The 144,179-nt window shown below is 43.3% G+C and overlaps 2 protein-coding genes and 2 long non-coding RNA genes across 15 annotated transcripts; 1 reads left to right on the forward strand and 3 right to left on the reverse strand.

The window, feature by feature from the left end:
• Window positions 1-2,257: 2,257 nt before the first annotated feature.
• Window positions 2,258-7,263, reverse strand: LOC147351825 (uncharacterized). Its single transcript, XR_015147693.1, has 2 exons — window positions 4,729-7,263; window positions 2,258-3,390 (listed from the first exon to the last, which is right to left on the reverse strand). It is a non-coding gene; the product is annotated as an uncharacterized LOC147351825 (long non-coding RNA).
• Window positions 7,264-17,716: 10,453 nt separating this feature from the next.
• Window positions 17,717-84,602, reverse strand: ZNF652 (zinc finger protein 652). Of its 8 annotated transcripts, none has more exons than XM_086358107.1 (6): window positions 84,492-84,602; window positions 38,547-39,713; window positions 35,228-35,375; window positions 34,771-34,886; window positions 34,150-34,294; window positions 17,717-26,797 (listed from the first exon to the last, which is right to left on the reverse strand). In XM_086358107.1, the coding sequence occupies exons 2-6, from the start codon at window positions 39,450-39,452 to the stop codon at window positions 26,286-26,288; spliced, it is 1,827 nt and encodes a 608-aa protein (XP_086214233.1). In that variant the 5' UTR covers window positions 39,453-39,713; window positions 84,492-84,602; the 3' UTR covers window positions 17,717-26,285. The 8 variants fall into 8 exon arrangements, with proteins under 8 accessions (XP_086214233.1, XP_086214238.1, XP_086214232.1 ...); XM_086358112.1 differs by lacking the exon at window positions 84,492-84,602 and adding an exon at window positions 83,963-84,387 and having other exon boundaries at window positions 39,087-39,713; XM_086358106.1 differs by lacking the exon at window positions 84,492-84,602 and adding an exon at window positions 83,963-84,387.
• LOC147351827 (uncharacterized) lies at window positions 84,458-96,548 on the forward strand. Its single transcript, XR_015147694.1, has 2 exons — window positions 84,458-84,594; window positions 95,754-96,548. It is a non-coding gene; the product is annotated as an uncharacterized LOC147351827 (long non-coding RNA).
• Window positions 96,549-117,246: 20,698 nt separating this feature from the next.
• PHB1 (prohibitin 1) lies at window positions 117,247-127,848 on the reverse strand. 5 transcript variants are annotated; one of them, XM_086358118.1, is made up of 8 exons: window positions 127,816-127,848; window positions 127,018-127,074; window positions 126,463-126,577; window positions 124,843-125,004; window positions 121,411-121,553; window positions 121,159-121,275; window positions 118,932-119,027; window positions 117,247-117,593 (listed from the first exon to the last, which is right to left on the reverse strand). In XM_086358118.1, exons 3-8 carry the CDS (start codon window positions 126,548-126,550, stop codon window positions 117,381-117,383), a joined length of 819 nt encoding a protein of 272 aa, XP_086214244.1. In that variant the 5' UTR covers window positions 126,551-126,577; window positions 127,018-127,074; window positions 127,816-127,848; the 3' UTR covers window positions 117,247-117,380. The 5 variants fall into 5 exon arrangements, with proteins under 5 accessions (XP_086214244.1, XP_086214242.1, XP_086214243.1 ...); XM_086358116.1 differs by having other exon boundaries at window positions 127,018-127,106; XM_086358117.1 differs by having other exon boundaries at window positions 127,018-127,106; window positions 127,647-127,848.
• Window positions 127,849-144,179: the final 16,331 nt, after the last annotated feature.

The following is a 144,179-nucleotide window of genomic DNA, read 5'->3' on the forward strand; positions in this document are numbered from 1 at the left end:
CAGACGCAGATGGCAAGAGAATCAAAAGAGACCAGAGGCAAAGTTATTTGTACCCGGCTTTTCCTGAAAACAGATTCCGCCCCCCTCCCCCAGGACCTGTCCCAAAGAGGCGTCTGGAAATTCAACAGAGCCAGCCAGTCTGGGAGTTAAACAATCGGCAGCCGACGCGGGGATCTGCAGAGACAGAACTGCTATTCAGACGGCGGGGGCGGTGAGCGGGGGCCGCGCAGTGACACGTGGAGGGAGCAGTGTTGCACACGCGTCCCCTCCCGGCCTCACCCGTTGCCATGGCCGACCCCACCCCACCTCGCCGGGCGTCCCCGGCTTTTCCCGGTTCGCGGTCGCTGGAGAGCGCAGCGTGTCACGTCCAGGAAGGACGAGTTGGCCCGCGACGGGGCCGGCATCAGGCTCCGGCTGGCAGCGGCCCTTTGGCTCCGGCCACGCCTCCGGCGGCGCCACATTCTGGGTCGGGTGCGGCCGCCAGGAGAGTCGCTTCTCGGGCCGGGGTGCCCGCGCGCCTCCCAGCCACACGTGGCGCTCCTGGGGCGCCGGGCGGCAGCTCGCGGTTGCAGGGCGCACGTCCGTCACTGGCCGCTTTGTCAGCGCCGGACACTTGCTCAACTTGAGTTGGCCTCTTAGGGGCCGAAACCAACGGGGAAGGGGCTCAAAGGACTTCCGCTGGGCCCCCCGCCTCTGCTGCCCCGGGTGGGGTTCCCGAGCAGAAGCAGTTCCTTCGCGCTTGTGTGACACTCCGCCTGCCCCAAGGGTAACACTTTGCCTGCTCAGATGGACCAATCTTAGAACTGACTGCAGGATAGCATTGCCTGGTGGAGCACGGTGGAGAGAGCCTAAGGGCACACCTGTGTGTTTTACTGCTGGGGAAACAGAGGCCCACCCAGAGAAGGGGGTTGATTTGTTCAAGGTCAAGGTCCCAAGGTAAGTTACTACCCAGCCGGAATTGGGACCTCTGTTTTCTATGCCTAGCCCAGGGCTCTTTCTCCAACACTCTCCTACCTACATTAAATTAAATCACACCCACCCTGGGGCTAAGGACAGTCAGACTTTTTGCCAAGAGTGGCTTGGGTAAATTAGTGAAATGCTAGAAAAATGGAAGGTTTCTAATAAAAGCTGTCTCCAGGGGCCCAGAGTGTTAGAAGGTCTCACCCACTGACTCCACAAATCACCTGCACAGCCTTGCTGGATGTTTGCCACCTGGCAACAGCAGACAGTCCAACACCTCCCTCCCAACCCCCTCCCCTGCTCCGGACTCACAGACACAATAGCATTTTCTTCTCTGGCACTTGGAAGGAGTGGAGATGTCCAGAGACCTGATTTGACCTCTTACTGCCTGTTTTTTCTCTAACTTTAAAAAATCCTAGAACTGGGAAAGTGGGAGTGGGGGGGTGGGTTTGATTTTTCTCCTATCTTGTACCTCTTGATGGGGTTTTTGCATTCTACCCACGGGCAGTTCTCAAACTGTGTCCCAGAGTTATATTTAGATGTCCCTTCATTCCCAGTCTTTATGAAGGGCTAATTTAGCTATTATCCAAGCACACCATGGCAGCGTTTCAAACCGCATCAAGGAGGACCTTTTGTATGTGAGTCCCACATCAAAAGTATTGAGTAGCTCTCCCTAGGTCCCTGCCCTGCCCCCAAAGAGTTCAGAGAGGAAATGGCCAGCTGTGTCTGCTGCAGTAGATTGAAACCTTAACCTGGTCAAGATTTTCTTTGGTCAGGAAAACCCAGAGTAGAAATTGAGAGTGTCAGCTGAGAATCTGGATCACCCCTCAACATGTGTGTGGCTCAGCACATCACTCAACTCCTCTAGATTCTCCTCCTTCCATCTCCCTGGGGAAATGCTCCATCTTCTCACCTATTAAAGAAACACCATCTCATCTCACACTGTGATGACAGACCTCAAAATGCTTTCAGATGACTAATCTATGCCCACAGCGGGGGTTAGGGGAGCGGGAAGAGGCATGTCTAATCTCCAGATCTCTGTCATGCCGGTGTACATGATATATACATGTATTTTCCCAGACTGCTGCATCGGTGTCCCAGAGGTGACTTCTGGGGTTACCTCTCAGAGAGGTAACTTGTCGGAGACCAGCTGGGTTGGAGCACTTGGATCGAGCGTGCTTGCTCTGAGGGTTTGAGGATCCTGGGTCTTCCACCTCTCTGTGCCTCTCAGGCATTGGGGCCCAACCTCTGAAGTGAGGTTGGGGTCATCATAGACTCTGACAATAAGGAAGCTATCTTCAAGATTACATTGGGGCAATTCCATAATTATTTATTTGTTATTGAGTACCTAGAAAGATGAGATGATCAAGACAATTCTCTTCCTTCAAAAGCTCACAGTAGGCCCATACACAGAGGAAGTGGTGCTTGAGCTGGGTTTTGAAGGATGGACAGTTGGCCCAGAAAGGCAGGTTGTGATAGAGGCTGGAGTTAGGACCTGTTTTCTAGGCTGGCGCTCTTTATATATATGGTCACTGCTTCTGTCATCATTTAAACAAATTATTTAAAAATATTTTAATTGATTTATTTCATTATTTATTTGGCTGCACTGAGTCTTAGCTGAGGCATGCAGGATTTTCTATCTTTGTTGCAGCATATGGGATCTTCTTTTATTCGTAATTTTTATTTATTCATTTAGTTATTAGTTTGGGCGGCACTGGGTCTTCGTTGCTGCACACGGGCTTTCTCTAGTTGCAGCGAGGGGGGCTACTCTTCATTGCGGTGCATGGGCTTCTCGTTGCCCTGGCTTCTCTTGTTGTGGCTCAGAGGCGCTAGGCCTACAGGCTTCAGTGGTTGTAGTGTGCAGGCTCACTAGCTGCGGCTCGTGGGCTCTAGTTGTGGTGCATGGGCTTAATTGTCCCGTGGCTGTGGAATCTTCCCAGACCAGGAACTAAGCCAGTGTGCCCTGCACTGGCAGGTAGAATCTGAACCACTGGACCACCATGAAGGTTCTTCTTTTCTTTTAGTTGCAGCATGTGGAATCTTTAGTTGCAGTATGCGAACTCTTAGTTGTGGCCTGTGGGATCTAGTTCCCAGAAGGCCTCCTGCAATGAGAGTGTGGAGTCTTAGCTATTGGGCCATCAGGGAAGTCTTTGTTTCTATCATCTTGAGATGACTTGCTAGGGAAGCTGGAGACCTCAATTCCTAGCAGCCTGAAAAGGGACACCGATGCAGCAGTCTGGGAAAGGCCCTTCTTATGTTCAGCCTTGATCCAGTATCCATCAGAAGACCAGAGGTGTCTGGGCAGTAGAGGGAGGAAATAAGAGACAGCCTCACAGATTCACTGTGCTAGGCAGCAGCAGTGGAGATTTGAAGCCTTCAAAACCTTGGCATCTCCTGGAGGGAAACCATGGTCAGGTTGTTCCATTTTTCCTAGGCAAAGAAAGGAGAGGTAGTTTCCATTTCTCTTTCCACTCATAGGCACCACAAGGATAACCTGCTGAATCTGAGCATTTGATTCTTGATTATCTGACTGTGGCTTATCCACTAGTAAAGAAGCTATTTCCTAGACCCCTGGGTCCCTGCCTTCTGGCATGGGTGTTCAAAGGATGCAAATATCTTAGCATAAGACAAACCCAACTCAGAATGGCAACATGCCTCATTAAACACATGCTTATAGAATGAATATCTAGTAAAAATGAAGTTGGAACCTGTTGCTGTTTTGGATTAGTCTCTATATTCCTTCCTCTCCTTTAAAATATGAATGAATTAGAATTTTCATATTATTTTGAAAAACTGAAATGAGAGAAATACCAAGGTAACAGAGCACGGTGCATGCAGGCCATAGCTCACAGCCATTCCTGAGCATCATCACTCACCCTGTTACTAGGCAACTGGTCCTGCTCAGTCATTGGTCAGTGCCTCAAGTGGGCCCCACCCACTGGCAATCAACAGTCAAGAAATGACAGTGAGGAGATTCAGATAACAGTAGAGTGGTGGTTGTGAGGTGGAAAGTAAAGAGGCAGATCCCGGCCTTCTCCCAAGGCCCTCCTGCTCACCTGGGCCAGTGGCTGAGCTGGGGGGCCCAGAGAACAAGCTTGGGACTGTGTCCTACAGGGACACAGGGCTCTGTGTCCATAGCCCTCACCAAGGCCACCCACTAGCCTTGGCCCAGGCCTTGAGGCAGCAGTGAACCTCTCCCCCATCCTTGTCTCTGCAACCTAATAGCAGTGGCAGTCTGCCTGGGTTGCAGTCTGTGGGACCTTGTCTCCCCGCCTTTGGGCAGCATGAGGAGCCTGAGGGCCAGTTGGGTTGGGCGCCTGCCTCCTTCAGCAATGACAACTGGGTAGGGTCTGGGGACCTGGCCCCGAGGAAGCTGCCAGCTGAGAGCTGCCTCCTCTTAACCAGGATGGGGACCTCGGAGGGTAAAAGTTGTGCCTTGGGACCTGGCCCTTTCTTGTCAGGACAGAGAATAATATTCATTTGGTAGAGATTTACAGGTACTTGATTTGGTAGAGATTTACATCGTTATTTGACTATGACCTGACTTCAGGAACAAAGGATCTGATACCAAGAAATTTGCAACAATTAATTACACCCCTCCCTCACTTTTTGCTTTTAAAAGGGCTATGATGAAAGCTTTCAATAACTTTGGGGTTGTTAAGGAATGAGCCACCCATCTCCTTGCATGGCCCTATAATAAACCTTTCTGTGATCCAAACTCCAACATTTTAGCATTATTTGGCCTTACTGTGCATTGGGCACACTCACCTGCATTGTTTGGTAACATCAACATGCAAGTGGAAGGATGAGAAAGGAGTGCTCCATTGTGGTTCTGGAACTGACCTTCCAAGGATCAGTTCTGCCATGAACTTGCAATGTGGCCTTGATTGGTCACTTCTCTCCAGAAGTCAGTTTCCTCACCTATAGAATGGGGGCAGATACTCCAGGGACTATGAAACATGGAGTTTAGTCCTAGAAAGCTCAGACTCCTGAAACTGAAACCTGTCTGACTTTATCCCCCATCACATGGAAATGTCTCCTGGTGACTGTCCTGCGCATCAGTCTAGAACACAAGAGTAAAAGTGGAGGGTGAGAGTCTGAGTCTGGGGCCCAGGCCTGGGTGAGCACACAGCAGGGGAGCTCAGGGCCAGGCAGAGGGGCCCATGTGACCGTAAGAGGGCTGGTCTGAAGGGAGGTAGAGGTGGAGGCAGAGGGGCTGGAGATGGTTCGGCCCGTTGCTTGTTAGGTGGCCTTGATGGATCCTGCTCTCCTGTCATTCTCACAACACGTGATTCAACTGATGGGGCAGCTCTCAGGATTCTCTAGAATGGGTCCTCGAATATGGTGGAGTTTTCAGATGCTCCACCGTTGGTCTCCTGAGCTGAAGTCCCCAGCTCTCTCCTTGACCCTTCCGTAGGGTCTGGTAACTTGGATCATAAAGAGATGGAAAAAAACAAATCCTTTGACAAGGGCTCTGTTCTTTCACTGAAGACAGCCGGTATGGTCTTCATAGGCCCAACCCAAACATGTCACATCACCCCCAAGGACATCATTCTATTCATTCTGCTTGTGGTGCAGACCTGGACAGAAAGATGTGGCTCCCTGAGGGCGAGGAAGGTAAATAAAAGGGTCTTAATTTGGTAACTAGCTAATGTCTGAAGTTCTAACTTTATAGCTTTCCAGGGTGAGCACTATTTTGTGGTCTGAGATTGTCTGGAATATTATTTGCTAACCCAAGCCACCGTCATTTGCCTAAGCCTGCATGCATTCCTGTTCTTTAAAAGTTCTGCTGCTCCATGCCCGCATTGGGCTGGCGTTTTCCCAGTGAGTTCCCTGATTTTAACCCTCCACTGGGTTGGCCTACGGTAATGAATGTCCTTTCATGGGCCCAGCATGAGACGAAGACAAACCCAGTTGTGAAATCAGAGCATCAGTCAAGGCAGATCAGTGGCTTCCTAAACTGATTTTTACAAAGTCACAATCGGAAAGCAAGAAAAGTAATTTTCAAATGCTGAATCCTGACTGTTCTCATTTTTTGGTTCAATATTCCTGACTCCAGAGGAGCATCTCTCATTACTCTGACTGGTCAACTTCTCATTCCTCTGCTTCTGACCCCTTTCAGGGCTTGATCTGGTCACTTCACACATGAGGGGCTGTGGGGGGTCATGCATTCATCCTGCGGGGTCACCTGTCTTCACCCCAACTTCAGCACCTGCCCATTTCCTCAAGGGGGAGACTTTTCAATGAAAGTCTTCTTTGGATGAATGTGCCTGCACCCCCTCAGACTGGCCACACTCTCTGGTTACCGTTTCTATCATCCATTGATAACATTGCCAAATGCGATTTGCCACCATCTGTGATTATTAGCCTGGAGAGTTATGATCCTGAATAGTTTTCTTCTTCCTTGGTCTTGTCTTTAACATCAAATCTGTATTAATGGATACCACAGCAGGTGCTTGGGACAGGTGAGCTGTGGACTTATGAGTTCCCTGGAAACTGGTGATTTGGGAGCCAGAGGCTTTCTGTCCACTCGCATGCTTTTTTTTTTTTTTAAGTAAGCCCTCAGATAGTGATGCTGGTACAGGCCTTAAATCAGCCAGGGCTCTACCAGAGAGACAGAACCAGTAGGAGATATATCTGTGTCTACCTATGGCTTTAGAGACTTATTGCAAGGAACTGGCTTATACAATTGTGGGGCTAGCTAGACATGTCCATGATTTATTAGACAGATCAGCAGTCTAGAACTCTTAGGCAGGGGCTGATGCTGCAGTCCACAACGGAATATCTTCTTCCTTAGGGAAACCTCACTGTTGCTCTTAAGGCATGGTAGTGGTTTAGTCGCTAAGCTGTGTCTGACTCTTGTGACCCCATGGACTGTAGCCCTCTGTCCATGGGATTTCCCAGGCAAGAATACTGGAGTGGGTTGCCTTTCCTTTCTCCAGGTGACCTTTCTGAACCAGGGATCGAACCTGGGTCTCCTGCAGTGCAGGCAGATTCTTTACTGACTGAGTCATCAAGGAAGCCTTGATTAGATGCTACTGCTAAGTCACTTCAGTCGTGTTTGACTCTGTGCGGCCCCAGAGATGGCAGCCCACCTGGCTCCACCGTCCCCGGGACTCTCCAGGCAAGAACACTGGAGTGGGTTGCCATTTCCTTCTCCAATGCATGAAAGCGAAAAGTGAAAGTGAAGTCACTCAGTCGTGTCTGACTCCTAGCGACCCCATGGACCGCAGCCCACCAGGCTCCTCTGTCCATGGGATTTTCCAGGCAAGAGTACTGGAGTGGGGTGCCATTGCCTTCTCCGTGATTAGATGAGGCCCATTCAAATTACTGAAAAGACTCTCCCTAGAGTCAATAGATGTTAACTATCATAACAGCAAAACCTAGATTGAATTGGTATTTCACTGAATAAGGGTGCAATAGCCTAGTCTAGTTGATGCAGTCCCTGTTAACTTCCCTGTGGCAGGAAAGGCAAACACATAACCAGAATATGTGTTGATTCCAGTCAAGATTAATTGCTGCTGCATCCAGAGTAGAAGGGATCCAGGGTGGTCAACCTGTTATCAAACGGCTAGTTGATTTCTTTGAGGAATGGCAGTGCTGGATCTGTACCACGGCATTGGCCTCTTAGAAGTAGGTTGGTTGGCAGTAACCAGAAGAATCTTGGTGAGTGGGAGTCCATGCTAGTTGGACCAGTTACAATTTCTATTCCCTGCTCTCATGGATCTCCATTCATGTACCCACTGGGTGAGCACTGGATTGATCAGTGTTAATGGTTAATGTCAACTGGCCCAACCATTCGTTCTACTTGGCATGTAGAGTGTAGACATGGTGGATGTCTGGGATAGTCCTTAATGTGTATTGTGAAGATCTTCACACTTCCCACCCATTCCCTTAGGTCCATCTGCATATCTCTTTACCATGCTTCTTTGTTCCTGATCATCCAAACTTTATTTCTCAAGCCCCTGGACAACTAGTCAGACCATTTGCGCCTATGCGTGTCTCTGGCATATTCTTACCGCAGGCTGCTCCTTTTTCCACATGCAATGGATGTTGGCATGCGTGGCCAAAGCTCTGCCCATGGAGGATTCTCCTTCATTGCTCTTCCTCAGGATGACCCAGAGAGGGTGGCAATGTAACAGTAATCTATCCCAGAGTGTGTCCAGCAAGCCAAACCCTCTGTGAACCAAGCTTTTCCTTCAGATGATCCTAGAGGGCCCTCACCCCCCACTCAGTGTATCCACCACACATGGATAACTGGAGGAGAAGCGCCCATGTGGTGGGAGACATGGGGGTTTGGGCCGCGCTTGTGTGGCTTATTGGTGTGTTTTACTTGTGCCCTCTGTCTTTGCTCAAGTTCAACCCTGAATATATTCCTTATGTCTTAAAGTGCTGCTCAGCCCACTGACCTTGTGCGCTGATGAACCTGACAGGCTTGAGCTCATGATGGGAAGTTCTGGCTGCACGAACATTGATAGCTGAGCCCAGCTGTTCTGTGTATACCAGGGTTCAGTGGCATTCCAGGTAGCTGTTTTGCAAAAAATGTTTAATGACCTTATGCAAATAGATCTGCTCCAGATCCCATAAGCAAAGTGTTAGTCATTCAGTTGTGTCCAACTCTTTGCGACCTCATGGACTGTAGCCCGCCAGGCTTCTCTGTCCATGGGATTTTTCCAGGCAAGAAGACCCCATGTCTATGTAATTCTCCTATTTGGGCTTGCTATAAACGCCACATAATTTCACAGATACCTCTAACGCCACAGTTGTATGGCCCTAAGGTGTGAAGTGGTAGGCCCGCTTGCACCATGGCCTGGACCTGCTGAAGAACTCTTTTAAACTCTGGACCCCACTCAAGTTGGCATCCTTTTGTGCCACCATTTATATGAATTGAAGCCAAGTATGTAAAGATGCCTTCAGAACCCACTGAAGCCTACCAGGCATTATACTTCTTTAAGTTGGAAGGTGCAGGATGAAATGATTTGTCCTTTATTATGGATGCCCTAGGGGGCTTCCCAAGTGGTGCTAGTGATAAAGAACCCACCTGCCAATGGAGGAGATGTAAGAGACACAGGTTTGATCCTTGGGTCAGGGAAGATCCCCTGGAGTGGGGCATGGCAACCCACTCCTATCTTTGCCTGGAGAATCCCATGGACAGAGGAGCCTGATGGGCTATAGTCCATGGGGTCGCAAAGAGTCAGACACGACTGAAGCTACTTAGCATGCACGCATGAATGACCTAGATCACTGGACCCCTAAACATTTCACTGATGTGGCAGGCCCTGGAATTTTAAGGATAATTTTCTACTCTCTAGAGCACACGTGTCTTAGCAAAGCCTACAAAATACTTGCCACTTCTTGGCCCTGCAGTCTGATTAATAATGTCATCAATGTAATGTATCAATGTGATGCTTTTCAGGATGTCCAGTCGTGTCCCTTTGGACTATATTATATCAGAGGCAGGAGAGAGGACACAGATGGAGGGTAGAGGGAATAAGGCTATAAAATATACTTGTATCCATCTAAAGTGGATGTAAATTTTTTTCTGCTTCTCTTTGACTGGCATAGCCATTCACTAGGTCAATGGCCATAAACCATGTATTAACACTTGAGGCTGTATTAATTACCTTTAGGAAAGATACCAAGTCTGGCACAGCAGTTTCAATGGAGCTACCATTTGTTGAGTTTGCAGTGAAGCCTGTTTTAATCCCTGAAGCCCAGTCTGTTTTTTTGCAAAGGCCAGACTGGTGAATTTAGCGAGGATATAATGGAGATTGTCATTCCTGCCATGTTCTATTAATCATCTCTGTAACTCTTTGCAGATCAGCTACCCTGCCCCCCAAATCTGACACGGCCACTCATTATAATTGAATCCACCTTGCCTCTGATGTTTAAGTGCTACCATCTGCTTCCATTATGTAAGGATCCTAGCATCCCCATTGCTATTAGGAAGTCTAGTTCTGCACCATCAGCTCTAGTCAGCAGAGGACAGACACATGGAGCTTCTCAGCCATGGTCTCCCTCTCACCAGAGATTTCTAATTCCTCTGGTAAAAGGCATGAGCTCCAGGTCCTCCTGTGGAATACAGTTATCTGTTGAATGTTCTAGCTCTTCATTGTATGTTCCACTCAAGCATGCCTACTTCTTTGAGCCTCCCACAGCAATTTCAGCTTATCTACTTCTCTCGGTGTAGGCCGTTTTCTCTCCGCATTTCCAACAGCCATCCTAGCAGCAGTATATTAGCACCATCTCCTGTGGAATCTTTGCTAGGGTCCATTTGCAGAATGCTCCCATATCAATAAACTGTCATTTATTCAACCTTACACCACTCTATATCTCTTGATCTTGATCATAATACTGTCCTGGGTTCTGTCAGTACATGCTGGCTAGGTCCTACAACTTCTGAATATAGAGTCTGAATCAGTCAGAGTCCAATCAGGAGTCAGAAACCACATTGTAATTTGGACATGGAAACTTTAATATGTAGAATAATGAAGTATAATAGGGAACAGGAATGATAAATGATTGGCTAGTAAAAAAAAACAAAGAGAACTGAGAAGAGTATAAAGCAGCAAACTTTATATGTTGCTGTTGGGATGGAGCAGTCAGGAAGAGGCCAGCCCAGGGCTGAGATCCAGATCTTGTTTAGAGGATATAGTCATGACTCTCAGGATGGCAGAGAAGTCACTGTGGTGCTGAGCAAGTGGAGCAGGAAATTGGCCCTGCAAACTCACCAAATCCATCCTCCAGGCTGCCTGGCTCAGTCCACTATGAAACTTTCTGATGGGAGTACTGGGAAAGGCTGCTGGCTGCTGGGTGCTGCTGACTGTCCTGCACCAAGACTGGACATGGAAGCTGCCCATGCTGCAGAAGCTGGGAGCTGGAGAAGCTGCAGGAACCTGCCAGGAGTGGCACACGAGACCTAGGAAGGAAAGCCCCTTGCTCCTGCAAAGGTTCTCCATAGCCCTCTAGTGCTGAAGCTTAGCATCATGCCAGCTGCCAAAGAAGAAACATTTAAAGGGCTCAGATCCACTCCTACAGAGCAGGCAGTGAAGGGTATTTCCGGAACTAAGAGGCAAAAATTGACAACTGGCACAACTCTTCTCTTCCTTTGGCAAGGCCAGCATTTCCCTGGTTAGGTTATGTTGTGACTTGATCCTAGTTATTGGTCTGGTAGCCAGGAGGAGAGATGGAATAGACCCAGAGAGGTGTGCATTATAGCAAGGCAGAGGTCTCTGCATCCTTTTTAAGCAAGAGGGGGATATTAGTTTCTTCCAGGAAGGGATGAGGTGTTTCTGCAGTGCTAGAGGGTTCAGGGAGACCTGGGATTCCTCAGCCCAGATGTCCCCATTACATCTCTTCCCAACCAGACCCCTGGACTTGTCATAGTAGACAATGGATGAGAATTCATTGGATGAGAATGCAATGGATGAGAATTCAACTTGACCTGGAATTCTGCTACTCTTACATTTACAAACTGGACCTGATCTTCAGCTCTTCTCCTTTCTGACTGCAGAAGATGAGGATCTGTCCTTATATGCTGCCAAGGCAGTTAGTTTTCTATTGCTGTGTAACAGAAGACCGCAAAGAGTTGCTTTAAAAAACATCCACTTAGTGTCATGCAGTTATGTGGTTTAGGCGTCTGGGCAGACTGGACTAGGTTCTGCTCAGGGTGTCAGGTCAGCTGTGCCATAGTATATAACATAAATATGGGGGTAGAATCTCATCATATTAACAGGTTCCAAGGATTAGGGCATAGAATCTTGGGAGGCCATTTTTAGAATTCTGCCTTCTATAGTCTATCCTGTGGTCCCCAAAGATTCACATTCCTCCTAAATGCAAAATATACTCAACTCCTTCCAAAGTTCCCAAGGGTCTCATCCTATTACAGCATCAATTCAAAGTCTAAAATCTCATCTAAATATCATCATCTCAAAAGTACAAAGTTTTATCATCTAAATCAGGTGCAGATGAATCTACTGAGTGTAACCCACTAAGTACAGCTCCTGGGCACAATTCTCCATCTATTGACCCATGAAACTAAAGAAATAACAGGCTCTGATTCGAAAAGCAGGAAATGTCATCAGTCCAAAGCAGTCATTAAATCTAATCAAGCAAGCTCTTAGATTTCAAGGTTTGGAACAACTGGCTCTTGACTCTGCCGTTGGGGCTCTTGGATCCCCTATTCTTCATTTTTCATGAAAGATAGCACATGTTTTCAGCTGAGATGTTTTATCAGCCTGCTTCTTGCCAGTGAAATTTGGGGGACCCAAAAACCTTCTTGCATTTTCCACTCTCTTTCCCTGTGGGTATAAATTTCTTGAGAACCTTGTGGGCTATGCATTGATTGCACAGGGATTAACCAAACATCTAATGAGACAAAAGTCTCTCCCATACATCTTTCTGGAATAATCCCTTCTCTACATTTGGCTTCTGCTGAGAAGGCTAAGGAGCAATAACCCCTAAGCTTCCTACAGGACCCCTGGTTTGCTTGAGATCTATGACAATGACAGAGACTGAACTGTGTCCTCCCAAAACTCATCCTTAAAATCCTACCTCCCAGTACCTTAGAATGTGATTTTATCTGGAAATAGGGTTACTGCCGAGGTAATTAGTTAAGATGAGGTCAACCTGGAATAGGTGGACCCTTAATCCAATATGACTGGTATCCTTATAAAAAGGGGAAACACACACACACACACACACACACACACACACACACACACACGGAGATGCAATGAGAAGATGGAAGCAGAGATCAGGATGATGCTTCTACAAGCCATGAACTCCAGAGATTGCTAGCAACCTCCGAGAAGCTAGAGAGAGGCATAGAACAGACGGTCAGTCTTCAGAAGGAACCAACCCTGCTGATACCTCAATCTCAGGAACTGTGAGACAATACATTATTGTTATTTAAGCTACCAAGTTTGTGGTACTTCACTGCAGCACCCCAGCAATCTAGTACAACCCCTGATCTCTGGTGACTGGCTCGTGAATCTTTCTGAAGTTTCAGCAAAAAGTTTTACAGCCACATACCAGGGCTTTTCTTTAGGCCAGTTTTTGGCAGCCATTTGGCTTCCTCGGTGGCTCAGATGGTAAAGAATCTGCCTGCAATGTGGGAGACCTGGGTTCCATCCCTGGGTTGGGAAGACCCCCTGGAGAAGGGAAAAGTTACCGACTCCAGTATTCTGGCCTGGAGAATTCCATGGACTGTACAGTCCATGGGGTCCCAAAGAGTTGGACACGACTGAGCAACTTTCACTTTCACTTTCTGTATTTTACTATCTTTTGCAATCTCGATAGGCTGAGAATTTGCCAAATCATTGTCTCCATTCTCTTTCAACAATTCTTCCCTTAATTTCTTTCTCTCCTCTTGTATTTTACTATCATTAGCAAAAAGAAACCAGGCTTTGCCTAGAGAATTTCGGCTATGTATCTACATTCCTTGCTTGTAAGTTCTGTTTTCCACATAACTGCCGGACACAGTTCTGCTAAGTTTTCTGCCACTACATAACAAGAATTATCCTCTCTCCAGTTCCAATAACATATTCCTCACTTCTGTCTGTGCCCTGCCAGCATCTTGTTTATGTTTCTATTAATGATTTGTTCATGGAGATTGAGGCTTTCTCTAAGGCAGATCTCTAAATTTTCCTCATGTTCTTTTGACCTGCAGCATCTTGAATGTACATATTTCTACTAAGAGTGGGTTCAAGGCAATCTAGGTCTTTTCTGTCATGTCCCTCAGAATTCTCCTGGCCTCTACCCGCTGCCCAGTTCCAAAGCCATTTCTACCTTTTTAGGTATTGGTTTTGGTACCCTGCTTCCAGGTACCACATGTTTTAACCTTCTATTGCTGAATATCAGAAACTGGGGTGGGGGGCGGTGCTTGAAACAACACAAGGCCCTTGGCTTTCACACTTGTCTTCAGTTGGTCATTAAGCACCCTCAGCCATTCATTATCTTACTCCAATGCGTCAATGGCATTCGCCAGTAGCCTTCAGATTCCCGTCTTTAGAGTTAGTACTTATTCCGCCTCTCAAAAGCCTGTGCCATCGACAACCGCACCCCTCAACCGCCATGCCCAGTGCATCCCCTTCTGCAGGGTCATCACTAGTGACAGTTTGAACAGTTGTCCCACCTATCACTAGTGATCGTGTCTTCATTACCAGCTGCCCAGCAAGGGGCCAAAATCCCGTTTTTGACTCTGCTTCCCTGAGCCAATCCTAGTACCAACTGTATTAGGTCAGGTCCCGATAAAACTTGGAAAGTCTTCAAGGAAGAAGGACTGGACAGAGGTCAAGTTGGGCAGAGTTGAACTGTGATGCATTCACTATAAAGACCTCAGCTGATCTCACAGGAGGTCAGGAGAGGGCAGCTCTTTAAAACTCCTGCCCCCTGAGGCAGTAAGTCCGGGTCTTTATACCTCTGCACCAACCAGTCACTGGAAGTGGGCTGCCCTTGGGGAAGGGAGGAGGTGTGACTTTGGGGGAGGTGGCTGTCTTCAGCTGAGAGCAATACTGGAGAGAGACTCAGAAGCTGAGGCACAAAGGCTTTGGAGTGACTGCGAGAATGAGTGCCTGGACCTTGAAGCGGTGGCAGTAGGGTGGCAGGGAGTGCTTCGGGGGTAGAATTTGGAAAAGCATACCACAACATCTACTGCAATTATTGTTTTCTGTATCTGCTAATAGGTAACATTTATACTTTGTATTAATTCTTTATTGTTGCACAAATTACTCCCAAACTTAAAACAACAAACATATCATTTCATCGTTTCTTGGTCATGAATCTGAGCTCAGCCTAGACAGGTGTCTCTGGCTCAGGATCACCAAGCTACTGGCCTGGGCTAAGTCAATTCCAGACTGTACTGTGCTGGACAGCCCACTTCCAAGCTCACTGATGTGGCTGTTGGCAGGCCTCAGAAGATCACTTCCAAGTTCACTCACGTGGTTGTTGGCAGGCTTCCGTTCCTGGGCAAGTCATCCATAGGCTGCCTTAAGCGTTTTCATGACACAGCAGTTGGTGATTAAAGAGGGAGAGACTACGACCAGGAGTCTTTTTTCTTTGCTCCCAAGTCTTCTTGTAACTAATCTTGGAAGTGAAGCTGCATCACTTCTGTCATATTCAATTCCTTAGAAGCAAGTTTCTGAATCCAGCCCAACTAAAGGGGAGAGGATTGCATGGGGTGGAAATATCAGGAGGTGGGGGTCATTGGGGCCGCCTGGCACAAATACTGCCTGGCAAACACTGAGCGAGCATTTTACCTGCCTGGTTTTATTTAATCCTCACAGTGAACTTAAGGGAGCTGCTATTAATATCTTCCTTTGCAGATGTGGAAATAGGCACAGAGTGGTTAGATAACTTGCCCAAAGCCATACAAGGGACTGTCAGAGGAGAGAAAAAAGAGTCCAGCTTTGCAGACACACACAAGTCTATGTGTTTCTAATTCTTATAGTCTCCATTAATAACAACTCAGGAAAGTCAAAATTGTCGCAAAGATCAAAGCTAGATTGGGGGCTACCAGCTTTAGGTACAGGGGCTGGGAGTGAGAGGTACCCATCAGAGGGGTCTAAACCCAGGCAATTCCTAACTCAGGAAGCTCAGGAAAAAGACTGAGGACACAGGAGGCAGGCCAGAAGTCTGGGTAGAGGGGAATTTTGAACTGGTTATGTTCTTGATGAAATCAGCTATGGACATGAGGAAATCCCTCCTTCCTTTGCAAGTTTATAGTTGCTGAGTAGGGACTAGAAATAGAAGTAGCAGGGTTACAAGTGAGCTACAACTATCACTCAGTCATGCCCCCCAGAGTTCTTACATAATGGACTGTGCAAAGTTATAAGCTTTTAATTGTTAGACTTAAGTTTTAACCGTTTTAACTGTTAGACTTAAATCTTAGGGCTTTTCCAAGTTATCTTATTGTTGTATAACAAACCACCCCGAATCTTAGTGGTTTCTAACAAAAATAATTTCTAGTGATTCTCTGAGTGGGCTGGGCAGTTATTCTGCTGGCATCACCTGGGCTCTTAAGCAGGTGTTTAGTTAGTGTTAGCTGAGCTGAAGGGTCTGTGATGCCCTCACCCACAGGCCTGGAATCTTGACAGGGACACCTGGGACGTCTGTCTCCAGCAGTTCCTGTCAGTCAGTGGTCTTACCTGAGTTACTTCAGTCACGTCCCAAGGAACAAAGGCGGCGGCTGCACTAGGCTCCAGAACCACAACGTCACTTCCTCACGTTCTATTGCTCAAAGAAGTCATGAGACCAGCCCAGGTTCAAGGCAGTTGAGAATGGCCACTAAGTTCCTACTGGGAGCTTGGTGGAGAGAGGGGCAAGGCCAAGACTACAGAAGGGTATGGACACAGGAGGCATGGCTCATCAAGGATCACTATTATTACCATTTACCATGGAGACCTTGACACTGCAATAAAGTAGTTCTAGCTACCTGGGTACAGGCAGCAGGTTAGAGGCCCCATAAGATAGGACCGCAGTGTGCCCAAGACTGACCTGTCTTCACTGCAGGGCACTGGAATAAGCAATGGCTAATCTGTGCCAGGAGCTTCAGAGTCTGGACCCGATCAGAAATAGAAACATGTTAAGACTTAAGATGTTTGAAGACCCAGTTAAAATAACCAGATTCTACATGACATTGAATTCAGGCTGCTGTTGGGATAAAATAATACACATACACATAAACCCTGCTTTAGGATTCTTCAAACTGCAGGCAGAACTTAGTGGGTCTTAAAATTAATTTTGTAGTTCAAGGTCAGCATTTAAAAAATAGAAAATATCAAAGTGGATATTTTTCTTGAATTTTTAATTCACTTATACAAACTCATCAATATATATATTGATGAGAAATAGCCAACTAATGAGAGAATACATTTCTTACTATGGGCCACAGCCAAAGTTTGAAAGTCACTGATTTAGTATATACTGGGGTCAGGGGCTATCTACTTTATATTCATGAAAAAAGTATGTTAACATCAGTATTTAGAGTTACAAAATGATAGAAAATAAGAATGTCAATTCTCTGATTTGGGCAGTTATGTTCCATTCTAAAAGGTTTTAAACAAAAGGAACATTGAACAAGGTTTCCTTTCTGTATGGTTAACTCCCTCAGTGGAATTCTTAATCTGAATCAAACAGGGTGCATCCTGAGCTGAAAGGCTCCTGGCAGAAAATGGTTGCTCCTCCAGTGGCTACAGTAACAGCTCATGTGTTGGAGAATTATTTACTTGCTTGTTGTCGGGTTTCCTCCACTGGAACACAGGCTCCACGAGAGCAGAGACTGTCTTGTTTACGGTGGAACCCCCAGTGGGCAGATCAGTGCCCAATACGTGTTGAGCACTCCATAAACATTTGTGGAGCAGACAAACGAGTGCATGAATGAATGGCGAAGTACCTCATCCAAGTACCACATTTATAATCATTGCTTTTCACTGAATGTGCTTTGTAAGCGCTTTCCATCTGGCTTCTTTTTCTTCAGACTGATCAGAACCCAATCATGAACCCTTTTTTCAAACACTGTTTTCTAGGACAGGTTCAGATTATTGCTCAGTAGACAGAGTAGTGTTACTGAAACCAATCAGCACTGAGCCAGGCAGCAGAGAAAAGAGAGAACTAATCACTCTAACTTTGGCCAGCAGCCGTGAAAACATGCTACTTTTCATACAGAGGTCAGCAGGATTCGTGGGCTGCCAGAGTGTTATGAAGACTGTCAACTGAGCATACGGAAGAAATGAACTGAAGGAAGACACACAATGGATATGGCTACTTTTTTTTTTTTTTTTACTGTGAACATTAGCATTAAATTGGTTACCGTACACATCCAAAGGCCCAGCATCTTGGAAATATCATGAAATGGCACATCTTGTACCAGAGTCTCACAAGAATAAAATAGACAATGCTACATCAAGTGGTTAAAAATACACAAAAAAGTAGTTTTAACAGTCTATAAATTTTTATACTTAAAATCATGATTGAGTTGAAATAAAAAAAAAAAGTGCATTTCAATTGCTAAAAAAATAATATTGGTACAGTTAACACAAGGGGGATAATCAGTACATTGAGGGATCTGACAGGATGCTGGAATACAGAGGACTCCGGGAAGCTGGGCACGTTTGGAGATGCGGGAGGGAAGCGTGGCTCCCCCTCACCATGGTTCCCTGGGGCCGAGCAGCTCTCCCTCCCCAGTGTCTTTCCCATCTTACGAGACCCTGTCCCATTACCTGTCACCTCCCCAACTGAAGACTCCTCTAAACTTCTTTGCAGCATGAGAGGTACCTGCCCTATATGAGTCCAACTTGACCTTCAACTGCACCCTCACAGAGGTAGGAGAGGGACACTGCCCTCTTCTGGACTTGACACAAGTACCCCAGCCACATGGCCTTAATCCTTATGACCTAGCAGGCAGAACAGGGACCAAGCAGCTTCTGTTTCGTCAAACTCCTTTGGACAAATGTTCAACATTCAACAACAAGCTCTGTAAACCTAACGCTGAACAATTCCTGGCAAGCAAACTGGATTTTTTCTTTAAGAAATGAGGAAAAGTGCAAGTGATTTCAGTACTGTCAGGGAAAACAAAAATAAAGACAAACAAGTTACCCCTGGCCCCGTTACCTAAACCGATCACAGCTTCAGTTCTCTTTTTCATCAAATGGAGTTACAAGCAGACGCCTCTGTCTACCTATATTGCTCAGGGTCAGATTTGGCTGGGGAAGAAGGGCCAGGCAGACACCTGTTTGGAAGGCCATTTCAGGTGCAAATGCCTCCCAGTTCTACAGGCTAAATAGTTAGGGTCTGGGGTTTGCTTTTGCTTGATAACTGACCTGCTTCTTGTGAGGAAGACACCACTATAAGCACAAACAAACCTTGTGATCAGAGAGCTGATGAGGATTAGGAGCCCGAAGACAAATAACTGACACAGAGGAAACATGAGCTGAACTCTAACTGGGTGGAGTGGATGCCATAGCAGACCTCCCACAGGTCAGGATGCAGAGCTGACCCCAGTGACTTGCTCTCTGCTATAATGGACATGTGCTTGGAGCAAAGAAGGTAAGAAGCCTTTCCTCATTCCTACTCCAGTTATCCCTGCCGCTCTTCTTCTCAGAGACATGATGGCTCTATACTGGTGGTGGGATTTGGGAGGAAGAAGTAAGGAGGGTGACCTTCCTACTTTGCATTTAGCACAAGACAGATCCCTCAAGGGAAGGTTCTGGCTTTCTGTTCAGATGCCTGACCCCCAAGGACACCTGACCCACACATCAACCTTTGTTTCCATAAGGCTGAGCACTTAGTAATATGGGGAAACGTCTTAAAAACCAAGATCTGAAAACAAATATGGAGCCAAGAAAGAATATTCTGTAAGAGACTTAAAAGTGGGATGTTGCTTTAGAAGGTGAGAATAGAGAAGCTCAAGTGTTTTGTTGCTCCCTTGTGGACAAAGCCAGTACTGCTGGTGGAGCAGAATCACGCTGCCCATGTCAAGAAAAGAGGGAAAGGCATACTCAAAACTTGCAGAAGATTGAGAATTCCTCTGAGGCTGCATATGTATGGTTGGGGATACAATTCTAGCAGGAAACACCAAAATTATGCCACCTACTTTCTTCCTTTTTCACTTTTGGAAAAAGTCTCAGGAGTTGAATGACCAAGCATAGAAAATGTATTTCCAGGTCAGGTTAGAGATTCTAAGAGAATAAAGTATTTCCCCATGAGCTTTCAAATGCAGTTAAACATAGCCTCTAGTCCTATGCAGAATGTGAGTTGGAGTCTCTGGCCTTGCAATCACACGGTCCCTTTCCACCCGTAAAAGGCAGGTAAGAAGGAAGCTGTGTTTGTCAAGGGAGCTGGATATTTAGAAACACCTGGACTCTCTGGCACATCCACTACAGAGACAGGCTCTTTGGTTGACCAAACCCAACAACACAAGTACCAGACTTCCTTCCAACTTTGGAAGGAAAACTCAGCTCCTACCCCTTCTTGCCCTGTCCCCCAAATCATTTTCAAGTAATTTGTAACATCCCTGATCTCACCAGGGAAGCTCAGATAGTGTGAAACTAGAAAGTGGAGGCGACACTTCTCCGGGGCAAAGACCCTTTGATACCTGTGCCAAATGTCTCATACAGATATGGACATGAAACAGGTCAACAGTCTGTCTCAGGGATGCGGCTTCTCAGTGTGAGCCCCCCATCACTCCCACTGCTGTACTGCCTGAGAGTCCCAGGAGAAAAGCCAGAAATACAAAGCGGTTGCTTTCAGTAGAAAGTTACCACATAAAAGAGGCAAACTTCTAGGGCAATAATGGGGACTACCAAGGCATATTAAAGTAAAAAGATTTAAAACAACAAGAAACTGTTGTTACTTATTTCTGTAGAAATCAACTTTTTGCATTTTGTAAACTAGTATTCCCATTCCAAATACCCATGGAAATCTTCAAATGTCTAGAATGTATTCATTATCAAACCTAAGCATTCTCACAATTTTGCACTATCCTATCAATAACATACTGTCACCAGATAAAAAGCAGTAAGAATTTATTAACAGCTGCCTTCTTAGACTCCCACTTCATGTGGTTATTAGTTAGTCTTGAAAACCTGAGTATTAGAACTATTAACTTTAAGGAAAGAGACATGACATTTCAAGTCAGAAAGGAAAGATTTTGACTAAGGCCAACATACTCAACTCAACAGCCTTCTTTTACTCTGATTTCCTCATTTGAAAGAATTGAATTTGTTTTCAGTTTTAGAGGAGAACTGAAAGGGAGCAAGAGACCTGTACACAGCACAAACCACAGTGCTGACTGTGAAAGGTGAGCCAATGACGAAAATGTTTTTATCAGTAAGGTGCTCATATCACATGGAGAATACAAGGAAACCTCCTTTTTATTACATCCTTCATATATTACGTATCCACAATATTTTAAAAATTAATTAGATGAGAACAAGCAGAAGAGAAACTAACTGGAAGTTTTTGAGGGATAGGATAAAAGAGGCCGATCAAAAATCAGTAAGGGACTTCTGATAAACCCAGAGAGCAATTTGAAATTAGACTAAAATAAAATTATGAGTACAACCTTGCAAAATGTTTCTAGAAGAGAGAGCGAGCACATAGAAAGAGGGTATAGCAACAGCAGCATTCACGATCCCTTACTCAGAAAGGGGAGGCATTCAGGAAGACTAAGATGAGAAAAAGATGTTTGGAAGAGATACTTAGTGACCTTTAATTTGAAAGGACCATCTGGTTTCTGGTGAAAGAAAAACACATGAGGAGTAAGATAAGAATAAAATATTTCATCATTAGAGATGTAATACATGAAGAAACAAGATATAAATAAAAGTTTAAAGTGTAATCTAAATGGGGGAACAAAACAGAAATGCATAAAAAATTCACACCCAAGGTTTCAGCGAGCTGGTAGAGACAAATCAACTGGAATATAGGTGAGTTCCAACAGTCATGGAGGATGAAATAATCAGAGGTAGGATTCAGATCAGGAAAAGAATGTTCCAGGATGCTGGCTTTTTGAAGGCACTCAAGAACAGAGAGAGAGAGACTGAAGCTGCAGCGAGAGAGATTAGAGAGATGTACACTCACTAACCTGTCATAAGAAAATTAAAAACAACTCCGGAAACATTGTGACAATACATATATTATCAAGTTATACACAGAGTTTAACAAGGTAGAAATCCACTTTGTAAGTAGTTTCTGACAACAGTATAGCTTCTACCTAGGGGATAAGGAAGAGAAGTTTGTTTTCTGGATATGCGATTCTGCAAATGATAAATGGTATATTATCTAATTCTTTAAACAAAAGTACCGAGTTACAGCTTCAAAGCTGGGACAATCAAGGAGTGTGATTTTCCTTTGAATATTGCAAAACCTATCCTCTAAGACAAAAAGATCTGATCACAAAGTCTATAAAAAGTCCAGAGAGTATAAAAGTACAGAACTATGAAAGTAGATATCTTGATGGCAACTTTTATGGCTTCCATAGAAAGTCTAGAGAGGATCTCTGGTTTGCTTTATCGAGGTAGTGTCCAGGGTTGGAAGGTCATTGTCATTTGTCACAAATGCTACAGATGACAGAAGCACGTTAGCTAGGGTGTTGCTAGTACATAATAATGCCAGTATCTCTTAATGGCTAATGACCTTTCATTCCTGAAAAGAAAAAAAAAAAAAGATCTTTTGGGAAATTTCCTATCTTGGTTCAGGCAAAGGAAAATTAAAACCCAATATTTACTTGCTCAATTGTAATAGTCTGAAGGAATCCAAGTGGGTTGATTTTTGTAATGGGACATAGTTCATAAAATGTAATTTATCCCTAAATGTAATTTATCCCTTTTTCATCAAATACTTCTCATACAGTCTGGAACAGCATCAAAATGTTCATCATGTTGGTCAGCAACATAATAATAATAAAAGTTGTCTCTTCTATACAGTAGCTCAAACAGAAGGATTTCTCTAACTTTAGTTTTTCTTTCTCTCTTTTTTTCAAACATTAAAATCCCACCCACCATTCTGTATTTCACTAACTGAAATCTTTAAGATGTGGTAAATACACACACACATACATATATATACACACACATCTGTAATGAATTTCTATGTCTGCTTGATTTTCTTAAAATTTAAAATTTCCAGTGAAATAAAAATTAAGCTAAACAAGCATATCCATTCAACAAACATAAAAACTGAAAAAAAAAGTCAAGAAATAGAAAATCAAAAGTTTACAAGCATCTCTTCAGAGTATTTTGCCTTTAGAATACAAGGGACAATCAACCATATATAGAGAGTGTATATACGGAACATTCTAAACACAATGAAAATTTCCTTCCAATCAATGTTGGTTTAAGAAAGATGGTATGACTATGGCAATGTCCATGCTCAGTCATTAATTTAGAACAGAAAATGTAAATGGTAGACTGTAAAAGTATATGTAACTGATCTGTAAAGGCTACTGTGAACTATGTAGGAAAGTTTTACGTGGAGACTTCCCTGCCTGCTAAAAATAGGAATCAAATCACAAATATACATGGAAAGGAAGCCACATGCTTTAAACTGTTCATCTGATTTTCTTCATTCAAATGTAAAAGTCTAACTCTGTGTAAGCCTGCCCCTCTCGATTTGAGAAAGCAGCAAGCAGCCTTTCACTAAGGCTAAGGAAGAGTTTATATTTGAATGACAAATCTACGTGAAAGAATAGAAAAATGTAAAAAGAAAATTAAAAAGCAGTATCAACTCAAGCTGGGATTTCTAAGTAAGTCTTAATTCTAGCAATGGTACAAGCCTTTGAAGACAGGAAAATTTAAGTCATGAAAAGCAGCCTCAATTTGATATCTATATGATGCTGAAATGTGGCCTTTGTTGTCTTTAAAATTTAAGTACAGAGAAGGGCTGAGAACTCAAACTCCTCCAGAGTTCTTTTTTTCATAAACAGGTAACAAATAGGTAATAATTTCTGAAGAAGTCACAGGGTGCTGTACCATAGGTGAGAGGGAACATGCCACACAACTGTTATCTTAGTAAAGGATCCCATCAAATGTTTAACCCTGAGTTCGAGTCTTAAGCATGTTAAACCTGATGCACATATATGTTTAAGGCTTCATCCTGCAGTTCTTCTATTCAGAAACATTGTTATGAATATTCTTAATGCATTTCATTAGGCATATGTAATCTGACACTGATGAGCAGCCAATATATTCTGAGCAGTTTTCCTGAAGACCACAAACCCCAAATCAGGGAAGGTATACTTAACTAGGGGAAAAATTTGAGTTTCCAGATTGTTCCATAATATATTTCACTAAGAAACTGTATTGTGTGACAATGCTCATTTTTTAAAGAAGATAATCCTTTTTTTTTTTTTGCTTCTATTAAGGGTGGTAGTGATTTTCTGCTTAGTATTGGTTTTCCTACGTAGCACATGTTTTATGGCTATATTCACTTGAATGAAAAAAGAAATATGACTAACTGGATTTTCCAGTGTGTAATTTATAGTACACCTCATAAAATGGTTGATTCTGTAAGTCTCCAGTTAGAATTCAGAACTGCAGCCCAATATTGTAAATTTATTTAGAATAAAATAACCAATTAATTAAGCTCAATTTACATCTTAAAAATCATTTTAATATTGTAAGCTTGGACATGAAAAAATGGTTATGTCCACACAAAGGTGTATACCCACAAATTGTCATGGAATGCCAAGGAAATTGTGGAAGTAAAGGGAGGCAGCCACCAAAGATAGAACAGTCATAAATTAACTTTTCTTATTGGTTTGGGTACTTGAGTGGTCAAAGAATGTATACAAACATTTAAAACAGCATTCTTTAGAAGTTACATCCAAAAATAGGGAGAAAAATATGATACTGAAGATACTTTTCTGCCTCACTTCCAAATTTTCCTATGCTCACCATAGAAGATAAAGGCGATAATCAGAAAGAAAAAAATCTGGAAGTATTAAACCAAAAAGCTAGCAGAGAATACAGCATTTTAAAAATAGGGACTTAACCTCAATGGAGAGTTCCCGTTTTTCCTACCACAGAGCTAATAAGCCAGAAAAGTGCTGCAAATATTTCCGCACACTTAATGTTAAAAATAAAAATAAATAAAAGTCAGGGTTCTGAGTCACGCAAAGATTTAAAAACCCGAGGAAAGAAAAATGAAGAAATTTCAAGATTAAAAAAAACTGAGGAAGGGAGAGAGAGAGAGAGTAGACTTTGTGCTGGAACTCAGTTCACTGACATGAAAAATTACAAAACTTTTAGCTATACTGAGTCTGGATAAATGTGATCAGTTAAAAGTAATCTGTTAGCCCTTCTGCTCAGCCTTTCCTATAATGAACCCCTGACTGACCATGCTCTTTAGAAGTTGCCCAAACTCTTCCAAACCTGCCCCAAATTAGAGACTGGCTCTTCTTATCACCAAGAAGACTGCTACCAGGTAATTACTTGCAGAGGACAGGGCAGCAAAATGTCACTTTCTTCCCCTCACTACAATTTTAACTGTGTTGAACAGCTTGAAGTTGTGACTATATCCATTGATACAAGAGACATTTTAGAAGTCATAACCCATTTGTGTTCTTATCCAAATTTCTCAGCCACTATTAGCAACATCATGTTTTGATTTTAATGTACTGTTTTATCTTTCCACAACAATTCTAGAAAAACAAGCAACCTCAAAATAAGCAGAGTAGCAGGAGACTTCAATCTATCATCCCACAAAGGTTGAACCTGAACACAGTTCTGAGGGAAGTGAGACGTGGCTGAGATGAAACAGCCTCCCCAACTTCCTCCTCTTGATGGTGAACAGCTTGACTCAGATTTTCAAAACAGGCCAGCTTCAGGTGACTTCCCTGGAAAAGGCTCAACCCCCTGCAAATCATTCCATTTAACACACTAAACTGAACCAAACGGAACATGGAGGATAGAGCATGTCCGTAAGCCTAACAGACCCCCCAAGTGTTAAGCAGAGATTAAAAAACTACCAAGGACTTAGGTCAAGTTCTGAAAGCTAAACCTCATTTTTTGCAGTAACTTGGTCTGGAGACCCTCTGAGATACATCTACTTTCTGAAGCACCTTTGAGTTGTACGGATGTAAGAATAACTTTGAACTATAGAAGTTATATGCATCTTTAAGAATCACATTTTGATGATTATAAAAATTTTTTCTATTTTACAACATAGGTCCAGCTACACTGAAAAAATTACACCGCTTATTGAAATACATTTCGTTTTAGAAACAGACTACTAAAGAAGTCTATACAAAAACTCTAAAATAATTTCTGTAGTAAAATAAAGAGTGCATTAGGAGAGCTACACAAAGAAGAAATTTTCTGTCTTTCTCTATAATGCTTGATATACTGTGAAACACAGCTAGCTCAACTCTGAAGCCAGCACCAAAAGCTGAAAATAATTTGTTACGATACACAGTGATACAATTAATGCTCTGGATTAATCTCACAGCCTTCCCGATTAGTACAAAGGAAACCAGGCCTGTCCCCTCTTTGAGGAGAAGTCCAGGATATAAAAGCAAGCATACCTCATCAGCTGATATGAAATTATAAAATTCCACAAGTCTGAGTATTTGAAATTTATAAAAGTCACCAGAAAATGCAAGCAAATTGGGCTTTACTTCGGTGGTTCCCTGGTTTAGATGACAGTTCCCTCCGTGAGCTCAAGGTCTTCTTGTTCACTCCCTCGGATGTGCTGATTCACCAAGACAATGACAAAGCTCTTGGTGGAGGCTGAGAGTCTGACAGCTACAGAAATGCTCACCAACCCCCTCTCTGCAAACTCAAACAGGGGCACGTAACTCGTGGAGAACACACTTAAGGAGATGGATGTTAGTGATGCTGTGCTGCACTGTTCTTCTCTGCCAGGTGCCGCAGAAACGTGTCCTCACCCTGGCCTCTGTTATTTAAAGGCTCACTCTTAAAGAGAGCTGGAGGTGGGGGCAGGTGAGGGACGGGCGGAATGGGAAGGTGGTGTGGGTGGTGAGGGTGAGCGTGGATGTGAAGGTGTGAGAAGGGGTGGGGGATGGGCCGAGGGGGCAGAGTGCCGACAGGGTTCATACTGACGGGAGGGGCGGGGGTCGTGGGGGTGTTCACCGCAGAAGGAACTGGGGTGGCTGGGGAGGTTGTGAGTGGGATCTGGACAGCAGGCGGCACGTTCACGGGGCTGGTCACCCGGAAGCACTTCTCCTTGTGGGCCTTAAGCATGTTGGAGAAGCGGAACCGCTGGCCGCACACGTCACACGGGTAGGGCTTCTCGCCTGTGTGAGTCCTACGGTGCCTCTTCATGTTGGGGCGGCTGGTGAAGCTTTTGCCACAGATTTCACAGATAAAGGGTTTCTCTCCTGAGATGAACACAGACACAAAGACATGATTAACACACTAGGCGGTAAGTATGTGCTCCAGCTACCCCTCATATTAAATAAGGTTACCACTCCTCTCCCTTACTGCATATTATATTCGGATAGTCATGAAAGAGTCCCCCAAAGTTGGGACTTCACAAAAAACAGCAGACACAACTAAAACTTATATACAACCTACCATCGGGGCTTGGGTAAAAGATTAAAAAAAAAAAAAAGGCATCTACAAAAGTCATCTCCCACATCCTACAGGAAGAAGTGGTCGGATGGCTTTCCTGTGCTCAAGAGGACCAAGCCCACAGATGAATCTCTGCCTTTAAGCTAGGCCAGCTGATCTGTAAGCAATTTCTGACATTCCAACACAACGCAGGACTTTGCTGAAAATGTCCCATGGAGTAAATGAGTCTCCTTATGTCTCCTCGTTGCTAATGCTTCGCATGTGGCTTACTTTTTGGTATTTGGGGAAATAGTGGACTGACTCACCCTACAACATGGATTTCACAATGCAGTGTTTCTCTGCAGGCAGTTTTCCATCACATGGGACTGTCTGCACATCTGAAGAGCACTCAGTGGTCCTGGCTCCAGTTTACTAAATGCCCCTAAGAAATTCTGACCATCAAAAATGTCCCCATACCATTTCCAAATGCCCATGGGTGTGGGGAGGATTGACAGGCAGGCTACCGTTCTTGGTGGAGAACATTTGGGATAGGGAGCCAAAAAGGAAACAAAACCCCATAATTCTAAGTGCACCTAGGGAGGAACTTGGGTTTGGGTTCTAAGGGATTAATTTTTAAGCTTTCCTTTGGACTTACTGCATAGTGGACTTACTGCTTATTCTATGCTGTTTGCCTGCCCCTCTCCCCAGGTTATAGGGGAGAAACAAAAATACGTGTCTGTGATCACTTCACCCAGAATGCTGTGGTACGGTGTGCAGTACCTGTACACATGTGCTTCAGTGACCATGTGCTTGTATTTGTCAATTCCTTCACCAATGCTCAGTGTATGTAGCTTCTATCTTTACTGTAGCTCCTGCTACAAGAGTTTGCTCTCACTTCAATCACTGCTCCCTTTCTTTCTAACAGATGTCCTTATTCTACTCAGTATAAATAAAAGATACTGCATATTGTTCTAATATGCAGTCTTACTTACTTACTTTGTTCTAATCACTTAACATCTCATTAACCTTTGGTGATCCTGACAGCCTTATGAGGGAGGTATGTTGTTATCCCTGTTTTACTGATGAGGAAATTAAGAAACTTGCTAAAGATTCTATGGCTAGTGGAGAGGCAGGATTTAAAATTCTGCAGAATGGCTCCAGACACAAAAACCACAGCACTTTATACCCCAATGCTTTGTGCATTCCTGCACACACAAAGGAATGTTATTTTCTTACTGTTTTCCTCCACTTTGAGACTTCTAACCCTTTGGCAAACACCTCTTTATCCATATTGCAGTCTTTACTTCTCTCTGCCTTTGAAAACGGAAATCTCCTGGTGCCCTCCCCTTCAATGGAAGCCAGAATTGCCCTCACTTCCTGAAGCCTGAATTGAACTGTCAGGACAGACCAGTCTTCTCCACTGTTACCAGTACTATCTGCTGACTAGAATATTTCTTTTATCTTCCTACCTTTCATTATTCAATCACTGCCACTCTTCACTGTGATTCACATTCATCTTTCTAGATACATTCTGTACCCATTTGCTTTCCTTCTTTTTAATCCATTTCCTCCAATTAAAAACTTAAAATTCTCTGTTAAGTGGAACTGATCAATTGTGATACACTTATCTAATGGAGGGTGTCATTAAAAACAATATTTTAAAAAGTATAGAAATGTAATTGTTAACATGAAAACCTATAATCTATTATCTATAGTCTATTAAATAAAACAAGCAAGTTATGAAAATGTATGTATGTGTTATCCACTTTTAATGAAAAATGCATATAGGAAAATATGGAAAAAAATACAACAAATGTTACAAGTGATTATCTTTATTTATTTATTTTTTTGATTATCTTTAGATAATGGGTTTATGAGTGATTTTTATTCTTTTTTATGCCTATATGTACTTCCTGTTTTCTAAGATAAACATGATTCATTTGTATAATAAAATGTTTTAAAAGCACACCTATTTGATAACCTATTAATCTCCTTGACCCTTTCCTCCTTGACTCTCCAGAGTTAACATTCTTCATTCCCAACAGCCATATGGAACCAGAGCCAAAGGACCTAATCTTTGATTATTAATCTAATACACGCAAACACTCTCCATTTCACTAATCACTTTGTTGGTTCACTATACATTTTACTGACTGAAAGTTTACTAAATATATGGACTTTCTGTTATGTGTTCAAACCTGGCTCCAAAACTGGATTGCTCTAATCGTCTCTCATTTGTAGTCTTCCAGGCTATAATGATTTGCTACAGATAGATCAAAAACTATTAGAATTGGTCTACCACAAATCCATGTATTCAAATTTAAATGAGTCCTTTTTACTACTTACTAATCTTTTATCCATTTCTTGAGGTCCTACCAAATTTTCCACATTTGCTGTTCGAGACATACACCCACAATTTCAACTAACTCTAACTCTCATTATTTATTAGGCCCAATCTTTTAACTGTGCTAATGACTGATGATAAAGTTTCCCTGAAACCTCAAGGCAAGATTACAATGAGGCTGAAACAAGGAAAAATAAAAATATAATACTTGAAATCAACCACCTGTACAATGTCCCATTTTAAGGAAATGCTAGTAAATGGGTGGCTGGAGGAGGTACTAACATCTAAGTCCATCAGGGTAACTAGAAACACATATATCAATACACCTTATGATGTGACCTGTTACATACAGATAAAGCTAACCTAATTGTAAGAAATAGTATTATAGTGAATCTGAAGAACACACAATATAAACAAAGAGAGAATCTGCAGGGAAGATTAAAGAGAGCAAGAATTTGGCTAGTTGGCTGTCTTCTGCACTGTTCAAAGGAAAAACTGATCTGGCCAATAAACATAACCACTCTAGTCTGCTTATGAGTATCCATGAGCAGCATCAGAAATCTGTATATCTATATATCTGGCCTACCATAAGATTACAGTCCTTCACGTGGATTACTGCAACAGCCATCTGACTGGTTTCAGCTTATCTATTCTTGCCCCCACCCTCCAATCAGTCCACTCTTCACACTGTGAAGCCAGAGTGAACTTTCAGACAGTTGTGTCACACTCTGCTTAAAACCATTTAAGGACTTCTGACTGTCCTCAGAATAAAGCTCAAACTTTTCTACGTGGCTTATCCTGCGATCCAATACTTGCTTATTGCTCTCAGGTATCATGTCTTATCATATTCCCTGCCTCTTCTCCTCCCCTAATTCATCAAATTCTAGCCAGTTTCATTTAGTTGTACTTACTATGCTCTCATCACCAAACCACTGTTAGGCCTTAATCGTCTATCACTATCACCCTAATCTGACAATAAGGTCTGTGAACCTAGGGACTATTTTAACCTTGTTCATTACAGTAACCCCACTGAGTAGATTCTTAACATCAATAAATAAATATTAGTTAATTCTAAGACATGCATTCCCCCCATACTGACATCTGTGAAACTGATATATACCATAACAATCGATGGCATTTCATTCTTTAATTTGCAGCATTTTCTTAGTGATATATAAACTTAGCTTTGTCATGGAACTGATGACTTCTTGAATTCAATGAAGGTTGGGACTCACCATTAAGATCATTCAATTACCTTCCTTGCCTTAATTTCCTGTCCCTGACAATCTTGTGATTATAATTTAGCAACTAATATAAATTTTATTTTAGGCAAAGTATATTCTGACCAAAGAACATAAGAGTTCTGAACCACCTATCATTCAGGCTTTTCATTGTAAATTAGCAATTTTATTAATATATCATTAAGACTACTTAGCATACACACACAAAAAGACTATTTAGCACACACACACACAAAGACTATTTAGCACAGATCAATCCCTCTGATCCTGACTGGGTACGCCGACAAATTCTGGAAGTTGAGAACAGACTCTGGGATGGTGCTTTTTGCCCTCATGATGTCCTGTGTATCCTTCCATTTTATTACTTGCTTCCTTAAATTTGTATCAGAATAACTTAAGTATGTGTTTCTAGAATCAGATTGCCTTGGACAAGTTCTTTACTCTCTAAGCCTCATCTGAAAAATGAAGATAATAATAGGTTACTGTGATAAGTTAAAAATTCGAGGAGTATTTGATCAAATTCAACAGTATTTGATACACAGTAAACATTCAATGCATTTTATTGCTACTACTACTATTATTATTACCATTACTATCACTGGACTATAAGCTTTTTAAGGGCAAATACCAGGCCTTAATTCATTCTGTATCTCTAGGTACTTAGCACTATGCCTGGTACAAGGAGAATTAGCAATTATTCTATGTTGAACTCACCCCGTGTCCACACCATCCCAGGAAACCCTGCCTGAGGGCTGGTCGCCTCCCTAGATAAGATCTGCCTCACTTCTGTTTAACTGCAAAGAAATAGCCCAATCAATGTCAGTTCCTGCAATGGCCTTAATCCCCACCGAAACACACTCTACAAGTGGTTCCAACCAGCCGTAAAAGAGCTATCTTTTTTCTTCTGTAAAAGCTAACCCTTCTTGGGTCCTCTCCAAGGTACTACTGCCATCCTTATTTAATACTGATACCAACGGAACCAGAGGCCTACAGGGGTTGCATAACTCAGGTAAGGCCACACTGCTAGTGAGTGGCAGTGCCTTCCCAGTGTAAGCATCATAAACAATATTAAAAGGCAGATGACCAACCGGGGGAAGTATTTTAATACTGCTGTTAAACAAGATCCAGGGGACATAAATATATACAAAGAGCTATGATATAAAGAGCTACCACAAACAATAAGAAAAAGCCAAACACTGCAATGAAAGGATGAATACAAATAAGGCACAAGCAATTCAGAAAAGAAAATACACTGATACCCAACAAGTGTACTGAAAGAAATGCTCCATCTTACTTAGCAATTAAGTACAAATTAACACAAAAAGAAGCCATTTTTCACCTATTAATTCAAAAATTATTTTATTTACATTGGACAGGGTTGGGAAAATGAGTGCTTTCAGGCACAGCCGCTAAGAGTGTATATGGACAGCTATTTGGCAATACATACCACCAATTCTTAAAAATACACACATACCTTTGCCCTAATAATCCCATTTCCAGGAATTTATCTAAGAAAATAATCATGGATGTGTTAGCCAGAAAGTTGTTTGTCACAGTACTATTAATACTTATAACAGTAAAAAAACTTGGAAAAACCTAAATGTCCAATGGGGGACTAGTTAAATAAAATGGAGATAATGTCCTTAACAGGACCATGGTAAAGGTTATATTGATTAAATGAGATAATGTATGCAAAGTGCTTAAGATAATACTTGGCATATATGTGCATAATAAATAATGGCTATTATTACAACAAATTTATAAGGGCTATTACACAACCATTAAAATGATATTACTGTTAATGACATAATACAGTAAAATAAAAGTAGGTTATAATAGAGCATAAAGACCCAACTTTGGTTTTATTACTATATATATATATATATATAAAGTTTTTCACAGTATCTGTATATATATTAAAAAAATCACAGAATTTAAAAAATACATATGCTAAAATGTTAACAGTAGTGATCTCACTGATAAAGATTATAGAGCATTGCATTTTTCATTTTTTCTAATATACTTTCATAAGTATGTACTACTACTTTTAATGAGAAGAATAAACATTTAAGTGAATATAAGTGGCTATATTCCTTTAGAAGAAACAGGAAATGTTCAGGTTGCCTATTTGGTCAAAGAAGAATATGCTAAATATATAAAACTTTGTTTTTATTCAACAAATACATTAATCATGAAATGTACACTTCAGTTTCATACTCTGGACATTTAAGGGCCTGAAAACAGAAAGAAGGACAAAGGAGAAAGAAGAAAGAGGGAGAAACACAGGAGGAGAAGAGGGGGAGAAAGTCCAGGGAGGAAGCAGCACAGGGAGACAGGCAGGGAAGAGGTGGGCGCAGAGGCAGCGGCTCACACAGTGGACCCTTCCAGGCTTGCAGCAGACACTGACTGGGCGTCTACCATGTGCCAGGCGCTGTTTGTGAGTGTGAAGCAGCTTCTGCCATCAAAAGACTTACTTTCTGCTGAATAGTTTCCTGCTGAATTAACAAAAACTGTGCCCTAAAACTGACTCAGAACTGAGAGTCTATCCAAGAACCACCAGACTTTAAGGGGAGAATCTATTAAATACTCTGATATATACTGCTATCTGCTTAGGCTTCAAAGTTAGCATTACCTTTTGAAATGTAATTTACTTAAACTTCTCTCATGCTCTAGCTCTAGCTCTTCTCTTCCTCTAGCTTATTCCTTAAAATCTGAGGTGCTCTGCTCTGAAGGGGAAAGAAGCCCATCAGGCAGGCATTCTTCCTTGGGCTTTAAATATAGAAATGGGAACTAGAGAGACCCAGACATGGGCAGAATTTCCTCACCACTCGTAAGCAGGCTAAGCTAGATAATCTCTTGTGGTTCTTTCTAGCTCTGCTACTTTGCAGACTAATAAAACCTAGAATTCTGTGATTAGGTTTTATTTAAAAGCTTGAAAAATGTTTCATACTGTTCAGTTTGTGCAAAGACATCTAATTCCAGAGCATCAAGAAGAGATGGAGATACAATGCCCCAGTGTTTACACTGGGCTGTTATTCTAACCAGCTCTCTGAAGGCTGGGTGATCAAATGCTTACAAGACAATTCTATGCTATGAAGCATATACCCCTGAAAACATAAAGCAGTTAAAACATTATTTAACCTCAGTTGATGGTTATGTTCATGAAAAGTAGTGAATTTTGGTAAATCAATTCCAATCAAACTTTAAGAATACTGAGAGGGTTTTCTGCTAAAAGCAGTCAATATCCTCCATTTTTTAAAGACCTAGAATCCTTTCCTCAGAAAAATAACATATACACATACACAAAATAAGTTTCATACAATTTCAGGAGATCCTGTGCCCCAAATAAAGAGTCCATCACCTTGAAGGAACTCACAGTTAAAAGGCACTAACAATACTTTTTGAAATAAAATAAATTGATAAAAGCTTAATTTTTCAATATTACAAATTTGCATTGTTCAATATCAGATTTATGTAAAACGGCATTTGCACTTAGGATGCAGGCTTGTGGTTTAGAATTTTAAGTAAACAGATTCACAGGTGATCATCAATAAGCGCCTGAGACACATCTGTACTTTTCTCAAGAATTCCTTACCAGTGTGTGTTTTCATGTGCTCGTCGAAGTACTGCTTCATGTTGAAGTCCTTGCCGCACCACTGGCACATGAACTGCTTGTGCCCGATGTGGATGCTCATGTGGGAGCGGAGCTGGTACTTGTACTGAAACCTTTCGTCACAGTTCTGCATTGGACACAGTGGAGACTTCTGAATGCCAGGCAGAGCAGCTTTACTTGCACCCACCCTATATAGTCTGAGATTAGCTTTATTTTTCACACTCAAAATAGAACCTGCTTGTGTCAACTGTTTGGCTCTGTCTGCTGTATTTCCCCAGCTGAGTTATTAATAAAAGGGAACATTTCTTAAATAATTATCACTGAAGTATATCCAACTTCTCTGAATTAGTGAGAAAAGTAAAATAAGTCACCACGTGTTAGTCCCAACTTTAACCTAATCTAAGAAAGTCAACGCTGTGTTAAAAATGACTGCTCTTTACCCAGCAGTGAGCTAACAACACGCAGCGCTCAGCACATGGGTCTGATGCTTCTGTGGAAACGCAGTCTGCGCCTTGCACAATGCATGCCTCTCTTCCCCTGCTCACCACGTACACACACACAAGCCAGCCCCCACGCCTGGGCCCGGGGGCAGCCAGGCCTTACCTCGCATCTGAAGGGCTTCTCTCCAGAGTGCTGCAGGGAGTGCACCTTGAGTGACATGCTGCGTTTGAATGACTTTCCACAGGTTTCACAGGTAAATGGCATATCTTTTGTGTGTGCTGCAACACAGAATGCACTTACACTCAGAATCAGCTCACCAAAAGGCTCAAACTGGAAAAGAGATACGTTCTACTGTAAGGACATCTTAATTTACTACACTCTAATCTGTGAGGCTGTAACAGCAAAGGTGAAAGAATAACAATGTTGAAAAGAAAGCGCGCTTCCCTGGGTGTGGAAGACTACCATCCAGTCTGGTGATGCTTACTGAACACATGTTGCATTCGGTTTCAACAAGTCAAAACTGATTCAAATAAGGCCGTGTCTCATATGCTGCCCACTTCGAAGCATAAGACACACCAAAGAACGAGAAAATTATAGGTGTTAGAGAAAAGCAACTTACCAACCATATGTTTCCGTACATGAGCCATGGTATAGAATTTCTTCTCACAAATTTCACAGGAAAATTTCTTTTCTGCATATCCATGGACAATCTTGATATGTTCATGAAGGGACCAGAGTTTCTTGAACGATTTATTACAGGAAACACACTGAGCAGGATAAACAGAAATAATCTTTATTTATAGGGATTTCCAGAAAGCCTCACCTGTGGACCAGCAGCTGAAATTGGCCAAGTTGAATGGGTTGCAGTATCTTAGTTCCCTCGACCAAGGACTGAACCCAGGACATAGCGTAAAAGTCCAGAGTCCTAACCACTGGACTGCCAGGGAAGTCTCATGAAGTGGGTGTGTTTTAGATTTGTGGCACAGACCAGAATCCAAACAAATGCTATTCTTTCATGAAGTCCAGATTTCAAAGCCAACATCTTTATGTTCAATTTCCTAAGATGAATTTTTTTAGAGACACTTTGGGAGTATGAAAACAATGGCAAAAAGTAAGACAAAAAGAAATACAAAGTTCCACTAATATCAAAGAATTAACTGCTTTTATCAAATTAGTATTGTACCTTTGAAAAGAACCTTCACATTTTATTTTTTTTTAAAATATGGATTACCGTAAGCAGCTGTTTCCTACACATGGGTTACTATGTAGTTAATATGTGTTTACCAGAGAATACAAACTAATTTTAAATTAACATAAAAGCAAGATAAAACAAAGCATACGTGAATGGTTATAGATCTACAGAAGAATAACAATATTTTTGTAGCTTAGCAAACATATTCAGAGTCTTCATTAATACAAACTACTTATATTTTACTATATTTTCCTAATTTTCTCTATTAAACATTTCCCTCTGGCAGAATTTAACATAACCCCTCAGCTGTTGGTATCCTCCCTTTTCCTGAGGAGCTCAGATCCAGATCTCGCGCAGGGATCTGTAGGAGACACAGGCAATCTACCTACTGCCCTCTATTATGCATCATTACTAGTCTAGGATATCATAACATGTATCAAAATAAAATACTTCTGGTTAAAAACAGTATTATGACGTTCTAGGTAACCATCAGACTCTGTAATACATAAGGGAAAAACTTGTTACTTGCTGCAAAATTTAATAAAGATCTCTGAACACACTGTCACTTCAGGAAATGAGGACCAAGAAGAGTCACAAAGATAAGCCTCTGGCTGGATACTGCTGGAGGAAAGGATAGACAAACCCTATAAGCCATTCATTCTGTAGAGCAGTTTTAATTTTTACTTGTTATTAGGTCATCAGGATTAGAAATGCAAAAATAGTTCATTCAGCAGAATCCACAAAACTTAAATTATAAGTTTAAATGAAATTACGGTGAGGAACAGTGAATACAGTCACACAAAAAAAGGATTTATTAAACGTTTTCTTTTCTGCATTTCTTCTTCTTGTTTAGTCGCTAAGTTGTGTCTGACTCTTTGGGACCCCATGGACTGCAGCCTGCCAGGCTCCTCTGTCCATGGGATTTCCCAGTCAAGAATACTGGAGTGGGTTGCCATTTCCTCCTCTAGAGGACCTTCCTGACCCAGGGATTGAATCCGCATCTCCTGCACTGGCAGGCACTGGCATGCCAATTTTTAACCAGCAGAGCTACCAAGAAAGCCCCTTCTGTACTTAATGAAGCAAAGTTAAAAGAAAAAAAAAACAAAAAGCAACTACACAAACATCAAGATCAAGAGACACCTTTTCAGCAACGGATCATTACAGAGCTAAGTCTGACCCCTAGGGTGCAGCACTGCATAGCACTCCCTCTGGCCTGAACTGCCGCAACCAATTGAGAACCAAGCCCGGCACCAGCAGTTACTGAGTGACAGGCGCCACGATTCAGTCTTCTTTTATTTACCAAGTATGTCAGAGGTCAAGTCACAACTGATGGATCAAAACGCAGTGAATTTCTAGCAAATGTGATTTATATATCTATTTATTTATAATTTTATTTATTTATTTTTGGCAGTGCCGGTCTTTGTTGCTGCGTGGGCTTTTCTCTAGCTGTGGAGAGTGGGGGCTGCTCTCTAGTCGCAGTCAGTGCTCAGGCTTCCCACTATGGTGGCTTCTCTTGTTGCAAAGCACAGGCTCTCGGGCACAAGGGTTTCAGCAGTTGCAGCACATGGGCTTAAGAGTTGTGACTCTGGGGCTCTAGAGCACAGGCTCAATTGTTGTGGCACACAGGATTAGCTCTGGCATGTGGGATCTTCCTGGATCAGGGATCAAACCCATGTCTCCTGCATTGGCAGGCAGATTCTCTACTACTGAGCCAGTGGGGAAGCCCCTAATTTATATTTTTTAAAAATCTCTTTAAAGTAATGATTTCAGTTGTTGATTAAAAACAAGAAATAAAAATGAAAAATAAGGAACATTCCAAATCAGGACTACTCCAAGAAACACACTGAAACCAAATGGTTTCATCTTCTACAAGCAGTTCAGCTTAAGTATGGTACAAGACATTTCTATTTTACATATCTTTTAGAGACATTAATAGACTTACCTTTTATGAATGAAAATTCACATTCATAAATATGCACTTACATGTGCAAACCAACACAGCTCAACATAATATAGTTTACACAACATAATTAGCACACCTCTTAACCTATCACAATGTAGTCCTTTCAAGACACCAACCTGGTTTGAATACCGTGTTTTGTTACTTTAGTACTACACAGTAGCATTATATCAGCCTACCACCAGGTAGGCAGTATTTTCAATTAGCTCAGCCTCCTTTAAAGTTTGTATATTCCCATGAGCTTAGCCTCTTGACACATTTAGTGCTGTCATCTCTCCACTGGTTTAGAAGCAAACTCACTCCTGGAGATCTTCCATTTCCACCAGTCTGAGTCATTATGGTTTTTGTCCCCAACAGCTGCACTAGAACCTGGCATCCTTTCAAACCTTAGAAAAGGACCTCTCTCTACTCCTGACTTTTACTTGGTATCTCCCACCTTGACAGCGAAGACACCAGAATGAACTATATTACATGTCTTACAAGAGTAAATCTCAGTGCCAAGTCAGTGTTGACTATACCTCCTTGTCAATCACCTATAACAGATTCCCTTTTCCAATGGACCTGGGTTCCCACTAGTCCAGCGTCAGTTAAATTTATGCTTTTGAAAGAAAATGTTAAGCCTGGTTTTGAAAATACCAAAGCAGGGGCTTTAAAAAAAAAAAGATACATTGGTGAAAACTGTCCCTTCAGCCTCTACTGTATTTATTTTCTTGGGCAGATACCAGGTGAGTCTGAAACAGCCAGGTTCTATCCTGGAAAGTTTGCCCTCTTGGTGATAAGACCTACCTGAATATTTTTTTCACAGTCTGTTTGCTGGTGAAGGGACAGCTCACTTTCCAGGACAAACTTCTTGCCACACTTATCACAAATCTGCATGCGCCTATGAGTAACGTTCATGTGCTTCTCCAGGTACCAGCGAGTATTAAACACCCTGGGGCACTTCTCACAGGTCAGAGTCTCTTTCTCTTCACACTTAGCTTTCTGGACTGCTGCTTTGGGCTCCTTTGTGGCCCGCTTCTTACGCTTAGGTGGCTCTACACTCTTCCTACGACCTCTTGTAGCTCTGGGAGTAGGGGAAGTGGCAGCTGCGGCAACAGAGGCAGCTCTCCTCGTTCTCCTCTGTGTGACGCTGACCTTCTCCACCGTCTTCTCCTTTTTCTTCTGCCTTTCGTTCTCTCCATAGTCATTGCTGTCATCCGTGGCCTCTTCCTCACTCTCTTCCTCTTCCTCCTCACTGCTTGTCTTAAGAACAGGAGTCTCTTTGGACTGAGAAGAGACACCCTTTTCCCCTTTAGACACATTTAACGTTTGATTATTAAGGTTTACCTCCACTATGATCTGCTCCCTTTTGTAGGAGACTTCCTCCTCCTCCTCTTCCTCTTCTGTGTCATCAGAATTCTCTCGGTCTTCTTTAACACCGTGCACGTCAGACACTGCTCTTGTCTCCCTGAAATACGGCTGCTCCTCTGTTTCATGGAGATGTGGCTTGCTCATCTTGGTGTCCACTAACACAGAATAAGGACTTCCTGATTCCCTTTTGTACACTTTGGTGGACAGGTCGAGTTCTTGGTTGGCACCATGATAAAAGGAAGATGGCACTTGACCGCGGCGGCTATCTTCTTGTGCCATTCCTGCTCCGTGCACAGCACGGTTTTCAACCAGCTCCTGACAAGAGCTGGCTGTGTGGCTCATTAGTAAGTGGCCTAATTTATTAAGCAGTTCAGACTATAGAGAATAGGTTTAAAACAGGATAATCATTAGGACTCAAATCTTTTTCCATCCATGAAGAATCACTCAAACGGGGGCGAAAAAGGTATTCCTGGAACCTCTGTGCAATTCTTCCAGTGTGTTGCAGCACCAATGCATAAGTCAAAAGGTTTGGTATTATGGCAAGAGCAGAGCACTAGTGATTTTCCTTTTGCAGAGAGCTGCAAGTGACTTGGAGCATCCTATCTGCAAAGAAAAGCAAAGAGAAAAAAGATCAGATATCTCTTATTTCCTTCTTATAGCAGGCACTGACATCATACAACAAACATATCTTAAATGATTAAACTCTTTATATATACAATTCTTTATCCGCTCAAATGGTTCAGTGTGGGCCATCATTTTACTGCATTACATGAATTCAACAAACATGTGTTAGAATGTAAATTCTAAGACAGCAGGAGTCATTATCTGTCCCATTCACTGAGATATCCTTAGAGCTTAGTACAGTGACTACCAGCACTTAGCTGGTATTCATTACATACTTAATGATGCTTAGTGAACATCTGTTTTTGGATAGCAGTCATTCTCCTAGACATACTGACATGGCAGAATATACGGTCCATGTCCACAAGGAGTTTACAGTCTAGATACACAGTATGTGAGGTCCATGAAACACACAAGAACCTCACGTTGGCTGGCTCTCTTTTCAACATCAGACACCACCATCCACCACAGTGAGAGCTTAAGGAACAAAGGAAGTAGTGGTCTAGGCACTGTGGACCCAAAAAATAAAGCAGCTAACTGACATAACAATAGAAGAGAGAGAGAGAGAGATCCCTGGCCTTAAATAATTTATAATCTAGTTATAGATATCATTGTTTTCAGGTTTATTAGAATAATTGTAAAGTTGCTAGGTATTTTTAAGTTTGTTCTATGCACAGCTCTCTAGACTCACTCAATAACCAGATGATTTTCATGTGTCAGCTGCACAGAAGTCTAAATTCTAAGAAACAGTAGCCATAAAGCTGATATGGTTCCAGGAAAAATAAAATCATCCATTAAAAAAAAAAAAGATGAGAAGGGTGCATAATTTGCTTTGTGACATACCTCACATTGCTGTTTAGCCAACCACTTAACTTCTGAGTCACGTAACTATTACTACAGGCAAATACCCCATCTAATTAACAAAAGGAAGGAAACCAGTCCTTACTGAATAGCTGCTATGTGCACAGACACGGTAAAGGTGCTCATTATTTGTTATTTCTATTTAATACCCACTATGAAACTTTGCGGTTGAGTTTTAAACTTATTTTAAATCTTTCATCAAAGTAATCACTAATAAAAAAAGCATCCACAGTTTTACAAATCAAATATACTGCAAGGTTTATAATAAAAGCAGCCATCCTCTGCCTACTCCATCCCATCTGAGTCCTTTACCTGAGACAAAAGTGTTTCTTTTAGCTGCTCCTGTTCCCTTTCCCCTTGTATTTACTTTTATATTTCTAAACAATGTGGTTATATTTCTTTTCTTTTTCTTTTTTTTGGCTGTGCCACATGGCATGTAGAGTCTCAGATCTCCCATCAGGGGTTGAGACCGGGCCCCTGACAGTAGAAGCGTAGAGTCTTAACTATCAGACCACCAGGGAAATCCCTGTGATGATATTTCTATTTCTTGACTTTTTTCCCCCCAATTTGACACTACCACTTATCTTCCACTATAGTTTTCTTACCTTATTGCTCTCAACTCTCCTTTCATCCTCCTAATATAGCTGTGTCACTTTTTTGTAAGGTATTTATTGCTTACATTATTATGACCATAATAAGTAATTCACAACTATTTCTATCATTCCTCTGCTACTGTCTCTCTTCCATTTTCTAAACAATTATTTTAGGGAATTCGCTGGTGGTCCAGTGGTTAGGAGGCTGTGCTTTCGCTGTCAAGGGCCCGGATTCAATCCCTGGTTGGGGAACTAAGATTCCACAGCCGTGTGGCATGGCCAAATAAATTAATTAATTAACTTAAAAAAATGTATTTTACTTTCATTTTAGTAAAATTTCAGAAAGGAGCAGTGATAAATGCCACCGTGCTTTACTTGACATCTTTATATATATATATATATATATATATATATATATCTTTGTATTTATAAAAGAGGAAATTATGCCTATGAGAGGTTAAATAATTTGTCTAAGATCACATATCTGTTAAATGACAGAAGCAATATTTGACCCCAGGCCTGACTCCAAAGCTTTATTTCTACTATAACAGATGACATTCCAAAATAATTTAAACTCAACTCTTCCTGTAACCATATTGCTTTTTAATCAGTTTTATACCTTGTATTTTAAGTAGGAAAATCACAGTAGCTTTATTTTGTATTGCCCAAACTTCTGAAATAATGTAAACTACTACAAGTACCAGTAAATAAAACGGACCTACATTAATTATCTCAAATTAAGCAAGGGAAGAGAGACAGTAAAATTCAATTAACCAGCAAAAAATAGGAACGGAACAAAATCATGAAGGAAAATAAATGAAAGGATATCCTCTATGGCAGTCAGTCATTCATGTGCTCTTCCCAAATATCCTGGCCCTCAGCCTTCTGGACGCACGACAGGCCTGCACTTTCTGCCTCTGCCCCTCCCCAGGAGTCGGGTGGGGCCGCAGGGCTACTTTTGGCCAGTACAGTCGAGTGGCAGTGACACGTGAAGAGCAATGTGAGACCCTCCAGGCCTCTCCTCCACTGTGACAGTGACCAGCAACCCTCAAAGTGACGACTGCTTGGCTGCTGTCAACCTAGGACCCTGAGTAACACAATGACCCACAGGATATGCACAGTGCAGCAATCATTAGAATTCTTTTGTATTTTATTTAACTTGAGGGAGAACATGTTTTCAAAGCCACTGAGATCTTGTGTTGTATATTACTGCAGCATAACCTGGGTCTCTCCTAGCTGATACAGGTGGAATCCAGAAGTGTGGTACTGTCTCATCAAAAAACCTAAAGTATATGGTGAAGGCTAAGGAGTTAGGGAGAAGGAGGTAAGGAAAAACTTATCAGAGGCTAAAAGGATAGCAGCTCATAGTGTGCAGTGGTGAAGAGAGCTAATATGCCTTGAGAATTTATAGCTCTAGTGGGAAAATGGACCATTAAGAGATTGTGTTGGTTACTGCTGGCTGTATTTAACAAATAATTGGATGAATTCAGAAAAGAATCAGTTTCCAGCGATTTGTGGGGTCAGAAGAATCAAGTGCTTAACCCAAAACTGAGAAGGTCTCTGAGCTACAAATGCTGATCAGAGTTCAGTCTTGAGGCAAAAATCAAATCAAAGATTTGGCCTTTACAACCACTGATAAAACTTCCCAATTGCTTAAGGTACTGCTGAATAAAACAGCTTTTCTAAAAAAAGACTAAAGAGGGGTTCTCTCATCAAAACAGCCTCTTAGTCTGTTTTGTTACTAAGCATGTTGCTTTGATGTGAATTAGTTCAAATGCTATTAGTAAATAAGGAAATGATGTCAATATAACACAGAAGTTAAGTTGGTTTATATGCATTTTTCTCTTGTTGGTAGTAACCAGGCAAAAGCTTTCCCAAATTTAAAAGAAAGCCTTAGCAATATATGAAAACAATAAGAAAAAAGCTAAACATCCCACTTATGTACCTTTCTTTAATGAAAGTCGTGGATGATTCAGTTGCTTCATGAACCTGCATTTTCCACTTTATACCTGGTGAAGCTGAGGATATATGTTTCTCCTCCTGTGTTTAAAGAGGAAAGTTTTTGACTGCTGAATCATATACCACACCACAGATCAAATTTTTACTATAATGAAATTAGTTTCTATTGTAAGTGAATGTCTTGAAGACCCCAAAGTCTCAGAGGAAGAAACAAGCATTCCGGAGACTGAGTCTGTAAAGCTTCAGCCATCTGATGCTGACTGCATATGCCAGTGGAGATTTAATATGCTATTGTTTTCAATTATTTTGTTTTTATTAGTGCACTGGCTACAGTGGTCCACAGATTTTGAGTCTGCACAATCCTATTTTTTCCTATAAGCCCTGTTTATTTTAGTGCGCAATTTTGCAGAATTCAGGAAAGCATATATGGCATTATAGCAGAAATACCTGTACTCAAAATTAAGTCAAGAAAGAAGTATGAGACCAATAAGGCAGAGCCACATAACAAATCTATGAAGTATGGTTAGAAAAATTATGGATGTGGCTAGGGCACATGGAGCTGACTGGAAACAAATAAGTAAAAAGCCAACTAAGTTTTTGAGAGTTATACTGCTAAAAGAACCACCAGCCTACACTTGGGAGGCTGTGACTATTCAAGACTTTTTCTTTTTGGCCACACCATGTGGCATGTAGAATTTCCCTGACCAGGGGATCAAACCCATGCCCTCCTCAGTGGAAGTGGAATCTTAACCACTGGACCACCAGGGAAGTACTCAAGACTTCTAAAAAATGATCTTTGGGTTCCCAAGCATCCATGGCAGGAAGTGGATTAAAAAAGCTGTTCATCCCCTTTAGGGGGAATATTCCTCATTGTCCATTTGGAATACAGCCAAGGAACATAACAGGAAAAAAGGAGGAGGCTCAAGGAGATTAAGCCAGGGAGCAAAGAAAGAGTAGACAATTGAGTTAAGGAGCAAACTCGGGATCTTGTAAAGAACATTCACCATCCCTGGAGGGGTCCCTTCAATGACTGCTCAGAGGGACTGCCGTATTTGCTGTATGTCTCCTGTCCTTCCCCTTTTCAAATGGGAGGTTGTTTTTTTTTTTTTATCATCCTGCCACTAGTCACCACTGTACATTGTTTGTGAGGGCAGCCAATCATTTGTCAATTTTTTCCTTAAGTCTATGGATCAAAAAGAGCAACATTTGGGCCCTATGTAGAGATGACCATGCATCATCTCCTCACAAACAGACCACCAGGATCACATCCTTGCATATCTGCTCAGAGATCCTGGACTTCAAGCTTAATGCCATGATTGGATAGGAACTTAGGGTTTTCTACCTGGGGATGAAGTGAGTATATTTTTCCTGTGTGAGAGAGTAGATCAACTATTAATCAAGTATTTTCAGCTGTCTGCCTGGCATAGGCATGATATGTTTCCTGGCTTCGCCTAGTTACATGGGACCATCATGTTGTGAAATAAGCAATGTGAGTCACTTCTGAGCTAATGAGAGACCCTCTGGACTTCATTTCCCTCTTAGCATGATGACCAGTAGAGTACAAAAAGGTGGCTGGTTGTTCCATCAGCCTGGATCACTGAGTGACACAAGCAGAGCTCCCCTGCTGATCTATCATGGCCACGAAGTGAGAAAAAAAATTCCTTCACTGTTTTAGTGAACCAGATTGGGACATGGTTTGTTACTGGAACACAACAGCTAATGCAGTTTTTTATGAATATATATACATACATCAATGGTTTCAGTCTTAAGCTAAACAGAATTGCTAGGTGAAAGTTAAAAAATCAGAAAGATAATGAGATCAATTTTCTACTTAATAAGTTAGAAAATAAGACTTTTCCTTTTTAAAAAAAAAATTAGACTTAAAGGGCTTTATTCTATTTTTTTGTGGGGGTGATGCTGCATGGCTTGTGGAATCGTAGCTTCCTGAGCAGGGATTGAACCTGGGCCCTGGAAGTAAAAGCACCAAATCTTAACCACTGGACACCAGGGAATACCTCTCCCCTCCTGTTTTTTTGCTTTATTCTATTTTTAACGACATACGCATATATGGGACCTTCTCTGGCGGCTGCAGTACAAGAGACACAGGTTAGATCCCTGGGTAAGGAAGATGCCCTGGAGAAGGAAATGGCAACCCACTCCAGCTTTCTGCTCACATTTTACTTTCTTCATTTGATTTTGGCACCTTTTCCCTTGTCTGAGCTTTGATGATAATCTTCCTGTATTTTCTTTCCAGAAAACTTAAAAATATCTCTTAAGGGCACAACTGAGTAACTTTTAAAAAACCAAAACCACATTAGGGAAATTAAAACCTTCCATGTTCCATTATCCAACTCTTCATGTGTAACTGAGGATATAGTTCTATCCTTACTTATAGAGTAAGAGCTCTAACTTACCTATTACAAATCATCTTAACTTAGTTTTTAAGAAAACTAAGTGAATATATTGAGCTCTAAGAAACTAAAGACAGACAGAAGAGGCAAATGAGAAGTAACTTTCACTGATATTTAAAGCTGTTCTATAGTATTAAAACAACATAAGTCCATCAGTTCTTAAAGATAATTTTCTAAAGTGTCATTAAAATAAATTCCAAAATAAAGTCAGTCATTCTTTAGTGTTCTGTTATAATTAATGTATATAACTTGGGGGGAAATGTAGTATGTATGTCAGGGGTACACAAGCTGAGAAGCAGTCAGTCCTGGTACTCTATAAGTTGGACCAGCTATTGGCAAGAAAATACAATTTTTTTTAAAAAGTTAGAAAATATGTCAGCATATATATAGATAGTAAAGTACAGCCTCCAGAATGTGCTTTTTTCAATGCCATTTCCCCCCAAGTGGACTACAAAATAAGTTTATGCAGTCCTCAAGGGTGTTTATTTGAATTTAGTTTTAAAAGGAAAACAATTAATTTTGTTCCCTGAGAATTTTAAGTTAATTTCAACAAATTTAACTTTTTTTTTTCCTACTAAAATATGTACCTGTGCATTCCCCTTGTATGTTAAAAAGATTCTATTTGGGATGAGTCTTTTCAAGTTGAAAAGGCAATCTTGTAAGGTATATCAATCTGGTACTTCTGTTTACTCTACTTCCTTCAGAGCCGTGGCCCCTGACCTGTTTCCAAAGCTCAAACCACCCATGTGCTGCCAGACCCTGGTCCTGCCAAACGGAGAGGTTTCTAAAGCGTACAACTACCTACAAGGCTCAGGCCAAAACTAAAACCATCAAGAAATGGAAAGGAAAAAGGAGGGAGAGATAAATAGGTATCAGCAAAGTTCTTTCGAAAAATAATCCATTAGAAAGAATGGATAAGATGGGTTTGTGATAGCAAGGGTCTGATGTTTTAGTCAAAGCTTTCTTGCTTTTGCTTAAGGCTATTCATTTCTTTCTTACTGGGAAAGTATGTTAGGGACACATTTATCAAATAACAATTAATCTCAAAGTCTTTGGATGGTCAAGTAATTATTTAAAACCACTAACTATATGTTTAATATGAATTTAAAAAGTAGAAATCTGAAAGTTTGGAAGATAAATTGCTTTCAGGTGCTAAAATCAGGAAAGTTCTGTGAAGGATAGTACATTTCAGGAAAACCTGAAAGGCGGGCAGGTTTCAGAATGGCAGAAATGAAGGCAGAAGTAATAATTTGTAGCATAGGGAAATAAGAATGGGGTAACAGTGAGGTACACTCCTGAACAAGAGACAGTATAAGTTGTTTAGTTTTATTAGAATACAGAGCTTGAGCAACAGAGAGATGGCAAGATAGGTGAGTTACTACCATATAGTGACAAACCTTAAACCCTGGGCTGAAGAGTTCGTAGTTAATATGGATGACAAGATAGAGCAAAGGTTTTCCAAGAAGGAACTAATATAATTAGAGTCATGTTTTAGGGGTCAAATTATATCATAACAAACAATTGTAGACCTATATTTAAGTATGTCTTATATATATATATGTGCTGTGCTTAGTTGCTCAGTTGTGTCTGACTCTTTGAGACGCCATGGACTGCAGCCTGCCAGGCTCTTCTGTCCATGGGCATTCTCCAGGCAAAAGTACTGAAGTAGGTTGCCATGGCCTCCTCCAGAGGATCTTTCCAATCCAGGGATCGAACCCAGGTCTCCCACATGGCAGGTGGATTCTTTACCATCTGAGCCACCAGGGAAGCCCAAGAATACTGGAGTGGGAAGCCCTATCCCTTCTCCAGGGAAACTTCCCAACCCAGGAATCAAACCAGAGCTTCCTGCATTGTAGGAGGATTCTTTATCAGCTGAGCTAACCGGGAAGCCCAACATATACATGGTAAAACAAATATACAATTAAGCAAAATAGAATAAATTTAAAATATGTAAATAAATTGAAGTAGAAAAAAACTAAAGTAGGAAAATAAGAAAATACCAGGAATTAGGATAAAAACAAAATGAAAACACAATTTTATTCTAAATACTATATTAATACAGACTAAAATTTACAATATCCAAATGGCAACTTTAAAGAGTTCTTTACAAGAATGCATTCTTTATCAAATAATTAACTCCCTACTTAGTGACTGAGTTTAAGACTCATGTTCACACTAAAATCTTTATATATATATTATATATATATATATAAAAAATACAGTAGGTTCTACTTTCAGTAGGCCTAAAATAAGTGATATCTTACCATGTCCTGTTTTTTCCTTAAAAATCATCTGTGAAAGCAGCCACTATGAAAAACAGTATGGTGATTCCTCAAATTAAATTAAAAATAGAACTACCTTTGATCTAGCAATTCTACTCCTGGGTAATTATCTGAAGAAAATGCTTATGTTCATTGTAGTATTATTTGCAATAGCCAAGAAAAGGAAGCAACCCAAGGCATCGATGTATGAATGGATAAAGAAGATACAGTGCGCGCGCGCACACACACACACACACACACACACACACACACACACACACAGGAATATTACTCAGCCATGAAAAAGAATGGGCTTCCCTGGTGGCTCAGTGGTAAAGAATCTACCTGCTAATGCAGGAGATGTGAGTTCAATTCCTGGGTTGGGAAGGTGCTCTGGAAGAGGAAATAGCAACCCACTCCAGTATTCTTGCCTAGGGAATCCCATGGACAGAGAGGAGCCTGGCGGGTTACAGTTTATGGGGTCACAAAAGAGTTGGACGTGACTTAGCAACTAAACAACAAGAACAATGAAAAAGAATGAGATCTCGCCATTTGCAACAGTATGGATGGATCTAGAGGATACTATGCTAAGTAAAATAAGTCAGACAGATACTATGACTTCACTTATATGTGGAATCTAAAAAACAAAACAAGTGAACAAACATAACAAAGCAGAATCAGAGTCACAGATACAGAAAACAAACAGGTGGTTACCAGAGGGGTGGAGAATGGGGGGAGAACAAACTATCCCCCCATTAAGGTGAGGAAGATTAAGAGGCACAGACTATCACTTACAAAATAAATGAATCATGAGTATACAATGTATAGTGTAGGGAGTATAGTCAGTAATTATGTAATATCTTTGGTGACATATTTGTAACTAGACTTATCCCGGTGAAATTCACAGAAGTACTGAATCACTATGTTGCGTACCAGGAACTAACATAATGTTTTAGATCAATTATAGGTCAAAACCAAACAAACACACTCACAGAAAATAGGATCAGATTTGTGGTTACCAGAGGCAGGGCATGGGAGGAGGTGGAACTGGATAAGGTGGTCAAAAAGCATAAACTTCCAGTTATAACTCAGTTAAACAACATACAATATGATTAATATAATTAACACTTCCATACATTATACACGAAAGTTGCTGAGAGTAAATCCTAAGAGTTCTCATCACAAGGAATTTTTTTCTATTTCTTTCATTTTGTGCTTATGCGAGATGATGGATATTCACTAAACTTATGGTAATCATTTCATGATATATATATGTCAAGTCATTATGCTGCACACCTTAAACTTATACAGTGCTGTGTGTCAATTACATGTCTATAAAACTGGGGGGAAAAAATCTTTAGAAATCTTTCAGTATACAGTTGGCGCCCCCTATCTAGGGGTTCCACATCCACAGACTCAACCAACCTCACATTAAAAATATATATATTTGAAGGCGAGGGTGGGATGATTTGAGAAATAGCGCTGAAACATGTTTATTACCATATGTGAAATAGATCACCAGTCCAGGTTCGATGCATGAGACAGGGCGCTCAGGGCCTGTGCACTGGGATGACCCTGAGGGATGGGATGGGGAGGGAGCTGGGATGGGGGTTCAGGATCGGGGACACATGTACAGCCATGGCTGATTCATGTCAGTGTATGGCAAAAACCACTACAATATTGTAATCAGCCTCCAATTAAAATAAATTAATTAAAAAAATTTTTTTAATTGCAGAAAGTTCCAAAAAGCAAAACTTGAACTTGCAGCACCCAAGCAACTATTACACAGCATTTACACTGTATACCTAGTACAAGTAATATAAGTACTTAGAGATACCTACAGGAGGATGTGCACAGGCTATATAAATACTATATACCATTACATACAAGGAAGCATCCTTGGATGTTGGTATCATGGGAGTTCTGGAATCAATCCCTCATGGATACTGAAGGATGACTTTACCTTGTGGTATACACCAGAGGTCTGAACTACTTAAGATGATAAACTGCTACATAATTTTAATTAGTAAGAATCATTTAGACCCCTCTATCCTTGCTCTTTTATATAAAACAAAGCCATATTATTATGGTAAAGAATGCATGATCAAACAGCCTTAATGATGGGACTGATAACCAGGGTTCATTTTTAACCTAAATTTTGGTATTGTCAACCCTTAAATTTTACTAATCTATGTCTCAATCTGCTAATCTGGAAGACGGGAGTTAAGAAAACAAACTGCAAAACTTGATAAATTCTATTCTCTGATCTATGAAACATATACGGTAGTCGAGATAATTATACACATTTACATACTTTACATATTATATAAAGCACATTTATCATACATTTGTTAAACATTAACTAAGTGCCTACTTTCTAAAAGTGCTCACAAAATTGATCTGGGTTACACAAGAAAAGCTACCAACACCAACACTTTACAACAAACTTAAAGGCAACTTTACAACAAACAAAACCTCAAATGATATATATCACTGAACCATACTTTAGATAAACGTCCTAAAGTGTTCTCACATGCCTATATTGTATATAGTTGAAAAATGTAACTAATTTTAATGCTGTCTTATTTAACAAAATTTAATATGTCAAATAATTATTTTTAAGCAGTCCATTTAATCCATTAACTGTTAAAGATGAAATTGAGAAATGTCTGTCACCTTCAATTTTAAACAAACCTTCTGTAAAAATAAAATTTCACTGTGGTTTCTTACATATGCATTTAAATGAGACTGTCACTGTGCTCCTTGGTAATATGCAAGTGAAGCTAGTGGAAGAGGACAGGGGAGAGGTACTCTTCCTAGGTACTACCTGATTACCTTCAAGCATCAACAGTCTCCACATTTCCATATAAGACAATAAAAACTAAAGTGCATTACTCATTACACTGTCGGCTTAAGCAACCTTCAGTTCAGTTCAGTTCAGTCACTCAGTTGTGTCCGACTCTTTCCGACCCCATGAATCAAAGCACGCCAGGCCTCCCTGTCCATCACCAACTCCCAGAGTTCACTCAGACTCACATCCATCGAGTCAGTGATGCCATCCAGCCATCTCATCCTCTGTCGTCCCCTTCTCCTCCTGCCCCCAATCCCCCACAACATCAGAGTCTTTTCCAATGAGTCAACTCTTCGCATGAGGTGGCCAAAGTATTGGAGTTTCAGCTTCAGCATCATTCCTTCCAAAGAACACCCAAGGCTGATCTCCTTTAGAATGGACTGGTTGGGTCTCCTTGCAGTCCAAGGGACCCTCAAGAGTCTTCTCCAACACCACAGTTCAAAAGCATCAATTCTTCGGTACTCAGCTTTCTTCACAGTCCAACTCTCACATCCATACATGACCTTAACTTTCACCAATAACTCTCTGCTGCTACTGCTAAGGCGCTTCAGTTGTGTCCAACTCTGTGCAACCCCAAAGACGGCAGCCCACCAGGCTCCCTGGTCCTTGGGATTCTCCAGGTAAGAACACTGGAGTGGGTTGCCATTTCTTCTCTAATGCATGAAAGTAAAAAGTGAAAGTGAAGTTGCTCAGTCGTGTCCGACTCTTAGCGACCCCATGGACTGAAGAAGCCTACCAGGCTCCTCCATTTATGGGATTTTCCAGGCAAGAGTACTAGAGTGAGGTGCCATTGCCTTCTCTGAATTCTCAGTCTAGCTTTGACCAAAGATTGTTTTATGGAACAGTTATTGCATTTAATGTACTAGCCTATTTTCAAAATTGCTATCAATGTGAGTATCTTGGTCATTATTAGTTGATACCCTGCCTATGAGAATGAGAAAAATTAAGACTTGAAAGGCCTTGCGCATCTTACATTTCTTAAACTCCTAAAGGTAACACGTTAAGTTAGAACCGAGACCTAATTAGCAGGTACAGATGTTCATACATGGCTACCTATATGGAAGCCATCATTAGAGGCCTATATGTATGTTGATTAGAGCACTGTGAACTTGAATTAAAAGCTCATTTAGAAAACGAAAATCAGGAAATTCTCTCATTACATTCATCCGTGATACTTTACAAAAATAAAAACTGCAGTATTCAGATGCATGACCAACACCAGGAAATTATAAAATTCATATATTTGACCTGCATACATGCCTGCTCAGTCATTCAGTCACGCCCTACTTTTTGTGGCCCCACAGACTGTAGCCCACCAAGCTTCTCTGTCCATGGGATTTTCTCAGCAAGAATACTAGAGAGGTTACCATTTCCTCCTCCAGGGGATCTTCCTGACCTAGGGCTCGAACCTGAGTCTCCTGCACTGGTAGGTGGATTCTTTACACTGAGCCACCTTGGGGTGGCATATCTGACTTACCAAAAGACAAAGGACTGTTTATGTTTTCTCATTGTTGTTGCTGTTCAGTTGCTCAGCATGTTGGATTCTTTGTGACCCCATGGACTGCAGCACAGCAGGCTTCCCTATCCTTCACTATCTCCTGCTCAAATTTGTGTCCATTGAGTCACTGATGCCAATCAACCATCTCACTCTCCTGCCCTCAATCTTTCCCAACATCAGGGTCTTTTCCAATGAGTCAGCTCTTCACATCAGATGGCCAAAGTTTTGGTGTTTAGCATCAGTCCTTTCAATAAATATTCAGGGTTGATTTCCTTTAGGATTGACTGGTTCGACCTTCCTGCAGTCCAAGGGACTCTCAAGAGTCTTCTCTGGCACCACAGTTTGAAGGCATCAATTCTTTGGCGCTCAGCCTTCTTTATGGTCCAAGTTTCACATCCATACATGACTACTGAGAAAAACCACAGCTTTGACTATATGGATCTTTGTCAGTAAAGTGATATCTCTGCTTTTTAATATGCTGTCTAGGTTGGTCATAGCTTTTCTTCCAAGGATCAAGTGGTTTTTAATTTCATGGCTGCAGTCACCGTTCCCCAGTGACTTTGGAGCCCAAGAAAATAACATCTGTCACTGTTTTCATTGTTTCCCCATCTATTTGCCATGAAGTGATGGGACTGGATGCCATGATCTTCATTTTTTGAATGTTGAGTTTTAAGCCAGCCTTTTCACTCTTCTCTTTCAAGAAGCCCTTTAGTTCTTCTTCCCTTTCTGCCATAAGGGTGGTGTCATCTGCATATCTGAGGTTACTGATATTTCTCCTGGCAATATTGATTCTAGCTTGTGATTCATCCAGCCCGGCATTTTGCATGATGTACTCTGTGTATAAGTTAAATAAGCAGGGTGACAATATACAGCCTTGATGTACTCCTTTCCTAATTTTGAACCAGTCTGTTGTTCTATGTCCAGTTCTAACTGTTGCTTCTTGATCTGCATATAGGTTTCTTAGGAGGCAGGTAAGGTGGTCTGGTATTCCCATCTCTTTAGGAATTTTGCACAGTTTACTGTGATCCACACAATCATAGGCTTTAGTGTAGTCAATAAAGCAGAAGTAGATGTTTTTCTTGGAATTCTCTTGCTTTCTCTATGATCTAACAGATGTTGGCAATTTGGTATCTGGTTCCTCTTGCCTTTTCTAAATCCAGCTTGTACATCTGGAAGTTCTCAGTTCACGTACTGCTGAAGCCTAGCTTGAAAGATTTTGAGCATTACCTTGCTAGCATGTGAAATAAGTGCAATTGTATGGAAGTCTGAACATTTTTTGGCATTGCCCTTTGGGACTGGAATGAAAACAATTAAATAAATGAAATGAAATGGGCTATCTGGACACTAATACTTCAAAGATGGTCCAAAAGAAAAGATGAAATTAGGTATTCTATATAAAAATGACATTATTGATTTACTGGATAGGTCATAAGTGATGAACTGGACTCTTAACAGGAGTGATGCAATGAGACTGAGTGGAAAATTTAAAACCACCCACAGTACTAAGGTCACAGGATTTAAACTGGCACTATTTTGGGCTCTTCCATACCACTGGGCAGGTTACTTTACCTTTCAAACCCTCAGATTTCTCCTCTACATACTTAAGGGCATCGCTTCCACCAGTGACACTTCCTGTTTGCACTATTCTTTCTTTCCATTCTCTTGCCTATTTCATCTGGTCACCTACTGCTGCACAGTAACCCTAATCTCTTCAACATGAAGGGCTATCATGCTGCACAGTAACCCTAATCTCTTCAACATGAAGGGCTATCATTTACACTCCCCTTGCCACTCTCATGATGCCCCTTCCATGTGTGCATGCAGCATTGTTTTTGAAAGTTGTGTTTAGGAATTTGTATTTAGGTCATACTTTTAAAAATTTTTTTGTACTAACCAAATATCAAAACATAGCCTACCTTAATTTTTCGGTTAGGCTCTCCAGCTTTTACCATAATTTCCATTTGACTTTCTGAACACTAAAATTAGTTTATTAATCTCAGGATAGGGATGTCTGAGTTAAGGGTATATATTACCTACAGTCTTGAAGGAAGTATGAGACTAAATGGGACTGGCTCATAGCCTGAACCACAGTATAGGTAACTTATTCCAAAATCAACACTGGGTCCACCACACATTCTCAGAGTAGAGATATGACCATGCTTAACACCGTTCCTTGGACGATTCAATCCTCAGCCGTGATCAGAAGGCATTTACGACAACATGCCAAATAGGATGTAGAAGAAATCTATGAAGCCTCAGATACCTGCCATATCCTTTGCTACCTTATTTTTAATGGTCCTTAAAAAAAATAAGTTGTAGGCTGAGTGAAACAAAACCAGGTAGCAATGCCACAACTGTGTCAAAAAGGTAGAGACATGTGGTAGCAAACTGAACCAATGGCTCTTCCTTCTCTTTTGGGAAGTACAGCTGAATATAGAGAATTGGTTGATACTGGGATGTGGGTTGTAACCCAAACCACACTGAGTTATGGTTAAAGAATTGTCACGAGACATCCAGTGAGTCACAGTCTTGGAAGTGGCAGGACTCTACCAAAACTGCTGCTACTCAAACATAGGGTTTATTTGTGAATGCCCAGATATCCTTTCTTCCTCTAAGGAGAGAAATGTTTAACTTTTTTTTCTGATTATTAAAGGCAAAGTTTACAGGTCAAATGGGTTTATACACTAAGTGTTTTCTGTCCAGTTATAGAACTCTACTCTTCATTCACATCTGTCATCTACACACAAAGTACCAAGAGTCTAATATAAGGAGAAGATATTTATTTATTCCTTCAAATAATTACTGTATTGACCCCAGCCTTCATAGGCTTAAATTTGTTCGGAGAGCAAGAACAAAAAACAAGTCACAATTGCCCAATAAAACAAATGGTATTTTTTAAAGGCACCACATACTATTTAAAAGGGCAAGAAAGATGGAGAATGTGCAGCTTTGGGAGTCCCCATGAAGAGCATGAGATCTGAGCGAGGTCCTGGAGGATGGAGGGATCTCAAGAAGCAGAAAGGAAATGAAAACACAGGCTGAGGAGAGTAAGGCTGTCATCATGAAGAAGCACAGTATACTCAGGCCCAGCCAAAGAGATCTTACCAGGGGTTATAAGCTTATAAATGTGATTAGCGCAGGGACAGAAAATGGAAGGGTTTGACTACAGGGCTGAGAGATATGGGCATTACTAAAAGTGGCAGAGAGCCAAAAAAAAAAAAGGGGGAAATCAACAGGATTTTCTCATCAGATGTGAAGGATAAACAAAGAAAAGTAATGGACTTCCCTAGTGTAGTGGTACAGTTCAGTTCAGTTCAGTTCAGTGGCTCAGTCGTGTCCAACTCTTTGCGACCCCATGAATCGCAGCACGCCAGGCCTCCCCGTCATTCACCAACTCCCGGAGTTCACTCAGACTCACGTCCATCGAGTCAGTGATGCCATCCAGCCATCTCATCCTCTGTCGTCCCTTCTCCTCCTGCCCCCAATCCCTCCCAGCATCTGAGTCTTTTCCAATGAGTCAAGTCTCTGCATGAGGTGGCCAAAGTACTGGAGTTTCAGCTTTAGCATCATTCCTTCCAAAGAAATCCCAGGGCTGATCTCCTTCACAATGGACTGGTTGGATCTCCTAGTGGTACAGTGGATAAGAATTCGCTGCCAATGCAGGAGGCGTAGGTTCAATCCCTGGTCTGGAAAGGTTCCACGTGCTGCAGAGCAGCTAAGCCCGTGTGCCACAGCTACTGAGCATGTACCCTAGAGCCCACACCACAACTAGTGAAACCCACGCACCTAGAGCCTGTGGTCCACAACAAGAGAATTCACCACAATTAGGAGCTCGCACACCACAATGCAGAGTAGCTGCCGCTCACGGCAACTAAAGAAAGCCTGAGTGCAGCAATGTAGACCCAGTGCTACCAAAAAAGGAAAGAAAGAAAAGTATCAAAGATGACTTAAGACAATTTGAATTTTCGTATCTAAGGCATCCTAATTTATACGGTCATATTTGACATGCAAACTAACCATGCAAGCAAAGACATCAAGTAATCAATTGGATAGAAGATCAGGGGTGAAGTCAGGACTGGAGTTACATATTTTGGAGACAGCAGCATACAGAAAGAATTTAAATTTAAGGACTGGGAAGACAGGATAGATAGAGAAAAGAAAGCTTTAGGGCACTCTAAGAGCAGAGGAGAAAAAGCCAACAAGGAAGAGTGAAAAAATTAACACTGAGGTAAAATGAAAATGCTAAACTGCAACACACAGAAGCCAAGAGATTAAAAAGAATTTTTTTCCCCCCAAGAAAAAAGAACTGGTCAGCTGTATCAAATACTGTTGAAAACACTGAGTAAGACGGAGACCTGATGTGAAGAACAGGCCCATTGGAAAAGACCCTGATGCTGGGAAAGAGTGAAGGCAGAAGGAGAAGGGGACGACAGAGGATGAGATGAGTTGGTGATGGCATCCAACTCAATGGATATAAGTTTGAGTAAGCTCTGGGAGTCGGTGATGGACAGGGAAGCCTGGCATGCTGCAGTCCATGGGTCATAAAGAGTCGGACACAACTGAGTGACTGCACTGAACTGAAGACAGAGAAAAGTGACCGCCGAATTTAGTGGCTGAATAATTCCTTAATGTGAAGGGCCCTTTGTCCTTCCACAGCCTCCTTCTCCCTGGAAAAACAGGCGTGTTGAGTTAATTAGTACAATACGTCCCCTACATATGAGTGAGTTCCATTTTGAGAACATATTTGGAAATCCAATATGCTTTTAAGTCCAACAAAGTTAGCCTAGGTACCCAACTAACATAATCAGCTATGTAGTACTATACTGTTATAGGTTTATAATACTTTTCACACTAATAATACATAAAAAAACAAACATAAAAAAATAAAGAAAGAAGTTTAAATCCTACAGTATAGCACAGTAGTACCAGCTACATCACTGCTGCTTTTACGTTTGCTTCAGGACATCCTGGGCTTGAAATGTAGTATGGTATATTTCAAGCCTACACACAGTACTCTACAGTAAAGCACACAAAAGCACAACCACTTGTAAAGAATGCACGCACATGACAAGGTACGGCCACATGCATACCAGACATGTGAACCAGCTTACGTGACTGGACATGCGAAATGTTTGCTCTTGGGAAGTCTGCAACTTGAAGGTGTGTATGTGCAGGACTTACTGTGTAATGCTTGAGGGCTCAGGCTTGGGTTGAGTTCTAGAGCTTCCACTCCTAGCTGTGGGGCCTACTCAACTAACCAGCCCCGCCTGAGAGGAGGAGGGAATGGCAGCTAAGCACTGGAAACAGAAACAGGACTCCAAAAAGACACAAAGTTTGATTTGGTTTTCAAGGATGGGAGAGATTTGAGTGCGTTTAACTGCTGATGGGAAGGGACACCTTTTACCACAAAGAACCCACTACAAGAAAAGATTTTAGAATTTCATCATAGTAGGTTAATTTAATAAGCTTTAAAAAATTATATACAGAAGAAAAACTATGATAAAGTCACAAACTTAATCTCCACCTCATTTCAGAACATGTCAACCTCCCAAAAAAAAAAAAAAAACACCCCATCTATCTACCACAATAAGTAGTAACAGTAAATAATGAAAAGCAGAAAAGTACCTAATCTTCTCTTGGTTATACCAAAACAGTAATTCCAATATTAAAACACTGGGTACTAAATCATAAAAGTTCAGATATTTTAAAAGCTAAGGAAATCTATAACACAGCTACCTAAAACCTTTGGAAATACGCTCCTGAAACACTTTCAGTCTTTAATAAACAGTCTCAAATCTTAAGTATTTTTTCCCTGTGGTCTTATTGAAGAAATATGCTGTCTAGAGATAAGCTTTCTATAAACTTGTGTACAACAACCACATAAAAAATACTAAAACATTTTAATGTTCCCTTCAGAAACTTCTAAAATTTAAAACCACTCCAAATTAAAATACGACCACTTCAAAGAAAAAGGGATAATTTCAAAGTTAAGACCAAAACAGCTTTTGATACAAACCACCGCATGTTGCAGAAGCAGTAACCTAGTTTCACTTTGAGTGTAGTGTTTGTTGCCCTCAAGGGAGCTGCAACTTTCAAGAAAAAAATTTTTTTTCACTAAATGCCATATAACAGGTAAAGCAGTGGAGAAAAAAAAAGTCAAACACATCTCAATAGTTCAGTTTAAGGAAAGAAAAGCACACTCCTTACTAACACATACATATACAAACATGCATACATACACATGTATCATACTGACAAACTTATGCTAGTTATTGGTGACTAAACACTAAAATTTTAACTCAAGGCCAACCCATAAAACATGTGGCAATTTAACAATGTGTTTGTGAGGAGCAAAAATCCCTCAGCATCACACAAAATTATTCTCCACTATTTGCTCTGTGGTTCAATAATTGGTCAGGGGTAACCTGAGCAGAGAAAGCTGATGGAAGATGTTCAAATATACAAAGGTTTTTCCACACAGAATTTTTAATTACTTTTCCCCAAACACGGTTCTCTATATTGAGCTGAGAATGACTGTGCATACTTCAGTAAGACAAAAAATCCAAACATCCATATTTCTGAGCGAACAACCTGTTCCAAGGCACCATCTCCCTATAAGCCCCAGAGAGGTTACTTTGAGGGTATAAAATAAATTAACTAGTAACAATACACACTTTAAACACTTATATTTTAAATGCACTGGAATGTCTAGAAAATGAGCTTATGAACAGCAAAGGCACTGAGCCCAAGAGGAAATGAACAGACAGGCTCCTGGCTTGCAGACAAATGAGTGGGTAGAGGAAATGTTTATGTGGAGATGATTTTTACATGATGCTTTCCTTAATCTAAAGAAAACCACAGCTCTTCACAATATATGTGCTATAAATAGGTGTAACCAGTCAAAAACCTGAATATTTATTTGCCTACTTTTTTCCTTTTAAATAACTTTTGTCATAACCCAAATCCAATGAGTGATCAAGACAAGCAAGCCAATATGACCAAGCAGGTTGCCCAGTCAAAGCCTCATGGACATGTGACCAAGACAAATTCTCTTTCACCTAAACACTGAAGAAAATATTTTAAATAGTAATGTGGATTTTTACTGTAATATCTTTAAATATACTTCCCTCACCAAAATCAAAGTGTTTTCACACTGGTTCACATCAACGCAAAATTTCTATCAACTATTTTTGGCAATACTTGAGAGTTTTAATCACATAACTATTGCTCAAGTAACTGCTTTCTTCTTCCCCAGCTCCTCCCTCCCCCAACAAAAACCCCACATAAATCTAAGAATTACAAAGTTCCTGTCAAATGCGTATAAGTCTCCTTTATAAAGAGAGGAAATTAAGATCCATTGGCTAAATGGTGAGTGAGAGGGATTCTGAGAGTTAAGAACTAGTTGAGTATATAACTGCTATGCTCTTCTCTTCCTTAAACTAAAATCCAATCAAAGGATGTTGTTATTTTTTAGTTGCTAGTCATGTCTGACTCTTTTGTGACCTGCCAGGCTCCTCTGTCCATGGGATTTCCCAGACAAGAATACTAGAGTGGGCTGCCATTTCTTCTCCAGGGAATCTTCCCCACCCAGGGATTGAACCGGTATCTCTTGCTGAGTCTCCTGAACTGTAGGCAGATTTTCTACCATTGAGCCACTGGAGAAGCCCATAATCAAAGGATAGATGACTTTTGGCAGGTGGGGGAGCAGAGGTGAGAGTTGCTGGTAAAGAGGAAATGTACATATTCTAATATTTTTACAATGAACATGTATTATTTCTATAATAAACAGAACAACAGATCCTAAACTTAAAAATTAAATGAATTCATCAAATCTATTCAGGTTCAACATATAAGATCCCTTAGACGCAAGTGTTGATGAAAGCTGGAAGAAAGTGCAAACATAATTTAACAAAGCATAAAAAGCACTTAAATCTACACCAAGCCTCAAAATACCAGCAGATTTTCAGTAACACTCAACAAGTATTTACTGAGCACCTACCACACGTGAGTTACCACAGATATAACTACTAACATGCTAATATGATCCCTGGTCTCTGGAAGTTTACAATATTGCCAATTAGTTTATAAACAGGGTGGTGGTATAGTCCTGATTTATACCTGTTTCTCCCAGAGTAATTATTAATAATGCCCCTCTCACATTTCTCCCAGTCTGGACAATAAATTACATGGTTACACATTTATGCAAAAAAACAAACATACTATTGTTCCTGCATGGCAACAGGTTTGTAAAATGTGTATCATTTCCAGGTTTTATCTTTTTAAAGTCATTCTATGAATTTTTATTACATATTAAATTTAAAAAATTATTTTAGACCTTCATCTCATTCTGATATATACCTATCATACAATAAAATCAAAATTTGCTTCAATCAAATAAGAGAAAATCGAAATCTGATTTTACCACATCAAAATGTATGCAAAGTAAATAAACCAAATGAATAAAAAATAAAAACTTTAAAGACTATAAGCCACTTGAGATCAGGTAGTTCTTTTTGAAATACTACTTCAGCATTCTAGCTTATGTCTAGCTCAGTACTGAGAACATACTGAGGTTCAGATATTTCCCACTAAAAGGAAATAGGACAGGAAACATCTAAGTCTGAAACATCTTGTAATAATGGAAAGCAAAGAAGCTATCAGAGACTACCAAGGTGGTGTCAAAAGACTCAGAAGCCAGCCTGATAAGCTCCTAATGGATAAAAACAGGACAACTGGGTATCAACAAGGATGAGGAACAGAGCGCATTCAAACACATCAAATATGCTTAAATCCACTGGTCACCTGTAGGGGATGACAAAATAATAAGCTCATGCTTCTGAAAACTGGTTAGTGAAGGACAAGAATCAAGCATTGAACTTGCCATTCCTACCAGATCTGTACTTCAAGGAAATTAAATATTTGTTGATGGGAAATTTCTTTCTATAGAAGTATTATAATTGAAGAAGAAATTATTTTTGTATCATTTTGCATCCTGTAATGAATTAATAAATATAGACAAAGATCCTCAGTAACAGTACCAAAGAAGAAACAACCAACACCGTGCATCTCCTGGCAGCATTATACACCACCGCCTGTTAGTCTTGCCCCACACCCACAAGAAAAACTGAACCTTAATCGGATCGAGTCCGTAGATCTAAAAACCAATTTACAGGAAATAAAAAGGGACCAAGGAACATGTTAAATGGTGTCACATGGATACAATCAGCACAATCCAGACTACGGAAGATTATCCAATAAATGACATGCATTCCTCAACAAAAATTCCAAGGAAAAGGAAAAAGAAAGGAAGGAGAACCTATATATTTTATTTAATAGACATATTAACAAAGCTAGTAGAGGTGATGGCATTCCAGTTGAGCTATTTCAAATCCTGAAAGATGATGCTGTGAAAGTGCTGCACTCAATATGCCAGCAAATTTGGAAAACTCAGCAGTGGCCACAGGACTGGAAAAGGTCAGTTTTCATTCCAATCCCAAAGAAAGGCAATGCCAAAGAATGCTGAAACTACTGCACAATTGCACTCATCTCACACACTATTAAAGTAATGCTCAAAATTCTCCAAGCCAGGCTTCAGCAGTACATGACCCGTGAACTTCTAGATATTCAAGCTGGTTTTAGAAAAGGCAGAGGAACCAGAGATCAAACTACCAACATCTGCTGGGATCATGCAAAAAGCAAGAGAGTTCCAGAAAAACATCTATTTCTGCTTTATTGACTATGCCAAAGCCTTTGACTGTGTGGACACAATAAACTGTGGAAAATTCTGAAAGAGATGGGAATACCAGACTACCTGACCTGCTTCTTGAGAAACCTATATGCAAGTCAGGAAGCAACAGTTAGAACTGGACATGGAACAACAGACTGGTTCCAAACAGGGAAAGGAGTACATCAAGGCTGTATACTGTCACTCTGCTTATTTAACTTCTATGCACAGTACATCATGAGAAACGCTGGACTGGAAGAAGCACAAGCTGGAATCAAGATTGCCGGGAGAAATATCAATAACCTCAGATATGCAGATGACACCACCCTTATGGCAGAAAGTGAAGAGGAACTAAAAAGTCTCTTGATGAAAGTGAAAGAGTGAGAGTGAAAAAGTTGGCTTAAAGCTCAACTTTCAGAAAACGAAGATCATGGCATGCGGTCCCACCACTTCATGGGAAATAGATGGGGAAACAGTGGAAACAGTATCAGACTTTATTTTGGGGGGCTCCAAAATCACTACAGATGGTGACTGCAGCCATGAAATTAAAAGACGCTTACTCCTTGGAAGGAAAGTTATGACCAACCTAGATAGCATATTCAAAAGCAGAGACATTACTTTGCCAACAAAGGTTCGTCTAGTCAAGGTTGTGGTTTTCCCAGTGGTCATGTATGGATGTGAGAGTTGGACTGTGAAGAAAGCTGAATGCTGAAGAATTGATGCTTTTGAAGTGTGGTGTTGGAGAAGACTCTTGAGGGTCCCTTGGACTGCAAGGAGATCCAACCAGTCCATTCTGAAGGAGATCAGCCCTGGGATTTCTTTGGAAGGAATGATGCTAAAGCTGAAACTCCAGTACTTTGGCTACCTCATGCGAAGAGTTGACTCATTGGAAAAGACTCTGATGCTGGGAAGGATTGGGGGCAGAAGGGAAGGGGACGACAGAGGATCAGATAGCTGGATGGCATCACTTACTCGAAGGACGTGAGTCTGAGTGAACTCCAGGAGTTGGTGATGGACAGGGAGGCCTGGCGTGCTGCGATTCATGGGATCGCAAAGAGTCAGACACGACTGAGCGACTGAACTGAACTGAAACTAAGGAATTACAGAGGTAAAATATAGTTTTAAAATCCCCCATATTATGACATTTTATTTTCCATAACTTAAATTTCACATCTCTAAAAACTATAATATAAAATGTACCAAACATGGTATATGTTTGATATAATAAAACTTTAATCCCAAATATGCTAACAGAGAATAATAAAAAAAAGTTAAATATGTTTGAATAAAACAATTTGCCTAGTAAGATCATCATTCAGTCAAGACTGGTTAGACAGTAGACACTACTGTATCCTATACACTAAGTCAACTTTTAATTTGTCAATGAAAGGACAATAAAACTGAACTACAAACTTCTATCTTCATGTGGAACTCACTATGTAGCTCTGGCTATAGGTAAGGTTTTAGGTCTATATTGTTTACATGCTTAGCCAATGTTTTAGTAAGAACTAGCATTAAAGCTGCTTTACATGTGTTCTCTAGCTGATGGACGAGACAATACATTCTGTCACCTTCATATACACCGGTCCAACTAAGAAGCCATCAGCCAAACAAAATACGTGTATGTTTATAAAGAGAGGCCTATGGGTGAGCAGAAGACCATTTTAGACGATTTTCTCAATCTGCTGCACTATGAGGCCACCAGGATTCTCATCTTCAGTCAGGGCTGTGGTGCTGCTATCGCCATAAGCACAGTATGTGCTCAGTTGCTTAGTCATGTCCAACTCTTGTGAGTCCATGAACTGTGTAGCCTACTAGCCGCCTCTGTCCATGGAATTTTCCAGTTAAGAATACTGGAGTCGGTTCCCATTTCCTTCTCCAGGGGATCTTCCTGACCCAGGGATCAAACTCACATCTCTTGAGTCTCCTCTGGATTCTTTACCACGGTGCCACCTAGGAAGCCCAAGCAAGAATACTGAAGTGGGCTGCCATTCCCTTCTGCAAGAGATCTTCCTGAACCAGATATTGAAACCAGGTTTCCTGCATTGCAGGTGGATTCTTTACTGTTTGAGCCACCAGGAAAGCCTGTAAATAAAATGGCCTACACCACTTCACCATATAAAAATCAGATGCAAGTACAAGCCATAGCAATGGTTCTCCACTGTTAAATGAAAAACTACCTTCTTCCTTCCCTAGTTTGCTTCCTCTGTCTTGAGTCGGTTCTAAGCTGCATTTTATGGTTTCTGGAACAAGGAGACTACATAATTTTCCTCAGTTCTAGGATGTTATTGTTTTTAAGTTCTTATTTTATGGTCAATTTTGTGGAAGATCCAAACGAAGCAGCTGTAGTTTCTGACTTAGGATCCAAACCTCAGGTTCATTCTGGGCTGTTCCTTCTACCTTACCCCAATACCTAATGAACCAACAAGTCCTGTTTTTAAAAACTGACATATCCTCCCTATTCCAATTGCTAACATAACCTCTGAGTTCAGGCCCTAATCATCTCATACACACATTACAATAGTCTTTCTGCCTCCCTCTTTTAAACCACCTTACACAGAGATTTTCTAAACTACATTTTCCTAAAGAATTTGGATCATGTCATTCCCTAGCTACAAAACGATAATTGGCTTCCAGAGCCTTGGAATAAAGTTCAATACCTTAGCAAAGCATTCCAAAGCTCTCCTCCATCTGATCCAACTGACTTTTTCAGACTTGGATCCCCAAATCCTTCTCTCCCACCTAATGTCATCATGCTATTTGTAAAGTGCACCCTGACTTTTTCCACTTCTAAACCTTTGGTTATGTCATTCTTTGCTTCTACCTAGGAACACCACCACTCCACCCCCACGGCCTATATGACTATAAAATTCTAGGCACATTGCAGACCTAGCTCAAAAGTACCTATCTCCTTCATGAAGCTTTTGCTGACTACCACTTTTGTTTCCAAGAATGCTTAGGAAGATTTTTATTTACTTTTAAAAGGACATGTAAGCGAATGGAACACTCAACAGTTTTGTTTAAGCTGGGAGGAAAGTGATTTTTAAAAATCCATACCCATGTGATGTTGCCAATTTCTTCTGCCTCTTCCATAATGTAAACTTTCAATAAGTCATTTAAATATAGTGAGTTTGGATGCCACAGTTTGCTGCAGGAGGGATTCTCTGCATTAGCAAGTGAAGAGTGAAAGATAGCCAAGTAAGTACCCCCTCTATAATGGTTCAGTTCAGTGCAGTCACTCAGTCATGTCTGACTCTTTGTGATCTGATGGACTGCAGCATGCCAGGCTTCCCTGTCCATCACCAACTCCTGGAACTGGCTCAAACTCATGTGCATAGAGTTGGTGATGCCATCCAACCATCTCATCCTCTGTTGTCCCCTTCTCCTCCTGCCTTCAATCTTTCCCAGCATTAGGGTCTTTTCCAATGAGTCAGTTCTTTGCATCAGGTGGCCAAAGTATTGGAGCTTCAGCTTCAGCATCAGTTCTTCCAATGAATATTCAGGGTTGATTTCCTTTAGGATTGACTGGTTTGATCTCCTTGCACTCCAAGGGACTCTCAAGAGTCTTCTCCAACCACAGCTCAAAAGCATCAATTCAGTGCTCAGCTTTCTTTATGGTCCAACTCTCACATCCATACATGACCACTGGAAAAACCACAGCTTTGACTATATGGACCTTGGTCAGCAAAGTAATGTCTCTGCTTTTTAATATGCTGTCTAGGTTGGTCATAGCTTTTCTTCCAAGAAGCAAGTGGCTTTTAATTTGATGACTGCAGTCACGGTTCCCCAGTGACTTTGGGTCCCAAGAAAATAATGTCTGTCACTGTTTCCACTGTTTCCCCATCTATTTGCCATGAAATGATGGGACGAGATGCCATGATCTTCATTTTTTGAATGTTGAGTTTTAAGCCAGCTTTTTCACTCTCCTCTCATTTTCATCAAGAGGCTCTTTAGTTGTTCTTCTCTTTCTGCCATAAGGGTGGTATCATCTGCATATCTGAGCTTATCGATATTTCTCCTGGCAATCCTGATTCCAGCTTGTGCTTCATCCAGTCCAGCATTTCTCATGATGTACTCTGCACATAAGTTAAATAAGCAGGATGACACTATACAGACTTGATGTACTCCTTTCCCAATGTGAACCAGTCCATTGTTCTACGTTCGGTTCTAACTGTTGCTTCTTGACCTGCATACAGATTTCTCAGGAGGCAGGTAAGGTGGTCTGGTATTCCCATCTCTTTAAGAATTTTCCAGTTTGCTGTGATTTACATAGTTAAAGGCTTTAGAGTAGTCAATGAAGCAGATGTTTTTCTGGAATTCTCTTGCTTTTTCTATGATCCAACAGATGTTGGCAATTTGATCTCTGATTCCTCTGCCTTTTCTAAATCCAGCTTGAACATCTGGAAGTTCACGTACTGTTGAAGCCTAGCTTGGAGAATTTTGAGCATTACTTTTCTAGCATGTGAAATGAGTGCATTTGTGTGGTAGTCTGAACATTCTTTAGCATTGCCTTTTTTGGGGATTGGAAATGAAAACTGACCTATAATGGTATTCTGCTGCAAAACCAGCACCATTTTCTCTTTCAAGAACTGCTTAATATTTATATTCTCTCAGAGCCAGACAGTGCAACCATCCAGCACAAGATAATTTCCTAGTAAAACAAAAGGTAGCTATGTGCTCCTGGAGATAGAGACTTACAACTGGACTGAAAAGGGTATCACTGTGCAAGAACTATACTTACTCATATTATAAATTATGCTTCTGCATGGACACAAGAACGGTAGGGGAAAAAGACCTCCAAACCTACCCTAATATGGCCTTGGGCAGACATCTGTGAACATCAAAAGATAACTTTCAAAGATAATAACGTCAAAGATACTTTAAACTTATCTAGACAAATATAGAGATCCAGATACATTATACACGGTACAAATGTACAATGTATGACTAAAATTAATCTATGAAAAGATATTCAAGCTTATTTAAGCACAGAGTTTAAAAGCTTGATTTAGGATGTTTCCAAATAGAAAAAGAATATTAGTTGAAAAACTAGTGAAATCTGAACTAAACCTGGAGTTAAGCTGATAGTAATGTACCAGCGCTGGTTTCTTAGTGTATGTAAGACTTTAATAATAACAGAACTAGATGAAGAGAAACATACTCAATATTTTGTAATAATGTATAAGGGAAAATAATCTGGAAAAAAAGATAAATATCTGAATCACTTTGCTGTATATCTGAAACACAACACTGTAAATCAATTATACTTCAATAAAAATAAAGTTAAATTAAAATTTTTAAAAAAGAATTAATATATGAGAAAAGTATCTCAAAATCCTATTTGTTGTTGTTGTTCAGTTACTAAGTTGTCTGACTCTTTGCAACCCCATGGACCGTAGCACTCCAGGTTCCCCTGCTGTCCTTCACTGTCTCCTGGAGATAGCTCAAATTCATGTTCAAAACCCTACACAAATGTTATAATTATTACTATGCTTTGTGTTTATATGATTTTCAACTTTATTCATAAGATATAATCATCTGGAATATTTTCATATTCTACCTTTATCATAACTTAACGTGAACAAAATGTCAACACAATGAAGTAATTTTCAAATGCTAATTTTCATAGTTTGCCAAATATACAATAAAAATATACCAACTTCAATGTTCTTACCATTTTATTTTACCTGTTCTAACAACTATAAGAGAACAATGAATTTAGCTAAAAATAATTACAGATTCATTTCTCTAATATAAAGTACTTAACTTCTAAAATCTATGTAGAATACGTAATAAGCTCAGAAATACTGATATATAATTGCTTTTTAAGTAATAATTTGTTTTCAGTTTGGTTCAGAGTAATGTGAAAGACTAAATTATATTATTTTAACGGCTGTTAGGTAAAACTCTCAGTATCAGGTTAGGAAATGGAAACACGGCCATAGAAAAAAACAAAAATAAACCTTTAAAAGTACTGGACCTTAAACTCTACCATTATTCCATAAACCACAAGAAGACTACAAAGTTATTGAACATTATCAATAGCATTTATAATATTTCTATAGAGTTAGTTGTACTGTGTTACTGTAACATTTTTAAGTGTATATTTTAACCAAAGGCTTTCTTTTTATAACCAAGAAACAAATGCATATACAGTCATCTTAAGAAAAAAGAGAGGACTAGATGAGGTGATATACACGTACTTGTTTTAGTCTACAAACAATAAATGCTGGAGAGGGTGTGGAGAAAAGGGAGCCCTCTTACACTGTTGGTGGGAATGCAAAGCAGTGCAGCCACTATGGAGAACAGTGTGGAGATTCCTTAAAAAACTGGAAACAGAGCTGCCATACGACCCAGCAATCCCACTGCTGGGCATACACACCAAGGAAACCAGAACTGAAAGAGACACAAGGAAACCAGAACTGAAAGAGACACGTGTACCCCAGTGCTCATCACAGCACTGTTTACCAGAGCCAGGACATGGAAGCAACCTAGATGTCCATCAGCAGACGAATGGATAAGAAAGCTGTGGTACATATACACAATGGAATATTACTCAGCTATTAAAAAGAATGCATTTGAATCAGTTCTAATAAGGTGGATGAAACTGGAGCCTATTATACAGAGCAAAGTAAGTCAGAAAGAAAAACATCAATATAGTATATTAACACATACATATGGAATTTAGAAAGATGGTAATGATGACCCTATATGCGAGACAGCAAAAGAGACACAGATGTAAAGAACAGACTTTTGGATTCTGTGGGAGAAGGCAAGGGTGGGATGATTTGAGAGAAGAGCATTGAAATATGTATATTATCATATGTGAAACAGATTGCCAGTCCAGGTCCGATGCATGAGACAGGGTGCTTAGGGCTGGTACACTGGGATGACCCTGAGGGATGGGATGGGGAGGGAGGTGGGAGGGGGGTTCAGGATGGGGGACACATGTACACCCATGGCTGATTCATGTGAATGCATGGCAAAAACCACCACAATATTGTAAAGTAATTAGCCTCCAACTAGAATAAATTAAAAAAGAAAAAAAGTACCCGTTTTGCATCTTTTCTGTGAATCTAAAATTATTCCAAAATTTAATTTTTTTTTAATTTTAAAAAAGAGAACTTACAGGGGTAGTACAAATCGAGATATAACCACATCAATGAAAAGATTTTCTTTGAATTAAAAAAACAAACTGCTTTATTAGTTTTTCTCAAAAGTGAGGGCTTTTTAAATTTTTTTTCCCATGCCACGTGGCTTGCAGGACTTCAGCTCCCCTACCAGGGACTGAACTGTGGCCTTCAGCAGTGGAAGTGCAGAGTCCTAACCACTGGATCACTAGGGAATTCCTTAAAAAACTGCTTTAACTTTGATGTTTTTCAACAGTTTCAGGTTTACTTGGTAAAGACTATCAATTACCAAATGGACTGAGTTTTTTCAGCAGGATCCACCTACAAACATGTATAGATATGTTTTATGGCTTAAATCCCAAACTGGCTAATGCCAAGATAACCTGACTTCTGACATCAGCTGGTTTGGCCAATACAGACCAGAATGCTATGTGACTATGGAATAACCTTCATTAGAGCAACTCAGCACTATTTTCCTCAGTGTGAAGTGTGCATATTTTTGGACCCAGCTTATCGAGAATTCCTCATTAGTAGATAATAACACAAGTACAAAAAGATATGTATACAAGGGTATTCATTTTATAGCACTACTTAATATAACAAAAACTTGAAACATAAATAGTGATACACACAGATCCTGGCATACTACACAGTCATTCGAATGATGATGTAGGTTTATACTAATTGACAGAGAAATATGTCCACATGAGAAAAAATAAGAGTAAAGTACATGTGGGAGTTGGAATCACGCAATCCCACTACATAAAACTATGCCCACACAACTATGCATATGTATGCTCATACTGAGAGATACCTAGGATAGGGGCAAAGATGAAGGAGATACTTTGTTCCTTCATATTTTTCTGTAATCCTTAAATAATTTTGGATAAGCTTGTATAATTCTTTAGAAAAATAATAAACTATTCTTCATAACATTATAGAAGCAATTCGTTTCACGCTCAAGTAAGACACTAAGTACCCAAATACGTAATTTTTAAAAAATGACCCCTTTTCATGACTGAAAATGGTAAAATATTTGTTACTAAACTTACTGTAAACAACAGCCTTTCTAGAAAGCTGAGAAATAGTTCTATTATGAAAACATCCAACATTAGCCAAAGACTCTTGATTGTCAATGTTAACTGCAACATTAGCTATATAATTTTAGCTTATAGACATGACAGACACGTCTCAGTATTATTTCTGCTTTATTGACTGTGCCAAAGCCTTTGACTGTGTGGATCACAATAAACTGTGGAAAATTATGAAAGAGAGGGGAATACCAGATCACCTGACCTGCCTCTTGAGAAACCTATATGCAGGTCAGGAAGCAATAGTTAGATCTGGACATGGAACAACAGACTGGTTCCAAATAGGAAAAGGAGTACATCAAGGCTGTATATTGTCACCCTGCTTATTTAACTTCTATGCACAGTACATCATGAGAAATGCTGGGCTGGAAGAAGCACAAGCTGGAATCAAGACTGCCGGGAGAAATCTCAATAACCTCAGATATGCAGATGACACCACCCTTATGGCAGAAAGTGAAGAGGAACTAAAAAGCCTCTTGAGGAAAGTGAAAGAGGAGAGTGAAAAAGTTGGCTTAAAGCTCAACATTCAGAAAACGAAGATCATGGCATCTGGTCCCATCACTTCATGGGAAATAGATGGGGAAACAGTGGAAACAGTGTCAGACTTTATTTTTGGGGGCTCCAAAATCACTACAGATGGTGACTGCAGCCATGAAATTAAAAGACGCTTACTCCTTGGAAGGAAAGTTATGAGCAACCTAGATAGCATATTCAAAAGCAGAGACATTACTCTGCCAACAAAGGTCTGTCTAGTCAAGGCTATGGTTTTTCCAGTGGTCATGTATGGATGTGAGAGTTGGACTGTGAAGAAAGCTGAGCACCCGTGAAGAATTGATGCTTTTGAACTATGGTGTTGGAGAAGATTCTTTAGAGTCCCTTGGACTGCAAGGAGATCAGCCCTGGGATTTCTTTGGAAGGAATGATGCTAAAGCTGAAACTCCAATACTTTGGCCACCTCATGCGAAGAGTTGACTCATTGGAAAAGACTCTGATGCTGGGAGGGGTCGGGAGCAGGAGGAAAAGGGGATGACAGAGGATGAGATGGCTGGATGGCATCACCGACTCGATGGACATGAGTTTGAGTGAACTCCGGGAGATGGTGATGGACAGGGAGGCCTGGAACGCTGCGATTCACGGGGTCGCAAGAGTCGAACATGACTGAGCGACTGAACTGAACTGAGAGCTAAATTACAGTTATAAATATCAAGTTATTTCACATAGATTCTACTTACAAATAGACACGTATTGTTTATAGTGTTTATACCTTAGCTTAGATCTGTCAATAGATTTTTTTTGCACAAGCAACACAGATCTGTCCTGTTGCCAAGGATTTATGCTTCCACACCAATGAACCGGGGAGCTGCAAAAGAACTTACAACATATTCAGTATTCTTTATTATATGAGAGATGAAGAAAAATGAAGCTTTAAAATGTTAAATGGTTCCTGTAAGGTCAACAGCTAGTTGATGGCACAGCTTGGTCTATTACCCAGATTCTGGTCCTAAGGGTCAAAATGAATTATTTCTACATACTCATTAGGACTCAGGCTTCCTTGGTAGCTCAGATAGTAAAAAAAATCTGCCTGAAATGCAGAACCGGGTTCAATCACTGGGTTGGAAAGATCCCCTGGAGAAGGGAATGGATATCCACTCCAGTATCCTTGCCTGGAGAATTCCCTGGACAGAGGAGCCTGGTGGGCTGTAGACCATGGTTTACAAAGAGTTGGACATGACTGAGTGACTAACACTTTCACACACACACCCATTAGGACAGTGAAGATAAAAATACAATTTCAAGGGTCAGCAAAGACGTAGACCAAACAAGACTTTCGTACGTTACTGGTGGAGATACAAAAGGGCACACTCGCTCTGGAAAACAGTTTGGCAGTTTGTTACAAAGTTAAACACACACACCTGTCATCAAGCAGTCCCACTCCTAGGTATTTACTCTAGAGAAATGGGAATTTATATTCACCCCAAACTAGAAACAATCCAAATGCCCTTTAAGAATGAATAAACAATCTGTGGTGTACCCACACAATGGGATATTACTTGGTGATAAAAAGGAACAAACTGTTGATAACCAAAAAACTTGGATGAATCTCATAAGCATCATGCTAAAGTGGAGGAAGACAGTCTCAAAAGGCTACATACTGACTGATCCTATTTACGTAGCACTTTCCAAAAGAGGACACTATAGAGACGGACAACAGATCAATGGTTGCCAGAGTGGAGGGTGGGGGAGAGTACCAGTGCAAAGGGATTATAGGAAAGTTTTGAGGGACGGACTTGTTCTATATCCTGACGTGGTGGTGGTCACATGAATCTATACAGGTACTGATACAAAGAACTGTACACATGCCAAAACATCAATTTTGCTGTACATTATTTTAAAAATAAAACAGGGACTCCCCTGGTGGTCCACTGGTTAGGACTTCAGGCTTCCACTGTAGGGGGCACAGATTTGATCCCTGGTCGGGGAACTAGGATCCTGCACACTACACGGCATGGCCAAAATATCTCTTTTTAAATAACAATTTAACAAAATTACTTACATAGTCTCTGGCTTCTAAAAGCCAGAAATATTTATGGGTTTTTAAATTTAATTTTAAAACTAATTTTTCAATTACCAAAATAAAATCATTTGATGGGTCTTTTCCTACAAAATCTCAACACTAAGAAAAGAACACATTCACTTTGGCAAGTTACATAACCTCACTTTGTCTTAATTTCCCTGTTGAAAAATGGGGATAATAATACCTACCTCAAAGGGTTATATGAGGATTAAATGGTAGCTAAATAAAGAAAAATACAGACAAAGTCACAGTATACATAACTTTGGGTATGGAAATGAAAGACAACTCCAGCCAAGTAACTTTTAAGTTTTGTCCTTCCATTGAACCAGGTTCTGATGATTGCTTTTCTGACAGAGATATCTCTGAAAGGTAGTCCAAGCCCAGAGTCTGATTTTCACACAGAGGTAAAAATTCACTATTGAGTCCTTGATGTATTTTTATCCTGTAACCATTTTACACAAGTAAATTGATATTTAAACCACATTTTGTGTTAAAGGTTATGCTGTATATATTTATTACATTTGTATATGTTTATATGTATTTGTATATATTTCTTAGTCCACTCAATTCTACCTAACAATGAATAAACAGGTAGCCAGTGTTTGACTGTATGTGTGTGTGTATTAAGCAAGAGTAAGTGTCCCATCTTTTAGAAGAACATAGTTTAAATGTTAGGCAAAATGAGAATCCAATTTTAACCTTTCCAGAGTTTCATCTTTAAGAATTAATTCTCTTTATGCAATAACTGGGCTTCCGTGGTGAGACTGAGCAGTAAAGAATCCTCCTGCCAATGCAGGAGATGCAGGTTCAATCCTTGAGTCAGGAAGATCCCCTGGAGAAGGAAATGGCAACCCGCTCCAGTATTCTTGCTGGGGAAATCTCACAGACAGAGGAGCCTGTCTGTGGGTTATAGTCCATGAGGTCTCAAAAGAGTCAGACACAACTTAGCGACTAAACAACAATAATGCAATAACTAGGTCATAAATATGATGATTTCCTTCATGCCACGTTTCTTAACACTTCAAACTCATACCATTAAGCACAGCTTTTCATTTTATCACTACCCCCATCCCCATTTACTCCAGTAAGCATTTGTTTAGCATCAGCTTCAAGAAAATACTTTTTGTTAAGTTCTATTTAGGGCAGTGATTTTCAAACTGTCTGTCCCAACCCAAGTTTTACAAATGAAACAGTGTAAAACAACAGCCTGTCTCACAGATGGTAAGGCTAAGTACTGTTTCTGGAGCTTTATTTCAATTGTAGGTGGTGGAACACATGTGAGGGAATACACGTGGGCATGCATATACTGCTTCTCTCTGTGGATCATGGTCCAAAAGTTTGAGAAACAGTGTTACAGAGAATTAAATAAACACCAGTTCTAGATTTAGAAGAGTCCAACCCTGCAACAGCTAGCTCCTGTGGAATGTCTTTAGGACTCTCTGTACCACCTGACCTTAGAGACACAAGACATCTTTAAAGAAAAAAAATCTAACTTTCCATTTGAGGTGATGAAAAGGTTGAGGAGTTTCTGAAAGGCAGAAAAAACTACCTTTTGGATGCAGTTTTAATTCCTGACAAGTTGGAATGGATGCATAAGTGTGTACGTTGTTTACCACAATCTGACAGGAGGAAACTAGCCATTTGAAATTATATAATTTTTAAATTAGAAAAATTATTTAGTATACATATGCAAGGATCAAAAAATTTAAGTACAGAAGAGAATATAGTGAATACAGCAGCATTACTCATGACAGCTACACCAGAAACAATCCAAATGTCCATTAATGATAGAAAGTGACAGTGAAGTCACTCAGTCGTGTCTGACTCTTTGCAACCCCATGGACTGTAGCGTACCAGGCTCCTCCATCCATGGGATTTTCCAGGCAAGAATACTGGAGTGGGTTGCCATTTCCTTCTCCAATTAATGGTAGAATGGAGAAATAAATTAGAATGTATGTATACAATGAATATTATATGAGAATAAATGAAGCATTATTACATACAATATGAATGAATCTTATAAGCCATACTCAAAAGAGTACATACTGTATTACACTTAAATATGGCTTAGAGATTTTTCACAATATATAGCTTCTTCATTCTTTTTTGTAGCCATATAAAATTTACTCAATTGCATGAATATACATTAACTTATTTATCCAATTCTTACTGTAAGGATTTAGGATTTTCCTAAACACTTACTGAGTTAATTTAAATGACTTTGTATGCCTAGTGTGTATGCCTGGTATGCTGAAGAAAACTGAAGAGCTCAGGATGCTTCAGGCAAGGTTAAGTTCAAACTCTTGTTCAGTCACTCATTCATGTCTGACTCTTTGCGACCCCATGGACTGCAGCACACCAGGCTTCCCTGTCATTCGCCATCTCCTGGAGTTTCCCCAAACTCAAGTCCATTGAGTTGGTGATGCCAATCAATCATCTCATCTTCTGTTGTCCCCTTCTCTGCCTACCTTCAATCTTTCCCATCATTAGGGTCTTTTCCAATGGGTTGGCTCTTTGAATCAGAGGCCAAAATACTGGAGCATCAGCTTCAGCAACAGTCCTTCCAATGAATATTCAGGGTTGATTTCCTTTAGGATTGACTGGTTTGGTCTCCTTGCTGTCCAAGGGACTCTCAAAAGTCTTCTCCAACACCACAGTTCGAAGGCATAAATTCTTTGGCATTCAGCCTTCTTATGGTCCACCTCTCACATTCATACATAACTACTGGAAAAACCATAGCTTTGACTATACAGATCTTTAGAGGCACAGTAAATGCTGTCTACGTTTGTCATTGTTTTTCTTCCAAGGAGCAAGAAGCTTTTAATTTTATGGCTACAGTCACTATCTGCAGTGATTTTGGAGCCCAGAAAATAAAGTCTGTCACTGTTTCCATTGCTTCCCCATCTATTTGCCATGAAGTGATAGGACCAGATGCCATGATCTTAATTTTTTGAATGTTGAGTTTTAAGCTAGCTTTTTCACTCTCCTCTTTCACCTTCATCAAGAGGCTCTTTAATCTCTTTAATTCCTCTTCTCTTTCTGCCATATAGGTGCCGTCATCTGCATATCTGAGCTTATTGATATTTCTCCCCTCAACCTGATTCCAGCTTATGATTCATTCAGCCAGGCATTTCACATGGTCTGTGAGCCATGAACTTCCAGATGTTCAAGCTGGTTTTAGAAAAGGCAGAGGAACCATATATCAAATTGTCAACATCTGCTGGATCATGGAAAAAGCAAGAGAGTTCCGGAAAAACATCTATTTCTGCTTTATTGACTATGCCAAAGCCTTTGACTGTGTAGATCACAATAAACAGTGGAAAATTCTTCAAGAGATGGGAATACCAGACCACCTGACCTGCCTCTTGAGAAACCTATATGCAGGTCAGGAAGCAACTGTTAGATCTGGACATGGAACAACAGACTGGTTCCAAACAGGAAAAGGAGTACGTCAAGGCTATATATTGTCAATCTGCTTGTTTAACTTATATGCAGAGTACATCATGAGAAACGCTGGGCTGGAAGAAGCACAAGCTGGAATCAAGATTGCCGGGAGAAATATCAATAACCTCAGATATGCAGATGACACCACCCTTATGGCAGAAAGTGAAGAGGAACTAAAAAGCCTCTTGAGAAAAGTGAAAGAGGAGAGTGAAAAAGTTGGCTTAAAGCTCAACTTTCAGAAAACGAAGATCATGGCATCTGGTCCCATCACTTCATGGGAAATAGATGGGGAAACAGTGGAAACAGTATCAGACTTTATTTTTGGGGGTTCCAAAATCACTGCAGATGGTGATTGCAGCCATGAAATTAAAAGACGTTTACTCCTTGGAAGGAAAGTTATGAGCAACCTAGACAGCACATTCAAAAGCAGAGACATTACTTTGCCAACAAAGGTCTGTCTAGTCAAGGCGATGGTTTTTCCAGTGGTCATGTATGGATGTGAGAGTTGGACTGTGAAGAAAGCTGAGCACCGAAGAATTGATGCTTTTGAACTGTGGTGTTGGAGAAGACTCTTGAGAGTCCCTTGGACTGCAAGGAGATCCAACCAGTCCATCCTAAAGGAGATCAGTCCTGGGTGTTCACTGGAAGGACTGATGCTAAAGCTGAAATTCCAGTACTTTGGCCACCTCATGCGAAGAGCTGACTCATTGGAAAAGACTCTGATGCTGGGGGGGGATTGGGAGCAGGAGGAGAAGGGGATGACAGAGGATGAGATGGCTGGATGGCATCACCAACTCGATGGACATGAGTTTGGGTGAACTCTGGGAGTTGGTGATGGACAGGGAGGCCTGGCATGCTGCAGTTCATGGGGTTGCAAAGAGTCGGACACAACTGAGTGACTGAACTGACTGACTGAACTGACTCTGCATATAAGTTAAATAAGCAGGTTGGTAATATACCCTGACATACTCCTTTCCCAATTTTGAATCTATCTGTTTTTCCATGTCTGGTTCTAACTGTTGCTTCTTGACCTGCATATAGGTTTCTCAGGAGGCAGAAAGGTGGTCTTGTATTCCCATTTCTTTAAGAATTTTCCAGTTTGTTGTGATCTACACAGTCAAACGCTTTAGTATAGTCAAGGAAGCAGAAGTAAGATGTTTTTCTGGAATTCTCTTGCTTTTTCTATGATCCAATGGATGTTGGCAATTTGATCTCTGATTCTTCTGCCTTTTCTAAATCCAGCCTGTACATCTGGAATTTCTTGGTTCACAAACTGCTGAAGTCTAGCTTAAAGGATTTTGAGCATTATTTTTCTAGCATGTGAAATGAGTGCAATTCTGTGGTAGTTTGAACATTCTTTGCCCTTGCTCTTCTTTGGGACTGGAATGAAAACTGACCTTTTCCAGTCCTGTGGCCACTGCTGAGTTTTCCAAATTTGCTGGCATATTGAGTGCAGCACTTTAAGAGCATCATCTTTGAGGATTTGAAATAATTCAGCTGGAGTTCCATCACCTCCACTATCTTTGTAGTGATGCTTCCAAAGGCCCACTTGACTTCACACTCCAGGATATCTGGCTCTAGGTGAGTGATCACACCATTGTGGTTATCCAGGTCATTAAGATCTTTTTTGTTCAAACTTCAGCTCTTAGTATATTAATATAGGAAAAGTCCGTGGTCAGCTGGGACATAGTTTTAAGAGGAACCAGGGGAAAAAAACAGATTTATGTACAAAACTGAAGTCACAAATGCTCTCCTTGCCACCCCCTCAAGAAACAAAACAGTACTTTACTGTATTATTTTTTACATTTCAATATTCATCGGCCACTGACATTATTCTAGATATATTAAAATGATATATTCAAAAGGGTAAAAACAATTTATAAGGGCCTAGTTATAAATCTCATTTTATAGCTCACACAGTATAATTAAGAAGTTATATGCTGGGACTTCCCCGGTAGTCCAGTGGTTAACAATTCGCCTGCCAATGCAGGGGACACAAGTTTAATCCCTGGTCCAGGAAGATCCCACATGTTGTGGAGCAACTAAGCCTGTGTGTCACTACTGGAGCCCCTGCGCCTACAGCCTTTGCTCCCCAAGAGAAATCACCACAATGAGAATCCCACGCACCACAACTCTAGGGCAGTCCCTGCTCCACGCAACTAGAGAAAGCCCATGAGCAGCAACCAAGACCCAGTGGAGCGAAAAATACACAAAAAATGTTTAAAAGATTATTTAAAAAAAGAAGTTATATTCCACTGAATCCCCCAAACTGAATCTAAACCACAAAGCTGAAAAGTATAAATGTGTTGAAGATTATATTCTACATTAGCACTGAAGTCAAAAGGAATCACCCACACTGCCTATCTTGGTGAAATCCAGGTAGAGTCACAATTCTCTGATATCATGGTCTTTACATCCATGGTAAAGACCAAAAATCATGCTCAGGAGCCATTCTTTGCATTATTTCCATTCTTATTCTCCTCCAGTAATCCCTTCTCACCACACACTGACTGGCCTATCAAAAAAATGACAAAAGCAACAAGCCATCTACTGAGCCATTTGACTCCAGTAAACTAGACAGAAAAAAAAAAATACACCACTTCCAAAAAAAAGTTTACTTGGCAAAATGTATTATAGTTGAGAAAAAACTATGTTAACTCAATCACCTAAACCTTGTTTAGTCAGTGGGCTCACACAGCATAAATGCTGCTGTTATACATTCTGGCCAAGACTAAGTTTTTTTCAAGTGTTCTGCAAAGTCTAAGGTGAGGCTAAGACCATTACTTGCCAACTCTTCTTTATCAGCAATCCAATACGAGTGACTGATTCCACTCATGGGCAAGCCCCTAGGTGGCTCAATAATAAAAGAAAATAAGGCTTAGCAGAGTCCCTTGAGCTATTTCCTAATGCATTACTGATGTGCCTACCTTATCTGAAAAGTCTCTAGCTAACTCTTGGGTTATGGACTTATCACAGTGATATTCTGCAAAAATGACAGAATAATTTAATTCTACAGAACTCAAGAAACCCTATTTTTAAAGTTCTGTGTATTGAATAAAACTGTATATGTGCCCTGAATCTACTTTTCAAAGTAATCAGACTCTTATAGTATGTTTATGTATGTGAAGTCGCTCAGTCATGTCCGACTCTTTGAGACGCCATGGACTGTAGCCTACCAGGCTCCTCCATCCGTCCATGGGATTTTCCAGGCAAGAGTACTAGAGTGGGTTGCCATTAAAAAAAAATAATGTATTTTACCATAAACTTGCCTTTTTGACTAAAAACAATGCTGGGAACTATATACACAACCTGAAGTTATAGGTCTAAAGTGGAGAGCTGATCAAATTTGACAGGTAAGTGACCTTACTTTTCTTTCCTTCACCCATCAAAGCAAAAATGCCTTAGGCACTCAAAGTTATAGCCCTAATAATAGTTTATGATCAAAACCTCAGAAGAGCAATGAGAATTTTTTAAGAAAAAAATGTTCATAAGTGTTTTCAAATATTGAAGATAATGCTATATAAACAAACAGATTAACTAAAATAAGCACTGGATGTCTTCACTGATTCCACCAAGCACTTTATGACTTGCATTAACCATGAAAATTTACACAAGGCTTTGCACGTGATTCAGCTCTGGACACAGAACTCATTGAGCTACATTAGTGTCCTAAAACACCCCTTTCACCACGTAAGCTCTGAAAAGGCTTAAAACAAGCACAGCCTGTGGGTAACACTGTTGAATTTGGAGCTAAGTTTTATTGTCTCCACCAAGTTCAGCCAGCCATAGAGCAACAAATCAAAGTTCCAACAAGCACAGTGCACCTGCAAGACTTAGGTATGCACCAAGTTAAATATTTGCAATTTTTTCATCTCAAATCAGCACAAATTAAAGTATGCAGATCGCAGCACCAGACTTCTAAATCCTGTAAGCCAAAATGATCTGCAGTTTCACTCCATCACTCCTGTCCTACCATTGAGTCCTTAATGTGTATATGTGCCTGTGTTCCAGAAGTTCATATATATTATCTCTAATATCATAACAAACCCCATTGTTCCGATGAGGAAACTGAGGCTATAGAGAGGTCAAGGTGATTAGTCCAATGCTGTAAAGGCAGTGGAGCTTTATTCAAACTTAGTTCTGCCTGGCTCCAAAGAACCATCTTCCTGATCCTCCCTCAGCTAAAGTCACTAACTCCAACACCAACTCACTTTTATTAAAATAAATTCTGCTTATCAAAATCATTTTATCAAAATGCTGTCTGAAATGATGACAATAGATGAGAAAAACATCATACCTAAAACGGTAGCATAAGACTCAGGAATTCCTGGCGAGGAAATGCAGTCACCTCCTTTAGTTCCAAAGGCTATGATTCAAAATACGAGAGAGTCCAGTTGAGTTCTTTTTTGCTTTTGGTTGTCTCTCAACTGACTTTTTAGAACAAGGGAAATGAAACTCAAGAGTATATTCACATTTTGGTGAAATTTTCCAAAACTCTTGAGAAAAGGGTGACTTGTTTTTAAACAGTTCACTTTTACAAGTTTGCTTCTTCGAAAGGCTTCAGACATTCAAAAACAAAATCACATCAGCAGCATTACTAATCAACTTTTTTCTACAGACTTGAAAAGTATTTTCTTACCACACTACAAGATTACTTCCCATACTGAGAGCAGAAATGGAAACAGCTCTGGGTGTCACGCATCAGATCTTGAGGCCACAGTTGCAGAAAGTAGGTGCTGTTTCCCTTGAGTAGAAGCTGCTGATCTGAAACCTCCTAAGGGAAGGGTGTCTGAAGAAGAGCGTTGAAAAAACTACAGCAAGCTGTTTGTGTTAATGAGAGTGAGTAGCCGGCACCACTACTCCATGTTTCACTGCTATGCAATTGTTTTCCAGCTTCCAAGCTCTGAATTTGGCAGAGAGAATGCTGTTCTCACAGCCATATGAGTTATATGATCAGCTGCTTTGTGGTGTGTGGGTGTTTACTTAGGTAAGTGACTGGTTAGAAGAGGTTCTGTGATGTTAAATCAAGGAAGCACACTGGCCCCTGAGATTTTAATGATTTGTCATATACTACACTGAGAAAGAAAAGCAACATATTTGCAATTTTGAAATTCCTTGGGCTTAGGATAGGCAAATAATTTCTGACAGTAAAACTTTAGGCACAACATGAAAGAAAACATAACCTGCAATATAAGCCACCTCAATCACGTTTATTAGGTAATAAAAATGCAATATTTGCAATCTCAGCATGCTTTCAAATTTCATAGGATATACTGCGTAATTATTAGAATAAATGCTATTCTTCAGGTGAATGAAACAGATTTTATGCAAGATTCCAAGGCTCCCTTGCCATCCAAAATGCAGTTAATACCATAAATTCCTTAGCCTCTCAGAAACTCCAAAATATCAAAAATATGAACGTCCTAAAGGATTTTGTAAGCGAAAAACATTATCAGAATTACAAGCTCCTGGAGCGCTGGGGACCTGTTTCTTTTATCTCACCGCCCATCATAACACTATCACACACTGTCTCCTGACTGAGATATGGTCAAAAGGCAAAAACTGAGGGCAGGGTGATTTAAACAAGAATAGTTGATATTTATCCCCTGCTTATTGTAGAATGGTGCAACATTCATACCTAGTTCTAGATTTTAAACACAGAGACTGAATTATTTCCTTATTATAATTAAAATCCTTCCATTAAAATGAAATTTAAAAATGGATGATTCTGCTGGTAATATCACTCTGAAAAAAAGACATGAAATCACACTTACTAAAGCTGAAAAATCTTCACAGAGCAGGTACTCTACCAGGGGAAAGATAAGGCCTTCTTTTAAGAGATCAGATCAACCTCAAACAACACAAATTGATTCCAGATAGGCATTAGAAAACAGACCACTGATTCTGCTGTTGAAATCTGCTATACTTAGAAGATAGTGCCAGGCACATTTAGACACATTTAAACAAGTTATCCTGACTCCAGTTTTAACTTTTTCTGAAATTCTCACATACATTTCTTTACTGCAAGACAGGGAAATGATACCTTACAAATACCTAACTCACTGTAATCTAAGAACAAAACATGAGGATACATATTTCATCGTTTGTTGCTTACTGCTCCGGACCAAAGTAATGCCAATCCTCAAGAAAGAAAGCAAAACACAAAACTCAAAGTCCTTTCAATACAGATTTTAACCTCAGGGCCCAGGACCAGGCTCAAGATGACTGTAATTGCATACAAAATTATGAGTGTCTATTTCCCCTGGAAGAGGGTCCTAAAGGCTTCCATGAATCCAAAGAGAGGTTAGGAACCACTAAAATAGACATTTTCAGAATCCCGAAAACGCAGCAGTGTACATTTTCAACAAAATTATACTAAAGGCAGTATCTATCTGAATATATGTGCACAGTCCTGATACAAACATCCCAGATGCCTGCCAGCCCTGTCACCGTACAGCTCACCACTCTCAAATCAGCCCTACATGGGAACACAACCAGCATTCAGTGCACACACTCTCACACGCCAACCACAGCAGCTCTTCATTCCCTAAGCACACACATGTCAACAAAGCATGTGCTATTTGCCATTCCCAGAACAATACGGACCAGGCCATCTCTGGGAAAGAAAAAAAAAAAAAATTCGTCCCCAAATATTACCCTATATATTTACTATGCCTTGACCACAGATGTTAAACATTACAACAGAAAAAACGAATTTTTTTAAAAAATGAAATTCCCACACACCATACGTAATTAACTGGGGGAAAAAACTCCATCACTCAGGTATTACTGGGGATCCACGGGAGATGTAATGTATATAGGGGAAACGCTGGAAAGATGATACTTGAACACAGAGGCAACCTGAGGACAATCAAAGACAAGACTCACACAGCAATATCCTGAGAGCATGGTTGTGGAAAGCACCCTTCTCCAAAGGCAAAAGCACATTCCTTTGATTGGCACAAGCCATTCCTGACAATGGATCCGCGATGACAGGGACTGTTCAGCAATCAGGAAGTGTGTGTGTGTGTGTATGTGTGTGTGTGTGCACGCGCGGGCGCGTGTTGTGGGGGAGGGATGTGCTAGATGGGATCAAAGACTGGCCCTCTTCAAGAACAGCAGACGGGATCTTAAATCGTGAAGACAGTGTTCCAGGGTGAAGCAGGGGTATTTTTCATTTCTGGCGGAGACATTCCTCGACAATGAACATGTTCTGTGCAGATGTAACGGGGGTGTCACTACCTTTAGTGGCTCCCATCTAAGAATCTTAAGCAGAGCCTGATTGGAGGGGAGGCTGTGGTGGGGGTGGAGAAAGGTCTGCATTACCCTCTGGGTGAGTATTGGGCGGGTGTACACTTAGATGCATTTTTATCTCAGGCGGCACAATACTCCCGGGGGTTGGTGGTTTGGGCGCAGCCGCAGGGCAGGGGAGGCAGTGGGTGCAAGCCACCAGCTGCTGGGCAGGAGAATGCTCGAAGGAGGACCGGTGCAAACCTCCCCTCGGCCCGCTACCCCGTGCAACCCCAGCTTCCCCTCGGGCCTTCGGGCGAGCGCACTCTGCAAAACTGGAGCCCAGCCCGGGTCCGAGAAAGAGGGGGCGAAGGAACAGAAGCCGGCGCCTCCAACCAGGCTCCGGGCCAGAAGAGCTCAACGCCCGGGGCCTCCCCTCCGGATGGGGGCTGCTCCGGCCTAGTGCACGCAGCTGCCTCGGCGAAGGGTTAACCCGGCGCCCAGAGCCCCTGTCGGCTCGGAGGGCGGCGGAGAGGAAGGGCTGCTGCCAGGGGCGCAGCCGCGACTGTGGCGTGTACGTGGGGGGCAGGGGCTCCTACTCACCCGGGCCGGCCGCCTCCGCCTCCGCCGCCCCGACCGCCGCCTCGGCGGTCCATCCCTGCGGCGGGGGGCCTGTAGCCGCGGCGCTCGAGTAACAACCGCCGGCCGGGCCGGCCCCTCCCCCCTGCCCAACGTCTGTCCTCAGGGCCGCTCCGCAGACCCGGCCTCGGCCGCCGCCGCCGCCGCCGCCGCCGCCGCCGCAGCGCTACGTGGCCGCCGCTCCGACGTCTCGCGACTCCCTTCCGAGCGCGCGAGGGCGAGCGGGGCTGGCGGGGCGGGCGGTGCGCGGGGAGGGAGGCAGGGGAGGGGGGGGGGTGTGCGTGTGTGGTTGTGTGTGCAGAGAGGGGGGCAGGGAGAGAGGGAGGGCGAGCAGCGGCGAGAGCGCGCGCGCGCCCGCGGCCCCTTCCCTTGCCGGCCCCCCCCCACCCGCCCAACAGGGAGCCCGACACCTCCCTCCGCCCGCCCCCCTGGCATCCCGGCCGCTGGGCGCGGCGGCGCGCATGCGCAGCCCTCGGGGCCGGCCCTGGCGCACCTTTTCTCCCCGCTGCCACATTGTGAGCGCTTCGCCTCCCACACAACCGCCGACTCCCGCTCCACCCCCGCCTCCCCTACTCCGCCCACTGCCGAGCGCCCAGGTAAAGGCGTGGAGTGCGCGTGCGCACCGCTCCCCTTGGGTCTGGGGGCGTGGCTGCTGAAAGGAAGCCAAAATGTAGAGTCGGAGGGAGCTTTGGGCTGGAGAGTGGGAGCGTTCCATGAAGTAGAGAGCGGGTTAAGATTAGGGAAAGTGAAGTTCAGAAAGGGGGCCAAAGTAGAGAAGTAGGTCCAAGCGAGATTTAGTAGAAGTCAAGGAGGTTTTTTGGTTTATAAGGTAAATAAACAAAAAACAACTTGACTCTGGCCCCCTTGTTACTGAAGGGCTGTGTGGGTGACAGAAGACAGAAATAAAAAAGACGGAATGTAAGCAGTAGTGGGTTATTTGTCTGATGAATGAGACAGCTAATAAAAACGAGAAATTTAGAGATCGCCCAGACTTGTCAGAAAAACAAATTTAGAACCCTGCTTGTTCTGCGGCCAGAAATAGGGAAGGGGATTGTGTGTGTGTGTGTGTGTGTGTGTGTGTGTGTGTGCAGGCGCGTGTGCGCTATTGTGCTTGAGATATGGAGCTGCCGAAAGAAAGGAAGCCTCCATTTAAGCATTACAGCATCATGACTAATTAGCTATTAATCATTAATATAATTAATGGTACTATTAGCTAACAAGGTAGCATTTATCCAAGTTCATCGCCAAGAGAAGCTGTCCATAATTGAAAGCGCTTGGAGTACAGGGAGGGGAAATGAACCAGGCAAAGTAAAGGCCTCCAGTGGAGTAGAACCAAGTCATGACCTTTCCCACCATAAACCAAAGTTCCCTGATGTTTTCCAAATTTTATCTTAATTGGAATTCTTTATTATTCTTACACTACACTTAATAAATGTTCTTGCACTAAATCTGAGCTCTCAACATTTTTAATACGTATGCAGCTACTTCTCCAAAAATTGCACCCCCAAAAATTCCTGTGGGGAATAAAATGACCTGAGTCTGGGAAAAGGGAAGAGATTGAAACTTTATAAATTAAAGGGTTCCAGGGCTGACTCTATCCTTGGCTACTTCTCAAAACAGATGCTTCGTTTTTATTACACTTGGACTCCAGGGATCATAATTTAGCAACTTTGGGTCAAGTTCTTCAATAGTGAATGTCTTCAGTGGATAAACACTAAAAATAATGTCATATTGAAGCAGGTGAGAGAAAATCTTCAAGAAAAACAGGAGGAAACAAGCATAAGTAGTAAAAGGAAAAACCTAGATTCGATGTGAGAAAAACCTTGGCATCCATGGAGGCTAGTGAGCCTAGAATATCTCACTGAGATGTCTAACTTTGCCTTCTTGGACATTTGTTCCATCCCTTCTCCCACTCTGCCTCTTGGAAGAGGGGTATGCAGAGTGAGGGCTGAAGAACCAAGTCTCTAGGAGTTTCTACCCATGGGCCAAACCTCTGAAGGGCTCCTAGTCTTTGGAATAGTAGTAGTATCACCTTCCACTTGAAGAGTGCTTTACGGTTTTTGCAGACAGGTTATATCCATTATCAGATTTTCCAACAACCCCATGATGCAAACAGAACAGGTATTATTCCCAATGAAGGCAATTCAAGCCAAGGTGTGTCTACTGGCTCAGCCTAAATCACCCAGCCCAGTCAACAATGGAGGCAGGGCAGGACTCAGTCTTCTGACTCCCAACATGCTGTCCTCTCAAAGGGCTTCTTGGAAAAATGGCTGCATTTTCCTGTGGAGTGAAAACAAGTAGCCTCACCATGTGAGGGATAATAGTTCTAATATTCAGTTTTACATATGTCCTTTATTTCATGTTTTTTTCCTCTTCGCTCTCTCCAGGCACTTGGGACTTGACCAGTGTATTTGAAGTGTTGGTGACAGGTACTTTGGAAGGCCTTGGGCCTGGCATGGTGATCCTAGTTCCTCTGCTCCCCCTTAACTCTTCCCCCTTGAGAACCTACCAGAAGAAGTGCTGTCATCATTTGGCTAGTTTCAGTGCCTCCCTTCTTCTGCTTGGCAGTCATTACAGGCAATATTTAGCACCCACATCTGGCCTTACTGGAAAATGAGACTTCTGTCATCCTGGTTTCCTGGTCCTGGATAATTCTTCACCATCTCATTAAGGCCATCAGCCAAAACCAGCAAAACTCCCTTACCCCCACCCTCTTATTGGCCATGCCATGTAGCTCGTGGAATCTTGGTTCCCCAGGGATTGAACCTGGGCCATGGCAGTGAGAGCCCAGAACCCTAACCATTGAGCCACCAGGGAACTCCCACCATTTTTTTTTTAATTTAAAAATTTTAGTAAAAAGTTCTGTATATTTTGACAGCTCTGAAAATCTTACAGATTTAATTTAAACAGCAGCAGAGCTATCTGGTTCCTATAAGGTGAGCTGGACAGCCTAGTACAAGCTCCCGATTCACTGCATTTCTTTGCTCCCCAAGTTTCCAGGGATGCAGCCCTAGTCGATACTAGTTCTTTCCACGTGGAGGGGCAGTGGCTGTGGCTCCCTGCCTACCCATTGACTAATGTTACCCCATGTATTGCACCAGACTTGGGGCCAGAGTTCTGTTCGGGGTTTCCTAGGCCCTCATACTTGTAGTGCTGTGACCTTTGTTCAATCACTCCACCTTTGAGGTTTTGTAAGAAGAGGGGATTATATGGCTTTTAGAGCCTTTCAGATGTAATACCTAGGATTCTCCTTTAGAAAGTTGACTGTGTTCCTTAATACCTTGTAATTCCATTCCTTTCCTAAGAGTTACTATCTAATTTCTCATCTCGAAGCCCTTGCTATAAGAAACTGCCCCTTTTACAGAATGGATAAAGTTGTCCTGGACTTCCCTTTGGTAGCCACTTTTTTCTCAAGTGATAATGTTTAGAGACAACCCAGAAAGCTGGACTTTTGGCTTGTCTGCCAGGGGGCTTGTGTGTGTGCACTTGTGTGTATGTGGTCCATGGGCGCTTTCATTCTATACCGTCTCAACTTGCACCACCCCCACTAAAATTCCAATGAAAAGTTAAAACAAATGCCAGAATGCACTAAAAGGTCAGGTATGTGAGTGGAGCTCTTTTGCTTTGGGGACAAAGATGAGGGAGGCTCTTGAGGCTCTTGGCCACTTTGATCTCAGCTGATTTAGCTGCCTCATGGCCTGGGACCATCATCTGGTTCAGAACTCCATATAGCTGTGGTCTCTATACATCAGCTTCTCCAACTGAAACATCTCAGAGTTTAGGTCATAATTACTCTGGTGTCCTTATCATCAAAATGCATTTTATAATTTTTTATTTTTAGTTCTACCAGTTTATTGCTATCAACCCATCTCCCTCCACCCTCATGCACGCATGCTCAGTCATGTAATCCCATGAACTGCAGCCTGTCAGGCTCCTCTGTCCATGGACTTTTCCAGGCAAGAATACTGGAGTGGGCTGCCATTTCTTTCTCCATATAATTTTTTTAAAAAACGCACTCTATGTGACAACTTGTACAAATCTTTCTTTTACAATATTTCACTTAATTCTTCCTTCAACACTGGAAGGTAGGAAGGGCAGAAAATGTTTGTTTCTGCTAATTTTTTAAAAACAATATATTAAAAACAAGGTTCAGATTTTAAGGGTAACATGACCAGAATGAAATCCTGGGTCTCTAGGGTCCAAGTCCAGGACTTGTCTGTAATACTCTACTGCAGCCCTTTGCTGGACACCATACAAAGCAAATGGAACACATGTGGTCTCTGCTCTCTGGAAGTTTGGACTCAAATGGCCAGCCACGATTCTGGCAAAGATAAACGGACAAAAAGATTCACAGGTGACTCACGTATGCCAATAAAGAAATGAGTTAAATAGATAAGGAAAGCCATGTTTACGTGGCCTACTAATGTGTTTGTTTGTTTGCTTTTTTAATTCCAGTTGGGTAGAAAGGACAATGTTAATGAGGCTGAGGTTTTAAACCAATCCCATATGTCTACTTGCTTTGCACGTGGAGAACTGTAGATGTACTGCATGCTCTTACCCCTTTCTGTCTTTAGCATTCTCTGAACCTTCCTGAAATATCTACCAAGTGTCTGTCATGCAAGGTGGGAATCAAGGACCATTAAGAAATTATCTCTACCCTCAAGCAACATCTGTGACTGTTTTCCTAATTCAAACCACTGTGAAAGCATTAGTTAAGCCTGTGTCTACCATCTCTATGGATGGAAGGACAGATTAATTTAGTCCCCATCCTGTTGTGTGAGGGCCTCAGATTCATCTTTATCCAGGCAAGATGGCCAATTAGGACAGTAGAGAGGCGGGCTTTGGAATTTGAGAGACATTGTTACTACCCTAGAGAAACCACCTGAGCTTCCTGACTATTTAAGCAAAGGCCAAGAGGAACCCTGGGGTTAGGGAGCATGGGTGGCCCAGGGCAGGCACCCACAGCAAGAGAACATCTTCCATTCCTAAGTGGATTGCTGCAGCTCGATTCTTCCCCTGGGGGTTCGGCCTCAAGGTCCATGTACAGCTGAGTGATCTAAGGCAGTTAGGCTCAACTGTGTTTGAGTTGTTTAAGAGGCTCACAGCTTCTTTAGGCAGCAGACTTAATTGTTGTGTGTAATTGATGTGACATGTGCCCCAGAGGCATGCACTGAGGTCCAAATGAAGAGATGATTTTTCAAAAATGGGAAGTAATTAATTAAAGAAGGCAGCTGCACGGGGCTGTGAGTTAGTGCCAAACTCCGTAACCCTAAACCAAACCCACCCAACCGGCCTTGCCACCTGAGGAACAATCCTGAAGGTCTCACGAAGGTGGGATGCGAGACCTGGGATGCAGTGGAGGACACGGGGAATGCAAGGGTGAAGGACAGGGCTCAGGGAACCCCCTCTTAGCTTTCGTGATCCTCAAAAGCCTTGGCTCTGGAGAGCAGTTTGGGAGTCAAAAGAAATGTGTTGGGAGTGCTAGAAAACTGCAGAAAAGGGGAGACAAGGTCAAGAGAGGTGTGTGAGATTCCACGGTGGAGAGGTGGCAAAGGGGATGCGGGTCTCTGGAGCTGGGAGCAGTGGGAGCTGGAGTGTTTGCGGGACTGAAGAACGATGGAGTCCCTCAGACAGGGCCTGGGAAGATCTGCCAGGTTGCTAGGACCCTGAAGACGGAGCTCCAAGGAGGTGGAGCCTGGATGTGGGGGCGGGAACATAGTGCCTGGGGCCTCTCGCTTCAGAAGAGGTATTCATTAAACCCCTGACCTGAGGTCACTAACAGAGCTGTGGCAGCTTTTCACAGGAGTTGGGTTAAGAACAACAATAACAAAAATAATAACAACAATTAACGATAATGAGACCTTATCTGCAGCAAGTTGTTCCTAGAGCTTTGTAGGCATTAAGTCATTAATTCCCCTGGCCCCTCAGGGTCACTTTTTCTAGAAGTAATGGAGGTGCTAGAGAACACAGTTAATCCTGTGTGGTTAGGCCTCCTGCCTTCAGCTAGGTGGGTCAGTTCACATCCAGAGGGGGTAAAATTCCTTCCTGTTTCACAAACTGTTATAATCGTTTGCATTTACTTAGAGTTTCTGAAATGATGCTGAAATGGGGGTGAATACAGAAATGTAGAAACCAGCCATCACAACATGTCTAAATAACTTGGATGTGAAAACTCAAGTCCTACCTAACAGCACCAGGCTGAACAATATGCTGCAGTGGAGAGTGGCTGCAGATGACCAGGGAGTGACCTGGAAGTGATCATCTGCTTGAAGCCCTAATTGGCGGCAGGGCTGAGCCTCAGCCTGCAAACAAGTTGGAAGATTTCAGGTGTTTACCCCCCACTCCCTGCCACAGACCGAAGTTTAGAGGGCTCAAGTTGAATAAAAAAGGAGGGTCATTCTAGATTGGAGGAGTTACATGGAATGGAGCCTGAGAGCCAAACCTTGAGCAAACTTAGTGCCAACAGTGACTAGGCTTGCAGATTTCAGCTGTTCTTTTGTTTATGTGTTCCGTATAACAGTGACTGCAAATTATACACACCCAATCCAGAGACAGACTTTCACTTACATCCCATAGATGGTGAGAGTCATCATCATTATCCTAGTCCAGATCAAAGGCAGCCATGTAGACAAAATAATCTCAATATACTTAAGCAGAATGGGTGTCCTGGTCATCCTTGGGTCCTGGAGCAGCAGCGATGATCCTCCCCATTAATGTGGAGGGCAGACGTGATACAGAGCAGGAACTGAGCTTTTCTGAATCTCTGAGTTGGGCAGAAGAAGAAATTGTATCACAGCTATCACCATTCATATCAGAGAAATAGAGGGACCAGACCTCACTATTTGGACCCTTGCCATCCCTCTGGAAACAGTCTTCCCTCCTTTCCCTGTGTTAGTACAGAGAATGTCTACCCGCAGAAGGTGTGAGAACTTTCAGGGCTTGAATACCAATCTCACTTGTAGATTACATCAAAGAACATAAAGTATTATATGATGAATTTAGGGAACAGAGTATTCTGGTTAATCAAATAATCTGGTTTTTAAAGTATTACTAAACATAAGGCAATGACAACCCACTCCAGTACTCTTGCCTGGAAAATCCCATGGGTGGAGGAGCTTGGTAGGCTGCAGTCCATGGAGTTGCTAAGAGTCGGACACAACTGAGGAACTTCACTTCACTTTAAACATATAGTAACATTTGAGACATACTAAAATCATTCATTGTTTATCTGAAAATTCAGGTTTAACTGGGTGTCCTGTATTTTATCCATTTGCAGGTAAACTTCTAGGTAATCCAAAACTGCTCCTTTAGAGTTCTGTAGAGAAAAATAACGGAGAAGGCAATGGCACCCAACTCCAGCACTCTTGCCTGGAAAATCCCATGGATGGAGGAGCCTGGTGGGCTGCAGTCCATGAGGTCGCTAAGAGTCAGACATGACTGAGCGACTTCACTTTCACTTTTCAGTCTCATGCATTGGAGAAGGAAATGGCAACCCACTCCAATGTTCTTGCCTGGAGAATCCCAGGGATGGGGGAGCCTTGGTGGGAGGCTGTCTACGGGGTCCCACAGAGTGGACACGACTGAAGTGACTTAGCAGCAGCAGAAGCAGAGAAAAAAAACAACAGAAAGAAGAGATTTTCTTTGATAGCTTCAGGTTCATTGGTACAAGAAAATAGGGACAGAGAAGATAGGGAAGAAGAGGCCCCAAACCAGTTGTCCATCAACTCAGAAGCACACTCATGGTCACACTGGGTATGTGGCTGAGATGTTGCCAGGTCTTTCACTGGCCCTGTGTCAAAGCAAACACTTGTTCCAGGGATCTCAGGGAAGAGCTTAAGACAAAGCATCACCTACTGCAGCCATGAAATTAAAAGACGCTTACTCCTTGGAAGGAAAGTTATGACCAGCCTAGATAGCATATTCAAAAGCAGAGACATTACTTTGCCAACAAAGGTCCGTCTAGTCAAGGCTATGGTTTTTCCTGTGGTCATGTATGGATGTCAGAGTCGGACTGTGAAGAAGGCTGAGCGCCAAAGAATTAATGCTTTTGAACTGTGGTATTGGAGAAGACTCTTGAGAGTCCCTTGGACTGCAAGGAGATCCAACCAGTCCATTCTGAAGGAGATCAGCCCTGGGATTTCTTTGGAAGGAATGATGCTAAAGCTGAAACTCCAATACTTTGGCCACCTCATGTGAAGAGCTGACTCATTGGAAAAGACTCTGATGCTGGGGGCCATTGGGGGCAGGAGGAGAAGGGGATGACAGAGGATGAGATGGCTGCATGGCATCACTGACTCGATGGACGTGAGTCTGGGTGAACTCCGGGAGTTTGTGATGGACAGGGAGGCCTGGCGTGCTGTGATTCATGGGGTCTCAAAGAGTCGGACACGGCTGAGCGACTGAACTGAACTGAACACTCTAATATTATCCAACACAGACAGAACCCCACCTAAGGATAGGAACAGATTGGTGCAAATTCTTTCTCTCATTTCATTTTGCCAGCAGAAAGGAAGAAGGTGAGAGCTCCGCTGAGCAACGTGGTGCCATTCAGAGGGCCTGCATGATTCCTCCGTGCCATAGAATCCCCTGCTGCTTGGAGACCTCCTTCCTATCATGTTGATGGTCCTGTGGAAATGGGTCCCCTAGAAGCTATGTTCTGCTGTGCATGGCGTTGACTGCAGTCTTTTTCCTGTCCAGATTGCTGTTCTTAGCATGTACTGAGCACCAAGATGTCCCCAGCTTGAGTCCTTTCCACTCTCCTAAGTGTTGCACCTCTGTTAGTCTGCAGAATCCTTCCGACTGTCTTTTGAGGTAGATATTCTCATTTCACAGATGAGGAAACAGAGAGAAGTGAAGTAGGAAGTGATAGAAGGTCACATAAGTCTTACATGATGGAGTCAGGATTGGATCCAGGAGGTCAGACTCCTACAGCTGCTCTTTGAACCACAATGCTGTACTACCCAATACTCCAATTGCCCCCACGCTCCTGCTCAGAATTCTGGCACGGCTCCTGTGATAAGCCGAATAATAGCCTTCTAAATATGTCCACATCCTAAACCCGGAAGCTGTGAATATATTACCTTATGTTGGTGAAAGGGATTTTGCAGATGGGATTAAGTTAAGGATCTTGAAATGCGGACCTTAACTTGGATAATCCAGTGAAAGAAAGAAAGTGAAGTCACCCAGTTGTGTCTGACTCTGTGACCCCATGGGATTTCCCAGGCAAGAATACTCGAGTGGGTTGCCATTTCCTTCTCCAGGGGATCTTCCCGACCCAGGGGTTGAACCTGGGCTCCCGCATTGCAGGTAGACTCATTACTGTCTGCCAGGGAAGCCCCATTATCCAGTGGATCCAATCTAATCACAAAGATCCTTAGAAGAGAGAGGCAAGAACATTAGGGTCAGAGGAGAAGTGACCAGGAAGCGGAGGTCAGAATGGTGTGATTGCTAGCTTTGAAGATGGGAGAGGGACAGGTGCCAAGGAATGTCGGCAGCTTCTAGAAACTGGAATAAGCAAAGAGCTGACTCTCTCCTGGAGCCCCCAGAAGAAACACAGTCTGCTGATACCTTGACTTTGGCCCAGTGAAGCTCTTGACCTCCAGAACTGTTAGATAATAAATCTGTGTGGTTTTATGCTACCAAGTTTGTGGCAATTTGTTACAGCAGCAGTAGGAAACTAATTCAGCTTCCATTGCTTAAAGGGAAATCTGAACTGCTTTGCAGGACATTCAGGGGCCTCGTGTTATCTTCCCCTCGTCTAACTGCCTGGCTAGCTTATGCCCACCCCACCCCTGTGCCACCCTCACCATTCTTTACAGATTGAATTGCTTCACGATCCTCAACAGCCATACCCTTTCTTATGTCAGTGCCTTTGCCTGGAACACCCTCTCCTCACTTGTTTGTCTGGCAAACTCCTCATCCTTTATGTCTCAGCTATTATAAAACAATACCTCCTCTGTGAGGCTTATCCTACTTCCCCCAAAGGAACGTGGGACTCCTTTCCTGTATCTCATGCCTCTGCTGTTTTTCATGTTCACTCCCGTTAAAGCAGATTGTAAGAACCTGTCTGTTCCCTTCCTGGGTTATGAGTTGTTTGAGAGCAAGGACCTCTCTTTTCAGCTCTGATCTCCTTTAGCACCTAGCATGGCCCCCAGCACATCAAAGAAAGGTCCCCAGAGAACAGAACTCTTATCCTGACCTGTGATGCAGGCCCTCTAACCCCATTTCACCATCAGTAACAAGCGTTCCAGGACATCATCCCTTCCCTTCCCTGTTGAGAAATAATGACAAAGAAAATCAGACATGGAAGTGTTTCAAGTTTTTTTTTGTTTTGTTTTGTTTTTTAATAGCACTAATCAAAGTTTTGTGATATTCCAGCTGTACCTACGGTAGAAAATGCTTCCTGTCCAAGTCTCAATTTTTTCAGCTGAGAAATGGATCAGAGACGAGCTGTACAGAGACAGGAGCTGTGGCCCCTTTGCATCCTATTGTATTCCCCGCATCTCCCCTGCTCTTGACTCGGGTGAATCCTCTGATGTTGGTTGGTAAAGGTCCCGAGGGAGGTTTGTCCACATTCTTCGGATTCATCACTTCTCTCTAATGTGCACGCCAGTGTTGGGTCTCTTAAGCGAAGGTTTCCCCACATCAAGTTCTATGTAACTGAGTTCCAGAACACTGAGTCAGATGAGCCTTCCAAGCCTCCAGACTCACCCGAGGGCTCTCCCACAGACACATCAGATATGGGGCTTCTCTCCAGTAGGAATTCTCTGATGTATAAAATGGTTGACAACTCCACCCAAAGGAAGGCTTATTCACTTTTATTATTTTTATTTTCCTGTGTGAATTCTCTGATGTTTAATGAGAAGTAAAGGGCAAGTGGAGGTCTCAATAAAGGCCTATTAGATACCCAGCTCTGGGCTGAGGGACTCTAAAATGTAAGGAATGGCCCCTGCCCTCTAAACGTTTTCAACCTAGTTGGAGAAAGAAGACTTGTACACAAAACAGCTGGGGAGCATCAGACACTGTGTAGTCATACCAAGCGATTCAGGGAAAGGAGTGGACAGCCGGAGATTGATTAGATGGGAAAGGTGTGTGAAAGAGGTTAGCCTTCAGCTTGACCTGGAAAGATGGTAGAATTGAGGCTGGAAGAGAGGAAGAAGGTGTTTCCATTGAAAGAGAAACAAAAGGAAGGATGGAAATAAAGAAGCAGGGGGAGACAGGAAAGATGGAGGGAAAGAAACTTTCTAGTGTAGGGATTTGCCTGTTGGTTTAGGAAACCCCCAGCGACTTAGGGCAGTGGCCTTTGAAAGTTTTCTTCTGATGCTTTTCTTGTTTTAGCGCTCACGCCACTTTCACTTCTGCCAGGAGCATCTAAAAAGGAACACTCGACTGCTGCCTTGCTGCCTTGCGCAGGCCAGCCCCACCCCACCCACCACCTCCACAACATTCTTAGGCCCACTCCAGTTCCACAACCAGATGATAGAGGCCCCAAATGGGGAGAGACCCCCACCCACGAGAAGGCCCTGGGGAAGCACCCAGCAGGCTTACATTCAAGAATATGGGAGCTCTCTGCCCCCACCCTCTTACCCCACCATCACGTCCTCTAAAAAAGTTTCTGCACAGGATCCTGACCCTTACAGAGAAAGGGTCGTCAGCTTTGAAACCCTTTTATTTTTGTCAGTTTTATAGATGTTTTCTGAAAACATTAGGAGTAGGGGATACTTCATAACTTTTCCTTATTTTCCCCATTCCACAGAGAGCAGTGGACAAGCAAGTCAAGTGGAATATGTAGTGTCTCGTCTTGGTTAGATTGTTGGAGGACTTTTCTGCAAATTATAGTGGTTAAGCACTGACTCAACATCCAACAACTGCATAAGAGCTTCTTAGAGCCTTCGTTCATGGACAAGTTTCAAAATGAAACAGCGTCACCACCTCTCATGGGCGATGTAGTCAGAGAACAGAAGAGAGTGAATTTCACCTTTAACAAAGTGGCTGCTTTCTGGAGAAGTGGCAGGATCTGGTATTTCCCAGCACGGTGAAATTGGGAAGTGCCTTTTGCAGCCCTTCTCACTTTCATGGTTTGTTTGGACATGGAATTCTTAAGCTCTTAATTCCGTCCCTGCTTCCTGTGTCACTTCCCTAGGAGACTGAATTCAAGGAGGGCGGGACCTCCTCCCCTGGGGCGGGGGGAGAACAGAATGCGGACTGATGCCTTTGGGCTCTTACCATGTAGACATCCTGTTGGCACATTCTCCACTCCTCCCCAGCAAAGCATGCTCTGCTCTGTGAAGAATCCAGGCAGGAAGTAAAAGAGATCTGTGCAGCCACAGTGGAAATGCCCGGCCTCTCAGGAACCCCAGATGGCCATCCAGTCTGATCACACATCCCATTCTGTTTTCATTATTAGTGTCCGTCCTGTCTGTTCATGGGCTCCCCCAGGACAGGAGGCATATCTGCCCTAGTCACCATCAGAGCCATCTTAATACATCACAGTGCCTGGTACAGAGTGGCTGTTAGTAAATATTTGTTGAATAAATCAACTATGAATGTGGAAGTGGTTCTCTTAAAGAGCTCTTTGCTCTTTCTCAGCTACTGAGTTACAAGACGAGTGTGCTGGTGGTGAGAAGGGACACCTTTGGGTTATAATAAAAGGAGTTAGAAATGTGTGGGAGGGCTCCTAAGTGTTCCAGTTGTATCTACTAAGCAACAGGGAACCTCTGCGACTTCTTTAGGTCACCAACAGGAGATGGCGAGCCGGTGGGGGCTGTGTTATTGTTGTTGTTCAGTCGCCCAGTCGTGCCTGACTCTTTGCAGCCCCATGGACTGTAGCACGCCAAGCCTCCCTGTCCCTTACCATCTCCTGAAGTTTACCCAAGTTCATGTCCATTGCATCAGTGATGCCATCCAGCCATCTCATCCTCTGACACCCTCTTCTTCTTCTGCCCTCAATCTTGCCCAACCGTAGGTGACCCCTGGGAGTGGGGACTTTGCAAGCTGTATTTGATCTGGAAGAGGGTAGGATCACCTGAAGAACAAGTACATCTTCTTGAAGAAGTCTAATCACAGTTGCAAGCTACAGAGATGACTTTTGTGACTGAAGGGTGACTATTTTAGCTAGGTAAGTGTCAAGAAAGTGGTAGGAATTCTAGTGAGCCTTGCTCCTAAGTGAACTCAGAGCTGGCGGTGGGAACAGAAGCAAGCAAGTGCAGTCATGGTCAAAAATGGCCAAAGAGGAAGATGCCTCGGGACTCAGCCCAGGATCCTGGTATTGCACTACATGGAGGAGGGGGGACGAAACCAAGTAGGAAGATTTGTCTTTATTCTGAAGGCAGAGGCCATGTCTTAAGAATCAAAGCCACGGCTCAGAGCAGAGCACCTGACATATCATAGCTGCTTAATACATGATTGGTAGTGAATGAATCGGGCTTCCTAGGTGGCTCAAGTGGTAAAGAATCTGCATGCCAACCCACAGGAGACGCGGGTTCAATCCCCAGGTCGGGAAGGTCCCCTGAAGAAGGGCATGGCAACCCATACCAGCATCCTTGCTTGGAGAATCCCTTGGACAGAGAAGCCCCGCAAAGAGGCAGACGAGACTGAGCACGCAATGAATGATTGGGTAGTTGGCTGGCTCTGGGACTCGCTGAGAACGCGAGAGCTTGTGGAGGCCTCCGCAGCTGTGTCTACTATCCTCTCTCTTCATCCTTCTCGGCCTGCCCTCCGTGGTCCCACCTCTGCATTAAGCCAGAAGACGTTCCCAAAGCTCACTGCTCTCTCAGTGGACAGCACCAGCTGGGTCTCAGCCTCAGCTGATCAGGCCATTCCCTCCCTTCTCCTGGGGGTTCCCACTGCCGATAAGATCCCCCTCAGCCCCCCACCCAGCCATCAGATTGGTGTTCACATCTTCTGCTCTTCGATCTCCTCTGGGCAGGCAGGGACATGCCACTGCTAGAAGCCTGGCCTTAGCGAACGCGTGTGTGCATGCACACACGCCCCTCTCCCTGTCTCAGGGCCTCATCTGGCCCTCCGCCCCTGGCCTGGCCCGTCTTTATGAGACTCTGGCTCTTCCTCTCCAGGTGCTGAATGTAGTGTCTGATTCGAGAGAACAGGGCATTTCGCAGGTCTGCATCTGTGGCCTTGGCCTCCCTCAGGGGCTTGGGTTGATCCACCCATAAGGAGGGACCTTCCAGAGAGACGCCAAACCAGGAGTCTGACCTCATGACGCCTGCAGCACCTGGCAAGGAGGGTACCAGCTCTGCTGTCCTGGCCCAGACCCAGTTCTCTCTTCTAGCATCCACACCTTCACCTTCCCTGGCTCCCCTCCAGGCCGACAGGACCTGCCCCGTCTGGGGAAGGATAAGCCTGGTCTGGTGAGCAGGGCCAGGATAGTGAGGACCCCCAGGATCTTGGTCAAATCATTCCCTGGCTCCGTGCCTCAGTTTCCCCCCTGAGAAAGTCGGCTCCTGGTTCCAGGGTTAGGAAGTTAATTCCCTGGCCTCACTGGGGAAGAAACCCGAACTAGTGTTGTGTTTCCTTGCAGCCAAGACCTGCCCGCCCCGCCCTGCCCCAGGAGGCTTTGCTAGTTAGTGACGCCTTGCTAGTTGGTGACTCCCGGCCAGCAAGGCAGGGTCCTGCAGGATGAAAGCTCAGAGAAGCCAGAGCAGGAATAATAATGATAATCATCAGCTGTGGCGTCTCAACCACCCGGGAATGCGAGGCCCACGCCCTGTGCTCCCCACACCCCGAGACACTCCGAGGGCTCCTCTCCATTTTATTGCAGTGATCCCACACTCAGCCATTCCCAGCCCAACCTACTTGGGTTCCCAACGACTGCAGTCCAGCTACCTGCTCACTCAAGCCCCATGGGAAGAGTGAGCTCGACAAGACCCATTTGTCAAAGGTAGGACGCCCGGCTCCTTGGAGACTCAGGCTCCTGGGTTTCCCAGAGAAGCATCTGGCCATCCCTGGCCTGAAGCACTTTCCCACAGACCCATTTCTGTCGGGTTAGCGTCAGGTCTAGGAGCTTTGCCTGTGTCAATATAAATCTGCATTCAAGTCCTGGCTGGGCCACAGATTAACTCACCATAGGACCCTGGGTGACTTTTGTTTTGATTTCGACATTTTGTGTCTACTACCTCACCTGCCCCTTGCTCACTGCAGATAAACTCTGAATCTTGTAGTCCAGCATGTGGCTGTTGAATCTGGTTTTAAATCACTTTTCCAACCCCACTGTTCATTCTCTAGATGCCAGCCGAAAGTGACTCCTCACTGCTGGCCATGCATATCCCATGCCTTCCCATTCCAGAACTTTTGTTCTTCTTTGTGAAAGTCATTTGCTCTGTTTCTACCTTGTCAGACCTTCCTAGCCTTTGAGGTCCAAGCCAGGGTCATCACCTCCGTGACTCCCCACCCACCTTAGAACGCTTGTTCCTCTGTCTGAGCCTCAAGCCCCTGGGTCTGGCCTGTACCATGGTATGTGCAGATCTCAGGTCGCTCACTGAATCATCAGTGCGCTGGAGTCTCCATCTCTGGGTCCTCCTGGTGCCTCGTATAGCACCCTGCATATACAGCACATGCTCGATGAGTGTGTTGGGCATAAATTGTGGGAAATAATCATCCCCATCCTATTAATTTCCCCACACAAACGTGCTTTGAAAAAGTAAAAGTAGTTACTTTAACATAAAATTGTGTGCATGTGTGTTCTCCCCAGTTTCCTCGGGGGCAGTGGGATGCAGGTACTCAAGCGGCAGGGGACGGCATTAGCTCCCTGGCGTTGGGCCACTAGGTGGAAGGCTTTCCTCAGCCAGTCTGGTCCAGTCTGGTCTTGGATTCCGGCTCAAAGGAGATGAGCGCTTCCTTCCTCAGAGAATAGCAGTCCCATCCCTTTGGGGCTTCTAAACCCTAGCAGCCTCCATGCCCCATGGGACTCACACCAGCAGGACCCCTAGATGCAAGTGTTGTAAAGAGATGAGTGGTTGGATGTGTTTAGAACCCTCTCAGCTGGATCCTTATGAGAACACCTTGGAGCAGCGTTCACTGCTGCTGCCTGTTTAGTGTTGCGAATAGTATTAACAGTAACGTAACTTCGGCAACGCCTTGTATTTACTTAATGCTTTTCTCTAGGGAGCTCAACTAATCTTTCCCTCATCTCCAGAAGGAAGAGAAGGACCAAGACAATGAAAAAGTGAACCATTGGGGCCACACTTTGAGTACAAGCATCCTTTGTTCTAAGAGGTAAATGCAATACGTAGCATTGCAGATGTGTGGAACTGGTAAAGTAGGAAACCTGTTCATGTCCTGGGACCTGGAACTTATGACTTAAGAATTTCCCTCCAAATCAAAGCCTGTGTGAGATGACAGCTCTCACACTGAGAAGGTGCATCTCATCAGTAATAAAGTCTGAGAATGCACGCTTGACATAAGTTCAGTCACTGACAAATCATACACATGACCCACTATCATTCTATTTCAACACACAAAATACACTTGGGTGAGGTCTGTTTTTAACAATGGTAGGAAGTGTAATTCACATTTCAAACAGTGACCTTGATAATGACAAATTATAAAGCAAGTTCGCTGGCCGTCATTGTGTTAGACCTGATCAGCTTGTCCCTGTGTTACCTTCCCGATGGGGCTGACCAGGAGCTCCTGTGAGGAGCACCCGTGCTGCTGCTTTCTGTTGTGCTAGTGCTTGCTGAGTTACAGAGATCTTTAACCTGCAGCTCCCTTGCGGGAATTATTTTAATTCCCATGTCCACTTTGTGAAGTTGATTTAGTTCAAGTTGGATAATATAATCCATAACATCATTTAACCAGGCAATGGAAACTGTGATATTAATACTCTGTGGTTTTCTAGCCTCTTGATGAAAGTGAAAGAGGAGAGTGAAAAAGTTGGCTTAAAGCTCAACATTCAGAAAACTAAGATCATGGCATCTGGTCCCATCACTTCATGGCAAATAGATGGGGAAACAGTGGAGACAGTGTCAGACTTTATTTCTGGGGGCTCCAAAATCACTGCAGATGGTGACTGCAGCCATGAAATTAAAAGACGCTTACTCCTTGGAAGGAAAGTTATGACCAACCTAGATAGCATATTCAAAAGCAGAGACATTACTTTGCCAACAAAGGTCTGTCTAGTCAAGGCTATGGTTTTTCCTGTGGTCATGTATGGATGTGAGAGTTGGACTGTGAAGAAAGCTGAGCGCTGAAGAATTGATGCTTTTGAACTGTGGTGTTGGAGAAGACTCTTGAGAGTCCCTTGGACTGCAAGGAGGTCCAACCAGTCCATTCTGAAGGAGATCAGTCCTGGGTGTTCATTGGAAGGACTGATGTTGAAGCTGAAGCTCCAATACTTTGGCCACCTCATGCGAAGAGTTGACTCGTTGGAAAAGACTCTGATGCTGGAAGGGATTGGGGGCAGGAGGAGAAGGGGACGACAGAGGATGAGATGGCTGGATGGCATCACCAACTCGATGGACATGAGTTTGAGTGAACTCCAGGAGTTGGTGATGGACAGGGAGGCCTGGCATGCTGCGATTCATGGGTCACAAAGAGTTGGACACGACTGAGCAATTGAACTGAACTGAACTGAGCTATGAGCTAAGGATTCGGGGAGCCCTGTCAGCCCCTCTTTTGTCACCCCCTCTGGTATTAGCTCTTCTGGTGTCAACCCCTCTGGTGTCAGCCCGCTGGTGTCATCCCCTCTGGTACCAGCCCCTCTGATATCAGCCCCTCCGGTATCAGCTCCTCTGGTATCACCCCTCTGGTGTCAGGTCCTCTGGTGTCAGACCCTCTAGTATCAGCCCCTCTGGTGTCAGCCCCCTGGTGTCAGTCCCTCCGGTATCAGCCCCTCTGGTATGGGCTCCTCTGGTATCAGCCCCTCTGGTGTAAACCCCTCTGGTATCACCCGTCTGGTGTAGACCCCCCTGGTGTCAGCCCTCTGGTATCAGCCCCTCTGTGTCAACCCCTCTGGTATCATCCCCTCTGGTGTCAACCCCTCTGATATCAGCCCCTCTGGTATTAGCTCCTCTGGTATCACCCCTCTGGTGTAGACCCCTCTGGTATCAGCGCCTCTGGTATAAACCCCTCTGGTATCAGCCCTCTGGTGTAAACCCCTCCGGTATCAGCCCCTCTGATATCAGCCCCTCTGGTATCAGCTCCTCTGGTATCACCCCTCTGGTGTAGACCCCTCTGGTATCAGCCCCTCTGGTATCAGCCTCTCTGGTGTCAACCACTCTGGTGTAGATCCCTCTGGTATCAGCCTTCTGGTATCAGCCTCTCTGGTGTCAACCCCTCTGGTGTCAGTCCCTCTGACATGCCTCCATGCCTCTCCCAGCAGCCCCCTGGTGTCTACCATGGCCTCTGGCTTCATGTCCCAACTTGCTTGATTCAGTCTAAAGCGAGTCTTCTGCAACTGCACCTCATTTCCATCACTGAACTACCATTTCTTCCATCTCCAAGCCCCTCCTGGCTATCTCTGGCACCTCACGCTCACCCTTTTCTTTTCCTTTTTAAAAAAATTTTAGTTATTTATTTTTGGCTGCCCTCGGTCTTTATTGCTTCAGGCGGACACTTTCTACTTGTAGCTTGTGGGCTCAGTAGTTGCGGCACACAGTCTTAGCTGCTCCACAGTTTGTGGCATCTGCACAGACTAGGAATTGAACCTGTGTCCTCTGCATTGGCAGGAAGATTCTTAATCACTGGACCACCAGGGAAGGCTCACTCTTTCTCTCTCTCTTTCTTTTTTTTTGACCGTCCCATGGAGCTTTCAGGATCTTAGTTCCCAGACCAAGGATTGAACCTGGGGCCTCTGCAGTGAAAGCGCTGAGTCCTAACCCTTGGGCTGCCAGGCAATTCCCTGAAGCTCACCCTTCCTAAACCTCCTCTGTCAAGCCTACTGTGTTACCTTTCTTCCCCATCTCTGATAAGGACACCACTAAACACTCAGACTAGAAACTACACGGGCATTTCTTCTCTTTCCTCCTTGCCATCCTTCCAAACTAGTCCACTTTCTTTTGTTTTCTTGAGCAGTATTTTTATTATTATTTTAACTGTATAGTTGCTGTACAATATTATATTGGGTTGGCCCAAAAGTTTGTTCAGGTCTTTCCATAACATATTACCTAGTATGTTGCTGTTTAATTAGTTAATCATGTCTGACTCTCTGCGACTCCATGGACTGTAGCACGCCAGGATTCCCTGTCCTTTACCATCTCCTGGAGCTTGCTCAAATTCACATCCACTGAGTCGATGATGCCATCCAACCATCTCATCCTCTGTCGTCCCCTTCTCCTCCTGCCTTCAATCTTTCCCAGCATCAAGGTCTTTTCTAATAAGTCAGCTCTACATCAGGTGGCCAAAGTATTGGAGCTTCAGCTTCAACATCAGTCCTTCCAATGAATATTTAGGATTGATTTCCTCTAGGATTGACTGGTTTGACCTCCTTGTATGTTATAGGTGTACAATATAGTGAGTTGCAGTTTCTAAAGGCTATACTCCATTCATAGTTATTATAAAATATTGGCTGTATTCCCCATGCTGTACTATTTTTTTATTTTCCAATTTTTTTACATTTATTATTTTATATTGGAATATAGTTGATTTACAATGTGTTAGTTTCAGGTGTACAGCAATGTGATTCAGTTATATATATGCATATATCCATTCTTTTCCATATTCTTTTCCCATATATTACAGAGTACTGAGTAGAGTTCCCTGTGCTCTACAGTAGGTCCTTGTTGTTTCTCTATTTTGTGTATAGTAGTGTGTATGTGTTAATCCCAAACTCCTAATTTATCCCTCCCTGCATTAGTCCACTTTGTAAGGGTCCTCCTTTTGGTGTCTCTGGCCCTTACCATTGCTGGGCCAATAAACCAATTGGCCTCCCTGCCACTGTTCTGGTCCCTCTAATTTCCCCTCCACATTTCTGCCAGAGAATTCTTTCAAATACATGAGTCTGATTTGGGTCTCTCCCTTCCTAGCCTCTGCACATGCCTCAGACTTAAAGGATGAAGTTCTACCTCTCAGCAAAGGATTGTATGGCTGGGCCCCGCTGACCCTTCTAAGCTGGTCAGTCCCAGCTACTCTCTCTGCTCCCGACCCCCAGGCATTCACCCAGGAGCGACAGCTTGAATACCATGCTCCCTTCTCAGCCTGCTGACTTACTCTACTTGACCTCTAAGACCAGTGTACCCGGCACCTTCCAAACACTGAAAGCAGGGAAGTTACTCCATCTTCATGCACTCTAGCACTTGGTACGAAATGCTTTTGTTTAATGCTGAGATGTGATTGGCTGTCTGTATCCTCTTGGTTCCTGAATGCTTAGGCAACATCTATCTTAGTTCTATCCCCTCCTTCCTCCTCTTCCTGCCTAGCCTGGGGTGGTGCAGGCTCTCTGCAAAGCGCTGTCCCCTGGACATGGGGCATTGGGAACTCCTTCCCACCCATCACCCACACTGTCTCCTACTGCAGGCCCCAGTGGCTAATGCTGAAAAGCAATACTTGGTACCAGGTACTGTTCTAGAAGCCTTGGGCAAACTAGCTCACTTAATCCTCCCCCCAACACCATGAGGTTGTCCTTTTTGGCATCTCCATTTACCGACAAGGAAGCTGAAGCACAGAAAAGTTATTCGTCAGTCCCACATGGTGGGGCTAGTAGGCGGCTGAGTCAGGAGTCAGACTCAGGATCCCGGGTACAGGGGCTGATGGTCACCTCTGGTCAGTGCCGTGCCACCTCACTCAGCCCTCTCACTCTTCTCCCTTCCCTCCAGAAGAGTGGGTGCTGTTCCCAAGGCCAGTTGAACCCCCTTCCACCCTGTCCAGGGGAGAGACTGAGGGTCTGGTGGCTCAGCTGGCTCTCTCCCCCCAGAGGAAAGGACAGACACGACAGTCTCCCGCTGGTCACCCCTGCCCCACTGTCCCTGGGGGCACTGATTTCCTGGGCCAAGGCTCTTTGCAGGGGATTAGAGCCCTGGTCTCAGTGGATCCAAATCATTTCTCTGGGAATGTCTGCCTGAACCCTGCCCACCGGCCCCTTGGGCACCTGGGGGGCTTTCCCCACCTCTTTTACCTGATCAACTTCTGGCATTACTAACATCTCATTCTCCTTCTCTGGGGCTTTTTTTCTATTCTGCCTTACTTCCCCACACTTCCTTCCTGTTCTTCTTTCTCTTTACAAGAAGACTGGGTATTTTTAACCTGAGGTTTCCACTCACCTCTTACTGTCCGGTTGGGACTAGGTGGGGCTGCTGGCATGGTTTGCCAACCATGGGGGTTACAGTCTGTGGCCTCCCTGCTGAGCCCAGCTTCAGCCCTCACCCTTAGCCATCTCCCTAAGCTCTCCCTTTTCCACTTATAGAGGAAACACCCTAAATGGGCTGTTCACTGAAGCTTTGGAAATTGTGCAGGTAAGGTAGGGAGCTGACTCCCCCCACCTCCTGCAATGCTGGGAGGCTGCTGTGGAACCAGGTGAGGATCACTCACATTGGAGCCTCACCAGGCCTCCAAGTTCAGCTCTCGGTCCACCTGTGTGACCCTCATTATGAAGCGTCGGGGGCTGCTGGTCCCTGGTCTGTGTTGTCTGCACATTTTCGCATTTTCGGAGAGGCGGCTCTGACCCCCTCTCTCCCCTCCCATGCTGTCCGCCGACGTCTCTGCCTCCTGGCAACGCTTCCTGCTTCACCTTCCGCCTCAGCCCCAGCCTGGTCCCCCATCGCTCTGTCCTCACCAGCCTCCAACCAACCCCCTGCTCAGGCTTCCCAGCCCTGCCAGTGCTTAAAAGAGAAACTTTTATTTGAAAACCAAACAACTGCAAAGGGAAGATAACTGGGCTTTCAGAGTTTCCCAGTTATTGTTTATTTTTAAGTTTGGTTTCTGCTTTCTTAAATAAGAGAATAGTGGCAACTAAATGAGTTGATAGCTGAGATTCTCTTTTAAGCAACTGACGGTGACTCACTGCAGGCTGCTGGGCCCACGGCTAATGTTCTCTAAATAATTGATAGGCGTAAGGACCGCCCCGGGCAGCGCAGTATCCCACTGCGCCCTCTGAGTCACCACGAAGGATTAAAAGTATATTCAGCATTGTTTTTATGTTGTGCGTGTGTGCGTGCTGAGTCGCTTTTAGTTGTGTCCAACTCTTTGCAACACTATAGACTGTAGCCCGGCAGGCTCTTCTGTCTATGGCATTCTCCAGGCCAGAATACTGGAGTGGGTTGCCATGCCCTCCTCCAGGGGCCCTTCCTGACCCAGGGATCAAATCTGCGTCTCTTTATGTCTCCTGCATTGGCAGGAGGATTTTCTTTTTTTACCACTAGCACCACTTGGGAAGCCTGTTTTTATGTTGACTGTGCTTTAAAAAGTTGAATTCCTTAAAAAACAGGCACTCCAGCTCCCCTCCCCCCGTATAACCTATATAGTAACTGGCTGACTACTGATTGGAAATAGGCTTTTGGGCCTTGTAAACCTGACAGAGTGCAGCCCTCATCCCTGGCCTCGGCCCCAACCACCTCTCTGCTTCACATTCTCTTAATTGACCCACCACTCCCGCTGGTCAGCTGCCCCATGGTCTGCTCCGAAGCAGCGATGCCTTCAGGCTCCACCATGAGCTGGGACTACAACCCTGTCCTGCCTCCCCTGTTCCCTGGCACCCCTTTTGGAGTTGGTCAGTCATTCAGTCTACAGACACTTATTGGGCATCCCCCACGAGCAGAGTGCCATGCTGGGTAGGTGCTGGGAAGAGACAGAAGAGGTTGGTGCCGCCTTCAAGGGGAAAGCTCTGCCACCACAAACACCCAGAGAGCTGCTTACTGAAGTTCACAAGAACTCTGTCTCACAATCAAAGAAGAAGGGGGAGTCAAACGGGGAAGGCTTTATCAGAAAAGTCTTCTTGAAAGGGAGAGGCTGGAGTCTAACTTTGGTTCTCAGTAGGGCCGTCCCAGCTGGGCGAGTAGATGCACAGGGCTGCGGAGCTCATCTGGGAGTGGAACCAAAATTCCCCACCACCTCTGCCCAGCAGCTGCCTTGTGAATCCTGGGCTGCCCCTTCCCCGCTGGGCCAACTGGGTGATAAGGACGGGGGACCAGCCCCAGCAAGGAGGAAGTGGCCTGGCTTCCTGTTTGTTTGTAAATCTCAGAGCAGCACCATGGAGCCATGAACCTCAGCTAAGCAGAGCAACCCCAGCCTGAGCCAAGAGCTCTGGGGAGCTCGCCAACCAATCCAGCAAGCCCTCAGCCAGCTGGGACTCAAGAGCAGGGACCTGTCCAGGGCAGCCGCGCTTGGATGGCCAGCCTGGTAGCAGCCATGCCAGCTTGGCAGGGACAGGAGGTGGAGTAATGACTTCTCCAAAGAAGTTAGAGTCACACACTCACAAAATGAAGCCTCTGGGCAGCTCAAAGGGCTCAAGTAATACCATTCCCCCACCCCAAAGATTATTTCCTAGGACCCTGGGCACATCTCTTTTGCCCTAGGGGGAAACCTTGTGCAGAAATCATTGGACCCTTTGAAAAATGGAGATGTGTGCATTGTGGTTTTGTTTGCAACACCAAAATACATGAAAAACCACCACCAAGTCATACAAAAGCCAATTGGTGGCAACAAAATATGATAGATTCAGGGGAAATGCTGCAGCCATTCAAAAGAATGGGGTGGATTTGTTTGTGCTACTGCGGTGAGATGTCCAAGATAAGTTCAGTAAATGAAAGCAGTCAGATACGGAAGAGCATGATCCCTTTTCTGTAAATAACCACAGAGGACATGTTCATATAGGCTTAGAGATGGATGTGCTCCTGAATGCTTGACTTTTTGTTTTCTGAAAGGAAATTTAAGTGACCTAAAAGTGATTATTTTGGGAAAAGCAACTGTGGGAGAAAAGTGGTGGAAAGGTATTCACTGTTCACTATTTATTTTCCTGTGCTTTTTTTCATTTTTAAGTGATATATATATACGATATTAAATATAATATTTAAAAAACACTACCATAGGCACTGGGATTGTGGTTTACTCTGTTTAATTCTTTGTACTTCTCTGTATCATTTACAATAAAAAATATTAGGCTTCCCTGGTAGCCCAGTGGTTAGGACTCTGTGATTCCACTACGGGGCGCCTGCTGTTTGACCCCTGATGGGGGAAGATCCCACATTCTGTGTAGCCAAAAAAATAAACAAATGAAATTAAAATATCAAAGCAATAAGTATTATTTTTAAGCCAATTTAAGGAGTCAGGCAGCGTGCATTTGCAAGATTAAACAGGGTAGAGCTAGGATCACATATTCTTCAGAAAAATTGACCAGAGGAGATGGGGAGAATGCTTTGCTTTAAGATCTGTACACATTGGTAAGAGTGGAGCCAATTCAATGCTCCGCTTTATGGATTCCTATGGCAAATGTTTGAACTGTCTCTGTTTTCCTTTTAACCATTCCATTTCCCTGTTTCTCCTCCCATTTCATGCCCTCATCATTTAACTTTTGACCCGAACCAAACAATAAGAAACAGAAATCTGAAGGGAGAAGAAGATACACAATATGACTTCAATACACACAACCCGATCACCTGTCATTTGACTTAAGTTGTACTCACTTCTTTACAAAAGATCTGTGTTTGACTCATCTTCTGGTCCCCCGAAGCATCTAGCCCAGGACTGCACCCAGTAGGCACTCAGTAATCATTGTTGGATGAGTAAATGGACCAGCTTGTGCATATGACACTTGTCCTTTTCAGGTCTATTCATTCACAGAGCATCCACGCAGTGGAAGTCCAAACTACCCCTAAGACTATCAGATTTGATTTTGCTTTTCCTCATGAGTGTTTGGGGAGTTGGAAGGAAACTCTTGGGGTCTCAGAAGGAGAATGTGATGTCTCCTCTGTGTCTCACTAATTCATTAAAAACTGGTTAATTCCCCCAAACTGACCTCAGGCTGCCAAAGCCTGAGTATCCAACACAGTAAGAGCCTGTCTGGTTTTAGAAAGAGTTAAAGCTGAACGAGTGGCGATCTCCCACCTGGCAAAGAGAGGGGTAGCACCAGTTTGGCTGGTGGTTTGGGCAGAACATTTGGTATATTTACAGTCACAGATGCCCAGGGGGTTCTATATCAGGAAGTTGACTGCAGAGGGTCACCTCTATCTATTTACTTACCCTCTAGTTAAGGGTAATGTTAGCTGGTGCTAACATCCTCCTGGTCCTTTCCCTGGGCTCTTTTTCTGAACATCTTGTACTTGTCAACACAGCCTGGCACCTGCAGCAGCAGGCAGGTTGCTGCCACCTGGTGGAGAAGGGAGGCCACAGCCTTGCCGGGCTGGGCCTGAAACAGACTTGAGAGATGGAAGTGAGTAAAGTCGCTCAGTCCGACTCTTTGCGACCCCATGGACACCAGGTTCCTCCGTCCATTGGATTTTCTAGGCAAGAGTACTGGAGTGGGTTACCATCTCAAACAGCTTCCACAGGACAGTGGATTTCAAAATTTTGTAGCCATGGATCTCTTCCTTTAAGACCACTAAGTGACTGAGGCCTTCCTGTAAGACTGCTGAACTCAACACTGCTGTGGCTGTAGCAGGGGAAGGAGGGACTCGGAGCCCCAGGGGACACGTTCCACACTCCCCTGAGCTCAGTGGGCAAACAGCTATTTACTCGCTCATTGCAAGGATGGGAAAATGGAGACTTGGAGATATAACGAGATTTGTGCAAATCCTTTGTATGAAACACATTTTGGAATATGTGCAGCCAACTTGTACCCCCAATCTCAAATAAGGAAGGTCTGAATGCAGCTTTCTGAGTGCTAGATCAAGCCTCCTACCTCAAGACATCTGGGCTCTGGGGAGGAGGAGCCTGGAACTCAACTCCTCCAACATCTTCTTGTTTGAATCAATCCGGGGGCAGACCCATGATGGTCCCTATGCCCTCTCTTCAATAACTGGCCTTGAATCAGGGGCCTGTAGATGCCCAAAAAAGTTTTTTGATATCTGATGTTAGGGAGAGGCAGGCAGCACCTTCAAACACAAATGGGGATAGGAACGAGGAGATTTGGGGCATCTCCTGTGTGCTGAGCCCTGTGCTGAGCATTTTCACATCTGTCATCTCACTTATTCTTCAATAACCCTGCAATGTGGATATTTGTGTCCTTAGTTTTAATGAGACAAAAAGGATGGTTAAAGTTGTTGAGTAATTTACCCAAGGTCTCCCATACTAGCAAGTGGCAGAGTCAGAATCCCAACACGAATCTTTCTGATTCTAGAACCCATATTCTTTTACAAACTTAGCTGTCTTCTGGGGTGAGAAACCTGGGACTTCCAGGCCAGCTCAGAGTTTCAGTGTCAGCAAGGCTGAATATAGTGCCCTGGCATGAGGGCCTTAGAAGGCGTAAGTGCTGTCTCTGCCTCCTAAGTGCTGTGGTCTAGCTGGGGATGGGAGTGCGGCCACAAAGGGAATGAGGACCCCACACGCACTTGCACACCCATGAGTGCCAGGGATTTATAGGACAGGGGCTCCTGGGTATAGAATCCTGGAAGCTGAGAGATGGGATGGCAACAGTACTAAATGGAGGGTGGACGCCAGATTCCACCCTTGGCCTTACCACCTGCATCCTGTGGGATGCTGGGCAAGTCTCCTCCCCTCCTCCCCCAAATGAAGGGCTGTTCCTGAGGCCCTGGAAACCTTCTGCTCAATTCTGTGCTGTTGTGACTGCAGTGGAAATTCCCAAAGGAGGTAAGTGAGCTGGAGGGTTGTGGACGTAGGAGAGGGAAATAGCATTTCCCACTGAGAGGCCGGCGGAGGCAAGTAAGATAAAGAAGCCGTTAGCCAGAGACGGCAAGCTCCTCTGCTCTTGAATGTTTGGTGGAGAACAGGGTTGGCACAATCTACAGTGAGGAACATCTGTGGGTTCTTTTGGGGTCTCTGATTGTCCAGGATAGACACCATCTTAACCAAGAGACTCTCCCACCCAGCGGCTAAATGTCCCAGAGGCCGCATCTCTGAAGTCATTGCTGCACCAGGCTCCCTTCCTTGGCTGTGGCCTCGCCTGGCTTGGAAAGGACAGTCCAGCAGCAAACCCTCCTGGAGGGTAGACAAATGGAAAAGAAGTGGTTTTACCCCAGGCCTGGAGATCCTCAGACCCCTCGGTGACTATGAGGTCACCTAATTCCCATCTGTCTCCTTCCCCATTCCCATTCTGCCTATTCCAGAACCACGTGCAGCCACGGAGACGCTAGTGTTGCAAGTCTGTGTGCCAGGGCCTCCGTGTTACTTTGCTTCCCAGTTTACTGTAGCCTCGGACACAGTCGAGGACTCGGGTGACAATCACATTGTATCTGACATAAAGCCCTCAGGCCTGAGACTTCCAAATTTCAGGCTTCACCCCATCTTTAAGGCTATTTAATCTCCTTAAGTCAGAGGTCAGCAAACATTTCCTATAAAGGGACAGACAGTAAATACTTCAGGCTTTGCAGGCCATATAATCTCGGTTATAAGTATTCAAGTCTGCTGCTGTAGTGCAAACGTGCATAGTTATTTCCCAATGAAACTCTACTTATGAACACTGAAGCTTGATTTTCATATCTTTTTCGTGTTTCACAAAATAGTATTCTTTTGATTTTTTCCAACCATTGAAAACCAGTGAAAACCACTGTTAGCTCAGGAGCTGTACAAAAACAAGCAGTGGGCTGCATGTGGCCTGCATGCCAGACTTTGCCAGTCCCTGACCCAAATGTTTGCAGCTCATTTAGGCAAATTTAGATGGTCCAAGCCTGTCATCAATAAAAGGCTTTTCTGACTAATCCAGGTGGTTTGTCTGATCTTCCCTGGATGACAACAGCTTCCAGTTCCTTCAAAGTAGCCTTGCCCTGTTAGCTGTACTCTCTCTTCCAAAGTAGCTTGATTGGAGGACGCTGGAAATATACCCTCCTCCTCCTCCACACAGCGTCCTGGGCAAAATCGTCCTCTTTCAAATCTAAACTAGCTTCCCCAGGCCGGTACATTTCCATTCTCTCTTCCAGCCATGTGCGTCTGGGCCTTGCCAAAGCATCCCAGCCTCTACCGGCTGGGACAGGCCTCTTCACTCCTTTTTTTGTTCAATCCTCAACCCCTCTGTTGCCAGAGTTCCAGAGCTAAAGTCTTTTGAATAAAAAGAGACCTTCTGTGTAAAGAGAGGTGGGAAGAGGTCAGCCACAGGCAAATTCCTGGAGAAGAAGGATTTTAAATTGGGCTTGAGACAAAAAGGGACCGGGATTGAAAGAGGGAGGTGAGAGAAAAGAGGTGCTCCAGAGAGAAGCAACGGAGGACAGAGGAGAGCAAGAGCAGAGTCCGCACACGCAGGCCGCAGGAAGTGAGAGGGTGGTGGGACCTTTGTGGGTGGGTCCGTCTGCAGGACTGTGAGCCCTGCTTCAGAGCAGCCTGAGGCGACCTAGGGAAAAACCCTCACCTCACCTCTAACTTCAGTCCTGTATGTCTATTCTTCATCTCATCTGACTGACATTCAGGAACTCCCACCAAGAGCCAGGAATGTTTAACTTGGGGGGAAAAGGTCACGGGGGTTGGGGGAAAGAAGAGGAAGGGGAAATGTTGACTCACATAAGGGGCCTGCCCTCCTTAAACGCACACACACCTGCAGCCCAAATGAGCACGAGTGCCTCCCGGGACTGTGGATCGGGTAAGTTTTGTGTGTGTTAGAGAAAGAAGCTGAGCTAGCACTCAGAGGATGTGAAGGAGGAAACAGAACAGGCTCCATCTTGAAAGCAGGATTCCATCTTGGGCCGGACTCTGGGCTTGGAGCTATATGCCCAGCATCTATGGAAACGACATACCAACTGGAAAACCAGACCCCCCCCGGATGGAAGAGCCCCAGGGTTTGTACCTAGACTCTCCATAGCCTGAAAGAATACCCTAATTATCTGTGTAACCGAATAGAATCATAAATTATCTTGTGCTTATTGGGGTATGACCATAGGCCTATTAATAATTGTCCACTGTTAACTACCTAGGCTTAAGGCATATGAATCACGGGTTAACTTTGATTGTATCTTTCTTTTCCTTTGTTCAGGCTAGTTTCAGGGAATCTGGGGAGGTGGGTTTGGGCATGTACACTTAGGGTATATAAGGTTTTCACAAAAAGTGGTCAGGGTCCTTGGCTAAGAGGAGACTGCCTTGAGCCCGCCGGTGTAATAAACTGCACTCCACTATCTGCATTGTCCTTCTGAGTGAGTTTGTTTCCCAAACACGTGGCTACAACAGATGGGGGACATCTGGACTTGTGAAATGTGGGGGAAGGGCTGACTGGAGGAAGTGACGCTGTGAGCAGAGGGGTGCAGTGAAAGTGGGGGGTATGCAGACAGGAGCAAGGAACTCAGTTTGGTGTGTTTTCAAAGAGGGGTTTCACTGGCATTACATTTGGGACTTTTGTCGTGTGAGTCTGTCCCATACGAGGTAGGCCTCATAGTGTCCCCGCCACCTCCACTCGCCACCACCTAAAGCTAGTAGCAGCTGCCCCTCTCCACTTGCAATTTCAAACAGCACTCCCCATCCCATGGGAGCCACTAGGTGGGCATGCGACAGTAAGCAGTCAAGTATGTTGGACTAGAAAGGCAGCAAGGGCCTTGAATGCCAGAACAAGGTATTTGCACTTTATTAACCAAGGGAGGCTTCCCTCGTAGCTCTTCTGGTAAAAGAATCCACCTGCAATGCAGGAGATCCGGTTTGATTCCTGGGTCAGGAAGATCCACTGGAGAAGGGATAGGCTACCCACTCCAGTATTCTTGGGCTTCCCTCGTGGCTCAGCTGGTAAAGAATCTGCCTGCAATGTGGGAGACCTAGGTTCGATCCCTGAGTTGGGAAGATCCCCTGGAGAAGGGAAAGGCTACCCATTTCAGTATTCTGGCCTAGAGAATTCCATGGACTGTGTAGTCCATGGGTCGCAAAGAGTCGGACACGACTGAGCAACTTTCACTTCACTTCAATCAAGGGAGGAGTAGCTGCTGAAGGTTTTTCAGGAGAAAGGGGACGAGACCTACTTAGAAAAATGAAGTTTGTTGACATATACTCATTACTGCATATAAAATAGAAAACTGATGAGAACCTACAGTATAGCACAGGGAACTCTATTCAATGCTCTGTGGTGACCAAAACGGGAAGGAAATCCAAAAAAGAAAGGACATATATATATATATATATGTATGCATGCTAAGTCATTTCAGTCATGTTCGACTGTTTGTGACCGTATGGACTGTAGCCCACCAGGTTCCTCTGTCCATAGGATTCTCCAAGCAAGAATACTGGAGTGGGTTGCCAGGCCCTCCTCCAGGGATCTTCCCAACCCAGGGATTGAACCCCTGTCTCATTATGTCTCCTGCCTTGCAGGAGGGTTCTTGACCACTAGCGCCACCTGGGATGTGCACACATAGAGCTGATTCATTTTGCTATACAGCAGAAACAACTACAACACTGTAAAGCGACTACACTCCAATAAAAATTAGTAACGAGAAATGAAGCTTGGAACAGTGTGCAGGATGAACAGGAGGCGCAGGAAAGGCAGGGACATCAATTACAGCTTCCTGTGACTGTCTCACCCAGGTTATTTTCAGTCACGACCGGCTGCTTTGCCCACAGTATTAGCAGATGGCAAAGGTCCAGGGAGGGCCTAAACACTCTTGCCTGCTGATGGCTGGACCACTGGCTCATTAGAAGAGCATTTGCTACACCAGGCTTGGACAATATTCTATTGTCTCTCTCTCTTTCAAATGACCCACCTGGGGATGGGAGGGGCAGCACAGCTCCTCCCACTTTGGTCTACACCAGCAGAACTTGTATAAAATGCAGCAACCTTTGAGGGTCTTCTTTCCTGGTTCCCCCAGTTCAGGGCCCAAACAAGCGAACTATTCAGCCTGACCAAAGGAGACAGGGATGAAGACACTCCCTGCTTGGCCCCCTCCCTGGACAGGACAGGACAAGGCTTTTGATCCAAGGCCAAGAGAATCCCGAGCTGATAAAAGCCCATTGTGGCAGTGTCTGGAGAAACCCGGAGGCCTTCAGGGGATGCTGGGGCTAAGCAGTCAGTTAACAGCCCTTGAACATTTGTGAAAAGAATTACTTGGCGGAAGTCAAGGCAGAATGAGGCCCCGGGTTACCACTGGCACCGTCCATGGCAGGGAGGCTACAGACAAAATCAGCAGGAACTGGCCTGCCTGCTGCTGAAGGGCTGACCTGGAGGCAGAAAGAACCCAGAAGCTGGGGAGGGCTCCCCTCACACACCTGGGTGGGAAATCCAATCTCCTGCCAAATGCAAGAAACAAGCTGCTCTTTTAAAAAGGGCCTGGGGAAGAGAGGCGCCTCCTGCACCGCCCCCCCCCCAAGGGTGTCGGAGCAATAAACAGCAGGAAAGGAGGAAGGCCGCTGAGTGGAAGCAGGTCTGGAACCTATTTAGCAGTCAAGCTCTTTCTGCTCCAGTCTTCCACGTGTTTTGAGTTCAGGCACCTCACCACTTGCAGGCCTCGCTACTCTTACAGCAAAAAAACACAAGTAGGAAGAGTTATTCCGAGATAACTGATGCCAGGGAGGTGGTGAGGTGATGGGCTGAACGAGGCTCGCTCAGCATCAGAATGAAGTTTTGGTGGGAAGTTCGGCTGAGGGTCACGGGCCCATCACACTCCTGTCTGCACGCTCACAGTGGTGGGAAGGGATGTCATCCCCACGGAGGGGCCCTGGAAGGGGAGCGGGGTGTAGTGCCGGGAGAACTCAGTCCCCAGCCCACCCCGAATCGGTGCATCTGTCCCCTTTCCCAGCTGACAGCTGGCCCTATCACTCCGGGAGAGGAAATGCAGCATCCAGGTCACAGACCAGCCTGCAGAGTCCTCTGAAGAGGCCGCTCTCCTTGGCCAGGTGGTGAGCCTGGGATTAAACCGAGAGCAGAGGTTAAAGCACAGTCAGTGTGGGTGCTGACTGCACTGTTGTTCCCGTTCTGTTCCCGAAAGGATGAGGTGGGTGACCAGCACAGCTCGTTTCTCAATCCTGTCCCCTCTCCCCCTGCCCTTCAAAGACCAAGGCCTTTCCACAGCAGAGTAAAGCAGAATAAGCAATATAGTCCCATGCCAGGCAAGGCACCTGAAGCCACCTACTGTGTCAGTCCAACCAGAGCGCACCGAGGGCTTGGCACACTGTATTTTATGTCAATCCCTCTTTCGGTGAATGCGCCTGCAACTCCCAACTCAAAGATAACAAAGGAAGTTAACAAGGCTCCATCCAACCTCACCTCCTGAGTACCCATGTCATGATAACCCTCACTTGACACCACTGATGAATTTCAGGCTGGAGATGGATCTGGCACACGGCAACCATTTTCTGAAACCAAAGCATTTCCTGCTCTGCTGGAGAGTCTGTCCTCTCTGGTGATACAAATGTGCACACAGACTGCGGGAATGTTCTGTCCTGAGCCCATGGCTCCCACAAACAAACAAACAAAACAAACCCACACAACTGAGCTGGAAGGTCTGGGTGTTATTTATTGATAATAGTTTACACACATTTGTCTTCCCATGGTCATTTCCTTCAAGGCATAGGCACAGAGCCCTCTAGAAGGGCAGTCTCTGAACCAGGGAGCCAGAACACTGGATGCACACGTCTTTGGCAGGCCCGTACAGCTCTGGCCGGATGCAATCCTTCAAGCTGGAAATCCGCCGGGTATTTGAGACACGAAGGTGGGAGGCGGAGAGGAAGGCCACAGGACTCTCATCTCGGGCCAGGCCTGCTCTCTCTATTCAAATCCATTCCAGGACTCTGGGGCGGGGGGAGAGCAAATCAAATCAGGCCCACCCACCTTCACGGAGGCAGATTCTTCAATCCGTGCCATTTGTACACACCTGCTTCTGCTGGTCCCGCAGTTAAAGAGCATCAGCTTTATGGTAAGAGATGGATCACTTCCTCTGACCCACCCCAGCACCTCTCTTCAGCTGGGTCTGTGCAGAAACCATTGGAGAAACCCGAGGCCTGTGTTCACCATTCATCTGCGTGTGCCATCTTCCTCAAATCCTGAATGAAGGGTTGGTTGGAGGCTACAAGTTTACTCAGGCCTCCCACTGACTCCCAGCTCATTACACACAAGGCCCGGCCTTTCTTCTGCCAATTGTCAGTGCCTGGGCAGGAGTGCCAGCCAGCCCCAAAGACAGGAGCCAAGCTGTCTGTGTAGGCACTTAGCAATTTTGGGTAGGAAGGTAAATTAAAAAAAAGGGGGATGGAAATGAGAAGAATCAAAGAGCTTCATCTGATTGAGTAAATAAGAGATCTGAAGTGATTTTACTTTTATTTCCTTCACTTTAAGCCAATCATGAAGTTTCACAGTGATTTCTGGGGCAGGAGAAGGAAGGTGGTGCTGAGCAACTTCGGGGCTGTGGTCCAGCTGGCCCAGGAGGTGTGGGCCTCACTGGGGCAGCTGGAGGAGCACCGACTGCCCGGCGGGCAGGTAGGTGATGTTCCGTGAGCGCGACAGCTGGTACGCGATGTCTTCCGCGGCCTCCAGCTTGCGCAGCTCGATCAGGCCGTCGCCTGCAGTGGCGAGCGAGTTGGCAATTAACTCCGCCGCCTTGGAGTCGCCCTCTGCGGAGATGATGGCTGCCTTCTTCTGCTGCTCAGCCTGCAAGGGTGGAGGCAGAGACCAAGATGACACTCTGGGGCGTGGATGGCGGGTTACAGCCTCAACAGCCCTGTGTTAGGCACCCTCTCTGGGTCCTGAAATGAGCTCTGGGATTTCACCGCTCCCTTCAAAAGGGCTCAACAAACACTGTTCACTCAATCCTCCTTGCCCCCATCATGCCCACTGCTCACTACTATAGAGACACATTTCTGTTGGCTGTATAGACAGCTGTCTTATTTCAAAGTCCTCAATAACATTAACAGCAACTGAGGCCAGCCACCTACTCTGAGCCTGGAGGATCCCAGGCCAAGGAAAGCAAGAGAGAAAGGAAGGTCGACTCAACCTTCATCTTTTCCTCCAGGCCCAAGTCAAAGTGACTTTCATCAAAACCAGTGCCGCCAAGTAGGAGCAGCAGGCACAGGATGCTCCTTGGACTGTGGGCTGAAGGGGTTCCCAACCAGGAACTTGGGCAGACAGTACAAGACCTCCTGGCTCTCCCAGCTCGTATCAACAGGAAGACGTCTATCTACAATGCATGACCTGCAGAAGGGTGGGAGGAGAGCGCGGTGCAGGGCCTCCCTGAGGTTAACACACAGCTGCTCAACTGAGGCTCTGGGGCTGTTCACTCAACAAATGTTTACGGATACCTAGTATCTACCTTAGGCATGGTTTTGATATGTTCTAGATGCTGGAGAGAGGAAGAAAAAAGAAAAAACAACTCCACCCGCTTGGAGTCTATATTCTCTAAAGTTAAACGTCTACCCATATATCTTTCTTTGTTTGATTCTAAGGACTAAGGCATCTTGATTAGGAATAAAAATCCAAGTGTGTTAATGGTGGGAAGAAGGAGATACATGAAATAAATACACCTTCGCAAAGACTGAAAGACCAGGCCCTGTGCAAATCCACTGCACGCCAGCACACTGACACATCTGGATGGATTTAGTGCTTGAAAACAATCCAGCGACAATAGTGTATCTGGTGCAACGTTTGATCCTTTAGGCTGTCAGCTTTCACTGTGTGACCAAGGCTAAAAACAACTTCTCAGTGAAGCTGAAAATATTCCAGAAGAAACATTTTTATTTGTGGGAGAGTTTTGATCTTAGGGACGTGGAAATGAAATTACTCTTCAATGATTTAGGAACATAACCTCACATATCTCTGACTAGACCCTAAAGACTCTGGAACCAATTGCAGGAGTACAGTCTTTTCAATCCCCTTCCGATGATCCCGGAAGAAGAGATGACATATGATGAATTTCCAGGCCACCCAGCAAACGGGGCGGCTGAGCACAGGAGAAAGGGGAGAGAGGCTCCTGCCATCTGGTTGAGCACTCACCTTTTCCACCACAAATCTGGCCCTCTCTGCTTCCTGCTGAGCCACCTGTTTGGCTTCCACCGCTTCTGTGAACTCCTTCCCAAAGGTCAGATGCGTCTAAGGGGAGAGAGTGAGAGCAAGATGAGGCATTGTAATTGCTTTGACAGGGCTGCTGCAGAGCCCCCATGGTGGCTGGAGGAAGAGGCCAGGAATGGCTCTAACAGCTGGAGATAACATGAGGCCAGAACACCCTTCCACCTCCACATCCGTGTCCAAACTGAGTTCACAGCCCAGAATCCTCAGCTGCCCCAAGTGCTCCTGTTCATCACTGTCCTCAGGTAGGAAACAGCCATGGGGACCAGAAGGTGTGTGCTCAAGTGACCACCTCCCCAGGGGAGGAGAACGGTGGCTTCCAGGACCCCCAGCACCGACAAGTACTCTTCCAAGGCCCTTTGATGCCTGCTCAAAGCCCCCAGAGAGACCAGATGGAAAACTGAGCCCCTGAGAGTGAGAACCACACAGCTGGTTCTCAGGGATTCAAGAGTGTGAGCTCTCCGCTTATAGATTAACCAGTCCACCGCTTTCTCACAGCATCTCCATCACAAAACAGGAAGAAGAGGAGTGAGACTTCCAAATCATGATTTTGCAAATCACAGAATTCCTTATGAGCAAGTCCTTCTGGTAAAGGGTTTAAAAGAAAGAGAAAGCAGGTAAAGATTATTGCTTAGGGTGAAGGTTTAAAATTCTGATTATGCATAGGTCTTCCCTAGTAACATAAGTGACCAAGTGCAAATAATGGGAACAGAGCTCAGCACTCCTAAAGCCGAATTTATTTATCTAACTTTTTTTTAAACGGGAAGAATAAAGGGGAGAAGAGTATGAGTTTTGCTATCAAATTCTACTTGTTTCATTCCACCTCCACACTCCCAATCTCTGCTTTAAAAAAAAATAAGCAGCTCAAACCCTCTTCTGGAGAGTAAATTGCAGTCCATTGTCTTTTCAGGACTTTCAACACTCCTAACTCTTATACTGCAGCTGTTCTACCTTGCTTGCTCCATTGCTGGACTCCTGTTCAAAGTTTGGGGAAGAAAATATGATCCTGAGCACTGCAAATGAAGTGCGCAATTAAGGAATAAAATTTCTTTCCAGAAGGGCCAGCTGAAGGCAGCAAACACCCCATGAAACCTAATTTTCTCCTCACACCTCTTAGACACCTTTTCTTGTGGTCCACCTGCATTTCCCCAGAATGGACTATGTGGTTAAAATTTAGCAAAATGCCAAGGTTCTCCTTAGGTTTTTACTTACTATGTTCTCATGGCCAAGGTGTTTAGATTAACACTAAGCGGGAGGGCCTGAGAAACTGCCCCGGTCTCAGGGCCAAGTGGCTGCAGCTGGCGTCTTGCCAGTAGAGGGAACCCAAATGCCTCCACGGAGGCAGTGCCCTGGGGTGAGCCATGGGTGTGCACAGGGTGCTGTTTAAACAGCTGCACAGATGCCGAGTGGGAAACGGTGCCTTTCCCCAGCGACGCGCAGAACGGAACAGGAAACGCTCTACCTCACTACCCGAGCAAATCACTCCAAATGATTTTTCCCAGAGAATCAGAAACACGACCCCTTTCCCTCACCCTCCCTGATCTGAAATGCTATCCTGCCTGTATTGCTTTCTGTCTGCACTGCGGCATTCAATGTCGTATAAATACACAGACCACACAGTCTCAAGAGGGTAACTCATGCCTCAGAGATGCCCCCATACCAGGCTTTGGGGGACAGAACCATTCATTTACACTCTATCACCTTTCACAGGGAGTTCTCAGAGATCACGTCACTGTACTTCAAACCCTAAGTGTTAGGAAAGTCCCAGGGGTCAGGCTGGGAGGTCCGTGCCTGGGAGAAAAGACTATGCCAGCTGCTCCCCAGTCTCTAACAGATAGTTTCTGCGCCAAACGAAGTGAACGTGACAATACTGCTGGGAGCCACGAGGAACACTCAGCCTGGGGAAGGGAAAAAACCTAGTGGCTAGGGACCACCTGGGCAGGACGGAAAATCAAATAGAAACGCCTGTGGCACAGGGCTGGGAAAAGAATCCTCATCTGAAAATAAACCCAAGGAGACTGTCTCACAGCACTAAGAAGGTTCATTGTTTTCCAGTCTTCATCAAGGAAAGTGCAAGGTAGGACCTCACAGTATCTACCCAGAAACGGAGCCAGGCACCCCCACCCCCACCCCTCAGGCTCCCCAAGACCCTTACCAAGGATACGTCATCCAGGATGAGCCCAAAGGTCGCTGCTCGCTCTGTGAGGTCATCGCTCACCTGTCTGGAGACCAGCTCTCTCTGGGTGATCAGTTCTCCAGCATCAAAGCGAGCCTGGTTCCAAGGGAAGGCAGAGGAGCCAGTCATGATTGCGAAGAAGCAGAATCCCAACCAGTCATCACCAAGCTCTTCCTGACACCGAGTGCGCTCTTGGGGGCAGGGCTCGAGGACAAGGCCCTGCTCACTCACCACCACGGACTTGAGGATCTCTGTAGTGATGGACGGCAGCACGCGCTCGTCGTAGTCCTCGCCGATGCTGGTGAAGATGCGAGGAAGCTGACTAGCAACCGGCCGGAAGAGGATGCGCAGTGTGATGTTGACATTCTGTAAATCTGAGGGCAGGGCACAGATGCTGGAGTTAAAAATACAGATCACATGGCCTCCTATGACCTCCCCTATGCCAAATGTGCTACAGTTTATAAGTAAAGTGGCTGATTAACAAACCCTTCAAGGTGAGGTGCACAGGTTCATGGTTTCTTTGGTAGAGAACCCAGCAGAGCACCAGCGCTAATAACTTCTCAAAGGATTCTGGTGATGACAGCTTTTCTGTGTCCTGAATGCCCTCTGACATGAGCAAATTCAGATTATAGGTCTAGTAGGTGCCATGGAATCTCTGGAATAACGAATATTTTAAGCAAAGAGATAAGCCAATGCCAAGAATTCTAGGATAAGGCCTCTCCAAGGCCAGGTCAATGTGGCTCAAGGCAGGAGTATGCCTCAGAGAGATGACTGTGAGCCCAGTGGACTAAGAGTCCAGGGCCTGGCTGTGCCTTAACTCTAATGTTTACTTATTACACAGCCTTAGCCTCTCTCAGCTTATTTCCTCATCTGTAAGAACAGGGATGATATCATCTGCCTTCTGGGCACGTTGGGGGAAACTGAAGGAGGAGACAGATATAAAGGCATTCTGTCAAATATGCAACAGAGGTGAGGGGTTATCAGACTCATTGAGAGGCCGCTTCTCATTACTGGTCAAAGGACCCAGGAAATTACAACTTCCCCTGACAATCCAGTTGTGCTTGGGGCTGAGGCACTGCTTGCAGTCATCAACAATATGGATCAAGTGCCCATGAGATGAGTTCTGAACCAGGCACCAGAGCGGGAAATGGTTACACATGCGCTCGTTAAGGCCTTTAAGTTAAATTATTTAAATTATATGCAGAGTACATCATGAGAAATGCTGGGCTGGAAGAAGCACAAGCTGGAATCAAGATTGCTGGGAGAAATATCAATAACCTCAGATATGCAGATGATACCACCTTTATGGCAGAAAGTGAAGAGGAACTAAAAAGCCTCTTGAGGAAAGTGAAAGAGGAGAGTGAAAAAGCTGACTTAAAGCTCAACATTCAGAAAACGAAGATCATGGCATCTGGTCCCATCACTTCATGGCAAATAGATGGGGAAACAGTGGAAACAGTGTCAGACTTTCTTTTTTGGGCTCCAAAATCACTACAGATGGTGACTGCAGCCATGAAATTAAAAGACGGTTACTCCTTAGAAGCAAAGTTATGACCAACCTAGATAGCATATTGAAAAACAGAGACATTACTTTGCCAACAAAGGTCCGTCTAGTCAAGGCTATGGCTTTTCCAGTGGTCATGTATGGATGTGAGAGTTGGACTGTGAAGAAAGCTGAGCGTTGAAGAATTTATGCTTTTGAACTGTGGTGTTGGAGAAGACTCTTGAGAGTCCTTTGGACTGCAAGGAGATCCAACCAGTCCATTCTAAAGGAGATCAGCCCTGGGATTTCTTTGGAAGGAATGATGCTAAAGCTGAAACTCCAGTACTTTGGCCACCTCATGCGAAGAGTTGACTCATTGGAAAAGACCCTGATGCTGGGAGGAATTGGGGGCAGGAGGAAAAGGGGACGACAGAGGATGAGATGGCTGGATGGCATCACCGACTCAATGGACATGAGTTTGAGTGAACTCTGGGAGATGGTGATGGACAGGGAGGCCTGGTGTGCTGCGATTCATGGGGTCGCAAAGAGTCGGACACGACTGAGCGACTGAACTGAAGACGTTTCTTAATGAACCCCACCCCACTGTTGATTTCCTCTGATGTAGTAGGCAGGCCAGACCCTTTACAGGAGGCTCAGCCTCTCCCTCGTTGGGAGAAACAGGACAGATTAGACAATACCGTGTCCCCTCCCCTGTCCAACTCACTTCTCACTCTCAAGCACCAGCACAGAGGCCCGTTCCGCACAGCTCCCCTCTGCTCCCCTACATGCTGCATTCACCACACCCCACTCCTAACGCCTGTCCACGTCTGTCTCCCTTGCCAGACTGAGCTCCTAAAGGCTCCCGCTTTACTCATCGCTGAACTACCCCTCCCTCCCACCCAGCACAAAGCCTGACACTACTACAGAAAGCAAACATTCTCCGAGGACCAGCAATATCCACACGATCCTCTCCTCCCGCACAGAAAGGTCACAGCCGAGCCAGCGTCTGCCGCTCCATTTACTGCCATGCACCTCTGTGTGTACGATGGGGAGGGAAGAACCGTGACAGCAATTCATTTCGGGTTCCAACCAGGGAGTCGGGGGCATGTCAGACACCAGGTTGCTCTCAGAGACGTGGGCCTTGGCCCAGGAGGTAACAGTGTGAGAGCAGCACTGCTGGAAACACAGGCCTGGAAGCAAGGGCAAGCCAGCTGTGAAGGCAACACAACGGGTGGATCAGTGTACAGTCACCTGGGGAACAAGACCTGGTGGGGAGGGTCAACCGAGAGAGAGCAAAGGCACGTTCAGATTTCTTTAAAACTGGATCGCAAAAAAAAAAAAACAAACCTGGATCGCTGTGCGACTACTGAAATATATCCGTTCATTTCTCTAAATTCATACAGTTGTGTGTGTATCTTGAATACACAGGCACACCTCATTTATTTGTGCTTCGCATGCACCGTATTTCCTACAAATGGAAGGTCTGGGGCAACAGTTTATCAAGCAAGTTTATTACCACCATTTTTCTAACAGCACCTGCTCACTTCATGTCTGTATCACATTTTAAAAAATACTTATTTGGCTGATTTGGGTCTTAGTCGTGGCACACGGGATCTTCTGCTGCCATACGGGGACTCTCTAGTTGTGGCTCACGTGCAGCCTTTGTTGTGGGATCTATTTCACTGACTGGGGATCGAACCGGTATCCCTTGCATTTCAAGGCAGATTCTTAACTACCAAGAAAGTCTCTCTGAGTCACATTTTGGTAACTTACAATATTCCAAACTTTCCAATATTATTACATTCATTATGGTGATCTGTGATGTTACTACTATAATTCACTGAAGGCTCAGATGATGGTTAGCATTTTTTAGCCATAAAGTATTTTTTAATCATGGTATGTACACTGTTTCTTTAGAGATAGAGCTGTTGCACCTGTAATAGGATACAGTATGGGATAAACATAACTTCTATATGCACTGCGAAACAAAAATATTTGTGTGACTCGCTTTATTACAATATTTGCTTTGTTGCAGGGGTCTGGAACTGAACTCATAATATCTCTTCAGGCATGCTTGTATATTTCTTTTTCTGTAGCCACATAAAACTCTTCAGGAAAAATATTTAGGGAAGTTCAACCCATTCTGGATCCCACAGCTGAGACCCACAGATGAGACTCACCTTTGCTACCAGTGATTACTGGTACATTACGTGGTCGAGAGCGGCAGTCAAAGATAATTGGTTTCTGTACCCAAGGGATGAGGAAGTGAGTCCCTTCTCCTACGACAATGTCCTGCACTCCCCGGAACCGGTCAAAGATGACAGCTCTGTGCCCAGCATCCACTGGGAATGAAGGATAACAATGGGTCAGAAAAATCCCCTCACCCTTTAACCGAAAGGATTGCGTCTGAAAGACCCCTGGTGTTTTCTGTTCATATAGTAGGTCTCTTGCTCTGTCTTCCCACACTTCAGGACTCCAGAGGCTTCTTAACAGCTACAAAACAAAGCAATCACTTTCTGTCCCATGTCCTCCCAAGGACTTCGGTAACAGGATCTATTCTCAGCATTCTTCCTCCTTGAAACAACTGGCTGCTGATTATTAACCACTCCACCCATGAACTCCCACCAACACATTCCTAGGAACCAGCTCCCAAAACTTCCTTCTAAAACTCACAGTCCATCCTGGTTCCCATTTAACCCAGAGTTCCCAGAAGCAGCACCCTTCCTACGGCAATCCTGAAATTTGGAAGTCCTCATTTTTTCCTTTCCAACAGCTTGGTTTCTCTAAACTCTGAAGGGGATATAGAGCTGTCTTGCTAATTTCAGAGAGCAATTAATGATGGTGATACAGTCTAGCCATGCAGGGTGGCCAGAAAGATCAGAGTACAAAGCTGGTCCACAGAAGCAGAGCAGGCTTTTCTGATCAGCTGCTTTCTGTCTCTGCCTTTTTGGACTTTATAGTTGGTCCAGTATCTTCACTCTGAAAGTAATCCTCCTGCTGTCAGAGGCTCGCGTGAAATGGGTCAATCTACTGCTGCTTTCCAACAGTGAAAAGTTAAGAGAATATCAAAGCAGGAGGGGTCTTAGACATAAACTAGTTCAATCCTGCTGCTTGACCAACGAGAAAGCTGAGTCCTATGGAGGGGAAGGTGACTTGCCTGAAGTCACACAGGAAAGTGGAAGAAAATCTAGCTGTTTTGTTTTTTAATTTTTGGCCATAGCACTCCATCTGCAAGACCTTAATTCGCCAACCAGGGACCAAACCTGAGCCCCTGCAGTGGAAGGACAGAGTCTTAACCACTGGACTGCCAGGGAAGTCCCCAAAAGACAGCTTCAAGCCTGGTTACGCTGATAAAAGCTGGGCAATGCATCTCAAAGATATTTTCTCGGGAACAACTCAACTAGAGCAGAGCAAAAGTTTCTGCTCAGATCAAGGTCACCAAAGGTCTAAAGCCCTTGCTGAGTTACTCCCCACACAGGCAGAAGAGAACACACTCTCCATTTCAACTGGCCAGCAAAATCCTGACATACTGATGCAGCATCACTTTAACAAGAGAAGGTGGCAACACCCAACTAGGTTGGGAGGCTCTTTGTAAAGAAAGGCTCTGAGAGAACCTAAGGCTCCAAGGACAGAGGTTCTGATGACAAGGCCATCACATGGTGCAGGATGGCAGCAGGTGAGCCTTCTTGGTCAAATATATTCACAGCAAGTGGTTGCCAACAGGAGTGTCACATGGGCTAGGCAGACCAATGAAAATCCTCTGGCAAAGGTCAGTGACCCACCACCCCTCAGTGCCTCACCATTATACAAGGCAGAGTTCACCACGCCTCCTGCAACGGCTAAGGCAAGACCAAACTTGCCAATGGACTCAAACACTTTGGCAGCCATGTCTCCTTTGGCTGGACTCACTCACACCTAAGGGGGTAAAAACAAAACAAAACAAACAAAACAACTCAATCCCCAATCCTCAGAGGAAGCCCTCTCTGAGGCATCACCTGCATTTCTCAAGCTAGCTATTTATTTCCCCAGTCCTGAGAGCTCTAAACCTTCAACTGAAAAACATTTCATAAATAACACTCTGCAGCTTGTAAAAGTGTATAATCAATTCCTCTGATCTTCTTTTTCCGCAGCTTGCTTCTTTTTCTACTACTTAAGAAATGGCGTCTGGGGGTATTGGTTCAAAATGGGAAGGAGTCATGGGCTGGATTACCCGTAGAAAACTTAGCACCATACCAAAACAGCCTCTCATCTCCTGGACCTGCAGGCCCCAGAAGAGAGGCTGTGGGGTTGGTCTTGTGCGATTTTGATTCAGAAAAGAACATGATTCCAAGAACAAAACAACAGTAGCAGCTAACCTTTACAACAGGGAGTCTTCTAACGGCAACTGGTGTATTTAATCTTCACATCAACCCCTATGAAGTAGAGGACTACACAGATGAGGAAACTGAAGCACAAAGAGAAGTTAAGTTACAAGAGAAGCCTAAGATCAGGCAGCTATGAAGGAGGCAACCAGGATTAGAACCTGGAGGTCTAATTCTAGAAGACACAGCTTAACTCCTCACCAGCGTTTCTCAACATCAGGTATTAAGAATGAATGACCTGTTATTACGGAAGCAGGCCCTGGATGACGTTCTGGGGCCAACAAATCACGAGAAATAACTGGGCCAAAAAGGTACTAAACAGCTGCACCGCGAGCAACAGCCCTGGAACAGGTTGGGGTGGAGGCAGAAGCGGGGCGGGCGGGAGCGCAGCTGACCTCTCTACAATCTGCTCTTGCACTTAAACTTTGTCTTTCCCCGCCCCATCGTCGTCGGCCACTTCAGCCTCTCCTCTTTCTCAGGCCTCAACTTCTGAGTATCTTCATCTCTATCCGTGCACTTAACTATTCTATTCCCGTGATCAGGACGCCTAGTCCTGACCCCTCGGCCTTTCCATTCCTAATAGCTTCTGGATTATTCCTCACCCTGCCCCCATACACACCTACCTCACTCTACGCAACTCCAGGCTCCTCCCAGGCTCACCCCCTTCCCCTCCGACACGAGGCGGACCCAGGCACACACTCCGCCCGCCCAAACTTGAGGAGAATGAGAACGCAGAGGGGGGACTGCAGGGACTCCAGAACGCGGACCACAGCCGCTCCCCAGCTTTCTCACCTGCTTCCACTCTGACCTCCACATGAATTCCCCAGCCACAGACAGCGCGTGCGCCGGACAGCTCCTTCACGTCCCCGCCTACTTCCAAGATCTGCGCTTCGGATTGGTGAGGACGAGCGCTATGCATTCTGGGAAGGGTGGCTTGCTGCCTTACTGTTGTTCCCAGGCTCTTCGCAGATGAACTACAATTCCCAAAAAGCCATGCAGGGGCTGACCCGCGCTGAAAAACCTTTAGTCTTTGGTAGTACTGAAGGCCCAGAGGTTGCCGCAAAGCATTTGGGGGGCTGTAGTTTCTTGGGGGATAAATGCACGTGCTTGTTGTGAACTGAACCTGGAGGCCCTCAGAAAGAGTAGCTGGGCCTGCTGGCTGGTGGACGAGACGGGCAAGGGCAAGTTTATGGCTGATGAAAGAGGGCGGGTGTGCACGTGGGATAAAGTTGTGAAGTAACTGGTGGACTGAGAGACAGAGGAGATATCTTCTTTCCAAATCCCTGTCTAGAAGCGACCTGAGTTGTGGGACATTGATTGCCAGAGTCAGAGAGAACCTTAGAAACCACATGGACTAGAAAATGAGGTCTAGAGAGAGGAAGGGAGTCATTCAGGATCATGCAACAATTTAAAAGAGGGATTGGGCTTAAAGTCTGGGTTTGGGGGACACATTTTTTAAAAAGTCTTATTTGGAGAATTTGCAAAGATAGTACAAAGAAGATGTGTAATCTTTACTCAAATTCACCTACCGCTAACAATTTGCTCCATTTACTTTTTTGATCTAAAGCAATAAAATAGCCAGTTATTTTATCAGCAAATTGGGTTTACTTGAGAACAGCAAAGATTTGCAATTCTGGATGAGCAATCTATGGCAACCCACAGGCAAGTCTGCAGAACAAGGAAGAGAACTTTCTTTTTTTAGTGGAGAAGGGTGACTTGGAAGGGACTGTCATAAACAAAGAGTTAGAGGGAACTGGGAATTTAAAAGTGTGGCTTTTCGTTGTCTCAATTGTGACAGTCTTTTTCTTATTGGCTGGGCTGTTTCTGAGCAAGGAGAAAATTTTCCTTCCTTCTGCTGGAAGCTAGTAACCTTCCTATTGGAGATGCAAAGCTGTCTCTTCCTGTTGAGTCTCTACCTGTTGGTAGGTTGTGAGAGTTCCCCTTTCTGTTCTGCTGACTCAATTTAAAATGAGGTTTCTGCTTATTAATTTTCACATTTTATCATTTGTTCCCTCCTTCTCTCCCTGCCTCCTTTCTTCTCTCTTTGTATTTTCAATGAATAAGGATATCCTCTTACATAACTTGAATAAATTTAATCTACCTTCTGCATTCCATTTTTTTCATTGACCCAATAATGAACTTTATAGCAGTCTTCTCCTCTCACCCTCCAATATAGGAGGCAGTCAAGATTAGGTACTATATTTATTTTTCATGTCTCTTTAGTCTTCTTCATTTGTCCTCAGGCTTCCTTGCCTTTTGTTATATTAAAATAGAAAAAAAAGAATGTCCTGGTATTGGGTTTCTCTGATGTTTCCTCATAATTAGATTTGTTGTTTTGCATTCTTAACTGAGGTAGCTAAGTGGTGTATGGACACTTCATTGTAATGAAACCAAGCCCATTTCTGGATTCTAGTATGATGGAATTCTTTCAACTTCTTTTTCCTGCATTCCTCTCCTCTCTGTCTTTCTTCTTTGTCCCCGCTTGGCACCAGTGGGGTAACAAAGGGCCAGAGATATGCATGGCAGCACTCTTCAGGTAGTATGTATTTACCCTAAGTGCCCACAGGCTTTTCCTCTGCCTACCAGAATGCAAACTCTATGAGAGCTGAATATTTAGTCTTCATTGTTCTGTTCCCAGAAAGTACAACAGTGCTTGGCACACATTGGGCACTCAATAAGTATTTACTGAATGAATGAATAATGAAGAGCATTGAAGTGGCTGGTTAGGCAGACTGTGGCCAGGAAACGCAAGGCAGGATGCTCCAGAATCCTGCAAGAATAGCCCTAGTATTGTTTGCTTCTATTCTCATCTCATTAGCAGGAATGCTGAAAATATGAAAAATACAACAATATTTGTATGTTTTATAACTTTCAAGTCTGTGTATCTACAACATCCCACATGAGCATCATTACAACCCCTTATGTTCTACAGATGAAGAAGTCAAAAGTTCAGAGGTTAAATCACTTGTTTGGGGTCATTCATCTAGTCAGAGCCAGACTGGACCTGATCACATGTCTTCTAGGTCTAAGCCTTGTTTCCACTTCCCCTCTGTGTCCTGGGAAGCAAAGGCAACAGGAAAGCTCATGTGACATGAGGGCACTGTGTGGACCTGGGCTAGTTGTAGGTGGATAGATGGGAAGGATAAAGGATAATCATATTGAGGGGGTTATCTGGGAAGAATTTATTTGGGCTGAGGCAAAAATTAAGAAAGAGCAGCATTGGGGCAGTGTGGAGGTTCCTTAAAAAGCTGGAAATAGAACCGCCATACAACCCAGCAATCCCATTGCTGGGCATACACACCAAGGAAACCAGAATTGAAACAGACACATGTACACCACTTTTTATCGCAGCACTGTTTACAATAGCCAGGACATGGAAGCAGCCTAGATGTCCATCAGCAGATGAGTGGATAAGAAAGCTGTGGTACATATGCAAAATGGAATATTACTCAGCTATTAAAAAGAATGCATTTGAATCAGTTCTAATGAAGTGGATGAAACTGGAGCCTATTATACAGAGTGAAGTAAGTCAGAAAGAAAAACACCAATACAGTATATTAACACATATATATGGAATTTAGAAAGATGGTAACAATGACCCTATTTGTGAGACAGCAAAAGAGACACATATATAAAGAACAGACTTTTCTACTCTGTGGGAGAAGGCGAGGGTGGGATGATTTGAGAGAATAGCATTGAAACATGTATATTACCATATGTGAAATAGATGACCAGTCCAAGTTTGATGCATGAAACAGGGCACTCAAAGCCAGAGCACTGGGACAACTGGGATGGGGAGGGAGGTGGGAGGAAGGCTTAGGATGGGGGACACATGTACATCCATGGCTGATTCATGTCAATGTATGGCAAAAAAAAACCCCACTACAATGTTGTAGAGTAATTAGCCTCTAAATAAAGTAAATAAATTAATATTTAAAAAAATTGGGAAAGAGCAGCTTTGGGGCACCAGCTTCAGGGGTGGATCAAATTTATTGCTACATAAGGCATTTCCCCTTCAGCTCTTCTTCCAGCCAGGTGTGCACGTTGGTGTTAAGAAGAAATACATCTTGAACGCTGACTGTGAACCACTTGCTTCATAAATACACAGTCTTATTTCAATTCAGTTCAGTTCAGTTGCTCAGTCATGTCCAACTTTTTGCCACCCCATGGACTATAGCACACCAGGCCTCCCTTCAGTTCAGTTCAGTTCATTTCAGTCGCTCAGTCGTGTCCGACTCTTTGCGACCCCATGAATTGCAGCACGCCAGGCCTCCCTGTCCATCACCAACTCCCAGAGTTCACCCAAACTCATGCCCATCGAGTCAGTGATGCCATCCAGCCATCTCATCCTCTGTCGTCCCCTTCTCTCCTGCCCCCAAACCCTCCCAGCATCAGAGTTTTTTCCAATGAGTCAACGCTTCGCAGGAGGTGGCCAAAGTATTGGAGTTTCAACGTTAGCATCAGTCCTTCCAATGAACACCCAGGACTGATTTCCTTTAGGATGGACTTGTTGGATCTCCTTGCAGTCCAAGGGACTCTCAAGAGTCTTCTCCAACACCACAGTTCAAAAGCATCAGTTCTTCAGTGCTCAGCTTTCTTCACAGTCCAACTTTCACATCCATACATAACCACTGGAAAAACCATAGCCTTGACTAGACGGACCTTTGTTGGCAAAGTAATGTCTCTGCTTTTGAATATGCTATCTAGGTTGGTCATAACTTTCCTTCCAAGGAGTAAGCGCCTTTTAATTTCATGGCTGCAGTCACCATCTGCAGTGATTTTGGAGCCCCCCAAAATAAAGTCTGACACTGTTTCCACTGTTTCCCCATCTATTTGCCATGAAGTGATGGGACCAGATGCCATGATCTTAGTTTTCTGAATGTTGAGGCCTCCCTGCCCATCACCAACTCCTGGTGTTTACTCAAACTCATGTCCATTGAATGGGTGGTGCCTTCCAACCATCTCATCCTCTGTCGTCCCCTTCTTCTCCCGCCTTCAATCTTTCCCAGCATCAGGGTCTTTTCAAATGAACTGGTTCTTTGCATCAGGTGGTCAAAGTATTGGAGTTTCAGTGTCAGCATCAGTCCTTCCAATGAATATTCAGACTGATTTCCTTTAGGATGGACTGGTTAGATCTCCTTGCAGTCCAAGGGACTCTCAAGAGTCTTCTCCAACACCAGAGTTCAAAAGCATCAATTCTTTGGCACTCAGCTTTCTTTATAGTCCAACTCTCACATCCATACATGACTACTGGAAAAACCATAGTTTTGACTAGACAAATGTTTGTTGGCAAAGTAATGTCTCTGCCTTTTAATATGCTGTCTGCTGCTGCTGCTGCTAAGTTGCTTCAGTCGTGTCCGACTCTGCGCGACCCCATAGACGGCAGCCCACCAGGCTCCCCCGTCCCTGGGATTCTCCAGGCAAGAACACTGGAGTGGGTTGCCATTTCCTTCTCCAATGCATGAAAGTGAAAAGTGAAAGTGAAGTTGCTCAGTCGTGTCTGACTCTTCGCGACCCCATGGACTGCAGCCTACCAGGCTCCTCCATCCATGGGATTTTCTAGGCAAGAGTACTCGAGTGGGGTGCCATCACCTTCTCTGAATATGCTGTCTAGGTTGGTTATAACTTTTCTTCCAAGGAACAAGCTTCTTTTAATTTCATGGCTTCAGTCATCATCTGCAGTGATTTTGGAGCCCAAATAATAAAAATTTGTCACTGTTTCCCCATCTATTTGCCATGAAGTGATGGGACCGGATGCCATGATCTTAGTTTTCTGAATGTTGAGCTTTAAGCCAACATTTTCACTCTTCTCTTTCACTTTCATCAAGAAGCTTTTTAGTTCTTCTTCACTGTCTGCCATAAGGGTGGTGTCATCTGCATATCTGAGGTTATTGATATTTCTCCCGGCAATCTTGATTCCAGCTTGTGCTTCTTCCAGCCCACCGTTTCTCATGATGTACTCTGTATATAAGTTAAATAAGCAGGGTGACAATATACAGCCTTGACGTAGTCCTTTCCCTATTTGGAACCAGTCTGTTGTTTCACATCCAGTTCTAACTGTTCCTTCCTGACCTGCATACAGTTTTCTCAAGAGGAGGTCAGGTGCTCTGGTATTCCCATCTCTTTCAGAATTTTCCACAGTTTTTTGTGATCCACACAGTCAAAGGCTTTGGCATAATCAATGAAACAGAAGTAGATGTTTTCTGGAACTCTCTTGATCCAGTGGATTTTGGCAATTTGATTTGTGGTTCCTCTGCCTTTTCTAAATCCAGCTTGAACATCTGGAAGTTCATGGTTCACGTACTGTTGAAGCCTGGCTTGTAGAATTTTGAGTATTTGCTAGTGTGTGAGATGAGTACAATTGTGTGATAGTTTGAGCATTCTTTGGCATTACCTTTCTTTGGGATTGGAATGAAAACTGACCTTTTCCAGTCCTGTGGCCACTGCTGAATTTTCCAAATTTGCTGGCATATTGAGTGCAGCACTTTTACAGCATCATCTTTTAGGATTTGAAATAGCTTAACTGGAGTTTCATCACCTCCACTAGCTTTGTTTGTAGTGATGTTTCCTAAGGCCCACAACTTCATATTTCAGGATATCCGGCTCTAGGTGAGTGATCACATCATCGTGATTATCTGGGTCGTGAAAATCTTTTTTGTATAGTTCTGTGTATTCTTGCCACCTTTTCTTAATATCTTCTGTTTCTGTTAGGTCCATACCATTTCTGTCCTTCATTGTGCCCATCTTTGCATGAAATGCTCCCTTGGTATCTCTAATTTTCTTGAAGAGATCTCTAGTCTTTCCTACTCTATCATTTTCCTCTATTTCTTTGCATTGATCACTGAGGAAGGCTATTCTTTGGAACTCTGCATTCAAATGGGTATATCTTTCCTTTTCTCCTTTGCCTTTCGCTTCTCTTCTTTTCACAGCTATTTGTAAAGCCTCCTCAGACAACCATTTTGCCTTTTTGCATTTCTTTTTCTTGGGGATGGTCTTGATCACTGCCTCCTGTACAACATCACAAACCTCCATTCATAGTTCTTCAGGCACTCTGTCTATTGGATCTAATCCCTTGAATCTATTTCTCACTTCACCGTTTAATCGTAAGGGATTTGATTTAGGTTATACCTGAATGGTCTAGTGGTTTTCCCCACTTCTTCAATTTAAGTCTGAATTTGGGAATAAGGAGTTCATGATCTGAGCCACAGTCAGCTCTTGGTCTTATTTTTGCTGACTGTATACAGCTTCTCCATCTTTGGCTGCAAAGAATATAATCAATCTGATTTTGGTATTGACCATTTGGTGATGTCCATGTGTAGAATCTTCTCTTGTGTTGTTGGAAGAGGGTGTTTGCTATGACCAGTGCGTTCTCTTGGCAAAACTCTATTAGCCTTTGCCTTGCTTCATTCTGTACTCCAAGGCCAAATTTGCCTATTACTCCAGGTATTTATTGACTTTCTATTTTTGCATTCCATACCCTATAATGAAAAGGATATCTCTTTTGGGTGTTAGTTCTAGAGGGTCTTGTAGGTCTTCATAGAACTGTTCGACTTCAGCTTCTCCAGTATTACTGGTCGGGGCATAGACTTGGATTACTGTGATATTGAATGGTTTGCCTTGGAAATGAACAGAGATCATTCTGTTGTTTTTGAGATTGCTGAAAGAGATGGGAATACCAGACCACCTGACCTGCCTCTTGAGAAATCTATATGCAGGTCAGGAAGCAACAGTTACAACTGGACATGGAACAACAGACTGGTTCCAAATAGGAAAAGGAGTACGTCAAGGCTGTCTATTGTCACCCTGCTTATTTAACTTCTATGCAGAGTACATCATGAGAAACGCTGGGCTGGAAGAAGCACAAGCTGGAATCAAGATTGCTGGGAGAAATATCAATAACCTCAGATATGCAGATGACACCACCCTTATGGCAGAAAGTGAAGAAGAACTAAAAAGCTTCTTGATGAAATTGAACGAGGAGAGTGAAAAAGCTGGCTTAAATCTCAACATTCAGAAAACTAAGATCATGGCATCTGGTCCCATCACTTCATGGCAAATAGATGGGGAAACAGTGAAAACAGTGTCAGACTTTACTTTTTTGGGCTCCAAAATCACTGCAGATGGTGACTGCAGCCATGAAATTAAAAGACGCTTACTCCTTGGAAGGAAAGTTATAAAAAAAAAAAAAAAAGAAAGTTATGACCAACCTAGATAGTATATTGAAAAGCAGAGACATTACTTTGCCAACAAAGATCCGTCTAGTCAAGGCTATGGTTTTTCCAGTGGTCTTGTATGGATGTGAGAGTTGGACTGTGAAGAAAGCTGAGCGCCGAAGAATTGATGCTTTTGAACTGTGGTGTTGGAGAAGACTCTTGAGAGTCCCTTGGACTGCAAGGAGATCCAACAAGTCCATCCTAAAGGAGATCTGTCCTGGGTGTTCATTGGAAGGACTGATGCTAAAGCTGAAACTCCAGTACTTTGGCCACGTCATGTGAAGAGTTGACTCATTGGAAAAGACTCTGATGCTGGGAGGGTTTGGGGGCAGGAGAGAAGGGGACGACAGAGGATGAGATGGCTGGATGGCATCACCGACTCAATGGACATGAGTTTGGGTGAACTCCGGGAGTTGGTGATGGACAGGGAGGCCTGGCGTGCTGCAGTTCATGGGGTCGCAAAGAGTCGGACACGACTGAGCAACTGAACTGAACTGAACTGCATTTCAGACTCTTTTGTTGACCATGATGGCTACTCCATTTCTTCTAAGGGATTTTTGCCCACAGTAGTAGATATAATGGTCATCTGAATGAAATTCACCCATTCCAGACCATTTTAGTTAGCTGATTCCTAAGATGTTGATGTTCGCTTTTGCCGTTTCCTGTTTGACCACTTCCAATTTGCCTTGATTCAAGGACGTAACATTCCAGGTTCCTATGCAGTATTGCTCTTTATAGCATCAGACTTTACTTCCATCACCAGTCACATCCACAACTGGGTGTTTTTGCTTTGGCTCCATCTCTTCATTCTTTCTGGAGTTATTTCTCCACTGATCTCCAGTAGCATATTGGGCACCTACTGACCTGGAAAGTTCATCTTTCAATGTCCTATCTTTTTGCCTTTTCATACTGTTCATGGGGTTCTCAAGGCAAGAATACTGAAGTGGTTTGCCATTCCCTTTGCCAGTGGACCATGTTTTGTCAGAACTCTCCACCATGACCCGTCCATTTTGGATGGCCCTACATGGCCTGGCTCATAGTTTCATTGAGTTAGACAAGGCTGAAGAAATGGAGATTCAGATAAGCCAGGTAACTTGGTTACAGTCACATGGCTGGCAAGTGGCAGATATGTCTTAAGCCATAGCCTGTGCTATTCGAAGCTGTGGAACTGTGCAATCTGTAATTAATATCTAAACAGAGGTTGATTCTACTTCCAGGATCAGTGCCATAATGGGAAGGATGGTAACTAAAGCAAGTAATTATAGAAAAACAACTCTTTCTTTATCCATTTGACACATGTTTATTGGGGGCTCTTGTATCATACTAGACACTGGAGATAAGTGATGAAGAAGACGGAGAAGGCCCCTGTCCTCATGGAATTTACATTATGGGATGAAGGGAGAGTGGTGTATTCAGGCAAAAGAGAAGTACACAAAGGAATAAATGATATGGAATTTCGACTAGCTTCATGAAGGAAATAGACAATAAGACAATGATGAATCAGTAAGGAAGTACTGCAAGTAATGGAAGGGTGGACTCAGTTGACTTAAACAGTAAAGAAATATATCAACCAGCAAGTCCCAGGGGAGAGCTGGTCTGATGTTGGTTAATTTAGTGGCTTACCAAGCCCTCAGTGACTCAGAATGTTTCCATCTTTCAGCTTTGCCATCTTCAGGTGTTGACTTTCATCCTCCTGCTTGTCCCCACAAGGACACGAGATGACTGTAGAAGGTTCAAGTTTAATGTTCTCACACAACAACAACCAAAGGCCAGAAGGCAGGAAAAGGGCATGTCATGTTTTTGGTCCCTTCAGATGAGTGAGGTAAAGTTTCTCAGAAGCACGCAAACAGACTTCCACCCATGTGCTATTGGGCAGAATTGTGTCATCTGCCCCTTTACACAACAGTCACTGGCAAAGGACAGCATTACAGTGTTGGAATTTGATGAGCCAAAAGTCAGCCCCTGGGACTGGGGAGGGCTGGCCTCTCTTCAACAACATGACAGCCTAATGTGCTAAGAAATCAAGATGAGGCTGCTTGTTAGCAAGGAACAGGATGCAAGGGAGAATGGATGTTGGAATTGCAACCAACTGTGTCTGATACAGTGCGTCCGTTTTGAGTGAGCTAGTCAAGGAGGGCTCCATGAGGAAATAACATTTACAGCAAGAAGTAAAGAAGTTAGATGTGAAAGGTTGGGTGGGATGGGAAGAGAGAATAACATTGACATGTCCAGCCCAAGGAAAGGCATGGCAGAGAGATTTGGCTGGTAAGGAGAAAAGGAGCCATGTTTAGATTCAGTTTATTACTTATACAGACACCAAAAGGAAGAGTAGCCAAAGATGCTAACTCCTAATGACCTTTGAGTGGAGAAGGCAATGGCACCCCACTCCAGTACTCTTGCCTGGAAAATCCCATGGATGGAGGAGCCTGGTAGGCTGCAGTTCATGGGGTCGCTAAGAGTCGGACACGACTGAGCGACTTCACTTTCACTTTTCACTTTCATACATTGGAGAAGGAAATGGCAACCCACTCCAGTGTTCTTGCCTGGAGAATCCCAGGGACGGGGGAGCCTGGTGGGCTGCCGTTTATGGGGTCGCACAGAGTCGGACACGACTGAAGCGACTTAGCAGCAGCAGCAGCAGCAGCAATGACCTTTGAGTAGTGCATCACAGAAACAAATGGGGTCAGAGGTCAGGACGCCCTGTTGCTGAGGAGCCCACGCCCTAACGGGGTGGTGGGGTGGGTGAGACAGAAAGCCTCAGACCTCACCAGAACCCAGAGGCTAGGAGAAACTATCTCCTGACAGCTTTCCTGGTAGATAAGGAAATGAGTAAAAATGGCCTTGTAGCAGCTCTTCACCGGCCTCTTGTCATAGGAGGATCACATGGTATTCTGCAAGACAAATTTCGCTGAAGTTCCAGCATTGCTGATATGGACCCTGTTGAGACGTGTAAGGTTACCAGGGTGCCACAGTGGAGCCGTTTCCCTACACTGCAGAGACCTCCAGGCAGGCTGGACCTTGGTGCCCTGAAGGAACCCAGTGTGGCCGAACTATAGCGAGTGAGTGGGACTGGGAGAGTTACCCACCATGACAGTGGTGAAATAAGCAAGCCCCAGATGCAGGCTTTCTAAAAACGTTCTAAGTGCAGTGAGAGGTCTCTGAAAGTTTCTAAGCAGGAGAAAACCCCACAGATCCTGACAGTTGGAAATCCCCACTGAAAGCACCCTGGCAGGTCATACTTGTGCAATGGTTCTTAAACTTTTTCATCTTAGGAACTTCTGTGTTCTTCAAAGTTATTAAGTATTGCAAAGAGCTTTTAAAAATGTACTATGGAGGGGGCAGAAATAAGGAGTTTGGGGATTAACATATACATATTACTATATGTATATAAAATAAATATATACCTATACTATAAAATAGGTAACCAACAAGCACCTACTATGTAGCACAGGGAACTATACTCAATATTTTGTAATAACCTACAAGGGAGAAGCATCTGGAAAATACATATATTACTTATTTATATACATATACTTTTTCAGGTATATGTTAATCCCTGGGCTATACACTGAAACTAATACAAGATTGTAAAGCAACTATACTTCAATTTTGAAAAAGATGGATTATACACATTCAAGATTGAAATGAAAAAATTAAAGAATATTTACATACTCATTTAAAAATAACAAGAAATTATGTGTTAATATATTTTTATGAAAAATAACTGCAGTTTTCAAGTAAAAATATTTAGTGAGAAGAGTGGCATTGTTTTACATTTTTGCAAATCTGAGGTTCTTCATTCATTCTGTTATGCTATCACAGGTCATGTAGCTTCTGGAAAACTCTGCTGACACTCAGGAAAGAATGAGAGTGAAAAAGGTAAATAATAGTTTAGTATTGTCATGAAAATAATTTTGACTTCAAGTACCCTCTGAAATGGCCTCAAGGACCCCCAGGTTTCTGGACCACACCTGGAGAGCCACTGCCTTGGAGTGAAACTCACCCCTGGAAGTTCACACCTGAAGCTTCCAGCCAGCTTTTCAGTGCTTGTATTAGCTGAAATATCAGTTAGAGCAGAGTTTGAATTGCTATACCAAGGAGACCCCAAAATACAGTGGACTAAAGAAGATAGAATTTAGTTTCTCTTTGTCCCACAGGTCATTCACAGACCCAGTTTCCTTTCATTGGTTTGTCATCCCCTAAAAGATTGTCTTCACTGAATCATGGGCCATCTGTGCTCCAGCTTGCAGGAAGGAAAACAGAGGAAAATCAGGGCAGCAATTTTGTTGTAAGCATATGAGGCAGAAGCAGCACATAGAAATTCCATTCAGTTTATTAGTGAAACTTGGCTGCATGACCTCATCTAGTCACAGAAGAGGCTAGAAAATGTATCCTTTAGCTGGGCAGCCAACTATCCAGGAAGAAAGGATTTGGGGACTAACCAGCAGTCTGCAGTACCTCACTTTCAAATATGAATAGACAGTGATGTAAGTCCATTTGAGAAAGCCATAAAATGAAAAAGAAAAGCAAAACAAACAAAAACAACTAAGCAAAACAAAAGAACACAAACAAAAAACTTGGCAGAATCAAAAACAAGGCAAAGAGCATTGAAAATCTAAAACAACTAATCAACCAACACTATAACTGATATCCTCAAGTAAAGGCAAAGAACCTTGAAAGATGCATGAAATGAGAACAGATGCTATCAAGAAAAATAGGTAGAGATGAAAGGTGTTTTCCCTTAAAATCAAGATCAAGGTAAACAGGCCCACTTCCGTCACTTCTATTCAATATTAGGAGGTCTTTGCCAGTACAAAGCTGTAACAGGCACAGAAAAATAAATAGGAGGCATACAGATAGGAAAAGATACAGTATAACTGCTTTTATTTATTGTAATGAAGAAAATCCTAAACGTTTTGGATTTAGAACCAATAAGTGAGTGTAGCAAGGATGCAGGATGTAAGGTTGATAAACAAACTGAAAGATGGAAATTGAAAATTAAAAATACCCTTTATAATAGCATCAAAAAATGAAATACTTAGGGATAAATTCAATACCACATGTCCGATAAAAACTACAAACATTGCTAAGAAAAAATTTAGAAGACCCCTAAAGAAATGGAGAGATCCACCATATTCATTGAATAAAAATTCAATGTTATTAAAATATCAATTCTCCTCACATTAATCTATAGATTGAAAGCAATCCCAAACAAAATTCCAGCAAGCTTCTTTTGGATAAAAATTGACAAGTTAGTTCTAAAATTTAAATAGAATTGCAAAGGACCTAGAATTGGCAAAACTATTTTGAAAAAGAAAACAAAGAAGATTTAGTGTATATGGAGGATATAGTGTCCATCCATCCATAAAGCTACAGTAATCTAGAAGATGTGGTATTGATTCTCAACAGAACAGAATAAAGAATCCAGAAATAAACCCACACATCTGTAATCAGTTGTTTTTTGTTTTTTTTTTTACAAAGATGACAATGTAATTCAATGATCAATGGATTGTCTTTTCAAAAAATGACACAGGAGTAAGTGAATATCCATATGGAAAAATGAAAGTACTTTACCCTAATCCTTCTCCACACACAAAAGTTAACCTGAAATGAATCATGGACTCAAACATAAAAGCTAAATTCATAGAACTTCTAGAAGAAAAGCAGGACAAAATCTTCAAGACTATGTTAAGAATTTCTTACATAGGACACAAAAGACACAAATCATAGAAGAAAAAAATGGATAAATTAGACTCCATTAAAATTTAAACTTTTATTTTTTGAAATAGACTGTTAAGAAAAAAATTTAAGCTGCAAATTGAGAGAAAATATCTGCAATGCATTTATGTGACAAAGGACTTGTATCCAATACATGTAAAGAACTCTTACAACTCAAGAACAAGAATATGAACTCAGTTTAAAAAAATTTTTTTAAAGATTTGAATGGATCCTTCATCAAAGTTTCTTAACACCAAAAAGCTAACAAACACATGAGAAGATCAGTCACCAAGGAAATGCAAATTAAAATCCAACAAGTTACTACTATACATCCTCTAAAATGATTAAAATGAAAAAGCCTAAAAATATCAACTCCTGGAAAGAATGTAGAATAATTGGAATTCTGCTGGTGGAACTCTAAAATAGTACAACCACTTTGGAAAACTGTTTGGCATTTTCTTATAAACTTCAACATGTAACTATGCAATTCAGCAATTTCATTCCTAGATATTTATTCCAAAGAAACAAAAACCTATCCATACAAAGACCTGTGTACAAATGTTTATTTCAACTTTCTTCCTAATCTCAAAACTGGAAGCAACCCCACCGTCGGTCGCAAGGTGAATAGATAGAAATCTGCGAGGTGCAGTGGAATGCTATCCAGCAGTGAGACGAAATGACTGAAGCAGCAGCAATATAAAAGCCTGAAACCATTTTCTTTGTGAGAGAAGCCAGGTGCAAAAGAGTGAACATTTAAAATTCCATTCATATGAAACTCAAGAAGAGGTCAGTCTAATCTGTATTGTCATAAAGCAGATTGGTGGATGCTTGAGACCAGGATAAGGGGATGATCAAGTGCAAAGGGACTCAAGGGAACTTTCTGGTGTGGTGAGAATTTCCTATATCCTGACTGTGGTGGTGGTTACATGGGTGTATTAATTTGACAAATTTTACCAAATTTTATCACACTTAAATAGGTTCCTTTTACTTCATGTAAACTACACCTCAATAGGGTTGGTGTTGTTTTTCAAAGAAGTAGAGTACAAATAGACCCAAAGGAACAGCAGTTTTTGTCTTTCTTCACTGTTAGATCCCTGTCACCTAGAAGAATGCCTGGCATATGCTCGATTCTCCATAAATATTTGTTGAATGAGTTATTGAAAATATTAAAAAGCTCTTGGAGATTAACATTTTGAGATAACATTTAACATAAAAAATTCAATAGAGGAAAGTGGGAGATAAATTACTCCCAGAAAACAGAACAAAAGATAGAGATGGGTAGTAGGAGAGAAGAGATTGGAGAATCAATTCGGGTCTGACATCTACTAATAAGATTTGCAGAAAATAGAACAGAGGAAAAAAAAGAAGGAAGATATGATAAAATAGACAACATAGTGAACTGAAGGATATGATTTTCAGACTAAAAGATGACAGCAAGTAGGGGCCTAGTAAATGAAAGAGCGCTTGACACCAGCACTCATCATCATGAGCTTTCAGAACGATGAGGACAAAAAGGGGATTCTCAGTGCTCCCAGAGAGAAAAGAACTGGAATGGATGGCATGAAGATTTTACCAGTCCCACTGGAACTTAGGCTATAACAGAGCAATGCTTTCAAATTCTAAGGGAAACTGATTTGCTACCTAGTATTCTATATGCGACCAGTCCATTCTAAAGGAGATCAGTCCTGGGTGTTCTTTGGAAGGAATGATGCTGAAGCTGAAACTGCAGTACTTTGGCCACTTCATGCGAAGAGTTGACTCATTGGAAAAGACTCTGATGCTGGGAGGGATTGGGAGCAGGAGGAGAAGGGGACGACAGAGGATGAGATGGCTGGATGGCATCACTGACTCGATGGACGTGAGTCTGAGTGAACTCCGGGAGTTGGTGATGGACAGGGAGGCCTGGCATGTTGCGATTCATGGGGTCGCAAAGAGCTGGACATGACTGAGTGACTGAACTGAACTGATTCTATATGCAGCCTTCCGAACACGTGAGAAATCAAGACGTTTTCAGAATACAAAATCTTAAAATTTTTACCTTCCATGCACCATTTCTCAGGAAGCTGCTTAGGGATGAGCTGCATTGCAGCAAAAGAAGGAGAAAAAAATCTTCAAAGGACTTAGGAAATAGGAGATCTAACCACAAGAGAGGCAAACGGGATCTCTAGAATGATGGTTAAAGGAGCAGAAGGAAGCAGGTCTCCAGGGAGAATATTGGGAGGAAAAATATTTTGTTTGGGGCTTCCCCAGTGGCTCAGATGATAAAGAATCTGCCTGTAATACAGGAGGCCCAAGTTTGATTCCTGGGACGGGAAGATCCCCTGGAGAAGGGAATGGCTACCCACTCCAGTATTCTTGCCTAGAGAATTCCATGGACGAAGGAGCCTGGCGGGCTGCAGTCCATGGGGTCGCAAAGAATCGGACATGACTGAACAACTAACACTTTCACTTTCCCTCTGTGGCAAAGCAACCGCCTGCAGAGGATATAGGTTTGATCCCTGGGCTGAAAGGATCCCACATGCCATAGAGCACGTAAGTCCATGTGCTACAACGACTAAGCCAGTGCTCTAGAGCCCAGGAGCCACAGCTACTGAAGCCTGTGTACCCTAGAGCCCATGCTCTGCAACAAGAGAAGCCACCACAATGAGAAGCCCTTGCAGCGCAACTGAGAGTAGTGCACACAGCAACTAAGATCCAGCACAGCCAAAAATAAATAAACAAATAAAATTTTTAAAGTCTGAAAATACTGAGAGATTTTAATTTCTGTCAAAGAGTGTGGGGATTAGCAATAAGCACATAAAAAATAAGCAAACTTTCTAAAAAGACAAGTTTAAGTCCAGAGAAAATGAAGTTTTTCAAGGTAGGAAATAGTATCATAGTACACTAACTGGCTCAATGTGAATAACATTCTCATAGTCATAATAATGCAAGCACTTAATGAACTCATAAAAGGTGAGACAGCAGCTCTATTGGGAAAATGAGGAGTGAAGAGGATGTGTTCGTGTATGAGCTAAATCTCCAACTTCCATAAGTAATACTGGCAACTGCAAGGAGATCCAACCAGTCCATTCTGAAGGAGATTAGCCCTGGGATTTCTTTGGAGGGAATGATGCTAAAGCTGAAACTCCAGTACTTTGGCCACCTCATACGAAGAGTTGACTCATTGGAAAAGACTCTGATGCTGGGAGGGATTGGGGGCAAGAGTAGAAGGGGACGACAGAGGAT

This window comes from Bos grunniens, chromosome 19 (genome assembly GCF_055505025.1).
Source record: "Bos grunniens cultivar Pamir isolate PY7600 chromosome 19, Bosgru_T2T1.0, whole genome shotgun sequence".
Classification (NCBI taxonomy): domain Eukaryota; kingdom Metazoa; phylum Chordata; class Mammalia; order Artiodactyla; family Bovidae; genus Bos; species Bos grunniens.

Coding starts and splice junctions, on each gene's coding strand:
- ZNF652 (XM_086358107.1), bottom strand. CDS start 39,452: ATGAGCCACACAGCCAGCTCTTGTCAGGAGCTGGTTGAAAACCGTGCT. Junction 34,887..35,227: donor TGTACGGAAACATATGGTTG/GTAAGTTGCTTT, acceptor TCTGTGTTGCAG/CACACACAAAAGATATGCCA. Junction 34,295..34,770: donor AGAAGCCCTTCAGATGCGAG/GTAAGGCCTGGC, acceptor TGTCCAATGCAG/AACTGTGACGAAAGGTTTCA.
- PHB1 (XM_086358115.1), bottom strand. CDS start 126,550: ATGGCTGCCAAAGTGTTTGAGTCCATTGGCAAGTTTGGTCTTGCCTTA. Junction 125,005..126,462: donor GAACTCTGCCTTGTATAATG/GTGAGGCACTGA, acceptor CTTCATTCCCAG/TGGATGCTGGGCACAGAGCT. Junction 121,276..121,410: donor AGATCCTCAAGTCCGTGGTG/GTGAGTGAGCAG, acceptor CCTTGGAACCAG/GCTCGCTTTGATGCTGGAGA.